At 38.5% G+C, this 144,179-nt stretch overlaps 1 protein-coding gene and 1 non-coding gene across 2 annotated transcripts; both read left to right on the forward strand.

Moving 5' to 3' along the window:
* Nucleotides 1-31,273: 31,273 nt before the first annotated feature.
* On the forward strand, nt 31,274-85,058 carry Ptchd1 (patched domain containing 1). Its single transcript, XM_036174879.1, has 3 exons — nt 31,274-31,687; nt 68,323-68,983; nt 79,594-85,058. The coding sequence occupies exons 1-3, from the start codon at nt 31,337-31,339 to the stop codon at nt 81,246-81,248; spliced, it is 2,667 nt and encodes an 888-aa protein (XP_036030772.1). The 5' UTR covers nt 31,274-31,336; the 3' UTR covers nt 81,249-85,058.
* Nucleotides 85,059-122,054: 36,996 nt separating this feature from the next.
* Nucleotides 122,055-122,127, forward strand: Trnan-guu. Its single transcript has one exon. It is a non-coding gene; the product is annotated as a tRNA-Asn (tRNA).
* Nucleotides 122,128-144,179: the final 22,052 nt, after the last annotated feature.

Consider the following 144,179-nt stretch of genomic DNA (forward strand, 5'->3'; position numbering starts at 1 on the left):
AGAAGTGAAAACTTGAAATCTCTGAAGAGATAAAGAAGTACATTAGAATATGGAAAAATATTCCATGCTCATAGATTGTCAGAGTTAACAGTACAAAAATGACCATTGTAGCAACAGCTATCTATACATCAAATGTACTCTCAATCAAATTCCCTATATCATTCTTCACAGAAAGAGAAAAATCAATCATGAAATTCATGAAGAACCACAAATGACCCAAGATAGCCAAAACAATTTTGAGCAAAAAGAACAATGCTGAAAAGGTTACAATTCCAGATCTTAAGCTATGTTAGAGAGTACTAAAAGAATTACATTAGAGTCATAGTAATATAATAGATTGCTAGCACAAAAACAGTCACATATACCAACAGAATAAAATTGAAGACCTAATCATGAGTACATATAACTTCAGTCACTTAGTAGTTGACAAAGTTGCAAAATATATTAACTGTAGAAGAGACACTATCTTCAAAACGGAGCTTGGAAAACTGGATGTCCACACTCAGAACGGAATTTAACCTGTATCTATCACTTTGCACAAAAACCAATTACAAATGGATCAAAGACCTCAACATGAATACTGATACACTGAAACTAATAGAAGAAAAATAGGCAATAACCTATATGATAAAGGTGTAGGAATGGGAGAGAATCTTTGCCAGCTATTCATCTGACAGAAGATTAAAATTCAGAATATTTAAAGTACTCAAAAAAATGAATGGTCCACTCAATGGGGGATATTGGATCTAAACAGAGTTCTTAAAATAAGGAGTAAAAATTGTGGCTAAGAAATATTTCAAAAGATGTTCATGTTCCCTAGCAATTAAGGAAATGCAAATCAAATCAAATTGACTGTGATTCCAACTTCCCCTGTCACAATGGCAAAAATCATTGGAACAACTGAAAACAAATTCTGGAGGGGATGCACAGAAACGTGAACTCTTTCTGTATGTTGGTTGGATTACAAAGTGGTACAGCCATTATGGAAATCAGTGTGAAGAATTCTCAATAAGCTAAAATAAATTTATCATGTGACCCAGATATAGCACTCTTGGCTTATGCCCAAAGACTCAACATCCATACTTGTTCAGCCATGTTCATTGCTGCTCTATTCACAATAGCTAGGAAATGGGAACAACCTATGTGTCCTTCAGTCAATATATGGATAATGAAAATGGTGTACATATACACAATGAAATGTTATACAACTGTAATGAAAAATGAAATCAGGAGGTTTTCACGTAAATGGATGGAACTAGAATATATATTATTGACTGAGTTAACCCAGACTCAGAAAGGAAAACATTGCATGTTCTCTCTTATAGGAGGCTCCTAACTCCAAATTGTCAGACGTGAGTATAAATCCTGGAATAACTTCAGAAGCCAGCAAAGTAAAACTGGATCATTGCCAGGATAGGGGGCTGGGGAGAGAGAAGAATAACAGAGTATAAATTATCTGATAAGGGAGATGGGAAAGGGGGTGCTATTTTAGGAGTGAAGTAATACAGAAGAAGATGGGAGGAGGGTAAAGAGGAATAGCAGGATACACATGAAAATGGGGAAACTTGTGTATGGGGGGGCATAAATATAGAAGAAAGAAGGAGGATGGCTGTAGCTAAATTTTTCCTGGTCCCGCCAAGCTCCCACCGCCCTGCGGTCTTACAGCCACTCAGACCCAAATGAACATACAGAGATTTATATTAATTATGAACTATATGGCCTAATGGCTCAGGCTTCTTGCTAGCTAGCTCTTACATCTTAAATTAACCCATTTCTATAAATCTATACTTTGCCACATGGCTCATGGCTTACTGGTATCTTTTCATCTTGCTTTTCATGGCAGCAGCTGGCAGCATCTCTTCTGTTCTGCCTTTCTCTTTCCTCATTTCCAGTCAGAATGTCCCACCAAACCCTGTTCTGCCTCACCATTGGCCAAACAGCTATATTTATCAACCAATCAGAGCAAAACATGTTCACAATATACAGAACGACATCACCCATCAGATGGCAAAATAGTAAGAATGTCTAAAATAATCATAAGAAATCACACTATTAATTATTTATTTTTACAACATCTGTTATAGACATTATTCTGTATATCAATATACATATACAATTTAAATGAGGGTTTTTTCATCAGACTGACAATGTTAACTCCAAGAGCCAAAGATCACATGACAAAAACCCCAGTAGCAGACATGACAAATCCTCTTCTGAGTTGTCCATAGATGTTGAAGAGACTCCCAAAACATACAGTCTATTGCTGTTGCCATTGATACTCCCAGAGGTGCAAAGTAAGTCTCTGTTGATGACGACACCATGCACTTCAGAAACAAGGCCTAGAGGCCTTGAGCTGAAACTGGCCCAAATCCCTCCTCCCTGAGGACTAGCTTTCATGGTAACAGAAGGCACCATGCATACTTCCAAAGGAGAAAAGCAAATAACAGTCCTACCTAGCTTTAATAACTATAAAGCACAACAGCAAGCAGCATGGCATAGTAACTCTAAAAGTGCAGTAGAGGCACACATACCTTGATGGAAACCAAACAGCTCTCTGGTTGGACTTAAAACCTATTTAACAAGAGGGAAAATGTGCCTGATATTGGAAACATAGCTGAATACTCGGTGATAGTGAAACCATGGATCTCAGAGGAGAACCTACAACTACTACTTTACTAAAGAAGCAAAATCCCTAATAACAATCTAAAAACATTTGTTTTTATACCTACAAATAAGTGTTATCCTCACATCTCATCAAGGAAGATGGAAACCACTATAGAAAACCAAAATCAATCAAAATGCAGAGTTGTGGAGCCCAATCCCAGTGGACACATCTACAAAACACTCTTGCACCTAATGCTTAGGTAATATTGCAGAAGAAGAGCTGGTTAAAGCCAGAGAATTGGGGAGTTTGCTGTGAGATTGTGTCTCCTAGGAATGTCAGAAGATACACCCATAAAACCTCACCAATAAGACTGCCTAATAATGAGCTAAACAAGGACAGGGGAAGCCCACTAGGCCTCAATCCTACACAAAGAACTATAGTCAACGATGGAATCCTGAGAGTAGAGGTAGTCTTCTCCCAGGGAAGAGCATACCAATTGGTTATCCAATACCAAATTATCAGTCCTGAAAACATACACACAAGCAACATTATATAGACCAAGCAAGTTATATTTAAGAATATTTATGTATATCCATATATGCATACAAAACAATGAAAAAGAGGCCATTAATTTGAAAGAGAGTAAGGAGGGCTATATGGGAGGGCTTGTTGGGAGGAAAGGGAAGGGATAAATGTAATTATATTACAGTATATAAAATATATGAAAAATTTAAAAATAAATTTAAATAATTCCTTCAGAAGGGAGCACCAAAGTTATTAGCCCCTGTGGCCATTAGAAAATACACATACCTATACTCAAGGACATGGACAATCCCACAGAGATAGTGAAGCAGCACTGTAGTCCCTGGCTTAGGTATGGTTTCCAAGCACTTGATATTGAACAACTTTATCAATAACTGCACTTTAAAAGACAGGACTGTTGGGCTGAGGAGATGGCTCCTGTGCATGGGTTGAGATTTCCAGCATCCAGATAAAAACAATATCAGCCATGACAACATACCCACTAATAACCCCAACACTGGGTAACTGAGAAAGGTCATTAGCCAAACAAGCTGCAAGATACCTCTGGCTTCTGCATGCATGTGCACATACACACACACAACAGACACACACACACACACACACACACACACACACACACACACACACACATACACACACACATACATGAATACAACACACATGAAAGAAAGATACAGGGACCTGTCCTTAGTGCATGAGCTGGCTGTTTGGATCCTGGGGCCTATGCAGGGACACTTTGTTCAGCCTGGGTAAAGGGAGGAGGGGACTGGACCTGCCTCAACTGAATCTACCAGACTGAGCTGAATCCCCAGGGGAGTCCTTGCCCTGGAGGAGATGGGAATGGGGGGCGGATGGGCTGAGGAGAGGGTGGGGGGGCAGGAGGAGGGAGGACAGGGGAATCCGTGGCTGATATGTAAAATTAAATTTAATTGTAAAATAAATAAACAATAAAAAGGAAAGATACTTTGAAATAAAAAGAAAGCAGCTCTGGACACACTCCTTCTCAACATAGATCATTGGTAAGAAATGAGTTCATGCTTTTTAAAACCATTTAGAAAATTAGAAACACTTTCATATTGGTTTTTACACATGGATTCCATAATTATGTTTTTACATCTGTAGGGTATCTTTATTTCTCTAGTGTGTTAGCTGTACTGTATTTTGATTAAATATTAACCAACGAATATTTCAAGAAATGTAGGGAGATGGTCCCCTAAGCAAGTATCTTTAGTTTTTTTTTTAAGAGTTCACTTTTAAAAATTATTAATATAATAAATAAAGGTAAGCACTGGAAAACTAAGCTTGGGCAGGTATGGAGTGCAGCATTTACTTCCCTTTCTGAGCATCACTAAGCCCCTCATGCCCAGAGCTAATATGACCTCAAGAAAATGAAGCCAGTTTTTAGCTCAGTGATTTACAGGCAGTGAGGAGAGTTGGGAATAAATGCTAATAATGGTTTTCAGTCAAAGCAAAGCAAAATGCAAGCCAGCCAAAGCAAATATTTTCTTTCTTATGCTTCCAGTTGACATTTGTGTGGCAAGATAAGGCCTATCATGATAAATAATTTTTTGAATTAACAGCCCTTGCATTAGTTTACCTTTTAGTGGGGAAAAACCCATGAAATCATATAAAGGAAATGGAGCATAAGACAAATGTTTCACAGTGGTTCTCTTTTATTTACCAATTCCTCAGGCAGGCTGTTGACTCATCTTAAATGTTGTTCTTTCCCACCCCACCTGGCCTCCACTGTACACAGCACACAACCTTGTCACACATCTAAAGCTCTGTATCTTTGCACTTGCTCCATTATTTACCACTATTTTCAACTCTAATTTGTCATAGGCCTTTTGAGTAGGTTTGACACCATAACCCCTAATTTATAGGGCAATTTATATTTATTGTAACCAGTATTCAGTTCTATCAAAAAATGGAAATTGGGGGATATATGTGTCAGGCATGTATATGTGCATGTGTACATGTGTGGTTTAATAGGAACTGAACCCAGGGCCTCATAGGCAAACACTCTACCACCACACAGTTGAAATTTGTTAGTCTAAATCTTCTCATATTTGCATTGTCAATGATTGTTTGGTGACATCTTTAACATGTGTTAAACCTGTTTCCAAAACACTGAAAGTTTCTAAGTAGACTAGAAAGGGGCCTAATTTGACTAATATAACCTAACAGTTTGCATACAGAGTGAAGTCCTTAATCTATCTACTTATTTGTACTTGAATATATCTGCATATGTACTAGGAATTCATTATGTAATTCTTATAGATCTTTCTTAATTATTATGAATTCAGATTGCAAGCCTCCAACGAAGTATCAACCTTTAGATGTTGTTTCCAGGGTTCGTTCTCTCTCTCTCTCTCTCTCTCTCTCTCTCTCTCTCTCTCTCTCTCTCTCTCTCACACACACACACACACACACACACACACACACACACACAGACACACACAGAGGGGGGCAGGCAGGTAGACAGACAGACAGACCTTTGGTAAAGCAGATGTTGATACCCAACCCATATCCTTTGCCACAGAGTGTTCTCTAATATGCCTATGGCTTTCTAGGAAAATATCTGTGGCTTTCTCCCTAGGGGCTCTTTCTGGGCCCCAGAACTTTCTCTATGTACACAGGGAGCAGCTAGAAGGGACAATAGTTAAAATATATCTCCCTCAGTGACTATGAGCCAATTAAGAATACTATAATGGCCAATACTATCAATTCAATAGCATCTGGAATCATCTAGAAGACAAATTTCTGAGCATGTATGTAAAAGAATTTCTCTGTTAGTTTTATTGAGATGCGATGAGAAAATTTACCCTCCTTAACAATGGACATCACCATTCCAGGGTTGGATCCAAGACTGGAGAAAATGACAGAAAGAGCTGAGTATCAGCATATCTTCCACCCTGCCCCTCCCCAATGCCTCTCTATCTCTCCCTCCTCTTTCTCTCTACCCTTCTATCTATGGATGCAATGTGATCAGCTGACTCAAGCTTCTGTCATCTTGTCTTTCTGAAGTAATGGAGTACACCTTCAGACTGTGGGCCAAAATAAAGTCTTCCTTCCTTAAGTTGCTCTAGTAAGTATTTTGTTGAATCAATGAGAAAAGTAACTAATGAAGATACACTCCCAGCTTCCTGACTTCTGGTTGGGACAATTCTGAGGCTGGTTGTGCAAAATCTCTTAGTGACTTATATCAGGATTTAATCTCACACAAAAAGAAACCCTATAATTAATGTTCCCACATTAGTTACCTTCCCTTCCTTATATTGCTTTCTATCTAACTTTCCAAAGATTCTTAGAATCAGTTCCTAAATAAACAACTGGCATTCAATTATTTTGAGGTTGGTTTTTATACTGCTAGGGATACAATCCAGGGCCTGGTTGTTTCTAGGCTAATGCTCTACCACTGAGCTACACCACTATTCCTTCCGGCATCCCATTTTTATCTTAAGATCACCATATGAGGCGCCCATCCAAAACTACCAAGAAACATTTCAGTGCTGTACATAGGCTTTTTCCACCCATAAACTGACCCGATGAAAATGTCTCATTTAGGGAATGGAGAAATAAAATGATCTTGGATGTTTGTTAAATATACTACCATTTCCCCTGTAGGAAACATTGGCAGGTGACAAGATCTACTATTATATTATTAATAATAAAAATACACTTTTGGTCCACAGGCCAGTTAAACATTTTAATGAGGAAACACACTGAATAAAGTGGAACCTGGGTCAGATGTCATGAACTTCCTCTGTCTCCAACCCAGACATTGGTAATACTCCCTGGACAACTGATCCCAGCTCCTAGTTCATGTAACAACTGGTAACCAAAAGTTTTAACTGGAACTTAGGGATCTCTTAGGAATAACAGCCCAAGATTCTAACCTTTCCTATGTAGGTCTCAACCATTTTAAAGTTAGTACTAGATATATAGAAGGCAAAGTAAGGTTATGAGTTAGTAGAAAGTGATTCCTTGACTAACTTCAGCACTCAGGACTCAGCTCTGGGAAGCTGATATTATAATCTGTTTCTTCTCTAGGTCCCTTCTGACTAAATCTTAACTGAAAGAACAACTTCTATTACAGTCCTTCATCAAATATGATGCTGAGTGTTAAACACTCAGGACTCAATGACTAATAAAATAGACCTTTCTCCTCTGCCTTTTGCAAATGTATAGTGGAATGCACAAAGACAGACACCAAAGCAGGCAAACTGGTAAGTGCCATCAAAGTCAGGGAATAGAAGAATCCAAATAACGCCTGGATCCGTCCAGTTCTCGGTACACAGGACATACACAGGGAGCAGGCTAGAAGAAATAGCATATGTCAAGTTATGAATGATAATTATTCAAGGAACAAAAAGGAGGTCAATGTGGATGAAATTGGGAGGAGAGAGCCCAAGAACTTAGAACCGTGACACATACTAATTATCCTACTGAGGGACTCTTTGGAATAGTCCTCAGTTCCTCAAATGAAAACTCTAGCTTGAGATAAATCTCTACGTGTCTTTAGACATACTACTGCCTTCTTGATGACCACTAATTAATTAAAACTAACCAGTAATTTAACAGCTATTCATTAGAAATTCTAGTTCTAAACTACCCCCATCTAGAACAATTAAATCAGTAACAGTAGGAACTGTGGTCTGGGCCTGAATGTAATTTTAGTGTTTCATGGTTGTTCGCATGTATATCCAGCTTTGCGAAGCAGGACATTGCACATGATTTAGTTCGTTAATGAACAACTAGCCAGTCTGCCACTAAGCCAGGGCTCATATGGAGTGTGAAATAGATGAAATGAACTGTGGGTGGGTGGGTTCAGTGAGAGCTTAGTCAGGGTAGGCATTCTAGTTCTTTGTGTTCCTTGATCTCCAATATCGCAGAGATAAATCCTTCCATCTCATCTGAAAAAGGAAAAACAATCACGATTCAGAGAATCATATTTCACAGATCATAAAAGTAGAATCAGGACTGTGTGTACCAAACCCTACCCTCTTTGTACCACTGGACTACTCTCTAAGGGAGAGGTGCTCAGCTGCAGCCCTTAAGAAACTAAAAAGGAAATTTAGACAGTTAAAAGACAGTGGAATAGAGAAGAGTCACATGGGGAAAGTATCAGAGGATGCAGGCACATTCCATCCCTCACCATTTTTCCATGGGCAGTGTTATCAAGCACAGTGGACACCAATAGCCATTCTTCACTCAAAAACTTCTCCTTGGCCTTTCTGTGGAGAATTTTTAATGTCTTTTTGTCCTCTCATACTACACATCTAATTCATTAAAATAAACAGTATTGAATGTGTATGCTCAATAACTCCAGGCTCTAGCTACAACATCTACCTATACAACTATATCCCTTCTCATGGATTAAGTGTTGTTCATGCTTCCCTCCAAAATTCCTACCTGAAAGCTCTGATTTCCAATGTGATAATATTCAGAGGTAGGGCCTCTAGGAAGGTTTTGATTAGCACATAAAGGTGGAGATCACAATGTTAGATTTGTGTATTTATAAAAAGAGAAGAGGCCCCAGGAGCATAACCTCTTTCTGTTGGGTGAGGACACAGCAAGGACACCTTGAACTGAACTTGCTATCACTTTGACCTTGCATATATGGTCTTCAGAACTATGGGAAGTAAGTGTCTGTTGTTTAACCTACCCAGTCTGACTAATACTACTGTAGTCCAAGCCTCCACAGCCCACCTGAAGTAACCCACCTCTGGACAGTCTTGCTGCACACAGCACCAAGATTGGACAGTGGGCAAGATGGCAGAGCATGTTGATGAAACAGCTTGCTCCCCTATTCAAGCCTGGAGTAACTTCCCACTTCAAGTAGACTGAATGCTGTACTATTCCTCCAAATCTTCTGAGCTTTGAGTCCACCTATTCTTCAAGTTCGGTGCTTTGCCATGCTCCTTCACTCTCCCCCATGCTGATCTTGCCTTCTTCACCATTGGCTGTCAATCCAGAGAATCCTTATTTTCCAGTCCTTCTTTCTGAGGTGCACCTACCCAGATCTTTGCATAACAACCAGTTTCTCATTTAGCTCTCAAGTGTAACTTCCCCTCCGTTGAGAGGCTTTTTCTGTCATGACTAAGGAGGACCTTTGTCCCCATCTTGCTGGTTATGAGCCAGGCATTCAATAATTATTTGGCTAGTAGTAGGTATGCTACTCAAAACTTTATAAACTCAAACTAAGCCTATGGCCAGAAAGACTGTGATTCGTCCATTGGAAATTCTATTCCCAATATTGCTTGACACACTCTTCAGCCATAAACTCACTGCTAGTTCTTATTCTTTGGTTTGCAAAATAAGAATAATGATCAGCACAGGTGATGAGGTGACCTTCTGACTAAGAGTCCAATATGGACTAGTAACTGCACAAAGACAGAGGACTTTCTGAATCCTTCCCTTGTACCTTTTTCTCTACATTTGATGCTGGCTTTTCATTTTCATGTAGCACATTGAGGTAGGAAACAAACACATTACACGGGCTGGCAGCAAATGAACATGAGAAAGTATCCCAGGCTCAGACCAGACTAAGTATTCTCGCCTCCTGCAAGATAGTAAAGTTTATTGCCATAAAAAAAATGCAAACATTGGGAGGATGGAGAGAAGCCTCAGTCAGTAAAGTGTCTGCATGTGCAAGAATGAGGAACTGAGTTTAGATTCTCAAAACACATGTGAAAAAGCTTCATGTGGTGGCACACACCTGTAGTCCCAGCACTAGGAGATAAAGAGGGACAGAAACAAGCAGATCCTTAAAAGTGCCAGCCAACCTACCTAAATCAATGAACTTCAGATTCAATTAGGCTCAAAATATAAATGTAGTGAACAATCAAGGAAAGACACCCTATGTCAAATTCAGGCCTTCCACATTCACACACACAATACTGTACATACACAAAGAGTTATCAACACCATTCTGAACTTGGCATTATCTAAGCATTAAAACAAAACCCAGTAAATGGAATGTAGCTTCTGTGTCAGATCCTCCATGAAAAGATGGATATTTCCTGGGACCAAGGCCAGATTTGCCCCCATGATTAATGTCTGGTCTTTTCCTTATCTTTCTTGATTGCACCATGGTATAGCTTTCTTTTTACCCCTCTATGATAAAAGTTTATGAGTAGAATCCAAGGAGTGTATAACTTAAGTGGGAAAGTTTTCCATTTTTATTTTCTCTGGTCTCTATCTACAATTTGGTGCTTGCTTTGCTTCAGCATAGGCAGCAAGTCGCAGCAATGTTGGTCACCATAAAATAAAAATCTCCCCATCACATTTCAGCTGTTAAAGATATGTCAAAATGAACTCCTCCTAACACTCATCACTACATCCAAATTATAACAGTTATTAGACTCAAGGCAAAATCTTGCTATGCAGCATGTAAATATAGAAGCATTTGTATTATTCTATCACAAACATGGCTTTTATAAATATTTTGATAGCTGAATTTCAATATAATTTATTTCCTTTGTTCTCCTATGTATTTTATTTTATACAGTTAAAAACAATTTCTGGGCAAGAACTCATGGGCTTCAACAGTGTTGCAAAGCTCTCCATGGCAAGAGAAAGATTCAGAAGGTATAGCATAGCTCCCACTTTATTATAATATATATATATACATATATATTAAAACACCCAGAAAAATCTCACTGATTCATCAGACAAGTTTCCAGCCTAGGGAACTTTACAAATAGGTGATATTTAATTTATCCATCTTCACAAAATGCTCCTCTGCCCTTTGTCACCATGGTTAGCAGTGTTTGTCATCCTTCAAGAGTCAATGCTACTATCTCTCTAATAAACACTCATGCCTACCTTTAATGCTTTCTGATATGCAAAAGCAGCACCGGTGAAAAATTGCTCCCTCGGGGAGAAATAATTCTTTGATTTAAAATTTCTACTTGTCAGCTTTGCCAAAAATTCTGCACACCCCAGGTCTCACCAGCAGCCATGGGTGAGAATGCATGCCCCTCCAAAAGAGCACCAGAAATTGCCCTTGGTCTTGGCTCTCCCACTCTACATCCTCCCTATATATTTTTCTTACTAATCACACTGTTCCTAGGAGAATCTCAAGCTTTGTTAGACTGGCTTCTCTTTGCATGGGCAGTAAGAAATAGGGTCTCCTTGGTATGGTATAGGCAACTTCTTTTTTCTCTTTTAGCTCTGAGGATTCGGGAAAACAATTTTACCAAGACACTAATCTGGGGATTCTGGAAAGCTAGTTTACCAGGACACTAATGGGAAAGACAGAAAACATGTACAGGTTTATGCAGGAAAAAAATGCAGAAGTCTAGCACCAAGCTTGTCTTCAAAGACAGATTTTTAAATTAAAATATAATTATATCATTTCTCCCCCTCTCTTTCCTCACTCCAATCCCTCCCAAGGCCCCTCCCTTTGCTTGCTAGCAAGTTCATGGCCAAAGGCATAGGTTTTATCCTACTTCTGTCTGGCTTCACACTGGATCATCTGGGACTGATGACTGGGTGCTCGAGCCCCTTGTTGCTTTTTTCCTCTTTGTCTGGCGGCTAGAGCATGAGAGTGGTAACTCTGAATCCTAGCCAGAGGGACCTAGCTACTGGTTACCAGAGCTACTAGGCCTGGCAGGAGTCAAGGATTGATGAGTGTTCCCTACGTGTGAGCAAAGTGAGAAGACGCCAGTGGCACAATCCCAAAGAAGGCATTGATTCTGAGAAGCAGGGGAATATATATATATATTATATATACATATATATATATATATATTATACAGTAGGGGACAGAGAAGAAATTATGGTGGAGAGTAGCTACTCCAACAATCTGAAAATGAGTATTTGTCTATCTCCCAGCTGAGTGCCCTTCTCTTTGATTCCCCCTTGAGGCTATTCCTGGCACTGCATCTATCCCTAAAACTCGACCACAAGTAATCTCAACATTCCTACAGGAGCAGAAATGCACACAGATCGACAACCTAGATCCTTCCTGATCCTCCCAGCACTTGTTTCCAACCTCCTTTCTGCTTTTCTGGGAATCAAAACAAGCATTATATTTCCCAACATCTTCTAAATTTAATTATGAATAAAGTGCAAGCACAAGGACCTGAGTTCCAATGCCCAGCACGCACCTTTGAAAAAGCCATATGTGGTGGTGTGCTCCTGTAATCCCAGCATGGTCAGATGCCTGGAGCTCCAGGACCACCCACTAAATTGATGAGCTATGGGTTCAATGAAAGAAAGGCCCTATATTAAAAAGCAAGGCAGAACTCAGTTGAGGAAGATAATTGATATCAACCACTGACCTTCACATGTACATGCATACACATACACACATACCACACACACACACACACACACACACACAAAGAGGAAATTGTGCAAAAGGAAATTTGAGGTGATTGTGAAGAAATAATTACTTTCTTATTAAGAAATAAATAGTGGGCTACTTATCATATTGATCAGTTATCAAATGGGCCAAACACATATTAGCTGCTTAATAAACACCTGCTGCATGAATACAATCTCTTATGTCCCACCCCCAAGATACCAAGCTCCTTGACATCAGGACTTTAGTCTTTTATTACTTTGCAATCACCAACTGTTATCCATAGTGAATTTATAATATTTAATGATTTGTATCAAAAATAAAATATGTTTTACTCCAGGAAATTCCACCCAGCAATCAAAAAAAATGATTTTTGTATATACATATGCAAATATATAAGCATAAAATGAAATACCCATGTATAAATACATATTATATTAAATTAAGTGGTGTCAAATAAAAGTGAGACAATTGAATAGCTTGATCTGTTTGGGAGGCTCCCAGGCTGTGGGACCAGGACCTGTCCTTAGTGCATGAGCTGGCTGTTTGGAACCTAGGGCTTACACAGGGACACTTTGCTCAGCCTGGAAGGAGGGGACTGGACCTGCCTGTACTGAATCCACCAGGTTTAAATGAGTCCCCAAGTGTGTCTTGGTCCTGGAGGACATGGGAATGGAGGGGAGGGGCTGGGGGGAAGGTGGGGGTGGGGGCAGGAGGGGGGAGGACAGGGGAACCCATGGCTGATGTATAAAATTAAAACACATTAAAAAAAAAGTTTGACCTGACAAATTTTTCTCATCAAACTTCCAGGTAGAAATTCAACCCTCTGATTGTTCCTGAATCATGCACACATACTTTCAATTATTTTCCTATGAAAATTTTGTAGAAAGAGATCATTGATAGTTAAAAGAGGTTCAGAAGAGATGGCTCAGCAGTTAAAAGCACTTTCTGCTCTTCTTGAGGGTCTGGATTCTATTCCGGCACCCACATGCAGGCCACAGTGCTCTGTATCTCCAGTCCAGGGTATATCACTCCCTCTTCTGGACTCTGCAGACACTACATAGACATGGTGTACAGATATGTTTGAAGCAGATAAAATACACATACACATAAATAAAATAAAGCAATTTTAAAAATAAAGAAAAGAAATCAGGCTGGCAAGATGGTTCAACATATTTTAACAGTATTTAACCTTCAAAATAGGTGACCTGAGTTCAATTCCTGAAGCCCCATAAAAGCAAAAGGAGATATCCAGCTAACTAACTCACAAAGCTGCCCTCTGACCCCATACATGTACCATGGCACAGGCACATGAACACATAGACAGAGACAGAGAGAGAGAGAGAGAGAGAGAGAGAGAGAGAGAGAGAGAGAATAAATAAATATTTTTTAAAAGAAGCCACTCTGAATACACTATCAGCTTAATCAGAGAAAGATGGCAAGACCTTATCACAAGTAAAGCAAATTGTCTTCTAAAGTCAGGTGCATTCTGATAAACAGATACTAAGACATTATACACAAAAAGCCTGTAGTCAGCAAGACATTGCTAGCACTGATGCTCAAGACAGGGATAAAGGAGCTAGAGAGATGGCTCAGTGATTAAGAGCATTGTCTGATCCTGCAGAGGACCTGGTTCCAGTTCTCAGCACCCATATGGTGTCACAACTGTTTGTAATTCCAGTTCTGAGAAATCTGTGGCCCTCTTCTGGCCCTTATGGGCACAGCATGCAAATGGTATACATACATACATGCAGGCAAAATACCAATACATATTAAATAAATGCACTTTTTTAAACAAGGTGAATAGGCTTGCAAGGCACAATTCATTATTTAGAACAAGAGGATGGTTATAATCCAAGTATTCAAGATATAATTAATAGGAAGACATTATTCTTCTTTCTTCCAGAAAAAAATATGGTAGCTATGTAAAACTCTCAAATACAAGCAGGAAGTCATGTAATGGATAAGATAGGGTAGAAATGACTGTAACACATGTGTGGAGATAGAGCAAATAAGCCAGAAAACTAAAGCATGTATTTCAAGCAAATTGGAAAGAATGATTTTGAAAGGGCTTCTGAAAATTCTTAGAAGTATTTGGCATACTGCCTATGTGAAAGAACAGGAAGAGGAGGAGAAGGAGGAGGAGCATAAAGAAGAAGGAGGAGGTGGAGGAAGAGGAGGAGAAGGAGGAGGGGAGGAGGAGGGGAGGAGGAGGAATGGGGGAGGAGGAAGAGGAGGGGAGAAGGAGGTAGGTAGGAGGAGGAGGGGAGGAGGAGGAGGGGAGGAGGAGGAGGAGGGGAGGAGGAGGAAAAGGAGGAAGAGATTTCATGGATGGATTGGAACCCATATAAAATATTCAAAAAGGACAATTTCCAAATTACAGTCTTCAAGCCTAGAAGAAACCTAAAACATCATGTGTGTTCATCCAGGAATGGTGGTGCACACTTGTAATTTGAGCACTCTGGAGGCTGCAAGGATGACAAGGGTGTCTGAGAGTTAGAGGCCAGCTTGTGCTTTATAATGAGACCCTGTACCTCCCACTCTTACAAGATAAGAGAGAGGTTTTTTTTTTATCACAACTCAAGTTCCTCTTTGACCCCTAAATTGTAAAGCAATTTTTAGTATCTGTCCTCCAAAATGTTAAAAGAAGCATGAATCAAAAGGCATTAAAATTTTAATAGAATTATATGTTCCTAGTATCCAGCTGACAGCAAATTTATGAAAACTAGATTACTCTTTCTACTTTGATGTATCTCTACCCACAAACACCAAATCCAAAGTGCTTTTAGCCCAGCTTCCAGACTGCTGGGCCTCTTTCTAGGTCATATAGATCTCATTCTAGACTGCATAGGTTGAATTGTATCCCCATAACATTCACATGTTAAAGACTTAAGTTTATATATTTCAGAATGTGGTATTAGGAAATGTGGTCATTGTACACATACTTAGCTAAGATGAGGTCATACTGTAGTTCTGCATGCCCTTATCCAATATGACTTGTGTTCTTAAATGAAAAATTTGGATATTGATACACACACACACATACACACACACACACACACACACACACACACACACACACACACACACACACATATATATATATATATATATATATATATATATATATATATATATATATATATATATACACACACATGTGGAAAGAAAAAACATCAAAGCAGAGGTCAGCATGACACACCTATAAGTCAAAGTCAAAGATTGAAGTCAGTTCAAAGTCCAGAAAGATATACTCTCTCAGAGTCCTTACAAGAAGCAACTAACCCTACCCATGTTCCCCCTCACATCTCAGACTTCTAACCTGTAAAACGATGGATGGATGCTGTTCAAGCTGTCTGGTTTGGGGCTTTGCTATGTAAGCCCTAGGTGTTTAGCACACTAAATAGGTAAACAAAACCCATAGCCGTCTCTGATTCTTTCACCTGTCCTTAGGAGCTTTTTCCTCCTACTGGGTTGCCTCATCCCACCTTGGTGTGAGGATATGTGTCTAGTCTTATTGTAACTTGTTATGCTGTGTTTGGTCGATATCCCTGGAAGGGGGTGGCTGCTCTTTTCTGAAGAGAAATGGAGGAGCAATGGGTCTGGGGAAGAGGGGAGGTGGGGGAGGGACTAGGAGAAAAGGAGTGAGGGGAAACTGCAGGCAGGATGGAATATATGAGAGAAGAATTAGATAAACAAAAAATCCTCTGATGCATATATTTTCAAGTGCTATCTCTTTCACAGATTGTCTTAATACCAATAATGAATGACCACTGCCTCAGTTTTCAGAATTTCTTATATAGGTTGCCTTTTGTCTTTGGCCCCCTTCTTATGTATTTACTTCCTTTCCACAGTTAGAAAAATCTGTGTTTACTAATTTCTAAGATGATATTGATGTAAAGCCATCTGTTCAATGAAAAATATTCCTGCATATATGAGATAATCAGCAAACATGGTTCCAATTAATGACTTTAAATTACTATTTAAACGTTGACTTGGATGATGCCCATATAATGTCAAAATAACTGATTTGGATGTGAATATTTCAAACAATTCTGCTTTGTTGATATAATGATAAACGATGTGGTTGATTGTTGTTCTATTTGCTGACTAACTGGATGGACCACTGGGTTTTGCCATCATAAGCATAGCTTCGATTTCTTTATGATTATCAGGAGAGCAAGCCAGAGAAATAAAAAGGTCTTTCCTTTCTTTAAACTCCCATGGCTTATTAATAATAAAATATTATAGTGCAGGAAATGTTCCATTTAGGAATTACCACTTAATAATATTAGTTAATAGTCCTTCCTGTGGGATTTTGTCACCACCTTATTTTACCTTTATTGTTCTTTTGGGGAAGTTCATTATTGTGACTTAGGTGATATTGTTTTAAAGAAATCAAAGTGTTAGTATTTTAGGTGAAGCCAACTAACCAATATGCCTATGGAGCTGAAAAAAAAGTAGGGGAGGGTAGGCAAGAAATAGGGGGAGGGGACTGTATACATGTGTATGATCTCATTTTCTACTTTTTCCCATTCCCCAATTTTGTTTACCACCCACCAGCCAATATGATGGCAACTGAATGAAGGGATGGAGGGTTGACTGAGATGGAGTAAGATGAAAAGGATAGCTTGAACTAGAGAAAGGGAGAAATGTAAATTTGATAAGTTAATTAGCTGTCACTATAATGAAATATCTGAAGTGATTAAGTTACGGGAGGCAAAGCTTATCTGGGCTCTGGAGGTTCTAGTCCAAGTTTGCTATGCTTTGGGCCTCTTGTATGTGTGCATGTAATACAGGGCAGAGCATACTGCCCACCTTTTGGCAAGAAAGCAAAAGATAGTAGGGAAGAGGATAGGGTGCCATAATCCACCTCAAGAACAGGCGCCTGTGATACCTTAAGGATTTCCCACTAGACCTGGCCTCTGGTTTATTTTGTTTTGGTTTGGTTTCATTTGGTTTTTTGAGACAGGATTTCTCTGTGTGTATTCCTGGCTGTCCTGGAACTCACTCTGTAGACCAGGCTGGCCTCAAACTCACAGAGATTACCTGCCTCTGTCTCCCAAATGCTGGGGTTAAAGGATGCACCACCACCTCCTGGCTTAGACCTGGCCTCTTAAAGGTTCACCATCTTCTAAAGCCCTACTTTGAGGACCAATTTTTTTTAATTGATTTTATTTTGTGTGCATGTGTGTTCTTCTCACATGTATATCTGAGCACCACTTGTGTGCCTGGCTCTCCAAGAAAGCCAGAAGAGGCTGTGGTGGTCTGAATAATAATGGCCCCCATAGGCTCATATATTTGAATGCTTAATCATCAGGGAGTGGCACTATTACAGAAGGATTAGGGGTATGGACTTGTTGAAGAAAGTGTGTTACCAGTGGTGGCTTTGAACTTTCAAAAACCCATACCAGGCCCAGTTTTCTCTCTTCTTGCTAACTCCAGATTAGGCTGCAGCTCCCAGTTACTGCTCCAGCACCATTCATGTTCTCATGCTCCTTAACATGCTGATAATGAACCAAGCCTTTGAAAGTGTAAGCAAACCCTAAATTAAATGCTTTCTTTTATAAAATTTGCTTTGGTCGGGGTCCCTCTTTACAGCAGTAAAACACTGTCTAAGATAGGGACATCTGATCTCCCTGGAACTGATTGATGTTACAGATGTTTGTGAATCACCATGTAGGTGCTGGGAATAAAACCCAGATCCTGTGGGAGATCTACCAATACTCTTAACTACTGAGCCATCTCTCCAGCTCAGGACCAAATCTTTAATATATAGGTCTTTTGTGGTCTTTCATCATCCAAACTACAGCACTGGGAAGGCTTCAAACTGAGTCCAAATCACACCTACTGCTGTTACTCAAGCACTTGTACATAACGGCTGTCACCTTCTCACAGATCTCTCTGATTCTTTCATTTTCTTCTGGCCATTTCCCTCTTCTTGGTGTAAAATGAGAGATTGTCATCATGGTCCCTACATTCTATTATTGTTGCTTCATGGCCTAAAAGAATGTTTTCAACTAAGGTTTCATAGAGGGTTTGTGCAGCCACAGCAAGATGTGGACATAGCAGTCTGAAGTTTAGGATTCTAAGACAAAGATCTTCATACATCTATGATTCTAAGACAAAGATCTTCATACATCTATATAAGTAATAGATTGGTAAGATTTAATACAGTTTCTGGATAATCCCCCTTATTGTGAGATTTTCAAGTAATATTTTAAGATAGTAAAAACGTCTTTTCATCACTAAAGAGAATTTAAAAGAATACAAATCAATAATGAGATTATAAGCCAGGTGTGGTGGCTCATATCTGAAATCTCGGTACTTGAAAGGCTAAGGTATGAAGATTTCTCCTATGATTTCCAGGCCATCTGGAGCCATAGTGTGACCCTCATCTCCAAAAACAGCAAAAAAGAACAAACAAAAGCCAGGCTTGGGATGCCTGTAATCCCAGCAATTAGGAAGTTAAGGCAGGATGACTGTGAGTTCCAGGACATCCTAGGTTGCATGGTTAGTTAAAGGATATCCTAGGCTATATAGCATGATTCTTTCTCAAACCAAAAACAATAACTTAAAATTTACATTAAAAACTAACCATGATCATTGCTGGAGTAATATAAAATGGTTCAAGCCCTTTAAAAGCAGTCATAAAGTTAAGCATGGAGTTACTTACTATATGAACCAAAAACTAAAGTGAATACTTATATCTGCCAAAAAACTAATAAAAAAAATACTAACAGCAGCACTTTATAACAAGAATAAAAATACTTCATTAATATGGTCTTGTATTTACCGTGCCCCATACAGGTGTCAACAAAACTGTCTCACACAAAACTGTTGCTTTTATTTTCTTCAATTTGTTTGCTGGTTAACTCTAAGTGTGGTGTGGTGTGGTGTGGTGGTGGTGGTGGTGGTGGTGGTGGTGGTGGTGGTGGTGGTGGCGGCGGCGGCAGTATGTGTGTTTCCCAACAGAAATAAAAGCTGCCATTGAGGAATGCAGCTTTGTATTTTTTGTATAGAAGGTATAGTCTTTGTTCACTTTAGGAATAGGTGGTTTCAAGTCAACAAAATGAACATTCTCAAGTATGAAAGAAGATGAGATGAATCAAAAAGAGGACATTTTCCAGAAAATCTCACCTACTAAAATCATACATTCTCTCCATTCTCCCTTTTTCTCTGCCTTGTCTTCATCATCTGCTGCCTTTCCTACTCCAAATGAAGTTTGCTTACCCAAGCAACTAGATATAAAAATCTAATGAAATTCCTTTGGGATTAATAGAGCTGAACCTCTACATTATGGATTTGATCTGATGGATGGTAGCACCACCACCTTGTGGGATCCATCAAGCCACTAGCCCCTATGGCTACTTCTCATACCCACACCATTCCATTCAGATCATGTGTCATGCCATAGGTTACAGTTTAACAGAAAGAGACTTGCTTCCTCATCACAACAAGAAATTCAAGAGAGAAACACTATAAGGATAAACTCGTACCTCTGGAGTTGGGTATAATATGACACGCATGTCTAAACTAGTAATTTGTTTTCAGAAACTGCAATGCAGTATTTTACCTTCATTTTTTCGATCATATAAGTCCTACCAATTCCATGTTCCTAAAAACAATATGTATTCATCTTTTTCTCTCCATCCCACTGACTCCTACCTTGCTACAATCCCAATCACCTCTTTTCATAATTATTGTGTTTTCTATACTTATTTACTGAGGTATAACTTAGATTTCAATAAGGTCACTAGAGTTGACTAACTGATAACCTTTGAAACTCTATTTTAATGCCATCTTTTTTTTTTTTTTTAATGGTTGGGTACCACCAAGACAGTTCCCAAAATAAAGATGAGGATGCAGATGGGTTTTGTCTTTCTTATCTCTTTTCATTTATTTGTTATGTTAGATGTATAATTCCCAGAAAAGAGGGTGAGAAAATAAAGAATACAGAAAAGACAAAAAAGGGGGTGAATGTGATAAATAGTAGTGCTTTAATGGTGTGGGAAACTGAAGATTCACTCTGTTGAGAGTTCTTTAAAGACTTGTAGGAAATGCATCTTTAGATTGTTGCATACTTTCTAGCAACAGGTGATGAGTCCTGTGTCTTTATCTGATTTTTCCATCTTTCATTGAGAATTGGTCCTAAGGATGATAGGTTTCTGGCAGTTCTTGCCTGTTTCCAATGCCAAGTCTTATACATTGTCTGAACTAGGAAATATTGATCTAATTTTTTTCTTCCCAAACTTCAATTCTCCTGGTAGCTGCCTCCTGATTTAACTTTTCTACAATTCTAATATTTGTAATATGCAAATCAGATTTTACCATTAACTAATTCAATGACATAATGCCACTCACTATAAAGAAGTGATCAGCCACTGGGACCAGGATGCATTGTAACTTTGTAATTTTTTAAAGTTAAAGCAAGAAGCAGCACAATTCTGATAATAGAAGCAATGAAGTGCTTTGTTCTTAGGTTATGCTCTAGAGTACAATTTTTGAAAGGATTAAATATATAAACATCAAAGGAAGAATACTCTGAACCTAAGAATTGTATCAAAAAAAATCCCCTGCTTTGTTATGTTCCTTATGTTTAAATGTAAGACAATGGATCTGGAGATTGGAATAGTCTCTGTTTACTTTGTGCAATAAAGCAAAGAAAGAGAAATAAAGAAACATTCCCTAGTAATAAAATGACTAGCAGTGAACCACCAAGAAAAGGAAGCATTTCAACATGTATAAGGTCATAGTCTATTTGGTTGCTTTTTCTGTTATGTATTTTAGAATTACTTGACAGTTTTCTATTTTACCATTTTAAGGAATTTTTCTTGGTAGAGTACAGACAAGAACTGCAGAAGTTTTGCCATCTGCAAACGCTTTAGGTTCCATAACAATATTTTTGTTGGTCCACAGATCTCGTCTAAGGAATAGCAACATGAGAAATGAATCCAAACACTGAAAAATTAATGGAAAGGCCACAATATTGCCACTTTGCAATGCTATTAACTGATTAGCAAATACCGAAGTAATATTAAATTCTTTATGATATTCATAGCACATTATGTTATCTAAGATTTTTTGACACATTATGATAGCCAATCAAGTCATTTTAGAAAAGGAGTCAAGAATTTTCAGTTTAAAAACAGAATTACAAAACAGAAAAAAATACATGAATTTTAATATCAAGATAGTCCTGGGTTCCATTTATACTTCCACTACTGTGTAACCCTGGACAAGATAGTTAATCTCCTTAATCCTCAATCTCCTCCTTTTAAAATGGGTTTGACAATTATTAATAATCCATGGAATAATTTTGCAAATTATATAGGCTAAGAAAATACTTGAAAGTATGTCGGGCTAAAGTTAGTACATAAAATATCTCTTCTCACCTTCTCTATCACTCTCATAAGTTTTCAGCACAATTATTCCTAAAACACAAAAAAATTATACATTAGTCATTTCAAAAGTTCTTTAAATGTTTTCTTTCTGAGACAAATGCATTCCCAAAGCATAAAGTGAGCATAAGGCATAATTTGAAATAACATATAAGATTTGTGGTACATTTGTTTTGTTTTGTTTTAGTTTTTCAAGACAAGGTTTCTCTGGGTAGTTTTGGTGCCTGTCCTGGATCTCGCTCTGTAGACCAGGCTGGCCTCAAACTCACAGAGATTCGCCTGGCTCTGCCTCCAGAGTGCTGGGATTAAAGGCATGTGCTACTACCGCCCAGCATTGTGCATTGATTTAAATGCATTTCCAATTTAATTGACCTAGTTTGCAAAAGATGATAAACTCCTGGGTTACAGAAGTTTAAAGAAAATCTTCAGGTCTAAAGTTTCTATGACAGCAACTTGGAAGTGATGGAAGCTAAAAAGGGTAGAAGGTAGCCAGATCTGTCCTGGGTTCTGAAAGTGAGTAATGCACCTAAATGTTCCTCACTTAGACTCAATGAAATGACACGGGGTTGTCTTAATATAAAGCCTGAATTGCACTTTTTGCCATTAAGAAAGTGATATTATGGGGTTGGGAATTTAGCTCAGTGGTAGAGAACTTGCCTAGCAAGCACAAGGTCCTGGATTCAGTCCTCAGCTCTGAAAAAAAAAAAAAGTGATACTATTCAGATACTCTGAGAATAAGGAATGGTCATTCTTAGACCAAGCTCAAAAGTTTAAAACTGTTCCAAAAATGAGGGAGGAAGAGACCTCAAATAGTTCAATATAATAACAAAGAAGCTATCCAAAGCAGTTGTGCACTGAAATTCAGTTTCCTGCTCAATCATTTGAGCTCAAGACTAGTTTGTCTTCAACATGCTCAGTGTTTCAGACTGTTCTTTGTAAACCGTGTCTAAATCATTGTCTCATGCACCCATTCACCCATAGTAGTACCTTTCTTACTGACACAATTTTCATAAAATAATTTGAGTTAAATTAATTGATCTTGGTGTAGTATTCTGAATAAGTGTATCAGTCATATGTGCTTAGATTTTAGGAGAACCTTTAAGAAATGGAAGAGTTTGAAAAGTGGGAAGCATGTAAGGCAACAGTCTCTATTATGAAATAAAAGCTAAAGGTTTTAGCCTGGCCACCTGAAACAATTAGTTGCATTTAAGCACAGATACACAAATGGTGTACATCAAAATATTCTTATCAATGAAAGAGATCCCTCTTAACCCTGAGTCCTATGTTTACCCAGGGAAATTATAATATATGGAAGTTTTCCTTATGTCATAATGGATCACTCTCAAAGACTCATGGTAACACTGGAGATCCTGCTAAGTTGAGAAGACATCTTTAAAAACCTGCATGTATAATCAGCAAACATTTTTTCAAGGATCATCTACACATAAGAATGTGTCTCTTCTCGGCCTTTTTGGAGCCCAGCGCCTAAGGTGTGACACCTTGCACAGCCTTGGTGCAGGGAGGAAGGGATTGTACTTGCCTCAACTGAATGTACCAGGCTGGGCTGACTCCCCAGAGGAGACCTTGCCTTGGAGGAGGTGGGAATGGAGGATGGTTTGAGGGGGAAAGCTGGGGGGTGGGAGGAGGGAAGAGGCGGGAGCTGTGTTTGATATGTAAACTAAATAGAAAATTTCTTAATAATAAAAAGGGGAAAAAGAATGTATCTCTTCTGCTATGCCCATAGAACAGTGTCTCACTTAGCCACCATTAGAGTAGCTTCCTCTTGCAGTAGATGGGAACTAACACAGAGACCCACAACTAGACAATGTGCAGAGAGTGAGTGATTGTGGAACACTCAATCCAAAGTAGGATTTCTCCATCAAACCCTTCCCATCAGGGTTCGGGGAACTGTGTGAAAGAGAAGGTGGAAAGACTATAAGAGCCAGAGATGATAAATGATATCAAGGAAACAGTGTCCTCCAGACACAATAGGACTGATGTACTATGAATTCACAGAGACAGTAGCAGCATTTATACAGCATGCACAGGTTCAAGGCAGACAGAGACCCAACACTGAGAAGGGGAAGTAGAAATAAGCTACCATCCCTAGCCAAGAAGCTATCATAAATTGACAACTTCTTACATAAGAAAAACTAGTTTTTTCCAAAGTAGTCTCCCTGGGTTTATTAAATAAACTTAAGGAAAGGCCCCTCATGCCCAGGGTAAATGGCCAACAAAATGAGCTCAATGGTATTTTTGGAGGTTCTTAATCTCTTATTGCTTGCTTTGAGCATTTTTTTTTGTCTTATTGGTCTTCTGCTTATATATTATGGATTCTGATTTTGTGTTTTTGTGGTTTTCATTCTTGTGTGCGTGTTTGTGTGTGTGTGTGTGTGTGCTGCACTTTTTCTTTGTTCTGCTTTATTGTTTTTGTTGTTGTTTGCCTGTTTCCTACAGAGAGAGAGAGAAAGGGCATGAAGTTGGGTGGGTGGGGAAGAGGAATGAATCTGGGATGAGAAATCAAGTTCTGAAAATATTTTTTAAAAAGCATTTTCAATTTAAAATATATATACTAAAAATAAAAACAAAAAAGGAACTTCTGAAGTTCCATATCACTAATGAAGGATGTGATATAAGAATCTCTGAAGAAACTTGAGCCATGAATGCTACCAAACCCTGCTGTCTTTTTCCTATGCATAGATATCCATAGCAGAGTTTAAGTTACAAATTAGGATGAATAAGAAAGTAAAAATAACAAACGATGTACTGGAACAATTGCCACACATGCTATAATATCTTAAATAGACATTACATTTTGCCATAAACATGTGTTCTGTCATTAACCACAAGTTTAAATCATCTTTATAAGTTGTGCTAGTTAGTTTGATGTCAACTTGACACAAGTCATTTTAGAAGAGGGCAATTCAATTAAGAAAATGTCCCCAAATAGATTGGCGGGTGGGCAAGCCTGTGCCTATGGTGATGACTAATATGGAAGGGCCTAGGTTACTTTGGGTGATGCCACCTATGAGCTCATGGTTCTGAGTGTTAAAAGAAAGCAGGCTGTGTGAGCCATAAGGAGTAAGCCAATAACCAGCACTCCTCCATGGCTTCTGTATCAGCTCCTGCCTCCAGGTTCCTGCCCTGCTTGAGTTGCTCCCCTGACTTCCTTTGATGATGGACTGTGATGTAGAACCATAGATGAAATAAAACCTTTTCTCCTCAATGAACTTTTGGTCACTGTGATGGTAAATAACTAAAACCCAAGTATCTGGGCATACCTGTGAGACATTTTTTTTTCATGATTGCATTATTTGATGTGGGAAGACTCACCATATATCTGGGCTATGACAACTGGTGGGAGCCAACACAGAGGACATCAAAGAAGGAAACTTTTGCTTTCTGCCTGACTGTCCTCACTTTCACCGTCAAGTTCATCTGTCCTGTTCTTGAGGCATGCTTTCATTGATATGAGAAACTACATCTTACAGATTCTAATGTAGATGAAAAACTGGCCTCTCTCTAGGACACCCCTGGGACTCCAGCACAAGATTGGGACGTCTGGTATATCCAGTCTTATGGATACAACTATGTATGCTTGGCCTTTCTGTCAGGAAAATGACGTTGTTGAACTACTCACACCACAACCTGTAAGCCAACACACACACACACCACTTCTATTCCTTTATAAAACCCTGACTAATACAGTCGTGGCATTTTTTTTTTTCATAGAAATTGAAACCATAACTAAGACAGAAGTTATCCTTGTGGTAACATTTTGGGGAGTACAGTGTTGCTCTTGGTTAAAACAAATTTAAACCAGTAGATACCTCATAGAGACAGATACACTCAAGGTAACATTTATTTGCCATGGGATCTCTCTCACTTAGAGTAGATGATCCATATAATGCTTCAGCCTATCCTCAAGGTGTTCACAATTTCCATCTTTAAGGATGGCAGATACAGGAATATATCATTATCAATATATGAATGGTATTGAGACTAGGATGATACAAAGTAATGCTTAATATGCCCAACTGCATATCATCCTTAATTACAGTCTCCCAAGCATTATTTGTATGATAGTGCTATGCAAAGAGAATTTGTTTTTTTTTTTTACATAAAACTGTTTAAGATATATGCATGGAAATACTTTTATTGTTTTTCAATCAGAAAATGCCATTGCATCTGAAGGCTAATACTAATAGTTTACAAGACAGGAATATAACTCTCTTTCCAACCTTACCAAGCCAAATAACATCTCCTTTTGAAACCCAACTCCATGCCATAATCAATGACTCTGAACATCTCTGAACAAGCCTGAGCCAAGAGATTGATTTCAACAGATGATAGGATTATCTGTAATGTCTGACTAATTCATTACTGTATTAAGGAAAGTTTTCATGCATGCTAAGGGTCGTAATTGCCTACTCTAACTTAACATTAATTAGGAAGGTATCTGATTGGCTAAATGTGGTATTGCAGGCCTTTAATTCCAGCATGCAGGAGGCAGAGTCAGAAGGATCTCTGTGAGTTCAATGCCAGCCTGGTCTACATAGTGAGTTCCAAGACATCCAGGACTATACAGTGAGATCTTGTCTAAAAAGAAAAAAGAAAGGAAGGAAGGAAGGAAGATTTGATCCTAAAAACTAATAGAGGTGCAGTCAGAATTATAGATTATGTATATAATATTCACATCTTCTGTTCAGTGTCATTTATAATACCTGAACTGTTTTAAAATAATCTGATAAAGGTTTAGTCACATGAAGGTATCCTACATAAGATCTTCTTTAGCAACATTAATTGACATGGGAAAATGTTCATAATGAAAAAATGGGGACTCATAGTTGCTATCAATTTTTGAAAAGAAACATATAAACAATGTGCATATATTTCAATACCAAATACCAACACTAGTGCAAGTTTCATTTCATCATTGAGATCTAAGGGACATTTCAATAAAAGATTATTATGTAGAAAATGGACTTGTATTATGTGGTTTGACAGTTTAGATCAGTCAGCAAGCAGGGATAGTTTTATGAGTGGGTGACTTGCTATGTCTTTATCTGAATAGAGAGAAGTTTAGAACAATATTTTAACTTTTTTTTGAAAGACCACAATAGTCAATTTGCTTAGTTAGGATAGTGACCTGTTTGGTCACTTATTTTGAGTTGGACAAGATTCATGTTTTGTCTTGTGTACAGACATGATTATGGAGTTGTCCTCATTTGGTCTTAATCTATTACAATTACACAATGCTCTTATTTGGCATCAGTGTTTTGGAAAATGGTTTATGCTCACAAAGAGAACAGCAAAGCTTAGATGGTAGCACCAGGCCTGGCTCCTAGCAACACCAAGGCCAGCTAACAGCACTAGGCCAGCTCCTGGATGTCAGTGACTGATTCTCTTTTCGATCTCACTCACACAAAAAGACTATAATTATTCCTATCATTTTCTGGCTGTTTTTGAGATTCTAAGTGCTATTTTAAGTGTTTTATAGCCTTTCAAACTATTTAAATCACCACAGGAACTCCATGGAGTACATAGTATTATTATTCCCATTTCCCAGGGAAAAAAAGAACTGAAATAAAAGGGTAAATGTATTCACTTAATAAATGATAGGTAGTAAGTAGTGGGGTAGGATTCAGCACCATAGTTATAAATGTTACAGCCTTAGTTCACTCTAGTGTTTGCATGTACAAGTAATTTTTAACAGAGGTTACTTTTAAAAGGTGGTGGGCATAAAGGGAGACAGGTGTGTTCCCTTCTTTCTTATTTTCTAAATTTTACAGTATTACTATGCATTAATATTTAATCCAGTAAAGAAATCATCTATGAATAGCCTGACAGAAGCTCTGTTCCCAGTGTTACTGTCCCAAATCCAAACCAAAATCTTCGGAAGTGGCCATGCTTCCATAGAAGTCTAAAAGGAGAAAACCACTGTGCAAAACACGTGCACACACACACACTTTTCTCTCTCCTGTCTCTCTCCTTTCCCCTTTGCCTCTTACAACTCTTTTAGCTTGATTTAAGCAATACTAACTGTATTGCATATAACAAAAAGATTGCTGAAGATTCGCTATCAGGAGGTTTTGACTCTGCATCAAAGTGGACAAGGTAGAAGTCCCCTCTCCCAGAGATACACAAGGAAAGAGTTGGAGGAATTGGGAAGGCAATGCCTTGGTCTCAAAAAACTGATCTGTGTGGGAGGGCAACACAGCTGGGCAATGCAGTGTCTCCTGGTTTAAGATTCAGCCCCCGGAACTGCAGAGAGAGCACCGGAGTCTTTAGGCTGCATAAAAGCTGGCATAAAAAAGCAAGGAATTCTAGGGATGAAAACTAAGCAAGGTTGTGAGGGAACTATTTGGAAAGACAAAGATTTCAGAATGGAGAGCTTCACCCAAATGTTAAAGGTTGCCAAGTAGACCTGTGTGTTTATTTCTGTTCTCTTACTTTTGTCCCAGCGCTGGTACCAGGATTTGTGGAACAGAGACAGATGTTAGGCCTCCTGATGGGTGCCCACCCACCACCTGCGACTAGCTTAGTGGAAATGAGCTGGGTTCACAATATTTCCCGCTGCCACCCTCACCCTGCACCCTTCTCTCTTTTTCTTTACCGGACTGAGTACTCAGAGGAGTCACTCTGTCTTTTAGCATCTCAACTGCTCTTATGTATGTGTGTATTGGGGCGCGGGGGGGGGTGTTCCAACGCTGGTGCCCTTGCTGCAACTCGTGCTACCTCAGCGCTTGCAGGAGCACAAGTCAATGAGGCTTTTCCCTCCGCGATCATCGTGAATCAGCAAAGCGCTGCAGAGCAGCAGCATCTCAGGGAGCAGAAATTAAGATGCTGGGGGAAGGGCACAAACGGAATGTAGCAGGGGAATTTCTAGCCGGGCTCCGTACGTCCTTCCTAAGAAGGGCAATATAGAGTGCAAGGGGGATGTGGGCTGGAAGCTGCGGGACTCCCAAGGAGCCTTCGAAAAGAGAGCTGGTTGGCGAAAAGCGTGACTGGCAGAGAGAAACCAGCAAGAGACAGGTGGAAGGACCTAGGAAGCAAGCTCAGGCCGAAATGGACAAGTGTGTCTGTCCCCAGGGTGGACAGATTAGCCTTTGCAGGCGTTGCTGAAGGATCGTAGATGTGGTATAGGGAAAAGAATGGGAAATTAAAAACAACAACAACAACCAGAGTCCCAGTTCCATGACTTCCTATCTCCAACGTGCAAGTTCTCAAGTTCAGTTTGAGAAGTAAAGGGACCATTGGTGTTGGGGAGTCTAGGAGGATGGGAATGTTAGGAAAATGCTTCTTTCAATGGCTTTCTCCCACTCCTGCTGAGCTTGCTGGCTTCTCTCTCTCCCTCTCTCCCTCTCTCTCCCTCTCTCTCCCTCTCTCCTCTTCTCTTCTCTTCTCTTCTCTTCTCTTCTCTTCTCTTCTCTTCTCTTCTCTTCTCTTCTCTCTCTCTCTCTCTCTCTCTCTCTCTCTCTCTCTCTCTCTCTCTCCCTTCCTCCTTCCTTCCCTCCCTCCCTCCCTCAATTTCCCTCCTCCTCTTCCTCCTCCCCCACTATTCCCTCTTCCCTCAGCTTTGATTAATATGCATGCCCATGCTCAGTAGTATATGCCACACTCAAGGGACCGCGCCTCCCGCCACCAACACTTCCCATTCGACCCTTGGCACTTAGAGGTCGAGCAGACCAACCAGAGGTTTGGGGTGGGCAGACCAAGCTGTTCGAGCTCCGAACATTAGGACCCCTCTTTGTGCTCTGGTTCCTACCCCCAATCTGGCGGGACAGGGCACCTCAGTGACCCAGACTCGGTGGATCCCACTCAGTTTTCATGGACAGACCCTGGGGCTTAGAGCGCGCAAAGAAATGCGCTAAATTGTACCTGTGCCTGGCCGTTCCCGCCGCCGCAAGTCTATCCCAGGCCGAAGCCGGCGCCCGCCTTCTCGGGAAAATCTCCCCAGGGGAAGTGTGAGGGGAACCACAGTGGCTGCCAGCTAGCTCACGGCTGGCGCGCACACGCATAAGCCCAACTTTGCCAAGCCTTCAGAGCCCCTCGGGCTCCCCCGCGCCCCCTGTGGCTCGACATACTCAGAGACTAGTATATCTCCTAGTCTGAGATAAGGGTCCCCCTACTCTCACATCGTCGCGTGTGGAGGAGGAGCAGATGGAGTTAGGGAGAGAAGGGGGTTAAGTACTGACTCCTGACCAGCCTTCCCTAAACAATCTGCACCCTCAGGGGCACCCACACCAGCTCCTCTGCACCAGATCCCCCAGACCTGCCAATGACGACAGAGAGAGGAGGAGGAGAAGGAGAAAAAAGAGGCAGGATGAAGATAGGGGAGCCTGGCCACACACTCCACGGACTGAGCGAGTGTCATCATCAGCACTTTTTTTTATTGGGGAACGGGGTGTGGAGGGTGGTGGTGGGGCGTGCAGCAGAACTGTCCAGTTCAATCCACTCTGGAACGACCCAATTTGGTACTAGGGAGAAAGATTGTCCTCGGACACATTTGGGGTGGACGGGCTCCAGACGCACACCGGTCCCCTGTGGTGCCCCTGGAGCTGCAGTGTTGGGGAGATCTTAAATGGCTCTTATTTGGGAGGAGGCGTGATTTCCACGCTGGAGCGTCTCGGTTCCCTACCCCCTCTCGGCAACAGCCAGTGCGCGCCACCACCTGAGCCTGGCAAGAGCTGGGGCGCACGCAGTCCTCAGCCTGCTTCTTTCCTCGTCTGGAGAGACTTGGCTCAAAGCGGGTCTGCCCGACGCCCCCATTCTACCCCCTAACGGGAGAACTCTTACTTTTTTTTGTTTGAAAAATTCGGGCCATCTCTTTATTTATCTCTGAGTCTCCCGGGAGGCGGCCAGGGGGTGGGGTGCGCTTGGCCCGCCGAGCCGGGGGAGGGGGAGCGCGCTGAGAGGAGGGGACTGGGTGTAGCCTGGAATTCTCCGTCCTCGTGTTCCAGGCTGGCGCACAGAGTCTCCCGGCGCTAGCGCCGCCACCGCCGCCGCCGCCGCCGCTCCCCGCGCCATCCCGTCGTTGGCTTCGGGGATCGGGTGAGTGGGGTCATGACGCGCCGCGGGGGCCGCTCCCAGCCCCGCCCGCGCTGAGCAGGGACGCAGCAGTGTTGCGTGTCGCCCCCCGGGCCGGGAGGCGGCGAAGGGTGGGGAGGGCGCCCCGGGTAGGGCGGGGTGGGGGCGGCGCGGAGACCGCCAAGCTGGGGGGCTCTCCGGGCAGGCGCGGCTGCGGGCAGGAGGGCGTGTCTCCAGCCGGAGGGGACCCTCCCGAGGCGCGGCGCGGGACTCCCCGATGGTGGTGCCGCCGCTCCAGGAGAGCTCAGGGTCTTGCCTCCGCCGCCGCCGTCGCCGCCGCCGCCGCGGGCGCCACCACCACCACCGCCGCCGCCGCCGCCGTCGTCGCCCGAGCCCGCGCCGAGCGTGCGCCTCGCCCTCCTCCCGCGCCCGCTCTGCTCTAGGATGCTGCGGCAGGTTCTGCACAGGGGCTTGAGGACGTGTTTCTCCCGGCTTGGCCACTTCATTGCCAGTCACCCGGTCTTCTTCGCTTCGGCGCCGGTGCTCATCTCCATCCTGCTCGGCGCCAGCTTCAGCCGCTACCAGGTCGAAGAGAGCGTGGAGCACCTGCTGGCGCCCCAGCACAGCCTAGCCAAGATCGAGCGCAACCTAGTCAACAGCCTCTTCCCGGTCAACCGCTCCAAGCACCGGCTCTACTCGGACCTGCAGACCCCTGGGCGCTACGGCCGGGTCATCGTCACCTCCTTCCAGAAAGCCAACATGCTGGACCAGCATCACACGGACCTGATCTTAAAGGTGAGAGCGGGGCGGGTGCGGGCAGTTCCTGGCGGCGCGGCTGCGGCGACCGGGCAGGCTCTGCGCGGGGTCCCGGCTGAGAAAGCCGCCTCTCCTATCCCAGGCAGTGGCTGCCATAGGGGCTCCCCTGCACTGCGCGCCCCCTGGGCAGCAGCCCGGAGTCTCTCCGGCTCCAAGGTAGGGAGTGTCCGGGTCCGGGTCCCGGCCGGGCCCTGCCCTTACTGCCTCTGCTGTCACCCCGCAGCTGCTGCAACAGTTGGGGCGGCGGCGGCCACCGTGCTTTAGTCAGTGCGCTTGTTTTGGTCGCAGTGGGCTTGGGGGCAGGGAGGATTTGGGATAACTGGGCCAAGAAGAAGCGGAACAAGAGAATACATTCAAGAAAGTCCCGCTGCTTGAGAACAAAATACTATGCAGGAGGGGGGAGGTGAGGTTCAGAGACACCGTTCCTCTATCCCCATTTTCACCTCCCTTGCTCTAGCCCCCCCCCCCCCCCCCCCGCCACCTAAAGTGTTTTGGGAAAGGTTGGTGTGGGTTGTATATAAGGGACAGAGGAATGTGAGTTGGCATGCTAAGGAAAATAATACCCACCCTCAACCAACCAAAAGTGCAGTCTCTGGTGAGGACCAGGGCAGCCACCAGCCCGCTCCTCCTGGAGCAAGGTAGCCATTTATGTATTTGAGAGTGGGAAATGGTGCTGACAATTCAGTTATTTCATCTTTCATAGTACTTTCAATCCACTTAAATACAACTTCTTTGGGAAAAGAGAGAACATGTTGATATACTTTTATTTGGGTTTATTTGAACGCGTGGGTGAGGGCAGATCCAGAGGCCAGAAATCAGGAGCCAGGATGTGGCCCTGAGAACATCACAGGAACACAGAACAGAAACTGGTTGTGCCATCAGCCCGGAGGTGGGAATTTGATGCGAAAAGAGTGAGGTTAATGGTGATAACTTTCAAGAAGTTCCTAAAGAAAGCTGAGGAGTGAAGACTAGAAATGGAAAAGTGGAGAGACCATGAGAGCAAAAAAAAGAAAGAAAAAATAAAATAAAAGTGAGAACGTTTCATCTGAATCTAGGTGGAGACTCTGAGGTTTGTTTACTTCAGCTTCTGCTCTCAGGAGGGCAGACAGGAACCAGTCCCAGCTGAGATGCCAGAGAGATGATGGAAAGTGCTGGTTTCCTGTGGGGTCTCTGGGAATAGTAGAAGGTTAGATTCCTTCTTCTGCCAAAGGGAGTCTGCTAGCGAGCCTGGGGAACTCTTTACTCTGTCTCTTCCTCTCCAGGTAACCATGTTTCCCTAGAGACAAGCTCATTTTCCTCTATAATTTCCCTCTCTGTTTGTTGACATGCTATTCACCAGCAATTAGTAAAGAGGGGAATCTGGCTGGGGACTGACTGGAATTAGAACATTCTCACATCCAGTGGCCTGTGGTATTTCTAAAGACACACAAATCATTGCACATATTCAGTTATTGCAGAACCTTATTAACATTAGTCCTGAGATGTTTGGTTTTTTTTTCTGAGGTTGTTTTTCAACATCAAAATGGGCTTTCTTTCTTTTTTCTTCAATACTTCAGAGCATATATTGTGATACAGAAAAATACAGTTAGAAATGTTTTCTCAAGAATGTGTGTAGTAAAACTACCACAAGCTGAAGGAAACAAGAATGTAGCAAGTGTGGCCAGTCGGAAATACTTCCTTTTTTAGATAGATGATCTACTAAGTTGTGTTTCTCCTTGGATTCCCCACACCGAGATGTTTCCATTGGCTTTTTTCTCCCTCTCTAACAAACCACTATGCCACTGTGACAGTCACCAGTTACATTCACTGTCAAGGTTAATGAGACATTATCAACAGGCATATCAGATATTTTGCAATCATATTCTTTCTGTTTGCTGTTGACTGGTTCAAAAAAAAAAGCATATTATAAGAAGGCTGGGACTGGAGAGAAACAGGCTGGATTTGCCTACATATCAAAGAACAGTCTTGAAGTCAGTGGACTGTTTATAAAAAATGGGATGATTTTTTTCATAGTTTAGGTATATGGGTAAAAACAAAGCAAAGCCAAATAGTGGTCAGAAACTCATTTCCAGATAACGGCTCTCTAGTCAAATCAATTGGTATAGCTTATAACAATGCATACTTATGAAACATAGGGAATTGCCTTTGATTTTTAAATTGGATATCCATTTTATTCTTTATATACCCTACTCAACCCCTATTTTTGGTTGGTATGGAGCAGGGGGTAGGAAAATGGTTCTTCAGTAGTCATGGCAATGTAAAGTGTGGGAGTGAGCACTCCCCACACCGTTTTTTTCTACTTAGAGACATGATGACTTGTCCTTTCCAAAAGGTATTGGGAGTGAAGGTGTTACTGTCACTGTCACTGCTAGTGTAATCCCCATACTTTGTTGTCAGCATCAAGAAGAGTACCACAGACTTTTAACATTATGCACTGCACCTAACAGCCTCTGTGCATTTCACAGCATCTCATTTGAAGTTAAATGAGTAGGCAGAGCTGGAGCAGGGCTTGAGTTGTCTCGGTATTTCCAGACTGCAGGTACTTCAAGAATAATGTTTTTCTCTACATAATACCCTTCAATGAAGGATATTGTTCTTTGTGTATTAGGACACCTAATTGCTGAACAAAAAAAAAAAAAAAGAAAAGAAAAGAAAAAAAGAAAAGGAGAAAAATAGACTGAAGGTAGTTGTGACAAAAAAAGGTTGACTTTTAAAAAATATAATTAGGAGAATAACAGGGAAAAGTATGTTTGAAAATCTCATTAATCCTGGTTCAAAGGTGCTTTCTCAAATTTGTGCGAATGATGTGATTATGTTACTCTACTGTGTAGTAAAGAATTCGACCCCACACTGCGTAGGAGGTGACTCTCCCTAGCAGCCTCTGAAGGCTGCAAGGCAAGTTTATGAGTTTAGGCAGAAGTGGATAGAGTCCAGTGATGTTAAGGAGGCCTCAGCTGTTCATTTTTGAACCCTTTGAAATAAACACTGATCTTCAAAAGTCTTTATTTTACTACACAATTACATTTAGCTCCTTATCCTTTTAACAGAAAAACAACACAATGATGATCATCTCAGCCAGTTTCAAAGCAGGGCTTCACGGACTTTTTGAATAAATATTTTCATGATTATATAAGAAGAAATTTAAGGACATCCCATTGTTAATTAATCCAGGCTATAGCTGAGGAAATACTGGATTTATCCTGGAATCATCCATGTAGAGAGAAGAATTAGTATAGTTGAGTCCTCAGCAAGTTCTTCTCATCTTTACCCCACCTACAAGTTATAAGCATATCCTATGTTTAGAGACATCGAGGTAGTGCCTCTACCACATCTTACAGGAAGTTAACTGACTTATCCATGAAACAAATACAAAGACAGAACTAGAACACCAATTTGAACCTATATCCTAGTGTTCTTTTCATGATACTGCCTTCCAGTCCACTGTCTTTCATATGATAAACTACTTTAATGATTTTAAGTCAACATTTTTAAATTAGCCAAATGAAATACACTCTAATTGGATAATTTTCTATTACATACACACACACACACACACACACACACACACACACACAAACATGAAAGATAAACATGACTATTTTCCTGATAAAGTGTTAGTTCTCTGGCAGAGTCCAGACACATTCTATCCTAGGTCACCTACAGCCCCTGGCACATAGTTGTTATTCAATAAATAGTTGGTGAATAGACACTTTCTCACTTATTAAAGCATTTATGCAATAGGTAAAGAAAAATCCATAGAGGCTACCTTGAAATGTAACTTCAAAATGGCATTTCAATTTTTATAACTTTATAGGCAGTTCCCAAGCAAACATCAAGTTTCCATCCTTAATAACCTCTGCAGTCATATCAAAACATACTTTGGCTTTCAAATTAATTAGGAGGATTTCCTTTGTATTATATATATATATATATATATCCTCAAAGAAACCCCACAGGATATTTAATTCCATACCAGAGAAAGGACATATTCTCTCACTAAGGATGTGGTTTTTCATTTACTAGGGAATCTCATTTGGATCAAATATTGAGTTTCCATTTTATTTAAGCTGTTTATGTTTAAGTACATTTGATAGATGAATTGAATTTAACTTAGAGGTATTTGATTCAGGCATTCTGAGAAGGACAACACAACTGCTAGCTTATGGTAATAAAGAAAAACCCAGTATCTAGATGAAGATTCCAGCTTATGGAAATTGCCAGAAGAAATTATAATCTATTTTTTAGCTAAATAGTTTTTACACTTAAAATGTTTTCAACAGAACAAAATATACGTCAAGGACTGTTTAGGTCTGTTATGCTTAAACTATTTACAATCTGATTATTTATATATAAAGTTCCTACATAGTATTATAAAAGTCCAGTATTGGGGTCATTTCATTATATCAGTACTATTAAAATAACTCATAAAGCAGTATTTTTCAACTGGAGATGACTGGGACCAGGGGACAGCAAAATCTAGCTGTATCATTATTTGTTGTTGTTGTTGTTACTGTCATAATGATGGTGAAGACATTGTGCTATTGATATTTAGTCGATAGAGGCCAGAGACACTTTACAGCATTCTATAATGCCCCATGTACCAGCCCTCCAAACAAAGTATTATCTGGCTGCAAATGACAGTCATGTCAAGTTAGAAAAATCCTCTTCTTTATGTGTTTGCATTTATTGAGACTTTTTCAGATATACTGATTAATGGGGAAAAATATCAAAGAGAAATTCATACCCTAAAGTCTTACTGAAGATTGGGGACCAATGTTCTGCTGTGTGAGCTGGTGCTCTTGCATAATTGGGCAGACACCATATTTTCCAGTGTAATCTTCCTAAGATGTGGTTAGTCTGCCCTCTCCCATAACTTTTCCCTTACAGTATAATCATACCTGCTGAAGAGGAACCAAGGGACTGAATGTAGTCTAACTTCTTAAATGGCAAGCTGCTGACTTGATACCAGCCTTTGAGACTTGGCAGATAGTAAAGTGCCCATTATCAGTGTGCCTGAAGCTTCAATCTATAGCACTTGCCTGCTTAGAACAGGATTTTTCTGACTGTGTGTAGGACCCCACTGTGAGTGTTAATCTGTCAAGAAAACAAGAAGGCAGCACTTTGCTGCCCATTCCAGCTGTTCTGCAAAAACTACAGAAGCAGAGCTTCATCCAAGGAACATACAATCAAAGAACCTTGAGTTTGGAAAGAACTGTAAAGGTCATCTCAACAGACTCTGATTCAGGGATCTGCTCTTAGGAGCTCTGAGTGTCTTCTTTGGTGACAGGTACTATGACACCCTGGGTAGTACAGTTCCTTTTATGAGTTATCCAGGTGGCAGACATTCTAAGAAAAATAATTGAGCCCAAGCCTGAAAGAGCAGCATTTTTGCATTTGTCCATTAAGTAAATTGCCTTGTACATGTTATTTTTGTACTAGAGAAAGTCATGAGACTGAAGATACTTGATTCTCATTTCATGAGAGGTAGACTCAAATAACCTGAGTTCAGTTTCATTCTGTGTTGTCTGACTTTTAAGTAAACTGCATTTGAATAGTTAGTGTCTCAATTACCCACCTTACTTTTCTCATTTCAATTTGAAAAACATTACAAGAGAAGGTGATTCCTTCTTGTAATTCTAATACTTGGGAGGTGGAAGCTGGAGGTTAAGGCATTCAAGGTCATTTTCAGCCTCAGGTGAGTTAGTTGGAGGTCAGTCAAGTATACATAAGACCCTGTCTCAAGAAACCAACAAAGATTTTAAGAACAATCATTTGCTCTCCTCATGCAGGTAAGCATTTTGAATCAACTTCAGTTATTATGTGAACCTAAATTGACATTTCAGTATAAATCCCAAAGAGAAAACCTAATTTTTTATTGACTCTAAGATCTAGAATAGATTCCACAAGGAAGGATGAATAGTTTTTCAGTAACTTCCCAAACTGAACCTTTAAGAATCCACAAGCAGACTACAAACTTCAAAGAACTATTCAGCATTTAACTGGCGAGCCCTTATGATAAATATGAAGGGAATCAAATGAAACAATTTATTTTCTTCTTGAGGTTGCAGCATCCCTTGGAACAGAAGCTAGGGAAATCTGAGCTGATAAACTTTGACTTGGTGGGATGAGCCATCTGGTACCTGATTTGGGGGCTCAGTATGAGCCCTGACTGAGAAGTGAGATAGGCTTAAAGTAGACCTTTGATGTCACCTGCTTGGTAATATATCACAGCCAGCAGGCCTGTCTGCAGCACTGCCTGTGTCTCTGCCACATACCCAGAAGGCCACAGAACTACGGAGGTATCCTGCCAGACTGATTTAATGACCAGCAGGGGAGGTGAGTAATCTCTAACCTTTAAAAAACAAAATGAAACAAAACAAAATGAAAATCAACACTAGTTGTTATTTCATGTGAGATGCCCTGAAAAATATATCATAAATGTTGTGCCTTTGAGTTCACAATTCATATTTTGAACAAAAGGGGGCAATGAGGGACTAGAGAAGCTAATTTGTATATTAGTGTTCTCTTAGAAATCCTCTAGAAAAGGTTGTTTTGGGTATTTTTAAAAATTCAACTGTTCATCCAGGATTATTGGCCCATGCTTTAAATCCTAACACTCAGAGGCAGTAGCAGGTGCATCTCTGTGAGTTCAAGGACAGTCTAGTCTACATAGTGAGTTCCAGGATATCCAGGGCTGTCTAGAGACCCTATCTCTAAACAAAAATCTAATTATTCAGACTTTAGATTTAAACCCTGGGCTCTAAGAACAGTCAAGCTTAGAATTCATTTTAGTTTGAAGCTATTTATCTTGGGATAGAGGAGTAGGAACAAAATATAAGGAGCAGTAGGAAGCCATCCAGGAGGATATTATCAAACAAGTGTCCACTGTGGGCACCCAGATCAAATTCTCACTAGACAACTCAGGGAGACACTGGGAAGTAAGTGTATGAGAAGCTGCCTATTTATCCTCCAGTTCCAGCTGATGTGCCTGCATATAGGAATAATAAATGATAGGCATTTCTAGATGCAGAATTTGTCCCCACTTCTAGATATTTTAAATCCTCAATAAAGTACCACAATTGATTGTACTAATTGAATTTGACATGTGGAGACAAGTGTAAGCTGAGAGTACATGGCTGGAACCATAAGACCATCTGTCCTAAGGTCTTATATCTAGCTAGAGTTATGCATTTAAGCACTTAGGGTCCAGTTCCTAGATGATACCCATCCTTTAACTCAAGTAGATGAGGCTCATCTTCATGAAGCTTAAAGTCTTGAGACAACATATCTGTTTATTCTTCAGCTTTCCAAGAACCACCAGATTCTGAATAGATGATTCCAAGCAGGGCTTAGATACAACCAGATAATGTAGTTTTAGTTGCTGAATCTCCACATTTAAAAATGGCTCATGTCCAGCCACTCCTTATGAACTCAAAAGTCTGTAGGCCTCCATCTCATATCCAGCATCTTAATATATCTATTATTGTTCTTTCTAGAATTGCCATTCTCCCTTTAAGATCTGATTCTCACACCTTCTACTTCTAAGACATTCTCAGATTCATGGGTCTTTCTTGTCCTTAAATCTGCTTGACTTGCACTGGCATCCACATTTCATTATGCTAAGTAGAGAATATTACATAATTTTCTGTATTTTCATGATACTTTCTCTAGGATGCTGATAAATATCTCTTAGATCCTAGCAAAATGTGTCATGTGAATCAAGTCCTTAATAATTAAATTATTGGCAATTGTTGATTCAGAGGATGGAAAATGTGCTCTTCTTTCTTCTTGATTTATTTAGATCAAAGAGATTATTTTTCATATGATTTCTTTAGGTGTCTCTTCAGTTTTCATCTTTGACAAAATTTAATGATAAGCATCTGCTCCATTTCGAGATTGGTGAGGAGAAATCCTTAGAAAATCAAACACCTTACCAACCTCCCTGGTTTGTGCTCAGTTTGGGAAGATATAAACTTCAGCAATAAACAGTTTATTCCCATGGAGGAGGTAGAACACTCTGCAGTTCTCTTCAAGTATCCTGGAAGTTAACTCTTCACTGTAGACACGCCTAGTTTTTGCTTGGAGTAAGACTCAAAATATTGGCCACTCCCATACTCAAATTCAAACATGAAATGCTTTTTTTTTTTTTTTCAAAATCTGGGACAAGTGATTTTCCTTGTTATGGCATTGCTGTTACAGAGATCTGCTTTTTTTTGTTTGTTTGTTTTGTTTTGTTTTGTTTTTCGAGACAGGGTTTCTCTGTGTAGCTTTGCACCTTTCCTGGAACTCACTTTGGAGACTAGGCTGGCCTCAAACTCACAGAGATCCTCCTGCCTCTGCCTCCTGAGTGCTGGGATTAAAAGCATGCGCCACCAACACCCGGTGAGATCTGCTTTTCTATGTTATTTCTTCATACTCTCTTAAGAGTGAGTGAATCAGAACAACAGAAAATATTGGTCACAGAGATGAACTTGAAAGAAATGATACCATTACAAAAATCAACATGTGCCGGGTGGTGGTGGTACAGGCCTTTTATCCCAGCACTCGGGAAGCAGAGACAGGCAGATCTCTGTGAGTTCGAGGCCAGCCTGGGCTCACAAGTGAGATCCAGGAAAGGCACAAAGCTACACAGAGAAACACTGTTTCGAAAAACAAACAAACAAACAAAAGAAAATAAACAAATAAAAAATCAACATGTATCCTGTGAATTGAATGCAATCTGTAAGACTTTCAATTTCCCGTCTTTGGAAATAAATACTTTTTTGCCTATTCCATAATGCTCTCTTGCCATCCCTACTGCCAAAGCTTGGCCAATTCTCTCTGAATGTCTCAAGGAAAAAAACATTCTCTGTTCAACAGCTATCAACTTAAGTGTTTAGACATTTAATCCCTTAACTTTGCAAGGTTTTAGTTGTTGGCTTTTGGTTTTGCTCTTATGATTTTATTACATATGGGTAAGTGATAGACTGAGTAAAATTTACTTGATTGCACTTGGACTTTTTAACCAGCATACACATATAACCTAGGACTGTTGTTAAACTATAGGTTTAAACTATAGATTCTAATTCAGTGGTTTCTAGAGTAGGACTTGCCAATCTGAATTTTTTGTTTGTTTGTTTGTTTTCTTTCTTCTGGGGGATTTTATTTTTTAGACAAGGTCTCTCACTTTAGCCCAGGTTATTTCAGACCCTAGCCAATGATTCTACCTCAGCCTCACAAATGTTGTGATTACAGGTCTGAGCCATCATGTCCAGTTTAGTCTACATCTCCATCAAGCTCTCAGGCAATGTTGATGCTATTGGTCGGCAGACCACGTTTTGAGGAACAAGGCTTAGATTTTGCTGTTGCAAATAGAATGATTTTGAATCAAGAAAGCCAAGTTTAAGCTCTCATTCTTCTAATCTCTCTCTCTCTCTCTCTCTCTCTCTCTCTCTCTCTCTCTCTCTCTCTGTGTGTGTGTGTGTGTATGTGTGTGTGTGTGTGTGTGTGTGTGTGTGTGTGTGAGAGAGAGAGAGAGAGAGAGAGAGAGAGAGAGAGAGAGAGAGAGATACTGAGATACTGACTGACTTTGGACAAGCCACTGAACTTCTTTCATTTGCTCTGGGTGCAATGGCATCTTTTTCACCCATTTAAGGCAAGGCTACAATGAGATAAATATGTGAAAGCATTGTGTAACCATATTGCTCTGTAGGTTGTATGATTATATTACTATTTGCTTTTCAAATGACTGTTATTTCCTCATATGTGCCAGCTCTTTGAACATGATTCTTGCCTGTTGAGTAAATACACATTGCATAGTTTTTCTTTGATCTGACAGGCAATAATTGGTGCTAGATCTACACCCTCAATACTCAGATTGCCAATGTGTTGGTCTTTAATGACTCCACCTGAGTCATTAAAGATGATTAGATTCATCCTGTTGTTGAGCAAGCAGCAACTCTGCACAAGTTCTTAATCAGGCAGAACTGTAGACAGGGCGGGATACTTAGAATTCCAATTCATCCAGGTAGTTTCTCAGGGCTCAAAACTCATCTTCATGCTTGATAGGAGCATTGCACACAAGGAAGTTCCTACCCAGGGATATACCATTGGCATAACAATCTCGGGGAGGCAGTGGGCTTTGTTTCCAAGCCTCTCTTCCAATCTTAGCAGTCTGACAAGAAAAGGGATTCTCCAGTAATTTAGGTGAGAGAGTTCCTAACTCTTCTCTCTTGCTTAATTTACATGATTCCAGTGTTTCCCTTGGAAATCTTGCTCACATAAGTAGGTCTGCAAGCACTTCAAAACAAAGAGTGTTGTCAGAATTGCCCTAGATCAGGAGAACCAGGCAAATGATAATTGAAAATTCTTTTGAAACTGAACTGTTGGAAAATTTTGCTGACTGGAGATTTTTATCAATCAGGTCAGTGTATTTCACCACCCACTCCTTTTCAAGATTTATTTTTATAGGTTATAAAAGAAATCATAATTAGCTTCAAAACAAATCCACCAGTGAAGATACATCTGCTTACCTGGTTTCCTCTGCCTTATGCTCTCAAACAAAACCATTGTCATTGTTAAGTGAGGGTTAATGGTGCTTCTCTAGTTTTAAAGTGCTTCTGAAGTCCTTGGGAATCTGTAGTTGCATAAACTCCCAGGGATGCTGATGCTGATCTGCTGACTACATGGTGGGCCCGAGGCACCTTGCTGTGTCTTTGTGTGTGCTTTTTAACTGCTTCTATATGCTAAAGTAGTAACTCTCCAATTTGAGCCTAGAAGACTTGTCCAAATGTAGACTGGGTTCCACCATGAATTTCTGAGTCAGTATGACTGAAGTAGAACCTAAGACTGTGTTTCTACCAATTCTCCAAAGTGGTGCTGTGTCTCTTAGTCCAGGGACCATATTTTGAGAACTCTGATATAATGCATCCCAGCAGTTAGCTGCCATAATTAATTCCAAAATGGTATTCTTGCCTTGTAGGAACTGGGCAATAAATACAAGCAGGGTGCAAGTGTTACTGTTCATTGGTGAATTCTGAATGATATTATAATAACTATAGTACAAAGAGTTCTATCTGAATCTAAATAGTTGAGGTTTACAACATAAACCAAGACATTTCCTCAGCTGCTTGTCTCCAGTTGGTATAAGTTGACTCAAGGGGATGAGCAGTACAAAGAAACTACTGAGACAGAGCAAAAAATTACACACACACACACACAGAGAGAGAGAGAGAGAGAGAGAGAGAGAGAGAGAGAGAGAGAGACAGACAGACAGACAGAGGGAGAGGGAGACAGAGACATACAGAGACAGAGAGACAGACACATAGAGAGACAGAGAATGTTTTTACTACCAGCATCACATTTACAGTTACCAAAGCTTTCTTTCTCCAGAGACTTTCTATGCTGGGTTATAAGACATTTGCCTTTATAGAAAGTTCCATCAAAGCAAATCAGACCAGAGCAGGCACAGATAATAATAACTACATGCTATGTTTCTGAGACAGGACCCCAGCTATGTAGTTGTCCTGAAGAAATATTACTCCTAGCACTTGTTAAAGAATATTAAAGTAGATAGAAACAAATGTAATTATGTCATTTGCAGGAAAGTAGATAGAACTGGAAATAATCATTTTGGGTGAAATAAGATAGACTGGGAAAGATAATATTGCATGTTTTCACTCAGAATCTAAATTTTATATATGAACTACATGAAACTAGACTGGGAAAAATCATTTTGTGTAAAGAAAGGAGACCATGAGAAGATGGTAGTAACATAAGTGTTATGCAGGGTATGACCAAAATGCATATGTATATCAGATACATGTATGAAAATATCATAATGAAACTGCTCACTTTGTATGCAAACCCAGAGACATTTGTTAGTTTAAATAAATGATAAGACAGACCTCACTCAGTCAGAACCATTGAAATAGGTATAGGATTAGTATAGTATTCTGTGGCAGGAGAAAGAGATCAGGATTGATTATTAATACAAGGAAAAATGGTACTTTATAGTTAAGGAATAGGGTGGGGAATGGTGGATGGAAACTTATTAAGAAACATCAAGGATAAAGAGATTATGGCTACATCAACCTGACATGATTCTTGAGGGAGGCAGGCCAGAGTGATTAGATATTATATGGAGGCATCCAGGAAATGAAGAATTTGGTCAGGTGACTAGTGTAATACAAAGGAAAAAAGGGGTTCAGGTTAGGCAGGACTCCTGCTTAAATTATTTGACTCACAGACAGGCAAGGAAGTCTAAAAGCCATGATATAGTTGGGAAGAAATCTCAGGAGCTTAGCTAGAGTTTGGTAAAAGAGAGGGTTTTTGTCAGTTTCCAGAAGTAAGTTGTCCACATGGAGAACCCTGACAATGAATGTTTGGTCTTAACCACTGTTGAAGTTTAGTGCTATTAGAAACAGATGGAGTTTTGTAAGCTCCAATTTGGGCTGGGTAGAATACGCAGTGCTTCAAAACTCTACAGGTCTGTGTTTTAAGGCAGTGAACTATTGAAGGGTCCTTGACCAAGTTGCTTAAACTCTCTAGGAGTCTCCATTTTGTTCCCTGTAAAATTGGATCATTAAGACACACATTTACTCTTGGCCTCAGCAAAGGCCTCCTCTCTGGAGCAAAATTGAGAGAGTATTTCTGAAACTTTATCCTAGATTCTCCTCTACTACAGTCCCTTCAAAGCCTTCCCTTAGCCTACTCAACAGAGTGATGAAAATCAACATGAGGCAGGGACTCATAAAGTAGTCTATACCACTGGAGAAACACTTATGGTCACAGGCACAAGTCCACTAAAAGACTGTGATTTCCTTGCAAGATTATAAAGCATTCCCCCTTCTCATTTTTTACCAGTATATAACAATGTTACAATATAATAGCAATATATTGTAGTTAAAATAACAACAAGACACAAACTGTCTTGGTACATGTATGTGAGAAAGACAAAAGTCAAAAAAAGACAAAAACAAAAACAATCAAGAAATTTGAAACTTTGGGAGCCCAAACAATAGTGAACATTAAAATGACCCCTGGCAACTAGGTTAATATAAATTCTCACCATGAAGGCCTATTATCTCAGATACTATTAATTGATAATGTCCAGCAGTGAAAAATGTTTTACTCTGAGGAGCTAGAGGAAACATCAGAATTGAACTAGTATAAAACATGTCAGAATTTTCATACAAAAGTTAAAATAACTATAATTAATATGTTAAGGACTTTAGTAGGAAAAGACAACTCAAGAACAGATGGGCAATATGATCAGAGATGGGAATTCTCTAGATAAATAAAAAAATGCTATTTGGGGACTCTCTGGATGAATAAAAAAGAAATGCTAGAAATAAAAGAAACACTGGTTCAGAATTGAAGAATGACATGAAATCATCAATAGAAATAACAGACAAAGAATCAGTGAACTTGAATTAGCTCAGTAGAAACACCACAAATTGAAACATAAAGAGCTAAAAAATGAAAATGATAAAAAGTCCTTACAGAATATCCAACTGCAGAACAATATCAAAAAGTTATAACATACACGAATTTGGAATACTAGTAGAGAAAGTAGAATGAAACATAATAAAGTAGTCATGGCCACCCCACTCCCCAAATTAATGTCATACACTAAACCACTGGTCCATGAAGCTCAGAGAATGCGAAGAAGAATACATATTCATCAAATCACACTTAATGCAAAACATATTCAAACTATAGAAAGACAAAGACAAAGAAGAACAACAATAACGGCATTAGTTATCAGAATAAACTAAAATATTGAAGGGAAAAATAAAAGCCCACCTACTTAAAATTCTGTGTCCAGTAAAATCATACTTCAAGATAAAAGAGATATTGAGACTTTCTCAGAGTGAATTCATTGCCTGAAGACCTGTCTTGCAAGAAGTTAAAAGTTGTTCACATTGAAGGAAAATCAGAAACTCAAATTTACATATAGAAAAGAGTTAAGGAATAAATGAAATTATTAAAAATATTTCAGTTTTATTATGGATCTTTAAAACCTCTTCATTTAAAGCAATAACAATGTTTTGAATGATTATAATAGAGAAGTGAAATGAATGGCAACTGTGTCACAGATAGATGAAGGAGGAAATGGGAGTACCCTGTTTTAACTGCAGTACATGGGAATCAGTGTAGTTTTATTTAAAGGTGAACTTAGGTTAGGTGCAAATGTCCATTGAAGTGTTAGAGTAACTAAAGAAATATTGTTGATTAAGAGAGAAGATAAAAAGTTCAGTTAAAGACCAAAGAAGGTAGGGAAAAATAAAATGTAAAGGAACAATTGAAATTGCTGTAGATATTAATACAACCATATCAATAATCAGCATAAATGTGATATATATATATATATATATATATATATATGTATATGTATATATAATCAGTCAAGCAGAGGACAGTGACTACTAGTGAATTATGAAAAAAGGAACCAACTCTATATAGTCTATAGTAAACCCGTGTTAAACATAACATATTATAAACATAAATATATCAAGTACATATATGAATTTCAGACAAAAGTAACTTCAGAATTAGAAAAATTATCAAAATTAAGGAGGGGCATTGCATAGTGTTCAAGGGATCAGTTCTAAAGAAAATGCAAAGACACCTAACAACACGGCATGAAAATACGTAAGGGAAGAAATGAAAGAACTGAAAAGAGAAGCAGATAAATTAATTATTATACTTAGAAACCACAACTTCATTCTGTCAGTGATAGATAAAATATGCAGGTAGAAAATATGGATATAAATGACCTGGGCAAAGTAAGGGGCAGTATGCCTACAGCTCTGGAAAGTATAAGGATCAGACTTTTATAATGACAGCTTTTATATAGGATTACATGTTAAACTGGATAATTAAGATTTTGACATAAGGAGACCCACTCTTCTACCCAGGAAACCATCATAAATCTATAAACCAAGAGGCTTAAGCTAAGGGAGCTGTAGAAGGAAGAAATAAGATTAAGCCAGCATTTGTTAAAATATGCTCTAGGAAAGTTTCCTTTGGTATGGTAATAAAACTAAGTTCTGCAACCTAGTAACTTAGAAAAACAACAAGTGGGGTTCCCATAATGAATACACACAGCTGTTTTAAAGACTATAGAAAGTTCTTCTGTTAAAAAACATAAAGCAAAACAACAACAATAAAATAATCCAACCATAACAACAAAAACCATTTAAATCTATTCAGCTGAGCATTTCTAAAACTTGTTTAATATGGACACTTTCTGTTTTTTTCGTTATTGTTGTTTTTGTTTTTGTTTTGTGACCCTATCAACATCTCTGGGAATTAATGAATTTCAGAATAGACACTAAATCTACTAGGCCCATAATTAGGCAGATAGAATCAATGAGGCTTGCAGATCACTGGACCTTGGAGCACACCAAGAGAAAAGGATGATTTGAGTTGGCAACTATCCTGCTTGGGTGAATAGAAGGAGAGAAAGAGGGCCGTGCTACTAACCAAAACACAACAGTTGTTACAACCAGTTTAGAGGGAATGATGCAGGTGTTGAGTATGTTCCAGTTAAAACATTGTGATAGCCTATATCTACAAATCTTCAGGAGATTGATGGAAATTTAGAACTAGATTGGAAGACAGGTGCTGATGTGAACTGGAGGTAGGTTAGCCTAAAGGTGAGAAGTCAAACTGTGGAAATCAAATGTATTGTCATGAAGAATTTAGTGGGCAATAACAAGATCAGAGGTTACAGAGTCACTGTTTTCAGTAAAACCAAATTTGTAAATCAACAAATGTAGATTTACTTAGAGGGAAACAAAAGGCTTGGTAGGCAGATAGGAGGAGAAAGTGTTGAGTTAGAGAATTCATTACAGAAGTGAAGGAGAGTTTCAGTGACATCTCAGAGAAGTCTGCAGAATGTATTTGTTGGCCAGGGACATAGTAAGAAGTATGGTTGTGAATAAACCATGCCCAGACTTTTACAGAATCTACTGAAACTCCATGGAAATTTCTATATGCTGAACCATTTCAGATGTTTTAAGTCCTTTTTTGACTTTGCATTAATAATATTCAACTATGGATATCTGCTAAGAGTAAACCTGAAGTTGAAGATGAAGACTGAACGTTAGCTATGAATTTGTGTTCTTAGAAATCATTCTTGAGTTTTAAATCATTACAGAGAGTAAACCCTGGAGTGGTGTTATAAGGAATGGGAAGGGCAGGGGCAAAGGTAGCAAGCAAGCATCAATTACTTTTTGGGTAAACATGGTCTCACTTGCTATGTAGTCCAGACTGGCCTCAAACTCACAATCAGCCTCCCCAGTGCTGGAATTTAAACATGTGCTCCCATGTCCAACATGAGTTGCTTTTCCAACTGTTACTTGGGGACAAGAAATATAAGGAGTTATTTATAGATGGAAACTGTGGCTGAAGTTAGAAAGCATATCGGATCAATAAGGCCTTTTTCATACATGGGAAAGACAGCCTATTTCAAAGTGCATGAGAAGGAATTTGTAGAGTTTGAGAATGTAGAAGAGAGAATAAACTACACTAAGAAAGACAAAAAAAAAAGAGAAATGTAAACCAATGAAAGAAATTGTCCTTATAGAGAGGGAAGGTCATGACTTCTATTTTCACAAATGGGAATGATGGGTGCAAATGTAGCTATCATTATGGATTTGGTATCAGCATGTTGAAAAAACTCAAACCATCAGATTACTGGAATGAGAGCTGAAGTGAATCTTGTCAAGTGCCAAAGAAAGAACATTCTAGTATTTGTGGGTTTGGCAACCCAATGACAATGGAGTGAGAAGAGACTAAATAGTAAATATAAGCAATCTCTTTCATAGAGTTTGAGCACAAAAACAATAGTACAATGTCTCCTTCTTATTTGGTCTCAAAGTGGGCTTTTTCATATAGAACAGAAATTGAAGTGGCCAAGAGGCAAGTTAAGAGCGTTCACACAGGATATGCTTAGGTTTCAGAAGAATATGATTTACAGATAGAGAGGGTTTATTCAAGGTTTTTTTTATTTTTTGTAGTTGAATAGCTCATCAGAAGAGACTACAATAACTGAGAATAATTTAAATAGAAGATGGAATGGTGACTTTATAATTCTATCATATGTCTAACTAGCTGTTAACTGTGGATGAATGTTAGAATCATCAGAGTAATTCAAATATATTACATAAGACCTCACACTCACTTATTTTTATCTCAGTAGCATAAAACTAGGGTGACCTACTCCAAATGTGATCCACAGACTGGCAGCATCTCCATCTTGGGAAACCTTGTTTGTAATGAAAATTCTCAGGCCTAACTACTAAATCAGAGTAGGCATTTTAACATGCCCCCAGTATGCATTGATTTGTGAATATACTAAAGCCTAAAGTGCTGGACTGAAGCATAGTCTAGAGTGGGGCCCACACATGCCCACTTTTTTGAAGCTCATCTCCAAGATTCTAATGTACCAGAGTTGAGGTCATCCCTACTATGGAGAAAAGATCATTTTAAAATTCCCTTAAATTCTTGTGTTAAAGGTTCGTATTAATCCATATATATACCAAAAAAAATTATATGTAAAAACTGGAAACAGCCAAATGATGCCTGGAGTTAATACCATCATACCAGAGAGAGCATCATGGTTTTGATACTGTACTATAGTTATTCATATAAGATATTATCTTTACAGGAATCTGGGTGGGGTATATGTGGGAACTCTGAACTCTTGCTTGTGATTTCTTGTTAGTCTTTCATTGTACGAAAGGAAAAAAGAAACCATTTTAAGTGAGGACAGATCATGTCTAGCATGAGACAAACTGTTGTCTATCCCTTCATTGGAAGGGAGCCATGGGAGGAATTCCACTTCATAGGTTTTCCAAGCACCCACCCAAAGGAGGATGCAGCAGCAAAGTTAAGACCAATAAAACTTAGAAATAATGCCCTTGCACTTTTTTTTTAATCAAAAGAGTTAAAACATTTTTTGAGTAGTTAGGCAAGAGCTCTATCACTGAACTATATCTCCAGTTTCGTCTTTATTTATTTATTTATTTATTTTTGAGAGATGGCCTCATTAAGTTGTCCCAAGCTGGCCTTGAAACTGCTCTGTAGCCCTTGAATTTCTGATCCTCCCACCTTAGCTACTCTAGTAGTTCTTATTGCAATTCTGCACCGTCAGTCCCAGAAAAAAAAAAAGTATGTAAAACTGAGCTAGACTGGGGAGATCGCTCAGTAGGGAACAGCACTTGCTGAGCAAGCATGAGTGTTCCTGAGTTTGAATTCCCCAAAACCCTTGTACAAAGCTGAGTATGGCCACATACATACCTATCAGCCAAACTGTGAGGGGAAGCAACAGAAGGATCACTGGAGCTTTCTGACTGCCAGTCAACTTTAGATTCAGTAAGAAACCCTGTCTCAAAGGGATAAGGGTGAGTGAGAATGATAAAGCACAATACCTGAATCCTCCTCTAGCCTCACATGTGCACCCACATGCATGCACACAAATACAAACATGATGCTACACACACACACACACACACACACACACACACACAAAACCCCTAACTTAAAATATATACAGTCAAAGTCCTTTCAACCTAAGCTATCTTCTTCTCATTTATCTAACATATATAAAGAGAGAGGAGAGGCATAGTGGATGGCCAGTGGCCTCTGCAGAGTGATCTGTCAAAGGTACCAGTCTCCACCAAGTGCATTGAGTTACTTGCTTCCCACTGAGAGTCTCCCTTTCTAAAGTTATTTGCAAAACATGTGAAATGTTTCCATTTCAGAATGGTCTGCTCTTCAGCATTTCAGTTTTCCTATCTTCTTCCTTAAAAAGAAAAGTTGCAAAGCCTGCTACTATTTACTATAACAATACAGAAGCATTCTGTAATATGCAATAAACACATTACAGAGTTTAGCAATTGTTGGAAGTGGTTAACTTGACACGGAAAACAATTTATAAGAAGACTGTGCTGTGTTCTCAGTTCTTCTATTACATGATGTCTCGGCATTAACAAGAGAAACACCTAAGCTCATCCACTTCTTAAATGAAGTGAAAGCTTATTTGAGGTCTGTAGGCTGCTTTATATTGATTCTGAGAAAATTACTTCTACCTGTAAAGAAAAAAATGACAATGTTTAAACATCTTTACTCTTCATTCCTGTGTGCTATTATTACTAGAAATGCATATATTAATATTTTCCTATATAGTCTCTTGAGCACTGGGCTAGCAAAGGAGTTCTATACTTGATTGTTTATTTCTTTTTAAACTGCCACAACATCTTGTACAAACATATGAGAACATGAACTCAATTTAATTTATGCTCTGGTTCTTATTCGCTTATTGCTTGCATTTCTACTTGTTTGGCCTTTTTTTCTCCTTAGCCTTTGAGAACTAGGCAGTACTTTTTACTTAATCACTTCTCAGTATTTAAGTAGATTTCAGGAGAGGCTGCTTCATGGATGCTGGAGATTACAAGGAGACCATATAAGAGTGTGCCTACTTGCCTGGAATGTTGTCTTAAGTGTCATATACCTTTGCTTGCACACAGTATGCTGGGAGCATGAATATAATAAAGACTGAAACTCAGCTCTTTCTTAGACAACTAAGAGAATATGGCCATTAAATTATGGCAAGTGATGAAATAGATGTGTCTACACGCAGGGAATCAAGGATTTAATCTGCATTTGCAATGCAGCCTTCCTGGAGAAGATGCTATCTAAGCTGAGGCTTCTCACAAACCCCAACTAGAAAGACAAGGATAGGACTATAACTTGTCTACTCACTATGCCACCCTTCTAGAAACAGTCCCAAATTCTTGATTCAATGCTGATTCATGGAAGTATCTCCCCCTAAATAAAAGATACAGGACTCTAAAAAATGTCAGATAGACACTTTCTGGACCATATCAAATAAGTTCCTGGACAATACCATTTTGCTAAACTTTGCCACAAAATAACATTTTTTCTTACAAATAATATAACCCTCACACCATGAGAAAAACAGTTGCTCTGTGACAATAATATCACTAGACAGCCGAGAATATGAGATTTCTGGGCATTCAATTAGGCCATCATCTTGCCTCATGAATAGCACTGCTGGGCAAAGGTACCAGATCCCATTTTCTGATTGAGATCAGGGAAGGTTTCTCAGTACACAAAAGTATAAGTGGGCACCTCTAATGGATCTGATGGGCGCTTTATATTGTCTAATTCAGGAACCAGCAACACTACATGATAATAAGCTTGTTTTGACAATAAGGAAGCTGAAGGCCCAGAAGGATCATTTGCTCGAAGTCATCAAGAAGTTTTTTAGTTGTCTATGAACATAAGTCTGTGTGAATCCTATATCAGATTATTGTTTCTAGAATGTCATGCTGCCTCTGACGCTCTCCTTTCTCTTGGTGTATCTCACAATACTCACTAGTCTTGAACTTCGATTTTTCTCCTACAAATCAATAAGGAAAAGACACAACAACCCAGTAATCCAAAGGGCAAAAGACTTGAATAGGCACTTTGGACAAGAAAATAGCCACATAGATAACGAGCACATAGAAAGGTGCTGAGTTAGCTTCAGTCACCATGGTGATGCAAATTAAAGCCAAAAGTGAGATAGCAGTGAACACCCACCAGAATGATAAAAGTTATAAATAATATCAAATATTGATGAGAATGTGGGGCAACCTCAACTCTAATGTATTGCTCATAGGCCTGTAAAAGGATCTAATCACTTTAGAAAACTTAACCTAAATATATGCTTGCTCTGTGATCTTAATATTTCACCCCAAAGTCAGCATATCCAGTGGTATACAGGCACTGAGTCCTGAACTCTCATTGGCCACATCTTTTCCTACTTTGCATTCCCTGAATTACTTGAAATTGGCAATTGTGGAGATGTTTACAAATATCAGACAGAGCTATTTTTATTAGAGAATTACCAACACATCACTATATACCTGAAAGCTATAATTACATATGTCCTCCAAAGCCTTTGTCCATGGAATTTTTATTTATAAAAACACCAAAATGGAATTCACCTAAAAGGTTCACCAATATAGAACAGGACAATAAAATGCAGTATCTTCTCAATACAGATTATTAACACATTGAATACAAACAAAAAACTAATTAAAAGCATAAGACAGATGGATTGTGAAGGTTATTTCATGAGTAACAAATGCACTACACATGCATGTACATACTACACAATTCTGTTTATAGGAAGCTCAAGACAAAACAAATATTAATAGATGTTAGAACATTTTTTCTCTAGGATTGGTGGCAGTATTAACTGGGAAAGGACATAAGGGGTCCTTTTGGTGCTGTATATAGTCTCTCTTGATCTGAATGATACTGTTATGGGTACATGAACAGATACTACAAAAACTGTACATTCAAGATATGTATACTTTACCACGAACAAGTTATACGTCAGTAATGAAGAGTGTATGCACATACACATACCCTCTAGTCAGTGACCCTGTCAGTAAAGTGGAAGAGTACAAAGCATTTGACAATGGTGAATACCAATAAGAATAAAGGCTGCTCAAATCTTGGCAGACAAACCCACTCAGTTTTACTGAAGTCCAACACACTGCCACCATGGAGACTTTTGACACCTGTACTGGCAGCACAACTGATGCATGGAGAATTTGTCTCCACCAGTACATACTCCCCAGGCACATCATTGCCTGGGAAAGGATCCAGTGAACACATCAGCTGTCTCTCCCACACACCTACTGCCATAACAGCATAAATGCAGCCATGTAAAGATAGGGACTCTTATCCAACTTGGGCAACATGCCAGGATTTGCTGTCAATAGAGAACACTGAAGTCTGAGACCTTACCTGCTGTGGATGTTCTGGGATGATGCAAAGAAGCATCTAACTATATTGCTAAGCTTGAAGGTTTTTTCTCTTAAAAATAAGTAAAAGTCAAAGAGATGGCTGCTTCTTTTATTGTAAGCAAGAAGAAAATGAGAGATCATGTCATTCTACTGTTTTCTACTCCTGGTAGGATGCAGACCTAAGCCCTGCCTTGAGGAGTTATGGTACAGCCATGCTATCAACATACCCTAGACATAACATGTTATTTCCTTTGATCCTTAATGAAAGATAATAGAGTTATTCCACAAAGGAGGAAGATGTGCAGTTGGTAGCATCCTGCCATATATATCTATGAACCTCTTAACACTACTTAGAGAAGTATTAATTGCATACCTACTATATGTATCATCAAAGAGAAAACTGTGTCCCGACAGAAAGATTGGAGATGTGATTTTAACTTTACTCTCAGTGCTGAGTCTCTTTACTACATAACCATATTTGAATATCCAAGACTTGCGGTGGTGGTTTTGGAATAGTTTAGTGTTTTGAGGACACTAAGAACCACATTCCAGAAGCATTAGGCATTACTGAACATTGTTTGAGTTTATGTTCCCCTGCAAGCCAACCCTGAAACAAGAAATCAGATAAAGAGAGTTTAGTTGAAGGATAATTAGAGGGGGAACAGAGAAGTAAGCCAGAAACTGGGGAAAGCCTAAAAGGGTGTGCAATTCAGCAGGCTATTGCTGCAGGCATCTGGATCATAATCTCACTAGAGAAGCTCCAGGAACCCAGTTTAAAACACACCGTGGAGTGAGCCCACCCATGGAAAGGGAGCAAGATTTTAAAACATCAACTCCCATCTGTCATTGGTTGAGGACTTCTCCCAAAGAATGTTAATTTCCTAGCACTACTGGCTTGCCAAGCAGATGGCAAAGTGGGCTCTTTGACAAAGAAGTGTGTATGCTGGCATCTGAAGTTGGGCAGGTGTGCTCTCAAGAGATAAGGGCTAGAGAGGATTTTAACAGGGTACCAAACACATCTGCTACCAAATAACTTCAAACAATTGGCCAAGAATTTCTGTGCTTGTGTGATCTATGCCTGCCTTTTAGAAGTGTACATACAGAAAACTTAAAGGCCACACAAACTAAATCTGCACATTTATGAATCTTTAATCAATAATGTCTCTAGGTGGCCCATTGAGACATAAATTGGAGAAATGAAGTACAAATAGTTCATCAGTACCTTAGGCCTGAAAGTTGTTTTTCAGTTTTACTACCTAGTTTACTTCTTGACATAAGCTGTAAAGGTCTGTAAGAACAGATATAGACATAACTCCACCTTCTTCAAGCCAGTATGAGCACTGGAGTTTTGACCTTTCAGAAGTGTGGTAGATAGTGTGCTACTATTTTATGCTGTTTACCTCAAAGCTCCAGTATTTCCCAATCCAGCTATCACATTTCAAGGGGAGTGATCTGCACAAGAAACTTTCCTGATTAGCTAGTTCCCCTGTTTGAGATCTTTCCTTGGCTTCCAGTTGCCTTCGGGAGGGGGGGGGGGGAGTTTATCTTCCAACTTCAACAGATAAGACCCTGTGGTCTTTTCCTGGCTCTTTAATTTTCCACTATGGTTTTCCAACAGCTTGAGTCTTTTCACTCCCCCACACTCGTTATCACAAAGTAGGAAGAACAAAATAGGAAAAAAAGAAACAATTTGTATGCAAATTTTATGGCCACACTTCCCACCTCCTATACTCATCTCAACAGTTCCAAACCCCTGGCCAAGCCTCTGCCCATGATGAACTCTTTAACATTCTGAACCTCTAATTTAGAGATTATTTCCTCCAAGAAATCTTCCTTTAATACCTCAAACTTCTGGCTTCTTAGAAATCCAAGCATATTTTGTAATTGTGTCATGTGTCTTTTTTTCTGAATGCTCTGGGAAGGCAGAACTGTATCTGTTATGTTCACAAGAACTGAGTTAAGGTTTACTCAAAGTTGCTAAAATTTTTTTCTTTTATTTCATAAATGAAAAAAATCATCCTTCATCTAGCCTGTTTCCTCTCCAGTTATGAATTGCATTGCACCCCACTACCATAAATACATGTGTACACATTTACACTTATGTGTCCTTCACCCTCCCCTACACATCAACATAGTAGACCTATTCCTTGTATTCCACTGTACTGTGTTACCTCCTCCTGTCATAGCAACATGGCATTTCACTTTGTGGTTTACCTGTGCCAACTAATTCAGAGAATAAAGTCATGATTTAATTCATTTATCTCCCCAGGGTTTACATAATGCCCAACATAATATAATCACTTAATACCTGTTGAGCAAATGAGTCTTTGCCATAACTGATGATGAGATACAAGATAAATTCTCTGCATGACCTCTACTTCCCAACAAAGCAAAGAGATTCTGCTGGACCACCTGTCCAATATCAGAAACCCATCACAGGCTTCACATCTGTGAGCCTGAAAATCAGCAAGCATTGTCAGCATTAAAGATAGAATCACATGGAATGATATCTTTGAGTACTAAAGGAACTTTTCTCTCCTGGCTAGATAAACTACCTCCAAAGGCCCTCTGTCAGTGAGTTGGCTCAATGGAACTCATTTGTCAATTACAGAAGAGCTAGTGTGCTCAGGAAAGGGAACTTAAATGTTTTAAGGGTTCTGTGGATGCCCACCATCTCTGAAGTAGCAAGAAAAACTAACTGGCTAAATCTCACACATCACAGCATTATGCTGGAAGGAAGTTACAATAGAGAAATAGCAGGTATGGTTAGAGATGGAATTTTTTTTTCAAATTTCCTTCCTTCACGCCTTTACTGTGATAGCATAGCATCACATGCAATATTTTAGGTTCCGAACAATACTGGGGCTATAAACCAGAAGACTACAATTGAAGATCCATGGTGAAACAAACAGATGAAGTCACATCAGTGGTTGTATCCTCTGGAACATTGAAAGGCAGCCTAAGTTACCTCTGATGTGCTCTCTTTAGAGTTGTTCTTGCTATGAGATGAACAGTACATTTTTGTACTTGCAATAGTTTCACTTGTGTACTATATCTCGGACATGTTTGAAATATATACATCTCATTGTAGAAAAAGTCACAGAAAAGTAAGTAAAATGGTTTGTTCTAAAATTTATCATCCATGTCCAGTTTGGTCAGCTTGTTATGCAATGTAAGTGAATTGTCAGTATTTTACTTCTGTACCCTTTTTATCATTAAAATTAGCACAAAATATGAAAACAACATTCCTATTTGTATGATAAATTTCATTATCACAATATCCATCAAAAGTGTTAATAGTATATGCACAATCTTCAAATAGACATGAGTTTTTAGATGCTAGGCACACCATTTTCTATGAGTGTCCAGATTTTTGTATTTTTATTTTTCTTCTAAAACAATACAATATACATGAGAAATTTAATCTGCCCTATAAAATTAAGCATAGTAAAATTATGTGATATTTGGTATGTGTATGGGGGGGAGGTTTAGTCTAAGGCTAGATGTTGATCTAATAAGACCAACCACTTGTCTCCAGCATCTAATCAAATTCAATGTCATCTGTTTATTTAAGATGTAAATGATGTGCATGTAGCACAGTAAGAGCCTATGGATACAAATGAGTTAACATTCACTGTCACCAGAGGAAGTTTAAAACAGGAAGAAAGAACAAACTCTGAAGGTTCAATCAACACATCTTTCGGCTCTTGTGTGCCTGGCACTATTCTATGTGCCTAGGATATACAGGAGTGAATAAACCAAAATCTCTGCCTCATTAAGTGCATATACACTAATGGTAAACTGCTTTTGGGAAAGGATGATACTCAAGTATCGTAATACTTATGGGTTCCAGCTGATGTTTTACAGTAAATCTAAAGCTGTTAGCCCTTGTTACCATTAAAGGTTTTCTTCTTTGTTTGTCTGCCTGTGCCCCCACCCAGGTGTTGGTAACATAGTATTCATCACATAGATTTAAGGAGAAAGACCACAGACCAAAATCCTGGCCAAATTAATTAAAGTAAGCTTTATTTGTAATGTAAGCATTGTATTTAAGGTTCTGTCTCCTCCTGTAAGGCAGGGTTCAAGAGATCAATGCTGGACATGGGGGAGACCAGGTTTTTTATGGCTCAAGTTTCCAAATGGTGGATCTGGTAGACAAATAAGCAGGGGTTAAGGAAGCAGAACATAAACAAAACAAGTGGGTCATAACAATCTTCTGTAACAAAAGGCATGGTTGTGAGGTTGTCATAACAATCTTTTAAAACATAGGAATGGTTGCAGTTTCCTGGAACAGACAGTATAAAACCATACTGTAGTTAAGGTTATATGTGGGGCATGGCCCAATCCTTCACAAACAGAGGTTTAATCATGAACAGAATTGACCCTGGTTTGTCTTTACTATAAGATGGCTTTCAAGTCCAAGATGGAGGCAGGCTAGTTTATCAAGAGGAAACAAGCATGATGCAAAGGATATATTTTAAACTATGGAAAGTAGCCTCCCTTTCCACTTGTTTTCTTCTCTCTGCTTGGATAAACATACTTGTCACTGGTAATGGAGTTATGTCTTCTCTTTGTAAATTTCTCTTGGAGTATCTAGCGTTTACAGGGCTTCAGGATTCAATGTAGGACAGAATGTGGTTGCTTCTCTTGGGCAATTTTGTCATGTTTGACCCTTTGACTTTGCTATGCCAGTGTCCTCAATGCTGTGGTCAACTATGATTAAGTCTCATGCAGAAAATAAATTAATCAGTACCCAAATTCCAAAGCAGAGACAGCAAGAGATAGTCTTTACTTTGCTAAAGAAACTCCCTAATTAGGAGGCAATCTTCTGAGCCCAATATTTAAATCTGTGCTAGTCTACATGCTAAATTTCTGATCTGGAGAAAGCTTTTTAAATTCCTTGAGACAGTTTCCTCACCTGCAAAGGGAGATTATAGTCTCTACTTCCTCCAGTGTGAGTATTAAATGAGGTAATACATGTAGCACTCTTCACACTATGACAATAGGAACTTGGTGTCCTTTACATTGCTTCCTTTACATCAACTACCTTTCTGACTGTTCTACATTCCTTTAGTTGATGTGCACAAGCATCACTAAAGTAGCTGGGATCAATTTTAAGCTGGGAGCTTGTGCTTCAATTAGCAAGTGCCAACTTTCTTTTTCCTTTAATGTTTTATGCATATGGGTGTTTTGCCTGCACACACATCTGTTCACATGCCTCGTGCCCACAGAGGCCAGAAAAGGGCATCAGATTCTATTCCCTGGGACTGGTGTCACAGATAGTTATGAGCTGCTATGTGGATGCTAGGACTAGAACCTGGGTCCTCTAGAAGAGTAGCCAGTGCTTTTAACTGTTCAGACATCTCTCTGGTCCCAGGTGCCAATTTTCAAACACAGACTACCCTAATTTAAAAGAAAACATGAGAGCAACAAGGCAGAACAGAAGATACAGATGGAGTACTCTGCTTGTTCATTTTGTTTTTGTTCTCAGTTATTTTCTGGATTGTACTAGTGTGTCAGAAACTGTTGATAAGCTAACATTTGACTTTTAATTTATTTTCTAACAGTCCTAATGAGATAAGGTATCACCATCATTATCATCGTCATCATTCCCATTTTAAAGAGGAGGAACTGAGGCATACATGTACCAAGGCTGACACTGAGAAATGAGGCCACCAAGACACATTCTACCACCAATATCAACACCTCTCAGAAGAATCAAGGCCTTAGCAAGCCCAGTCATAGCAATAATCATAGCCTTGGCCATTTGCTGCCAGATCAGGAAAACAAGAGCAACAGCTGAGGCACTCTTTCCAGTTTTAAGAGTATTAGCTTTGTGTGAGCACTCTGAGGGAAAAATTATTTCCAGTGGAAAATGTATTATCTGTTAAGATTCTTTTATACTTTGTATCAGGCATTCATTCTAAGGCTCATGGTCCATCATCCAGGAGAGGTGTTAGCATGCCATCAGGTTGTCATTGTCATTCTGTTGTCATTGTTTCTTTAGTCATCAGTCTTAATTTTTGTTGTTCTCATCCTTAATGCCTATTTGAGGAAAACATGACAAAGAACTCATCTGATGGGGACATTTTTTTTCATGAAGTATAAATTTAGGTTATTATTTTCAATTTCAAATATTTTATGAATGTGGGTTATATAGTATTTTGATCTTTTTCTATGGGCTAAAACTACTAAAAGTGTGGATTCTGCTGGAATGCAGAGGCTTATGCTCAGAATGTGTGCATCTTTGCTTTCGTTTGTGGCGGGGGGGGGGGGGAGGAACAATGGCATGAATGAATGTGTGATATTATTCCTAATGCATGGTGCCCTGACATCCAAAAAAGCTTCTCTGGGAACCCAAACAAAGACAATGACTTTAAGGATCTAATTTAATTCAGATTCATTATCAGAAAGACAGTCCTTCCCTCAAAGGGTCATTGTGATAACATGTAAAAGGTGCTTGGCCAGAAATTCAGTTTTCACATTCTTACTGGAAATTGTACCTCCTAGGCTGGAGAGATGTCTCAGTAGTTGAGAGCATAGACTGTTCTTCCAGAGGATTCAGGTTCAGTTTTTGAGCCAATCTAGCCTACTCAGTGTGCTGTAAACCAATGATAGCTTTTTGTTTTGTTTTTGCATTTTTTTTGTTTGTTTGTTTGAGACAGGATCTTTCTACATAACTCTAGCTGTCCTGAAACTCACAGAGATCCACCTGCCTCTGCCTCCTGAGTGAGCGTTGGAGGTGCTCCAGGACACCCAGCAATAGACGTTGTTTCAAAAGACAAGATGACTTTTAATCTCCATACTCAGGAGTCAGAGGAAGGTGAATTTCTGTGAGTTCCAGGACAGCTACAGGTATGCAATGAGACCCTGTCTCAAAAAAATAGGTAGATGACTGCTGAGGAATGACACCAGAGCTTAACCTCAGGCTTCCACAAAAATGTGCGCATATGTACACACACACACACACACACACACACACACACACACACGTTCATTCAGTCTCCAGATTCTTCTATTTACGTGGGTTTTTTTTTCCTACATCTATGCAGTACATGCTCCAGGCACCTTTCTGAGTAAAGAGAATGTAGTAGTAATCCATACATGTGCTCTAGCATGGCAAAATTTGTATTCCCATGGGGACAACAGAATATGGAAACAGAGAACTAATGGTATATCATAATTGGTGCTGTGACAAAGTTAAAATAGGATGTTGATGTCTGTGGTTGTTTTTCAGTTGAAGATGTTATCAGGCATATGATTAAAGGGAAGCAAAGGAAGTGGGCACACAGATTTAGAAGGTCCTAGAGGTACATTTCAGGGAGCCTCAAGAGTCAGAAGAGCAGTGAAGTAGGAGCACTGCAAACTATGAGTCTAGAGGAGTCAGCAGGGTCAAAGCCCTGTGTAGTTGCTTACAATCAGAACTTGGGTTTTATTCTAAACATGATGGGAAACCCTTGGGGGATTTAGAACAAGGAAGGTGGCATTATTCATAGGTTCATTTTTCATCATTTTAAATGGCCAGCAAAATCCGGAAGGGAGGACATCTGACTCCTAATGCAGTGCTCTTCCTACTTGGATCCACATTCTCTAGACTAAATGTCCTTGGCTTCTTGATTTTTACTTTCTTTTGCATTATTGGTTGTGGTCTCCTTCCTAAATCTTAAAACAATTGTTGCCTGTTCTGTGCATTTGACTCCTTTGCTATTTGGCCAACCAGCTTTTACAGTCTCCTTTCTATGAGCATTGCTCCTGCTACAGCTATTAAACAAGATTCATTACCCATGAACTTGCTCAGGAAGCATTTAAGTTTGGCCATGAAAGCAAAGTCAGGATATAAGGGAATGAAAAATAGTAGCTCTGATTAGGTTTAACTTCACAGATTTCTAGGAATCTTCAGATATTGGGGTTCTTTTTTTTAATTAAGTGAAAATTTCTCCCACATTATGGAAATAACTAGATTACATTATCTTCTCATCCAGATCAACATGAAATCAGGCAAAAGCTGCAGTGGTATACCACATCTGCTTTTTACCTTCACCAAGACTATTTTTGTTTGTTAGTTTTATTTCTCAAACCTCAGGTTCAGTACCTTCCAATTGAAAGCATATCTGTTTTCCTAGCTAAGCCTTGGAAGAAAAACTTAGGGAAATTAATGAAATGGAGTTGTTTACGCTGATTTTCAGTATCATCACCCACAGTCTGAGAATTTACCCCTGTGAAGGAAAGATCAAAAAGGTCACAATGGGCTCTCCCAGACCTGTACTGCCATTGCAATACTGAGAGAGGCAACAGACAGTTTGATATACATGATTCTAGGCATGCATGTGCAAAGGGAAATGTGTGACTAGATAGTCACTTGTTTGGCTTCATCCACAACTTAAATTTGGTGTCCTCTGAAAAATGTAATGTTTCAAAGGCAGAATGATTATTTCTGTTCACTTATTAAGGGATGACTAACTTGCTTTTGGCTGCTCTACAAATGAATCACAGTAACAGTCCCCAACTTTGGACTTCTGGTGTTCTGATGTAATGCATGGCTATTAAAAGAAGAGGAAAGAGAGTGGGTGAGAGTGAGCTCATGCAAAGACAGAACGTAACACACAGTGAGCTAGTGTAATTTATGAACTGCAGAGACCAGATCCATCCACATCAAGGTGTTTCCATGTGACCTGGGTGAGGCTATCCTGCCAGATCCTACCTGGCCACCTATAGTGGCCAAATATAGAACCTAAAGAAGACCTGGAATTGGAGGAATTCAGTGCAGAAGTCTTGATGTGGGGGGGGGGACAACCTATTCTTTGAATGTATTTCTAAGCAAATTTGATTTAGTGTCATTTGGATGGTAGTATCTGACTGCAAGTTATATGTTAGGGAAAAATCAATGATATCTCTTGTCTTTTTTTAATGTGTGTAGCTTATTCTGCAGTAGCAGCAGAAAATGGGGTGGGGACATGAAACAAGGAAAAGAAGGCAGATGAAAAATGGGATGCTGTGCCAAGTCCCACTGGAGTGACTTGAACTATATCCTGCCACAGACCAAGGAATACCCATCTCCTCTAAGTGTTTCCTCACAGTTGGGATTACTGGGTGACTGCTTGAAGGTACTCTCAAAGCATGTTAAAGGCCTTACATGGTCAGAGTCAACATCTTGCCTTTCCTCCCCTCTTTATAGCAAAATTGCATCAGATTTCATATCCCACAGGTATTTTTTCCATGCTAATCAGCAGTCAGAAGCAGACACTTCCTTCCTTCCATGTCCCTTTTGTACCCTCCTCTACAAGGTGTCCCTGCTGTCTTCTGAGGAAGGTGTGAGTGTGCCAAGGAAAGGCAGAAAGGAAATTAGACTCTGGCCTGTGGTGACCGGCAGCCCATCCTGGCTTTGTCCCAGACTCTGGCAGAAGGGAATTAGAAAGGCCAGTGCTTCTCCAGAATGAGAAATCACTCAGAGAAGAGAATCTTTTAAGTATATCCATTTTCTTTGTCCTGTTTTCTTTCTGTGTTTCATCTAGTTTCAGATCTGTCATTACCTTAAAAGGAGCTTCAGTGTGTTGGAAAGTGTGCCTCAAGTAGTTCTATTAAATCTCAATTGTTATTTATGATGTTAACTTTCTTTCACCTAGTATCTGATTGTATAGTTTACAGATGTCATTTATCTTAGAATAATGTGACATTAAAAATACAATGGTGGGTTCTTGAGACTATATGCACCAGGTCTTCTGCATGTATGTTATGGCTGTTAGCTTGGTGTTCTTGTGAGACTCCTAATAGTGGGAGTAGGTGTGTCTCTGACTCTTTTTGCTGCTCTTGGGACTCTTTCCCTCCTATTGGGTTACAGTGTCCAGCCTAGATAAGAGGGAGTTGGCCTTGTCTTACTGTGTCTTCTTTTGTCCTATTTGGCTATAGTCTCTTGGAGGCCTGCTCTTTTCTGAAGGGAAAAGGAGGGGAGTGGATCTGGGGGTAAAGGGGAGGTGGAGGTAGCCAGCAGAAGTGAAGGGAGAGGAAACTGTGGATGGTATGCATTATATGATAGAAGAGTCTATATTCAATAATAATAAGAAAATTTAATCAGCTAGGCCAACACCCTTCTTATTACTGAAAATGTGAGATCTGAAGTCTCAGACCTAAAGCAGTAGAATGACATCCTTAAGATCTCTATCATATCGAAGGTAAGCAGAGAAGCCATGTTGGAAGCCTACACATCTTATTACCAGATTCCCTTTTGCCTCTTGGCTGAAAGGAGGAATTTATAGTAAGCTCTTCTCCAAAAAACTTCATCTGGCAATTCTAGGCACTGTAGGAAGAATAGAAAAGTATGAGGTCAAAACCCACCCCCTTCATTATTTGTTCATATTGTAATGTGATGATGATGTCTAAAGATGAGAGTTAGCTATCTGCATCATCTCTGATCTCTCTAATTGGACCTCCAAGTGTGGCTGTTCCACAGCTCAGTCATTTCACTGGCCGCTATCTGAACCAGGTGGCCTGACAATTCTCCATCTTTGTCTGACTCTTCTCTGTCCTTTCTGCCAAACTTGTGTTGGTCTCAGGCTGTGTTCTGCTATGAAGTTAGGCCTGATTTAGAGTCCTGCATCTACTCTTTACTTTGCAAGTCATCATAGGTTGTTTATTGAAGCTCATTAAGCCTCAGTTGCTCCAGCTGCAAAATGGGGATAATAATTTAAGCATTTCTACAGTTTTAATCTTGGTAAGTTTTAAAATGTGTTGAAAATGTTTAGCAGACTAGTCACTAGTGCTATTATCATTCTTAACATGAAGAGTGAAAAGAGCAAAGAGGCTGACAGTTTAAATGATATGTTAAGAGACTTGGAATGAATTTCAATTTAGCATTCAATCTTGATGTGTTTAGAAGCAAACATATAATAATCAAAATATCATGATCAAGATTTATATAGGCTCGGGCTTTACTAATACAAAGTACTTGGCGTTACTGTTAGACACTTCTCATTTTGTACTGTATTTCATGTAATTTTGCATGCATGAATGCAAGCACACTAAACTTAGGAAAATTATCATATTACTGACAACACAGTAGATTTGATGAGTACTTATTGAGTGTGTCTTTGCTTAATGGCATCTATACATAGCCATACAAACACAGATTTTCCATTGACCCATGTAAAGGACTCAGACTATGTTAACGGTCAGTGCTACAAATTTGTCTTATTTTCACTTCCTTTTCTTTTCTTTTAAAGCCTATTAACTAATTTATTGCTACACCCAGGTGGGTTGCTGCTGTTTATATTGTAGATTAACTGAAGCATAATTTCCATCTCTCTGGCTTTTCCTTTTCCTTTTTCTTTTTAAAAACATCTTGCAACTATACATTGTACCATAACTTAGAATGTCAGGGTTCTACTTCTCTCCTTGGGGCTCTCTCAGGAAAGTAAATCAGAGCATTCTAAAACCATGCATGCATGTAGACATCTAAATATGTGCAAGATGTCTGACCATGACAAGAGTGAGATGTGTTTATCCTTGACATGTGGACATTAGAGTCAATGATGAGAGCTGATTGAGTTATTTCAAAATTCATAAAAAAGAGTCTCAACTTTTGGTTTCTATTCTATCTTCTCACCTCTTATTCCATAGCACAATCCCACAGACTCTCTCTGTCGGGGGGGGGGGGGCTGGCCTCAGGAACCACCTAGCTGCTTTGTTATTAATTCTATATCACCCTACCACTCAGAAACAAGAGTGACACATGTGCTACCCACCACTCCATCAGAAATTCAAGGCAACTGCATCTCACAGCATCTCTACTGCTGAGTTAAGAAATATTCCAGTCTCAAGCCAGTAAGGTTCCTTCCCATTTTCCAAGACTCTCAGCAATTGTCTGCTAATACAAAGGTTAATATGGTGTCTCCTTCCTTCCATGTGTAATCCCAGAGGTCATAGCAGTAGATCTGTAAAATTGGCAGATCACTAAATAGTTTATACCTCCCCAACCAACAGGGCATGGTCATTGCAGGGAATGGATGGAAAAATATCCCCTGCTATAATTGGGTTCAGCCCTGTGGCTTAACACCATCTTATTTGGCAATCTTTTCCTCTTGATATATTTGGTAATCACTCTAAGGGAGATTTATTACACTGCTTATGGGAACAAACAATACACTAAATATTACACATACACATGCTTTCAATATCACTTCTCTTGTCTATTCTGACTCTTTCCTCACAGTCTTCGACTCTTATCAAAATCTCTCATCTTTACATTCTTCTATATTTTTTCCTCTTCTAAAATAACCTTTTACATTTGGAAAATTTTGGTGATTAGGAATAATCCTAACCAAGACTTGTCAGCCTGTGCTTAGGCAAGAGTGGATAGAAAGATACTTTCAGAGCTTAAACACATTGAAAGATATTTTTTTCTGGCCATTAATCCCAAAACACCAACACAAAAATTTAACATATGGTTCGAATTATAAAAATAGCCTCCTAGGTATATCTGGAAAACTATATGTGTATGTGAAGTAAATGAAAATATTTTAGCCAAAGATAATACAACAAAGTATTTTCTGAGCCTAAGGGTTGGAGTTATGAAGAGATGTGTGGAAAGGGGACACTGGGAGTTAGGATGAACAACTCTGGGCTAAGTAAAGTCCTTTAACAGCTGGTGCTTCTCAGACCTTTTCAAAAAAGCATACTATCCCACTCACTAAGACACATGCATGGCAAAACATTTTCACCAATAATCCATTTAGAACAGATTGAGAGAAGATGTAGCAGGGTCATGTGGACATTCCTGGGTGAGTCCACTCTATGTTAGGCACAGCCATAGATACACTTGTTTATTTAACACCCTAACTCATGGCCTCATTTTTGTAGACAAACAGATAAGACAAAGCCATCATGACAATAACTGGCTAGGGAGTTAAAACAGTTAAACTGGGGGCCTATGTATCCACAGTTAAAACAGAAGATGATGCAGTTTTAAGATGCCAATTAACCCTATCTGCAAGGTCCATGAGCCTTTGTATTCTAATTATAAACTGAATTGCTGAGAGGAGGTAAAGTGTGATATTCTGTCTCATGGAGGTAATTCATGTAAATCCCATAATCCCTTCACAAATATACTACCTGTTTTCTTACTTCAGATATTAGATTCTATAAACACTTACATGTGATTTTACCAGCAGGGTAAACAAAAAGCACAAATTCAGAAATCAGCTGTTGGCAGGAATCCTCACTGCAGTTCTGGCAACTAGAGGTATATATGACAAAAACCTAAGAACACAGGCCCTGTTCAGTCTGCTAGGTATAACCCAGTTCTGCCTTTTGTGATGCATGTGATCATGGATAAATGATTTAAGTTCTCCATGTCTCAGTTGCCTCACCTAGGAGACAGACTAGTGTTCATACCTACTTTGTGATCTGGTGTAAGTTCTAAGTAAGCTAATCTGTGCTGATGCCTAGAATTGTGCTTGGCATGGAGTGGGTGTTATTTATCTTCTTGTGTGCAATTTGATGGCATTTATGAAGTAACTTGACACAACCACAATCTAACATTGGTCAAGGTGAGTAGAATAATTCTTGTAGCTCTGGGGATAAGAAACCATGGTCTTGTATGTAATAGGCAAGTACACTACCAGCACACTCCAGGCCTTAAAGTGTATAAAAGTTACTTTGTGCTCTTCTAATATGATTTCAATTTATCTCAGCTGACTCTTACCATTTAGTACCTTTCCCATTTATGCAGTCAAGGAACAGTAGAGTAGACAAGGGCTAGTGTCTTAGTTAGGGTTACTCTTGCTTTGATGAAACACCATGACTAAAGCAAGTTGGGGAGAAAGGGGTTTCTTTGGATTATATTTTCTTATCATAGTTCATCACTGAAGGAAGTCAGAGCAGAAACTCAAACAGGGAAGGATCCTGGAGGCAGGAGCTGATGCAGCACCTATGGATGAGTGCTGCTTACTAATTTGCTCTTCATGACTTGCTCAGCCTGCTTTCTTGTAGAACCCAGGAGTGGCACCACCCACAATGGGCTGGGCCCACCCCCATCAATCAGTAATTAAGAAAATGTCCTACAGGCTTGCCTACAGCCTGATCTTTTGGAGGCATTGAGGTTCCCTGTCTATGATAACTCTCACTTGTGTAAAATTGACATAAAACTAAACAGCACAGCTATCAAAGTAAACTTCTTGACTTTTATAGTAGGGAGTAATTGGATAAGCTTATTAAGCTGCCCTGCAAATTGGCAGTAAGGGACTAGCCTTCAGAAGACCTCTGCATTCAGAACTGCACCTTCATTGACTTGTTACAGCGTGTTTCCAAGAAAAATAATAAACAAGAGACCTGTATAAGATTTGCAAACATTATAGACCATTTTGGTCACAAATAAAGAGAACATAGAAGTAATATTAGTACTTGAATGCAATACTTCTCAAATGTTAGCACCATTAGAATCTCTCAGAAGGTCTATATAGGTTGTACTCCAGAAAATCTGATTTCTCAGTTCTGGAATAGGGCCTAAGAGTTTGCATTTCTGACAAGCTATTGGGTTGATGCTGCTAGACTGGGAGCCACACACTGTGAAAACTACTGATCCAATGTATGTCTTACATCTCTACTACCTATTTGTGGCCTATGGGCAAAACATTTTATTTAAACTCTCTGTCTTAGAGATGGAACTAATGACTTTCTCTTTCCCAAAAAAGAAGAAACATTTTAACCTCTGGGGCTCATGTTACTTATTTATGTCTACTTGTTCATTTAAAAAACAAAACAAACTAACAAACAAAAAAAAAAACTAACTGCTGTTTTTCTCCCTTATAGTTGCATACTGCTGTAACCAAGATCCAGGTTCCAAGGCCTGGCTTTAACTATACGTTTGCCCACATATGTGTCCTGAATAATGATAAGACTTGCATTGTGGATGACATAGTACATGTCCTGGAAGAGCTAAAGAATGCCCGGGCCACCAATCGGACCAATTTTGCTATCACATATCCAATCACTCACTTAAAGGATGGAAGGGCTGTCTATAATGGGCACCAACTTGGAGGTGTCACTGTACACAGCAAGGATCGGGTGAAATCTGCAGAGGCCATTCAGCTCACTTACTATCTGCAGTCAATCAACAGTCTCAATGACATGGTAGCTGAGAGGTGGGAGTCCAGCTTCTGTGACACTGTCAAACTTTTCCAGAAATCCAACAGTAAAGTCAAAATATACCCGTACACATCCTCATCGCTGAGGGAAGATTTCCAGAAGACCAGCCGTGTATCGGAACGTTACCTGGTCACCAGCCTGATCCTGGTAGTCACCATGGCCATTCTCTGCTGCTCTATGCAGGACTGTGTCCGCAGCAAACCCTGGTTAGGCCTACTTGGATTGGTGACCATAAGCCTAGCCACTCTCACTGCAGCTGGAATCATCAATCTTACTGGTGGGAAATACAATTCCACCTTCCTGGGAGTCCCTTTCGTCATGCTAGGTAATTACTGCCTTTTTTCCCCCTTGTTTTTGTTGTTTGTTTCCTGTTGATGGTAGTAACTAGTTTTCTCGAAGAGCCATTTAACAATTTTTGTTCAGGTATAGTGTTTTCATTTTGCTGAGAAGGCCTGAAATGAGTTCTGTCAAATAGTGGTCATACCAAGGAGCAATCTGACCTGGTACAAATGCCGGAAAGTCAAAGGCTTTGGCTCTAGCTTTGTTTCTACATTTAATCACTCTGTAGTATTAGACAAATATCAATCTTGTCTGTGCTCTAGTGTGTTGGGATGTATTTCCTCAAATCAGTCCTAAGTAGGGGATGCAGATGCAAGTAGTTTATTGGGGAGGAAACAGGTGAGCCAAGAAGGCAGACAGCCCTGAGGTTGTTGGAGTACTTCTGTGGGTACTGGTAGATCAGCCCCCAGGAGACCTTTAGAAGATTAGGTAGCTCCTCAGAGAGGTCCTCCCTGAAGAATGAGGAAACTGGGCTATTTACACAGAAACCCTGAATGAAATTCACTGAGAGCTGCTCCCCTGCATAGTTAACCCCTCTGCACTTTTCTCCTGCAGCTAAAGAAACTCCCCAGGTGACTGTGGTGAGAAGCCTGCAGGGAGTTTTAGATTTGCAAATGGAAGGGCTAGAGGGTTCTGCTACCTTGCTTCCTTTTTCCATCTATTAATGAATAGAGTAGATGTGAGCATCACACAAAAGGATGCAATACATAAACAAGAACTTGGAAAATATCCTGTGAAATATTGGTAGCAAGGGATTTTTTTTTTTAATTAATCTTGGTATGAACATCTTAGAGTGGTGGTCATGGGGTTCTTCCAGCATTTTTAACTGGAGAAGAACATCAGGAATTCCTTAATAGAGTTAATGCTCAAAACAAAGTCACAGTGTTCAGAGGATTAGCTGTTCTGCCTGCCTGATATTGAAGATGACTGACTAGTCTAGTAGACTCAGAGGTAAAGTTCCTGTGAGCCAAAGATTGAATGAGGTCACCCTGCTTACTGTGGCAACTACTCAACAATTCATCTAGCAAAATTAAAATGTCACTTGGGATCAGATACCACAACACAAGACAGTTGTGGTTTTCTGTTGTTGTAGGCTGGCAAGTCACCACAATTTATTTCATTGGTACGCCTTATGCCATGTGTTAGAGTAACAGTAAAAAAAACTGAATTTTCCTAAGAGATTGCTGCTGAATTACAGTTAAATGATAAGATGGAGCTTCATTCTGCCCTCAATACTCTGTGACCTATGCGAATTGAAACCTAGTCAATAAACATATACTAGTAGCTTTTGCAGAAAGCAAGGCACTGTGAAGAGGCCAAGCAGTCAGAGAATCTGCTAGATCAATTTAGTTGTCACTCTTGAAAACAACAGAAGAAAGCTGCCTTACTACAGTCTGCACCCAGGCTGATAAGAAGGCAGCACAACCTCCCCCGTTAAACTGACTCCAAGAATGTGTAGGTCAATTGTGGAATCCAAGGCAGTTCCTCAAAGAGTGGGGAGGACTGAGTATTAGTAACTTCCTCAGAGAGGTGAGTCAAGTTTAAATTAAGATGTATTGCTCATGATTAGTCACATGCTTGAGTGCTTGGATTCTTTTTTAACTTTTCATTTTAAAAATAGTGGTTCTGTTGTTGTTTTTGCAAGACAAAGATAAACAAGAATAAGAAATTGGTTGGGAACTGAAGGGAGGTACAAAGCTTCTTATGGTGACAAAAAAAGGGTGTGAGAGCTTGGGAAAGAACTCCAACCTATTACCAATGATCCCAAAGAACATTATAATATTTAAAGCTTCTTAAAATTAAGGAAAGTAAGGAAAATAAATTACAGTATTTAAAGCTTCTTTGAATTAATTGTAAAGTAACAACATTCAAACCTGATTTTATTAAGTATAATGAACTGAAAATTATTCAAAACTTCTTAAAACTGTACAAAATAAAATTCATTAGAATCTTTAATATTTCCCTAAATTTACTTTGTATTTTTAATGATAGTGTAGGTATTCATTATAAGTAAATATATAATTTACACACAAAAAATATACAAAATAATGTCAGATAATATTGATACAGTAGGGGATGTGAGTGATGTTAGGATGAAATGATGCCCTTAGAGAGGAGTGTCTTTAAAAAGTGAGTCCAGAAATGGTTGAGTAGTTCCACAATTCCCCAGGGACTATCACTGAACTTTACCTCAGAATTTAATTCAGAAAACAAAACAAAACAACCACCACAATGGTAGACAAACAGGCATTTGCAGTAAAAAAGAACAAGCAGGACAGGTGCCCAGTCCTCCCTTCCTTGTGTGGGATTTGTGAGGAATGTTCTCAGCATTGATTTAATGGCAGTTTTTCCTGCTGACAATCAGCGTGCAACCTTTCTGTACATTTTCAGCCCATACGGTTTTCAAATTGTTTAGTCACAACATGAAAGGAAACTACACATTTTAGTGGCTAAGGCCCATTTGCAATAAAGACTTTGCACGATGTAATGTGTGTTTAATATGCTCATAAAGCTAACAATGCCTGGATTTAGGATGCTTGCCCTTCTGGACTTCTCAGATAAATTCTTCATCCTTCGAGGATGATTGTAAAATGAAATATAAGCAAGAGCAAATTTATGAATGTAGTCAGGACCAGCGTTTAGTTCTGTTTATTGATGACTACTCCTAAATTAACAGTAAACATTTCAGAAGACCAACAATAAATGCAGTGCTAAGAGCTTTGTACTACACAGAAATTAGCTGTCTAGTAATTTGTTGTCTATAAAAGTACTTATTTATACTTAACCAAATCAAGTTATTAAAAATATTCTTGATTCAGCTTGTCATGTAAAACTATATCAAATCAAATCATTTAGAAGAAAAAAGTTTCATAAAATATTGAATGCAGGAGTCTCCTTGGTTATTAAAAAAATCTATAATTTGTCAAGTATTATAAATTTCAAATTCAACAAACTCAACATTCTTAGTGTGACCTCAGTCATGTAAGGCCAGATCCAGCCAAATGTCAAAATGGCAGTTGATTTACAATGAAAAATTTTAAGACCACATGTGTTAAGCAGTACTAACTTGACAAGATTCCACCAGAGGAAGTAATTTGAATAAACCTTGAAAATTAATCATAATGGGATGTGATTGTATGTTTCTAGCTAAGATGATACATGATATCTCTGGCAAAAAGAATATATCCTACACAGATGAATCAGCTTGGCAATGATGTAAGCATAAATACCTCATGATTTAGAATGTTTTTCATCAGTGTCTGCATATTAGACATTTCCAATTCTGCCATAACCTCTATCAAGATGAGTCAGAGTAGTTTTCTAGAACTGAAATCCTCAAAAGTCTACAGTATTATAAATGTTTATTGTCATTTTTTAGTTGCTAGAATTTAGAGAAGAACTTAGTTGGTTATATTAATGTTAGGTAGTGAGGTATTAGTATTTGTAAGCATCACTTTAATCTATTATAAAATATCATCTAAAGAATGAAGATTTATATATGGTTGTCCAGGTGAGGATGATTTAAGAAGTTGGCATCAGTTTTATATGTTCCAACTCTCCTTACAGGTGTGATACTTATTCGTGCAGCTTTGCTTATTATACACAAGTCAGGAAAGATCTAGAACATTGGACAGTGTAGAAGGAAGAGAGGAAGGTTTTATTCCTTATCCATATAAGAAGTTTGTTTCTCATATACATTCCATGCATATAAAAGAGAGAATTGAAGTCATTGTGAAAGATAGTTTAGATATCAATTTCCATGCAGCATTTTAACTTACAAAGGTCACTTTACCTTTGTTGAGATTCAAGAGCCCTGGAGATTGGAAGAGATGAAAAATATTCTTCAATTTTGAAGAGGTCAAATGTCAAGTCCAGGGTGCTTTCTTCTAAATTATCTAACCAGTGGGGCACACAGCACTTACATGACTTACCTAACCAGACTTTACAGTTTTGGTGATTTGAATGGGAAATAGAATGTATATTAAGTGCTAAGAGGGAAATAATATTAGAAAAGCTGTCTTCTTGCGGTGGTATATTCTAAGATTATCTGAATTTTTAACAGGAACAAAAGATTCACTTTAGTTCTTTAAGAGTTTGTTCTCACTGAAGTGTGATAACAATGTATGTAGCCTATAAAAGGGCTACACTAAATTGTGCAAGAAGATTATTCACAACTGAAAAGATTTATTCCTTAATTATTTATACTTTCAGTTTAAACAATCTTGAAAGGTTTTTATAGTCTAATAGATTCCTACATCATTAGAAACATGAGGGGAAAATATCTTCTGGATAATAACAAAGGTTTAGCTAAAATTACCAATATCCAACCATCTTTTACCTAAAAAGTTGACACTAATACCCAATGCTATCAGAATGATAAAAATGCTAATTTCATATAATTCAACACAACACATTACAGTATAAATATGGTATTTGCAGTAATATGACAATCTATATGATAGAATCGAAATATGGAATAATATGGAAATACTTAGTTTAGATATAAAACAGTTAATAGTTTTAATAGTTCCTAAAACAAACCACTTATTGAAATTTTGTTTCTCATATTACTTTTGTCCACCTGATTTTAAATAAGAGAATAATTCCAGAAATGACTCAATAGTTAAGAGCTTTTGATATTCTTGCATAGGCCTGGAATTCAGTTCCCATCACACAAATTGGGCAGCTACAACTACTGATACTTTCTTCTAGCCTTTTCAGATACACACACACTCTTTCTCATGCACACACACACACAAATAATAATAATAATAATAATAATAATAATAATAATAAAATTAAATCTTTCAAAATAAGAGAATAATTCCATACAATATTTTCAAGGTTGTTTTTTTTAAATACTGGTCTATAATTGTATAACTTATAGAGATATGGAATCTTATTTTGTGATTAGTTCTTACCAGTCACATTATTGTAAAGGGAAGGTGGAAAATGGGGTGGAAGTAGAACAAAACAAATTTATTGATACACTCCTTGCCATTATCTATGACTAGGGGCACAGATTTGAGAAAGCAGAACTCACCTGAGTAAGGGAGCTGTACTCTTGATACAGGTCTCCTAGGTAACCTCTGGGTAGTCTGATGACTTAGTCTTATCCAAAGAATGGGAGAGCAGCCAACACTGAATTTGGAAAAGCAGACCACAAGGAAAAACACCTAGTTTCTATTTTACTAGAATATTAGAAAATTGCAAAATGATTCCAATGGGTCAACAGGAGCTTACTGTGCAAGTTGAGTCACAGTCATTGTGAAAGAACTTTTGCTGTTCACTTAAATTTTACTACATTATTAGCTAGGAACAAAATGTCAATAGCTTTCTAGAATGTTCTCTGCATTAATCAACATAGCAGCACTAACATTTCTCTGCCTCATTGGTAAATAAATTCCTCATCAACCTATTGTTTACCTTATATGTGCATAAAGGTGTGATTTGTGTGCATAATATATTACAAATAACATTAACTATAGCAGATATCATATATAGTATAGAATTACTTCATATTATGTATATTAGAATTAATTAACATTAATATTTAACAGTGCTTATTTTTGAATATTTAAACACAGTTATCTCTATGTATATCTTCAAATATTTTATATGTAAATATTAAAATATGCTTAAATGGGATATACCATAAATACTTGTGTTTATATATTACATGTTTTTTCATGTGAAAAGATAATACACAATGGCCATAGTAAATATTATGGACCCTATTTATATATACTGGTTTCATGTAATGTATTTACATATAATAGCTAAATACTCTAGTATATTTACATATAATACCTACATACTCTAGCTTTAAATAAAGAAGGTCTATTAGCAAAATAATTTATTGGACTTTCTTATACAGTTATCTACCAAAGGAAAATTATTTCTCAGATTCAAACCCTTTGTTGTGATTAGAATCACTAGTATGTATCAAGTCTCTAGTAGAATGAATAAGATGCATACATCCCTCCCTGATATAAGTATCTGTCTTTACTTAAGTAGAGTACACTTTTACTCTTACTCTTAACTGTGAAACATAACAGGCTGGAATTCATATTGCAAAGTAAATGTTTATAATTGACAAATTTTAAATGTAACCCCATTAATGAACTTCTCTCTGAAAACAGGTGCTACTCAACCTAGAAATATATATGCTTGAGATTTCTTTTTGAAACAACAAAAATTAAGAATTTATGCAGATACCATTGAAGAACAGCATTTTATAAACACGAGCTACTTAGTGAAATTCATCTAAGAGTAAAATACATTTTAAGTAGAGCTTGTTTATCCATTATAATCTATGGATTTTTTTAGATGACTATACTTGTTTTGTTTCCATATATGAAATTTGGCACTACACAGTTCTAAGTGACTTCATTTTTCTCCTGACATTACATGGTTTCATACTAGACCTTAAAGATGATCTCCCAGTAAGTCATCTCAGTGTAACTCATCTTCTCACAATTCCTCAAGGAACTCAAGCTGAGGAAATGCTGCTAGTAGGGAAGGGATTCAAATATGAGCATCCAAAGGCATCAGTCAGTCCCTCTGCTGGTCTGTGAAGACTGGGGAAATAGGGAAATCTGGGACTAGGGAAAAACTGAACTTACAAAATCCAGCAGTACAAAGGAGATCAGTCCTTATGATTAGTCTTTGACAAATCAAGCAAGCAAAACCAAATCTCCCAGAAGATCTCTCATAGAAAAGCATTAAATAAATTTAAAACATGATTCACTTTATGAACAAGTTTCTAGAAGCATATCTACTGGACAGAGTTAACTCTCAACTATTTGCTAGTGAATTCCTTCCTTGGTAAATTATAAACAACCTTGAAGGCTTTGGCTGTACCCCAGAAAAGAGCTCGGGTGAAAGTGAGATTTAATCTGTGAGTATGCCTGAAAGTCATCCTAAGTGACTGGAGGATTAGCTAGCTGAGTTTCTTCTACCATTAGTGTTATTTATGATCTGTGCTGCTGTTTCTCTTCATTAGTTCCAAACCCTGGAAGTATACACACACACACACACACACACACACACACACACACACACACACACACACACACACCTTCCAGTCACTTAAGGTGACTTTCAGGCATACTCACAAATTATATCCCATCTTAACCCAAGATCTTCTCTGGGGTCTAGCCAGAGGTTTAGGGTTGTTTTTAATCTCCCAAGGCAGCTACAGCGAACATGTGGAAGTCTGAAGATGACTTATGTCACTCAGTTCTCCCTTTCTACCACATGAGTTCTAGAGACTGAACTTGGTCATCAGGCTTGCTTGTAGATACTTCTACTGACAATGCACCTTGCCAGCACCAGACAGTGCTTTAAATTTAACACAAAGCAAGCAACAAAACGTTTTCTCTTCAAACACCTTTGTTTTTAAATGAAGAAAATAATACTCAAACCTCAGGGGAAAAAAATGTCTTCAGTCCATAGGCAGTACTTTAGACTACACCCTGTAAGATTTGGCCTCCAAGGTTCCTAAGAGAGCTAAAGAAGGGACCCACTCATGTGAAAGGAAAGTGGAATGGAATGGATCCTATGAAAAACCACCCCTCCACATTTCCCTAACTCTAAGTAGCCCAACTTACTGCTAGAGTAACAGCAGTAAGTGATAAAGCCAGGCAAGGGAATGAAAAGATGTCACTGTGGGATGAAATGGTCCTAATTACTCTTCAGGTTGCCCCATCTTCTGTCCCAGTTTCCCCAAATTAAGAGAAGCCTGCTTTCATAGACCATTGTCCCAAAGCAGTTTGTAATTAAAACTATACCTTTAAATGTCAAAACTAAAGGAAACTCAACTGTAATTCTGGACATAGAAGGAATTTCACGGGTGTTTTATGGGCTCTTAGAGTGTGTTTCTCCTTGAGTCCACGCCAGGAAACAGGGTTCCCACAATTTATCTTTCCTTTAAGATAATAGGCCAACCTCTTAAGCATAAACATAAAGCTGTAACCTGAGTCTAGTGCCAGCCAGGCACTCCAGGCTGCTAACAAATCCCTAAGAGGTGCCTGTAGCTCTCTTGGCACTCATCTCTCCCTTGACTGACTGAGGTATAGAAAAGAGTTATGGCATCAGCAATTATCCCAGAAATTCAAGGACTCCTTTGAGATATTATACAATTACAATTTGGAGTTAAGAGTACAGGAATCTGATTGACAGGTATGTGGCTTGATAAACAAGGTTCTAGCCTACCAGGAGTAGTGACAAAAGGCCATTGATAACTATCAACAAATGAGTGATCAGATAGAAAAGTTTCTCACTGCCTTCTCTGACCTCTGGGAGGACCTTCACACACACAGAAAGGAGGAGGGGGGAAGGGGTTTCCAAGAGCCCCTGAGAATCAAATTAAAATTTTCTCTTTGGAAGTACCCTTTTATACAAAAACATATGCAAAAAGACTTAGGACTTAATGAAAATGATCAAACTATATACAATGGGCATTTAAAAAATAGCAAAGGAACTTACATATTTTCATCTTTCCTTGAGTGTGATTATTTTCAACCTGGAACCTTACTTATTATCTTTTTGCTCTGTTAATTTAAAGTACTTTTCTCATTCAGCTCCTATGATTAATCAACAGTACACTAAGAAAAGAAGTCCTATTGCATTATCCACCAAGTATCAGAGTCAGATAATACCATTATAAAATATCACACTAATTTTATTTTTAACTTATATTTAATTTAATATTCAGTTTTACATTTAATTTTCACTAAAATTCTACTATAGGATTAACTCTAATTCTGCTATATGATCTTTAGTAAATACTCTAGGAAACTATTTGCACTTCCCAGCAACTCTTGAGGTATGTTTACCTTCCAAAGCTTACTTGTTCATCATAGTCCCAGATAAAATGGTCAAGTATTATTTCCCCAGGGCACTGATGTCTCATAGGTATTAGTCTTCTTATTACCCGCTGACAAAGATTAGTTTGCTTTTAATCAAAGGTTGGTCAATCCATCCAAAGAAAACTGGAAACAGGTTTAATAACTAGTTTTCCCTCTTGAGACTAGATATTGTTAACTGCCTAAAACATAATTAACAGCAGAATGCCAGTCAACAAATACACTTTCACTTCATATCTGGGGAATTTAGGTACTCCAATTTAATAGGGGCCATGGTACTAGTAATCAAATTGAAAGTCTTGGCCTGACCTCTAAAAGCAGCTATAAAATGATGTCTAATAAATTAAGATGAATTCCAAATCCTTCAGAGGAAACAGGCCAATATCATTACTATGTAATAGATACTCATGTTTGAGGTCAGGAATTTACAATAAGGATATAAATACCAGCCTGGGTGCAAGGTGAGACATATCCTTAGTTATTTTGCATACAAGATAATGGTGACTCACTTCACTCACATTATACATGACTGCATATATTAAATTTATTTTTTCAAAACAAGTCTATCACACCAGAGTAAAGTGTTATCCTCAATAATGGGACTGAATTTGCCAAAGTGTAAAAACAGACAATTATTAGATCTTCTATCCCAGTGCAAAGACAGGAGTTATCAGAAGCCATGATGGAACATTTTGACAGGGTTTTTAATGTGGCTTAGAAGTTCAGGGAGGTACAGCAAGGAAGTATCTGGTTCCAACCAGAAGAGGTGCAGAAGAATAATGCAACTACAACATGGGCAGTCACATCTATGCCACCCCAAGATGGCTGGAATCCTAAACAGGGAGCTAAGAGCCCGAAGCAGTTAAGGGAAGTTGTTACCAAAAGGCCACTGCCAAATAGTATCAAGAAGTTGGCAGATTCACTGTATACTTGATATGTTATCTGTGATTAACTAAAATATGGGGGGAAAAACATAAAGACAAATGCAGGTCACATACCTTAAATCCAGTTGTCAGTTTTAGCAATAGCAGTGAAAGTTCACGTGAATCCTGTTTTTTTTTCTTTATTTTTCTTCTTTATTCTCCACTCAAACTTGTTCCTACTTATTTTGCTTTGCTCTGTTTCTCAGATTGATTGCTTTCTGTTCTAATATTTAGTGAAGAAAAAAGAGACTTTGATTTAGTTTTCAGTCAATACTTAAACTAAATACAGTACCTCTTTATCACTAAAGACATCTGCTTGGCCAATTTTAAAAGAAAGTATTGGACACTGATTGGGATTAGTCTGCCCACTGCCTTCCTCTGTGCTGACCCCTCCCATTGGACCTATGGGAATATAAACCAAAATGATCAGTATCTGCACTATTCTATGGAGTGTTTCACCAGCCAAACTGTACTACCATCCACAAGCTATATATATGTATATCTTCTAAAATGCATAGGCTGAATCTTCTCTGCTGGCAAAAGTTCATCTAGCTTTCTCAGGATAGTGAGAACTATGAAGGCCTCTGCTATTCTAGCTATCTGAGAGGAGACTATCAAAGAATACGTATTATTCTCCAAAACACAGGTCTACTTCCCACAGGAAAAGTCCCTGGCATTTCCAAACCTGTTACCACTAAAGCTGTATATTATGATCTATTAAGTTCCCATGATGGAATTGATACCTCTCTTTATAAAGATTTGTTTCTTAAAACTTTTGCTCTGATCTTTTTCTGCCCCTTCAGGTCATGGATTATACGGGACTTTTGAAATGTTATCCTCGTGGAGGAAAACTAGAGAAGACCAACATGTTAAAGAGCGAACTGCAGAAGTCTATGCAGACTCCATGCTCTCCTTCTCTCTCACCACTGCCATGTACTTGGTCACCTTTGGCATAGGGGCCAGCCCTTTCACAAACATTGAGGCAGCCAGGATTTTCTGCTGCAATTCCTGTATTGCAATCCTCTTCAACTACCTCTATGTACTCTCATTTTATGGTTCCAGCCTTGTGTTCACTGGCTACATAGAAAACAATTACCAGCATAGTATATTCTGTAGAAAAGTTCCAAAGCCTGAGGTATTGCAGGAGAAGCCAGCATGGTATAGGTTTCTTCTGACAGCTAGATTCAGTGAGGAGACAGCTGAAGGCGAGGAAGCAAACACTTATGAGAGTCACCTATTGGTATGTTTCCTCAAGCGCTATTACTGTGACTGGATAACCAACACCTATGTCAAGCCTTTTGTAGTCCTCTTTTACCTTATTTATATTTCCTTTGCCTTAATGGGCTATCTGCAGGTCAGTGAAGGGTCAGACCTTAGTAACATCGTAGCAACTGCAACACAAACCATTGAATACACTACTGCCCAGCAAAAGTACTTTAGCAACTACAGTCCTGTTATTGGGTTTTACATATATGAGTCCATAGAGTATTGGAACTCTAGCGTCCAAGAAGATGTTCTAGAGTACACTAAGGGGTTTGTGCGGATATCCTGGTTTGAAAGCTATTTAAATTATCTTCGGAAACTCAATGTATCCACTGACTTGCCTAAGAAAAATTTCACAGACATGTTAAGGAATTCTTTCCTGAAAGCTCCTCAATTTTCACATTTTCAAGAGGACATCATCTTCTCTAAAAAGTACAATGATGAGGTTGATGTAGTGGCCTCTAGAATGTTTTTGGTGGCCAAGACCATGGAAACAAACAGAGAAGAACTTTATGATCTCTTGGAAACCCTGAGGAGGCTTTCAGTCACCTCCAAGGTGAAGTTCATTGTCTTTAATCCGTCTTTTGTGTACATGGATCGATATGCCTCCTCTCTGGGAGCCCCCCTGCACAACTCCTGCATTAGTGCTTTGTTCCTGCTCTTCTTCTCGGCATTCCTGGTGGCAGATTCACTGATTAATGTCTGGATCACTCTAACAGTTGTATCTGTGGAGTTTGGAGTGATAGGCTTCATGACATTATGGAAAGTCGAACTGGACTGCATTTCTGTGCTATGCTTAATCTATGGAATTAACTACACAATTGACAATTGTGCTCCACTGTTATCCACATTCGTTCTGGGAAAGGATTTTACAAGAACTAAATGGGTAAAAAATGCCCTGGAAGTGCATGGGGTAGCTATTTTACAGAGTTACCTCTGTTATATTGTTGGTCTATTTCCTCTTGCAGCTGTGCCTTCAAATCTGACCTGTACACTGTTCAGGTGCTTGTTTTTAATAGCATTTGTCACCTTCTTTCACTGCTTTGCCATTTTACCTGTGATACTGACTTTCTTGCCACCCTCTAAAAAAAAAAGGAAAGAGAAGAAAAATCCTGAAAACCGGGAGGAAATTGAGTGTGTCGAAATGGTGGATATTGATAGCACCAGAGTGGTTGACCAGATTACCACAGTGTGATAGTATCTGCTTCATATATTTTCACCCTAGGTCTTACCAAGAACAAAAGGCTTATGTTGATGAAACATAGTCAAAGTTGCTCTGTTTTCAAAAGGCTAAGAAACAGGCACTGAAAAAAAAGTAAAAAAGTAAAAGATGAGGATAACAGGTGTGGCATCTTTAAAATCATTAAAGCAAAAGGGTTGCTATGAAAAAGAATTTATGTGCACATACACACACACACATACACACACACACACACACACACACACACACACACACAGGAAGCAGAGTGTTTTAAATAAGATCAAACAGAGGAAAGCTTATTAACAAGCAGGATCCCATTTTACCCACACTGCAGAAGTTACTGGTATTGTAATAAAGTGCAACTGATTGCAAGGTCAGCTGCCATGACAAAAATATCTTTAAGCATTGTTCAAAAGAACAAAGCTTCCTAAACTTCTGCAGGGCTGTAACTCTACTTAGGTTCTGTGGTTTGAGGTCTTCATTGTCTCTTCTAGCACCTCAACACTCAAGGAGATTCTGTAAAAGTTCTCATCACCAAGAGGAAGCCAGGACCTCTGAAGCAGATGCGATAGACTGAACATCATTCACAAATTAAAATTGAGTCACCCCAAATTCACTTAGGAGAGCCAAGTTAATTTTTTCATGAATTAACTTGTCATATCCCTCCACGGATATACTTTTAACACCTGTATGGTTTAGTTAATGCACCCAGAAATCAATGACAGCTCCAGCACTACAGAACTGGGGCAATTCTATTTTAGAATATCATGTTACTTGTCATCAGATGGGTCTACTTTATAAGTTACAGCTTTTGGCAGGAACTTCCGAGGGTGCAAAGCCACAGAGCCAAACCCAAATGGCTGGCATGTTAGAGGAAAAACAGGTGTCTATTTGAACCTACAGAGTATCTCTATATTAACAAAAAAAAAAAAAAAAAGAAAAAAGAAAAAGAAGAGCTGGCTGGTACAGATGTTTGTGGTTTGGCCTTATATGCACTTTTGCATAGGTGCCCAGAAATAACATCTGCCCATGTATCTGAGGAAAAGCAAATAAACACTAAAATCGTTATTGGCCCAAAAGTGCCAGAATGGCTTTGCTGTAAGATGACTTCTACTTGACTTAGTGGAGAAGAGGAAGATCTTTGGTAAGTCTATGTCCTGGCAATGAGCCACTTTATAAAAGTGCTGGTAGATAAAGGGCTCAAAGGAAAATAGGTGAAAATTCCTGGATAACAATAATCACCACTACAAACCTATCCACAACTGCAGCCAAATCCCCCTACTAAACTGGCTGTACCTCATCTTCCTGGTCCCCTAAAATGCCTTTTTGCTCTCTCTACTTCATCATAAGGCCCTCTGTACATTAACATGCCCAGATATTTATACAGTTCAACAGTTGTGTCTACAATGGCAATGATTCATAGATCTAAACAAATACAGTTTGATATGAAGGGGTATGTATGCTGCCCTCAGCCCCCTGTATTTCTTTAAATCCATAAAATGAAGCCAAACCCTGGGTTACATTTGAGGCAAAAAGCTACAATGTCTTTTCGTTTTTAGAGATGTAGCTTCCATGCCATCTGTAATGGTAAGCATTTCCAAAAGGCTTATTACCTTTCAGGACCTTAGCAGATATAGTGTAACACTTCCCCATCTTCCATGGGGGGGAAGCAGACTTTGAAGAATGTAATAACTTACCCAGGTTGCACTACTAGTGGAGTTCCATCATTTCAGCATGGCTAAGACAAGGGCAGGGCAATTGCAGATTTTCTCATAAGGTAGCTACTACCCCTTCCAAATATATATGTAAGGTAGGAACATAAGGCTTCATTGGTCATGGAACAAACATGTTTTTAATGTCTAGAAGGAAAACACTTTGGATTTAGGTTGGCTACTATCCTTCTAAACAGCGAAAAAGCCCAAATGATTGTGATGTAACCACACCAAGTGAGTATCTGTGCTTTCGCTCTCATGTACTTTTGTCTATAAAGCTCTAACAAATATGCTGGGGATTGTAACTAGTGCATCACACATATGCTCAGCACCGCCCCCCCCCCCTGCAGACACACTAATCAGTCATACCAATATGTTGCTCACTGAACAAGAAGATGAGGAGCTTTACATCTAAAGACAAGTATACTATTCACAAAAGGGCAAGTTTGCATAGTCGATGTTCTCTCAAACAGTTTTCTCTCTTATGGGCCTGCAACTAGACAATTATTTATAAAACACAACTGAAGAAGGGATTGGATTTATTCTGAAATTATATGCTGCTAAACCATTTTCTGAAGAGTGTGTTCTAAATCTGCCATTGATTTAGTGTCAACCATGTGAAACACCTCAGCTTAGTGAATTCACAAAACTGACACAACACATGCACCAATTAAACGGATTTTGTTGAGAATTTAATCATCAGTTTGGTCAAGCAGAATGACTTACTGTGGAACTTTGTTTTATGACAGTAGTTTTCCAACTTGATTGAGTCTCTGTGTATCTTGAGATGTTGTGTTTTTAAATGAAGGGCATTTTCAAACTTGTCAACTTCTCTTTTCAGCACTTGAAATCAAGGTTTATGAAATTCTGACTGTGAAATGAGTTTTTCTATTGGAGGATTGCATGCCAAGATTTATTTATTGTTAGGCAATGATTATGTATTTGTTGATATTTATTATTGATTGTTGATTATGCTCTGACAACATTGGTATAACCCCATCATGGAGAAGACACTGTAGAAATATCTCAAAAATTGTAACTCTTCATAAATTTTACTTTTTAAATTGCTAAAAGGGAAGGAATTATCTCAGCAAAAAATTAATTTTTTTCTTTTAATTAATTCCAACCAAGACATTAATGTCCACTTTACCAAAGAAACTTACTTGGTTGGTTTTAAGTTGCTGTTTGGTGTCCATTTACCAAAGAAAATGTTCCATTCATCAGAAATATTTCTCCTGGTCAACTAAAATACTGTGATACTTGGGCCTACAGAAGGAAAGCAAGAAAAGCCAAAGTAAAAGGAATGCTATTCTCTTACTCAGTGGAGTTCAGCAGAAGATGTGAATTTGCAAAGAAATTGGGGTTTACAAGAAAGAAAATAACAATTGAAATTGGACATTATTATTCAGACATACAGTAATGCTCCAACAAGTACCATGAGGGATACACAGGCTAACAGTACAGTTTGTTCCAGAGAAAATGTAAAACAAACCCTCATGAAAATTCCTGTCCATTGTTCCTGCTAATAATTCTTTTTGTTTGTTTGTTTGTTTGGGGTTGGGTCGGTTTTGCTTGTTTGATTCAGGAGTTGACTGGGTTTTATTTTGATTTGGGAAGGGGTTGTCTTCATTTTGCTCTTGTTTACTTTGTGGTTTTTGTTCATGTGGCTTCTGCTTCTCTTACCACTTTCACCATTTTCAGTTAGAAGTGAGATAATTAGAGGCCTCCTCCATGGCCACATCTATTCATGCAATCTACTGCTCGAAAAAGACCCCTGAGAAACTCTTTATTTTGAGTAACCACTGCCCAATTGTCTGTGGCATTCTAAGACTATGACATTACCTTCCTTCAGCCCCAGCAACAGACCTTGGCTGTGTCCCTCATGAGAACAGGTCAAATGGAGAGTCATCTTCGGGGTGTGGTATGGTATGAGGCAAAGCCTCTTGAACACAAATGGTACCCTCTTCATAATGGCTTTATTCCTTTGAATCTTATTAAAGTATCCCTGCAGCTTGTAGCAGTGTTTGACCTCTGTGACTCTGTTTCTTCATCTGTACAATGGGGATAACAACAGTAAATATCTTTAAATTCAGCAAATCTTGAGTGCCTAATATTACCCATATATTGTTCTAAAGACTGGACATACACAAGCAAAGGAATCAGATAAAGCATGTTCTTGCTTCAGAAAACTTAAGTTTGAATGATGTTGTGAGCTGGATGAGGATTGAGATGGTGTTTGGGAAGCACTTGGGGCAAAAAGAAGGAACTCAAGGCATTATTATATTTTATTTGGCAACTTCACAGTGTAGCACTATGGCTCAGGATCTAAACCTCCAAAGTGTTTTTCTGCTCAAGATTAGAGCTATATAAAAGTACAATGAACTACCACAGAAGGATATTAATTATTAGTTTTTTGAGGTCACATTAAAATAAGCTGGATTACCTTGTGGTGGGACAACTGTAAAGAGGTAAAAACCTGGATATTGGGGCTGGACTACAAATAATTGGTGGGGATGGAGAGAACACTTATTACTCTCTCTGTCTGGCTGGTCTGAAGACATACATTGCTTTGGGGTAATTTGCTTTGAAGTTTGTGCTAAACAAAAAGCACAAGGTATTAGAAAATAAAGCATTTTTACAAGCATGTGTCATGTAAGGGAAAGTATTATATTGGTATTACAATGGCAAAAAAAAAAAAAAACTGGGAATGAATGCTAGAGCCAACATATGACAGAGTCCCTCTCTGTAGTGACTACAACTTTTTATTTTGTTTCATGCCAGTCCAGGAGAAAACAAAGAGAGAAGCAAATGAGCTAGAATCAGTTCACCTGAACGGTGAATGAGCTAGAATCAGTTCACCTGAATGGTCTATGTTAATATGTTCATTCTCCCCAGCTTGCCTCTCCTCTGTCCCCCCCCCACACACACCTTTGTCCAGGTGATCTATTTGACGTCCTCTTGGATATCTATGAGAGTGCCATGCAAGGAAAAGGAAATGGGAAGCCAGAGGAACTGTAGGCACCACTTTTGCTTTAGGATCAAATTAGCACCACAAGGCTTCAGAGAAACCTACTTAGTAGAGAACAGAGGTTTCTTTGCAACATACAAATAAAACATGAGAAAACCAAAACCCAGAAAAGTGAAATATTCACAGAAGTAGTTGGAAGAAGATCCAGGACTATAATTGAAGTATACTTTCTAGCTTCAGTTTATTCTCCATTCTGCCACCTTACTTCCTGATACTGTGTAGCTAAATTACAGGTTCCCAATGCAGGAATCATGAATGAGCCGGGAGAGGGAAGAACACTTAACCTTCCTAAAATTAGATTGCATGCAAAACGTGTATGTTCAATAAGTACATTTTGCTAAAGAGAGGCTTCATAGTTGTCATCAGATTCTAAAAGAGTTCTCCATAACTGACTGCACCCTCCTAAATTAATAAAGACCTCAGTGGGTCTATTGGCTAATGGACAGTCAAGAACTTCTCAATATGCTGAGCCTAGTGCCTACTTCTGTCCATTTCTTCTTCATATTTTCACTCATTTTTTCATCCTGTAAGCATATTTACCGCATTAATTTATGTTCTAGCAACAGTTAAACATAGCTCCCCAAGAAGAAGAACCAGGAAAGGATCTCTCTGCATTGTGCCCTTGTTGTCAGGAGTAACACCAAAATACTACAGTACTTTCACTGTTGTGGTGAAGTATATACTAGTGGTTCTCAACTTTCCGAATGTTGTGACCCTTTAAATGCAGTTCCTCATGTTGTGGTGACCTCCAATCACAAATTATTTTAATTGCTACTTCATAACTGTAATCTTGCTACTGTTATGAATCATAATATAAATATCTTTGTTTTCTGATGGTCTTAGATAACCCCTATGAAAGAGTCATTTGACCCCCCAAGGGGTCACAACCTATAGTTTGAAAACCACTGTTCTATATAGCCTCAAAATTATAGTAAACACAATCTACAGACATACATAGAGTGAAAATCTGACAAAGCCTACATGTAGACATGTACCCTGTCAACCAGAAAAAGAGCAGCCTATTTTCAGGCTACTTGGTTACATATTACTTGGCAACTGTATATTGTGTCCCTGAAGAGCCTGCTCCCAAGAGACTCCTATCTCAAACTGTGTACACCAAGCTTATTTGCAATTACTTGTAGGAGCTGACCTAGCCACAAAAATGGAAAAATAGTCTTGTTCATTTTGATAGTACTGAGAGTGGAAAATAAGAAATTATTACTATGGACAGACAAGTACATTCAAAGAAAAGTGCCTTGCACATGTAAGCAAATAAAAGTCTAATTCTCTTGACTACTTGACAGAAGCTAGACACAAGTATAGATTGATTGAGGAAGCACCTGTTGGCTGTCTTTATAGTATAAACTTTAGGCATATGGAATCCTTCTGTGTTTACCTAAGGTAAGGTTGAGAGAATCACAGGTTTACCTTCACCAAACATAAATCACTGAAAACTCATCCACTCCACTTACTCCACCCTCTATCAGGCCATGGTAAGGTAAAGACTTCTGAGGCGGAGGAATATTAGTCCCACTTTGTAACATCTAATATGAGGTTCAAGGGCTATATATTTGCTGGGAATCTACAAAGTACTTTGTCTAATTCCTACAGAAATGTCTCTAACAGCCCACTTATCAAACCTATTCAAGGCTCCTTCCTGAGAGAAACTCATAAAAATTTTCTTTGTCAAAAACAATGTTTCTCTGAGCTTTTCCAGATATTCTTTCAATTAACATGCCTTTTTAAATTCCTGTACCAGAGTCACCAAGATAATTTCCATGATGTCTCCAATGAAGTGTGGACAACTAGGCAAAATTGGCAATAACCCTTTGGCTCTGCTCCACATAAATACTGGTGGGCACAGTACATACATAGATACATATGAGCATATATTACATAGAACACAAGTACATCCACATGTATATAATACCTACAGCAAGTATTTAAGTATATATGACCATACTATACATATGTGTGCACATTTTGCACATGTATGAACATTTGCATACCACTTTTTACAATAGGCTTAGCAAATGTGAGGGTATTAAAATATCTTAACCTGGCCCTTTGTGGTTTATGAAGGTAGGCTAAGAGCTTTAGCTTTACATAGAAAACCCTAAAAATATGGTATTTTCACCTATGTGCTCCCTGTATATTGCCACATCTGAGAGCAGTCAAACAATATACTTTAAAAACAAGAAATCTGAACATGTAATTTATAAATTGCTAATGAATAGTTCCATGGTTAAGAACTGCACTTGATGAAAATTTCCAAGTCCTGAGAAATAATAGCAGAGACCCAAAATGAAAGAAATTTCTTCCAAGGTCTAGAATTGTGAAAGTTTATCTAGAATCATTGATTGGTGGTCCATAGAAAGGGGGAGGGGTGGGAAATACAATAATGACACAGGTGGTGATCACTCCATCTTGCCAACTTACAGTCTTGGGAAAGTGAACATTTTTCATTTATCCATAACATCAATTTGGTGGAAGAATCAGTGAATGCCATGTATCTCAAGGAAAGGAGACACCATCATGGAAACTTGGTTGTTTAAAAAATGAGTTTAGATATCTCTAACATAGCCTCTATGTAGACCTATGGCTCAGGGAGCATCATGGAAGAGGGGGTGGAAAGATTGTAAGAACTGCTGCAAGATTGTGTCTTCTGGATGTGACTGGGATGCTGCACCCATGAACTCTCAATACAGTTGCCTGCATAAGACTACACAAACCATACTGGTTGACATGCCAAATATGGATGGAAGAATATTGCTCAAAGCCCTGCCTCTAGGTGAAGAACCACAGGCAGTCAATGGCTGCTAAGGCAGGAGAACTGGTTTTATTCAGGGTCAAATATTCAATCCTAAATGGCCAGCCTTAAACACATCCACAAATGGGAAATCATAATTGGGCATAATAGTTTGTGTGCATACATATATATGTATATATGTATATCAATAATTATAGAAGAAGAATTCAAGAACACCTAAGAGGAGTTGAGGTGGGGGCGAGATGGGTAGAAATCATGCAAATACCATGTAGTCGTGTGTAAAATTCTCAAAAATATATAAAATTGAATAAATATCAAAATGGAAGGTGAGAAAAATTAGTTTAAGAGAAACACCACAAATGCAACAGAACTATCTATGACTAGAAAATTATAACTAACTCACAAAGACAGTTGGGGAAATGGACATTAAGAGGGTCCCTGGTGTAGTATCTCCCACACAAAACACATACACTGACATTTTGAAATACATCTGTACTATGTAGCTTAGGCTAACCCCAAACTCACAGCAATCTTCCTACTTCAGCCTCTTGAGTTAGACTTACAATGTGGGAGGGTGTGTATCACCTTTTTTATTTCCCTATAGCAGGGGAAAAATAACTATTGGGAAGCTGAATCCAATCAGATCTGTAGGAAATGACAGATTAGTAGATCTAAGAGTAGTGAACATTTTCAGTTTTCACTACAGGATAGATAGAAAGGCTCAAACTAGCAAGGCAGCTCAGTGGCGAAGGTGCTTGCTAGATCCTCAGGACCTACATAGTGTACGGAGATAACCAACTCCATAAAGTTGCCCTCTGACCTTCATACATGCACCATGGCACATGTACTCCCCCAAAATAAGACAAATAAATGAAAAACAAAATTCAAAAGATATAAAGCCTCAATCTGTACTTTTTAAACCTTTGTTTTACTGAAAATAGATTTTTTGTACAATATATTCTGATTATGGTTTCCCCACCCCCTTCTCCCAGTTCCTCCACATTTTTACTCCTATCCACATCCATACCCTTTTGTCTCTCCTTAGACAACAAGCAGGCATCTAAGGAATCATAATAAAATATAATACAATAAGATAAAACAAAATTAGATGAATTAATCTGTACTTTTTAAGAATCTTGCATTTTCTTTAAGTTATTTATTGACCCATAATTCCTCTTCAATAACTTGGACAAAATACAGTCAGGCTCTTGCCTTATAATTTATGATCCTATAATCTTCCCACTATCCTGGATTCATTCCCCAACTTAAAATATGGGAACTGAATTACTTAATGATAGGTTAAACAGGAGAAATATCGCCTCTGTTTTAGTCCTTATTTCATCAAAGTTCTCTTTTTATTATTAATTTAATTTATTCATTTATTTTACATCCTGACCAATTTCCACTCCCTCATTTCCTCCTGTTCCCTCCCCTCTACACACAATGCATTTCTCCTCTGTTTCTGTTCAGAAAGGGCAGGCCTCCCATGATGGGTGTCAACAAAGCATGGCATATCAAGTTGAGGTAGGACTAAGCTTCTCCCCTTGTATTAAGGCTGGGCAAGGCAACCGGGTATGAAGAGTAGGTTCCCAAGAGTCAACAGAAGTGTTAGGGACAGACCCTGCTTCTACCACTATCCCACAAGTAGATCAAGCTCCACAACTGCCACACATACAACAAATTTCTCTTATTCATTTAAATGTAGCAGTGCTTCATAGCTTTAGAAAACTATTTCTATATGGTGCATTTATTTTCTTAACATTGAAGGTAACATCTGTTGATAATTATAAACAACAAAATAGTAGTAATTATTGAATGTTGATTTGACAGTATAATTTCTTTTATTTTTCATAACAAAGCATTTTAGTATATTTTTATTATTTAAAACAATTTTTAAATATAAATACATTTTAATCATATTCTTCCCCTCCCCCAAAGTCTTCAGGTCTTCTTCCCTTCCCTACTCACCCAACTATAAGTTTTTTCTCAAAAAACAAACAAAAATCCAATACAATATTAACAGGTGAAACCCAAAACAGAAGAAACCATACCGAATATTTTGTTATGTTTAAAAAAACAAAAAGACATAAATTATTTAAATATCAAAATGTGTCTCTTTTTTATTGTTATCCCTTATGAAAGAAGCTCCTGAAATTGCATATTAGTTTATAAAGTTTGGGGCTAAACCATACTTTTTAAGTCGTATTCACATCAGTAGATTATGAAACCATATTTCTCAGAGGAACCATGTATCACTGTTCAGAAAACTTATCTATGTTTTCTGGAAACACCACAGTTGTGCCAAATTTCCAGTTGGGTTTCTTTACACTAAGCAAATAGATGATTCTTTTAGCAACAAATTATTTTTTAACTAGGAAAATATAACCCAACACTAGAAAACATAATTAGTTAAGCTTGGTCTGTTCTGAGCCATAAAACCATGTTGAAACAAACAGTGCCATTGCCCCTCTAGCCTCACAATGTATGAGTCACATCACTTTTATCTATGGCAGGCAGCACTTTCTCAGATGAGATTTAACAGAAAACTTACCCAGAACAATTTCCTACAAGAAGTTGAAACACTTTCTAGCAACAAGCATTAATAAATCCCTAACCAAGGAGCTATTTATTGGCAGTTGATAGCTGCTGGGGAGAAAGACAGGTTCTTTACTGAGGATATGATCACTGACATAGTTAAAAGTTCTCCAGTAGATGCCCCACACCCATGCACATATGGCAGCACTAATTGAACTTAGTGGGTTATCAAAAAAAATACAAGAAGTTTGGGGATGGATGTTGGAGCAATAAGGAGGAGCTGGAGGGGAAAGTAGAGGTGGATATGATCATATTCCACTGTATACAGGTATTAAATTGTCAAGAACAAGGACAAATGTGATTAAAAAATAGGCAGGCAGGCAGGCAGACAGACGGACAGGAAAACCCTATCATTTTACCAAGATATAGTGGCACACATTAGGGAGCCTGAGGATCCCTGTGAGTTCAAGGCCAGCCTGAGCTATGTAGATAGAGTCTATCTTAAAAAACAGAACAAAATAAAAATAAATTTCACATTAGTTCAAGGTGTGTGTGTGTGTGTGTGTGTGTGTGTGTGTGTGTGTGTCCTTCTACTTCATGTTAGCTAAGGCCTTCTGTAAATCAACATGCCTAGATGTTTCTGCTGCTAATTTGTAGTATACACAGGTCAACATTGCCTAGATTTAAACAGAAATAATTGGTCTAAGGAAAACATTCACTTACGCCAGTGAGGCTAAAAAACATGAGGGCAACTTCTGCAATATTTTCTCTTATAAATAAATTCAAGAAAAAAATCAGTGTAATAAAAATAGCCCATTTTTTTCAGAAACAATTGTCCCATATTTATATTACTTGAATTTCCTTGTAGATGTACAATGTCTGGCAGTTAGAGTGTCTTTGATGCCCATCCTCCTCTCTGAAATAAATCAGTGCTGCCAGGAGCATATATGTCTCATGGTCCAGAAAGTCTAAATTTTTAAAACATTTTAAATGCCATATTCTGTAGGTCTTTGAAGTATTTGAAGATTACCTACCTAACTAAATTATATCTATGTATACCTAGAAAACTTAACTAACATGGTTATAATTTTGACTATCATGGAAGACTAATTATTAATCTGTATTTCTTAATTATTCATTACAATTTGAAATGAGCTGTACAAATATAATACCTTAAACAGGAGTAGAAATATATAAATAGTATAACAAAATCAACTCTAAATCTGTATCAATAAACTAAAATCCATATCAATGTAAAACATTTTAAACAAGTTGCTCTTTAAAAGTAGATTCAATAATCTACCTTTTCATCCTATCATATCTACATCATTTCCTTGATGCCTAAATACATGCATTTACATCATTCCACCCCTACCTACATGGAAACAAAATCAACAGGAAAAACCATCCCACTGATGACTGACAATCTCACAGTTCCCCTCCACCTGACTAGCTTTCAGCAAACAGTCATATTTTATGCTTGCACATAGAGTTTATAGACTGTAGAAGCCTCCAAGCCATTTAGAACACAAACCCCAGGAAATGACTCATGCAAAACACAGTGATTCCTTCATTGACAATCTATTCATATTAAAATCATATCTTCCAATGGACCTTTACATTTTCAATGTAGGTATTAAATCCCAAGTGTAGAGGCTAGGGAGATGGCTCAGTGGATGAAGTGCTTGCCACACAAGCATAAAGATTTTAGTTTGGTGGTTTTTTTGGGGGGAACCCTAACAGTGGGGGCAGGTGTGTCTCTGACTCTTTTGCCTTCTCTTTTTCTCTTATTTGGTTGCCTTGTCCTGTCTCAATGTGAGAGCTTCTGCCTTGTCTTAATTGTATCTTCTTTTGTCATGTTTGGTTGCTGTCCCTTGGAGGCCTCTCTTGTTTGAAGGGAAACAGGGGTGGGTGGATCTAGGGAAGAAGACAGGTTGGAGGGAGCTGGGGGCAGAGGAGAGAGGGGAAACTGTGGTCAGGATGTATTGTATGAGAGAAGAATCTATTTTCAATAAAAAAAATAAAAAAGAAGCTGAGTTCAAATCTCCAGAACCCAGGTAAAACTGGACAAAATGCCATGCATTTGTACTTCTATAGTAAGATGGAAAGCAGAGACAAGAGAATCCCAAGGCTCAGTGCACAGCTAGTCTGGCATATCCAGCAGTAAATAATGAGACTGTCTCAAAACAAGGCAGAAGGGTGGTAGGTGAGAACTGACACCTAAGGTTGTCTTCTGTCCCCCACATGCATACACATCCAAGACACACCCACTCTGTCTCCTACAAACACCAATGTGCATACGCACACATACACAAACATAATTTTTAAAATTTCAAGTTTAAAAGATTTTAAATTTGTTTCACCTTCCTTTATATCTATTTCGTTTATTTTATTGATATCATATATGTTTTTAAGATGAAATGTGATGCTTCAATATCTGTATGCATTGTGGAATGATGAAATCAAACAAAATTGTATATCCAAGCCTTATCCTTTTTATTTCTTTTGCTTTCACATTTTTATGCATGTGTCAAATCTTCTCATAGATTCTCACCAAAGAGTGAAATGGCTGCAGGCCAAAAAAATGAGTTGGAATCTTTCATTTTCTTTCTTTCTCTATGTCCAGATATTTAAATCCTCGTTGACAGAAATTAGTATGCATTTTTGCTGCTGTTTTAGTTTGTGTTTTCCAGATGAGATGCATATGACTCAACAGCCTACAGATTGCAGTCTGGGGTTTTTGTTTGTTTAACAGGCAATACCTTTTTTAAAAATAAAACTTTCATATGGTGCCTTCTTTAGCTTAGTGGTCACAATATTATACCTCTATCACTATAGAAAGAAAGTTCCATTTCTTGGCTTTATTTGAATGCATTATAGCAAGTAGACCAATAAAATTAGAGCAGCATCTAAAATCACAGACCCTTTATATAAGTCAATAGAAGCCTAGAAAAAGTTTCACCTCTCTTTTCTGAAGAATTTTCCACTGGCATTTAGATGGTGGGGGAGAGGAAACTCTGAATGTACTTGTTTATAGGTAAAAAATTTATATAAAGTAGGGATTAAAAATCCTACAAAAGTAAATGAAGCAATTGTGCTAACTGAATAGATGAGTGATTATCAATGTCACACACAAAAAGTTTGTATCCAAAATGATATGTTCCGGGTACCAATTTATAATATTGATCTCATACTAGAAAGGATTGGGATGCATTCAGATCTTGTCTCAATTGTACTGTGCTAAAACTCAGCAGCTGGGAACTGCCATACGCCTGTCTGTTAAAGTCCTTATTTAGCCTATTTCCATGGAAACTGAAACCAGATTCCCCTCTCTCTCCCTTTCTTATCCCTCCCTCTCCTTCTCCCCCACCCCATACACAAGGGAAAGTATCTAGAGTCTGAGACTGAACTTAAGTGTGTAAGTATCCACAAGATAATTTCTGCATGGACCTTCACACACCAATAGTAACTCTCCATCAAGTGGAAAAAAGGTGCACCAGTCTGTAAAGAAGCCAAACTTGTAATATGAATTTGAAAAAAAACCCAAGTTAGAAAGCTATTTCACACTAGGCCTCCACTACCAATTGCTAGGGGCATTTCGTAGTTGTATACTCAATTAATTGAGCTAACTTGGAAATATTTCATGGTGGGAAGACATTCGCAAGAACTAAATTTAATCTTTTGTATTTTTGCCTATTTTGTTTTACTCTGAAGAACTGACATTTCTCTAAATAATCTGGAAAATAAGGGAAAAGAGAAAATGAATTAATTCACTTTAAATTTTCAACACATACTTGTTTGGATTTCCATCCTAAATGGCAAAATAATGCACATGTCCCAGATTTATGGACAGGACAAAAAGTAGGTTGCTACCTTAAAAACACAATAATGTTGGAAGAAGAATGAATATCAGCTTTTGGCATGTATCTACAATGAGGTCATCAGGCAAACTGGATGCCTTCTGTACATAGACAGTCCTTGGTAATGGGTAATATTTTCTCATTTCTGTCCCCTTTATCCATGAGTAAAGATAAAAAAAGAAAATTTCTTTCAAAATAATCTTCTGCCTCAAAAATAGACTGTAGATTATTTGAGTGTTGAATAGGGTTCTTTTTAATCACACTCCTTTATAAAATTGTGACTGTTGTAACTCATGAAGTATTTTGCTTTGGCTGGAACACAAACCAGAATGAAGGGCTGCAAAGAATGGCCATTGATCAACAAGACAACAGGGTGTGATCGTAAGCTTATAACAGTTTTTCAATCTCATTGTAAGATATTTTGGCCTTGACACATAAATGGAAAGTCTTATAAAGGGATGATAATGCTGAAAGTATGTATTCAATCAGAAAATTGAGAAAGGTTATACTCTGTATTCAAAGCCATCAGAGATTGGTAGTCAGTGATATCTTACTTGGTAAAAATTTTAAGTCATGTCCTAGGATTAAATATTAATAAATAGCAATGAGTGAAAGACAAGAAAACTAAAATTTCTCAAACTAAACCATGAGCCATGATATCAGCCCCACCTATTTGGCAGCAAGTGCTACTTCCCCTCAGGAGTTAGATTAAGATGGCATTCCACAGTATACAGGAAAACCCTTACCCCTTTGGCAAAATTTACAGAACAGCAAATTTTAAGTAAAAAAAAAAATCCCTTGAATCACGGTATTCAGATACCTGAGTTCAAAAGAACTGTAATAAATAGTTCTTTCTACAGCATAAGAAAGAATATAGATGCTAAATCCATAAAATGGCCAATTCTCACAGCCTGGATGCCTCCCAAACAGTTCAAGCTATTCAATTGTCTCACTTATCCAGAGGGCCTGATCCAGCTGGGGGATCCATAGCCTTTGGTTCATAATTCATGTGCTTCCATTCGTTTGGCTATTTGTCCCTGTGCCTCTCCAATCTTGGTCTCAAATGAGCTGGCTGTTTGGAATCTTGGGCTTACACAGGGACACTTTGCTCATCCTGGAAGGAGGGGACTGGACCTGCCTGTACTGAATCCACCAGGTTTAAATGAATCCCCAGGGAAGTCTTGGCCCTGGAGGAGATGGGAATGGAGAGGAAGGGATGGGGTGAGGTGGGGGTGGGGGCAGGAGGGGGGAGGACAGGGGAACCCATGGCTGATGTGTAAAATTAAAACACAAATATAATAATAAAAAAGGCCAATTCTCATGAACTTCAGGTCATCAAATAAATGATACCAAATTATTTTATTTGTTTGTATTCCTATGAATTAAGAAACACAAGGCTGTTAGCAAAGAGGTCTACTTAATTTTTCACTTGATCTTGTGTTATGAGAAAATTATAGGAAAACTCAAAATCTCTTAGAATATGGGATAGTATTAAGTGTGGTTAATAAATATTCACAACTAATGTTCTATGATTTAAATAGTAAAACTTAGGAAGATCTGACAGCAGTAATTGATTCCTTTCCATTTACACAGAGATTTTAGTTATGGGCAAACTGAGTTGTGATACTCTGAGATTTGTAGTCCAGCACTCTTTTTATCAACACAATATGAAAATCTGGAAATTCAACACTATAAACCACAAACTCATACTATGTCTTTATTTTTCAATCATTTAGGACCTATAATTTCTATTTCCAGTAACAAATGGAATAGAAAATCATTACAAATGAAAAATGTTCAGATCATATTATAGTGATGGGTTTTTTTTTCTTTTTTCATGTCTCTAGAAATGCCCATACCAATTCCTTATTCCTTCACTATTTCTAAGGGCAAGTGTATCCACTGATGGCAGCAAATATGACTTATATGATCTTGATTAAAAACTTTAGTATTTCTAAATAATCCTGGGTCACAGTAAATGGTGGTTGATGTGTCTTCCAGATGATTTCTATTCCAAAAATTATAGAAGTATGTATCTACAACTACAGACTGTAAGGAACAAAATCAAGTGTAATGTTATTTTTTGTTTATTGAGCAATTTAAATATAAAACATTCAACTCAAATTAAGTACATATGTGTCACTTATACCTTACAGTGACATGGCAAAGGGGAAACAAAACAAGAACCACTGCAAAATGTTTGGCCACCATATAGCATTAAAAATAAAGTAGACGCTGAGTGGAAAAATTACAAACATGTGATCTTCTAGCCAAGAATCTTCTTACCTGGGTATTACAACTCAAGTGCTTTTCAGAATTTAGTTCACAAATGCTTAACAATATGTTATTGACAAACTAACGAAAGAATGAGTGTCTCAGGTTGAGTCATTCCCAGAATAAAACTCAGAGACAAGACGCTTAGGCCAGTAGTTTATTTAGGAGATTTCCAGAAGTACCTGCAGAACAGACAGAAGGTGATTTGGCAAAGGAGCTGAAAATAATCAAATGCTATGTTCATGGGTAAGTACTTCTATGAAACAAAATCCCACCTGCAGCTTTTTGTAAATGGCTGTAGACCATCCTTCAGAGTTGTAGTTACACCTGAGGACAAAAAGATGTTAGTGTATTTAACTTCAGCTGCTATCATACACTGTATGAAAACACACCTTATTACCTCATCAATATGCAACCATTAAGTCACCTCCTGCAGGCTCCACCCATGGCCTGGAAGAGAGTTGTCAGAAGAACACAGGTGATGGCAGGACAGGCATGCTAACACATGATGAAAGACACTGAGAGGGCTCCAATGGTGTCTGCTAGAATTAGAAATATTCTTGGAGATCCATACAGACACTGACCAAATCCTTGATTATGTCTCTGGATCTGGAAATATGTTTTGTTGAACCTAGCAAGGGTATAGGCCAGTAATAAAAGCAGACAAATTAAACCTCGTTAAGGTCTCCATCAGAATAAGACCACCAAAAGAAGAAGAAATCATCAGTTACCAAGCAATTAAAGCTACAGGTATGGTCAACACAAAGAATGATTTTGGTCCATCTGGCACTCAGTAATGTAGGTAATTTTGAGATAAGAACAAGATTAAGTAATCAGATGACGGAAGAAAAATCAGAATTTTCTGTCAAGATCAAAAAGAACTCTAATTGTAAGTTTATCTTTATTTGTATAAGAAACTTCTTTATATGTTCAAGAAACCACCAAACCAGTGGTATGGTGATAAATTTTGTCAAGTAGCTCTCTGGAAGGGCAGAGGCATAGTCTATTTCAAGTTTTTCGGAGTTTAATGACTGATTTTGAAATTCCTAAAAATTGAACAATCAACTTTCACAAATGTAAGTAATCCCCGAATGAAATGCCTGTATTTCCCCTATCAAATCTTAAGAGAGGTTCCTATTGACCTATTTACAATAAACCAATCCATGACACCAACAGACATGCCAAAATGGATAGGAAAACCCCACAAGGTCTATAGGCAACTGAGGAAAGATGGGAATAGAAGTGGTCTTCACCAGGGAGGACCACACCAATTAATTGTTCAACGCCAAGTAGTCAGTCCTCAAAACATTCACACTGGTAACATTATATGGATTTATCAGGTTATATTTAGAAATATATGTGCATATATAAACAATTTGTTTACATATATGTTAACAATTTGTTTTTTCATAAAGAGGCCATAAATTTGGAGGAGAGTGGAGAGAACTATACGGGAGAATTTGGAAGGAAGAAAGGAAAGGAAAATGATTATTGCTTCCCAGTAAAAGGGATTTGAATCACCTAAAACTTGTGCTGCTTTAATCTTTGAGTGCTACATTTGTATAACTTGCCTGATAGCCACACACAAGTTCTACTCTGAATTCATGGCAATGAGTTATGTCCTGATCTTTCAGGAGTTTCTTCTGCACTCACAAAGAAAAGCCCATTTTCAAAGTAAACATTCCATTTACCCCATCTTTCTTTAGTCTTGCATAAATTTAAAATTACCAAGGCACTGGGCCAGTGATGTCTCAGTGAGTTAACAGGTTTGCTGCCAAGCCTGGCAACCTGAGCTCCATGCCTGAGATGCACACAGTAAAAGAAAAGGAAAAAAACTAACTACTACTACCAACTGTCCTCTGACCTCCACTTGTGTGTTGTTGTTGTTGTTGTGTGTGTGTGTACATAAACACAATAAATATTTTCAAAGGCATATTTCATGTACTCATCAGCTTTCATTTCACACACACTTTGTTGCCCTCCTTGCTATTAAGGTGACATTTTAATTTAGTTTTTCTGTACCCATATTTTATGACAAAGAATTTCTTAATGATGTTTGTTGGAGAATTCAAGTGAAAAAGAATATAAGGTTCTAATTATTTGTCCATGTAGAAATGTTCTCATATTCAGAAAGCATCTCAAGGAAGGCTTGACAAAAGAAACTATCCAGTGGCTTGCAATTCACTGCCTTTCTAGGGTTTCTTTTCATAATAACCACCTTTTGGCTCTGATAAAGGCTGTGATTTCAAACTCCTTTGTATAATTTCATGCTCTCATCTGAAGACTAGTAACAGAAAATAACAGCATGTCTTACAAGAACTTTTCAATGCATTTCTAAGTTTCTTCAAGAGCTATTGAAATGGAAGCAATTCTTTGCCATTTCCTGACAGATTTTCCTATGGAGAAATTGTAATCTATACAGTATTTGGATTTATACTATAGTCCATCCTACCTATCTACCCACAGTAGCCAAACAGTACTTTTACTAACTGAAGAAATAATCAGATGAGTAAAACTAACTAGCCAAGTAACTATTTAGAAGACTGACTGAACATTTTTCACAAATACACATACTTCTGGGTAGCAAGAATGCACCACTTTTAACATATCCCAGGATCTTGAGTCCTAAGGGCATATTTCTAAGCCCTATTATTCATCCAATACTAATCTCAGTTCCATGGACAATGATAAGATTCAAGATGGTAGCCTACCACTTAATCATCACTGTGGGATAATGGTAGCACTAAAATAAGATAGGTGTGGGGAAAGAAAGCAAAAAGTGGAATTCCTAATATGTCTCCCATCCAAGTACTAACCAGGCCCAACTCTGCTTAGCTTCCAAGATCAGAGGAGATCAGGCACGTCAGGATGGTATGATCATAGACTAGAATTCTTAATCTCTATTTAATTAAACTTCATTTCTTTAACACAGCATTTTTTCTTAGAATAAATTTGGCAGCTGAGAGTTGTCATTTATAGCTACTCTAGAATTTGTAAATGCTGAAATATACCTCTTTCTAAAAATATCAGATTTATTTTTCTGTTAAAACTTTGCTGATTTATGTTGTCTTCCCAGAAAATATCTTCTGGTTTCTAATAAGTTTCCAATTAAGTTACACTTCAGCTTCAATTGTTTTGACCACAAATATTTTAACTAGTAATTTCAAATAAATTCCTTAATGTACAAAGGATGCAAGTAATTCAAAATACCTCTTGGTTAAATGGTATCTCAACATACATTACCACAAAATAAAGGTTCTGTATGCAAAAATATTTCTTTAGTGGGAAAAAATGAAGAGCAGTGCTTTGTTTATTATAAACTAGATGTTATTTATTGAATTGACCAATGTGAAAAATTGTTTCTAATAAAATAGTGCTCTATAAGGAACATAGCCATTGTATAAAACTCATAAATTTCTGTTATTACCTATGATCAATTGCTTGCATCCATTTACCCATAAAATATTCTGACTTCTTATGTAAGAGTGTCCTAAATTTTCTTAAATATTCTGCAAAGGAAAATAAGAACTTATCAGACATGTGAAGAAAGGAATGGGATATTAGGCAGGGTTTTAATATTTCTTCTGCTCATACTGACTTCTAATTAACTACAAAGAGAATATAATCCTTCTGAAGATGAACAATGATAAACGGTTCCTGAAATTGAAAAAAAATTGATATCTTATGGAAAAGGATATCTTTAAATTATGACCACTATTTGAAAATGTCTCTTGATTTTAGTTTATTTGATTGTTAACATTTCTGGTACCTCTATATGTAACTACTGGGTATAAAGAAGAACAAATAAAACATTCAAACTTCATTTAAGTATTCTGTTAATGTTAATTATTTGTCACATTACACACATAATATATCTTGTGGACAAGTAAATTTATCAAAATTTTGAGGCACACGGATTTTATGAATGCCCTATATATGATGGTTTCATAAAACTGTTTATAATCACTACAGCGTTCACTGAAATTTCTACTATAGAATTTTTCTAAAACAAGATACTACAGTCCATTGTGGGAGGCATGAATCATAACAGGACTCATTGTAGGGCAAAGAAGATATGAAGGGCAATACATGACTTCATTCCCCAAGAGAAATAAATCCCAGGCATTACACATCAGCAAGTATATATGCTACCAACTTCATAATTTTTGTTTATTCTCAACCAGTTTGGTAGAAGTTCCTTGACACACACACTCATTCTGGAATAGTAAATATATAATAAAAATGACAGTGAAAAATACAGAGTTCAGTGCAGCTTGGAAATAAACCAAGGAGGGCAAGAGAATGCTACAACACTGCAGAGGAAACTGCATCAAAAATGAGTCTTATTTTATGGTGCCCACCTTTCTTCTGCTCTTCAGCACTGTTTCCAGTGTCCCCCACAGGTCATCACCCATCATTGTCGCAAAGATCTACTTTCCATCAAAAAAGGTCTAATGCCTTTTGATGGAAATAGGACTTCCTCATGACACTAGTAAATCAACCAGGAAGCAAATAACAGCAATGCATTTGCTTTCTCAGTAGCATATCATTGCTCTCATATACATGATAGCTAGCTATTTCATACCTATGCAATTTTAACCACCTACAGCAGAAAGTTAGCTTACTGGGGGCTCTATGGACAGTCAGAAAAAGACTCTAAGGATAGCATTATTGTTATCCCAAAGACCCCCTTTTGCCTGAAGTCTCTCCCACCCACCTTGAAACTCCATCACTTCTGAAAGGACTCCTAAGCTAGTTTGGATGTATGATGGAAAATGGTCTGTAGTTAACCACCATTTCAAATCATATTCAATATATTGTATTATTAGGATCAATTACATTGCAAGTAACAAAAAAGTCAACTCAAAAAAAGTTTAAACAAAAGGCATATGCAATCAAAGTCCAGTGTTAGGGCATGCAGGTTTTAGGGTAGTGTCTAGCAGTCAGATAACATCCCCGGATTCTTTTCCCTATCCGATAAGCTCATCTTCAGTTGTTTGCCCTTTCTAAGTTCTAATGTAGTTCTAGAGATTCCTAGGGCAACATGCTCTTCAAAGGACAGAAAAATTCAACCAAGTGCTAAAGACTAGGAAAACATTTTCCACAGAAGTTCCTCCTAATATAACATACATATTCCTGAACCAATACTTACGGATAAAAAGTATGATTGATGTGATGTGGCTGAAAATTCAGGCCTAAGTAACAACTCTCATTTTTAGAGCCAAAAGGAAATAAGATGGTACCAAAAATCTCAGAGTTTATTTCAAAATGAAAACAAAACTATACAGATACATAGTTATGGACACTGGCCTGGAGAAAGAAGACTGCAGAGAAGCAACCTTTCTCTAAAGAGGAAGCCATCATTGAGACTCCATCCTTCCTCATTTCATCTCTGTCACTATACATTTTAATGGTGCCCAAACTGAGTGTTTTGTGTTTTGAATGAGAAAGATAGGTAAGGATGTGACACACAATATCATGAGTTCAGAAATATTTCTTTCCTTTTTAACAAAATGATTTGTTTGTTTGTTTGTTTGTTTGTTTTTCGAGACAGGGTTTCTCTGTGTAGCTTTGTGCCTTTTCCTGGAACTCACTTGGTAGCCCAGGCTGGCCTCGAACTCACAAAGGTCTGCCCGGCTAAAATGATTTGTTTTCTAAAGTTGGATAAATTTAGACATAGAGTCCCATGATAGGCAATGTCACTTAACCACAACTGCATCCATAGTACTATTGACACAGCTGGCATATAGACAATACTACACAGTGATGATTAGAGGAATACAAGAACATAAGAAGAGATCTGCCATGTAGAATGGCCACCAAAGGACTAAAGGACTGCCATAAACCCAATTGTTCCATTCCATAGACAAAGTCAAAGGAGCTCATCCTTAATAAATAACTCCCCCAAAGCAGAATCGGATGGATAACTAATAGCATTGGCAACCATCTATAATGTTCTTCTAAAATGCATACAAGAAATTTAAATGGAGTTACCATATAATGGGAAGAAAATGCCCCAACTAGACATTAAATACTACCAAGTAAATCACCCAATACCAGGAATGGGTTACTTCTTGTTAAGTCACTGGATGAAGGGGCCCCATAGTTGGCCCCAAACATACAGGCTATTACCAATGTAACTGGTTACTCACTACAGTCTGATAGTAAGGCCCTATTTCTGAAGACATCACTTACTTATGTCCCAGGGAACAGAGAAATTGAGCTGGTGTACAACTAGAAGCTTCTCCTCTACTTACTAGCATTCATAGTGCTGGAAGGTACTATATACACTCTGTAGCTAGAGTTTTCCTGCCTGGCCCACAGTCAGGATAAATCTCTCTCACCCGCCAGTCCCACAGTGGCTCAGACCCAACCAAGTAAACACACAGAGACTTACATTTCTTATAAACTGTATGGATGTGGCAGGCTTCTTGCTAACTGTTCTTATATCTTAACTCAACCCATTTCTATTCATGTATAAGTTGCCATGTGGCTCGTGGCTTACCAGTATCTTAACATCTTCTCATGGCAGCGGCTGGTAGTGTCTCTCTGACTCAGCCTTCCACTTCCCAGAATTCTCCCCTCTCCTTGTCCCACCTATACTTCCTGCCTGGCTACTGGCCAATCAGTGTTTTATTTATTAACCAACCAGAGCAACACATTTAACATACAGAACATCTCACAACAACACGCTACCAGAGGAGAAAAGTAATCATCAATCTCACCAAGCAACTAACCTGTGACTTATAACAGCAACCTGCCTGCAAGACATACTGGTGCAATAATGATACAAATGTTACGCAGGTGACTAACCACTTCTGTTTATTGGATTTAAGACCCACTCTATGAGATGGAACCCATCTAACACTGTTAATGAGGCCAAGAACCTGAGACAAGATAGGTCAAAGGCTCTGGGGGAGAACTTATTACTTCTAAATGAACATAGATGTATGTCTTCTGATGACATACTGCCATACCCATAGAACAACACTGCATCATCCAACCCTCTTCAGAGATGTTTCCACTGGCAGTAGATGAGAATTAACACAGAGAACCACTTCTGGAAAATGTGCAAACAGTGAGACAACAAGTAGCACTCAGCTCAAAGTTGTATGTCTTTATCAAAGCCCTATTCTTGAGGTTCAGAGGTCTATGTGGAGGAAGAGATGGAACAATTGTAAGAGCCAGAGGTTGTGGATAACTCCAAGGAAACAATGTCCTACAGACACAATAGGACTGATGTATGTGTGAATTCACACCAAGACCTACACAAGTTCAAAGTAGAAAAAACCTGACCACTGAGTAGGGGAAGTGAGCACAAAGGTCCAGCCCCAAATCAAGAAGCTATTTTCAATTAATACCTGCTTGTTGAGGGAATATCTGATTTCTCTAACAGGGTGACACTGGATAGATAAAGTACACTCCAGGGAAGGCCTCATGCTTAGAAGAAGTTGTGCAGCGAGCTCCTCGACCAGCGAGGAAGAACGACCACCATTCGAGGATTCTTCTCAGATCACACTTTATTGGAGCGCCTCTTGATTGAGGGAGAGTGGGAGGTGAGGGGCCCCAAGAACCAAAAGGCAGCTGCTTATATAGGGAACCAAGCAAACGGGTCAATCTGTGATTGGATCCCGCCAGAATGCAAGCACGGGGAGCCACGGGATAGGCTGAGGACATAAGGCCAAATTACCATATACGCGCATGCGCAAGCCTCAAGGCGCGCAACCCAACAAGCACAGCCAAATATGGAGTTGTTTACAGCAAAGCTGTCAGGAAGTCGGCACCATCTTAGAATGGCGGCTCCCTACAAAGTTGGACAAGACAAAACAGACTCTGGGTTTTGTATGCTCTTCTTCTTGTTATGAGTTAGTGGTTTTGGTTTTTGGTAGTGGTAGAAGCCTTTTGTTTGTTTATTTTGTTTTGTTTTCTTGGGATGTGTGGCAGGGGAGGGAGCCAGGGATGATCTGAGAGAACTTGGAGGAGGGGAAAGAACATGATAAAAATATGTTGTATGAAAATGTTTAGAAATTTTAAAAATATATATAATAAAAAATAAAAAGAACTCCAAATTCACTGCTTGATTGGAAAATATCACTTCTAGGTATGGCCATCTTCTATTCTCTACCTCTGTGTAACCCATATCTGGTTCTGCTCCTTGCAATTCATCTGTAATTGGCCAGTATGACAAGGGTCTCCAGAGCATTACAACAAACAAATCATTGCACTTTTCTTTCTCTCCCAAAAAGCATGGCACCACTTAGACATTTTTAATTCTTGCACTTATTTTTCAAGCAAAAAAAGGAGAGAGACACCTGTTTATCTTATTATTCTTTATCAATAAAAACTTGGGAGTCCAATAGTGAGATAAGAACCCAAATGATCAAAGAAGCAGCAGAGAAGCAATCAGTGACCTCCTCCCTCTTTTGTTCCTCCATACAAAAGGGCTGAGACTCTCTCAGCTCCACTCTACTACTTACTGTGTCTATCTGTCCCCCATCCTCCAAAACCTCTATCATTAATTTTTGTCATCTAGTAGCTAGCTCTGCCCTCTGATTCAAAACAAACATTATTGTCAGTCTTGGGAACATCAGAATGCAATCAAAATATCGCAAAACAGAGACCTGTATATACTGATGTTACATTTACTCAAAAGATGAGGTGACCCATGAGCAAAATAAAACAAATTATAGAAGTATCTTGCAGGCAGAAAGGGTGACGCAGTCCCTCTTGTGTCTTTGATCCCTTGTTTTCATTCCTCCACTGCCAACAATGCATATTGTTTTGTTTCTATGATACATCCCACTAAAAAGAACTAAGTTAGCTGACAGTGAATGTGGATACCCAAGCCACAGTTTACATCTATAATTCTACTACTCCCCCCACCCCCCTCCCTCTGCCATGCTGGAAGCAGTACTTAGATGGCCTGTTCTAGAACAGCAAATGTGACACCAATAGCATCTCTCTACATAGAAGCCAATATTTTACAAGAATGTAAAATTCCTTCCTTCAGGGGATAGTTTTCTATGTGCTTTTGTGTTTTATCCCCCCAGATCCTCATTTATCTTTCTTTTTTTTTTCTAAACATAGTTTATTGAGTCTATGAGAATTTCACATCATGCACCTAGTTCCACTCACTTCCAAGTCCCCCCATATCCTCCCCTCACTCCTATGGTACCTCCCAAAGAAAATCTAAAAAAAAAAAAAAATTAAACCAAAAAAAAATCTAACAAGCAAACAAACAAAAAAACCCAGAAAAACCCTCTTCACTCCTCCATCTTTCCCTCCTCTCCAACACCTCTTCACTCATCCTGTGGCATTGGGAGTGGTATGTCACATAATATATCCCTTTGTCCAATCAGCTTTAGTAGCAAATGTTCTGGTTCAAGGCCTCTGGTTTCTAGCACACTATCATTACTGTATTCTCACCAAAAGTCCTCTGGGGTATCCCAGGTCTGCCCAGAGTTGTGGAGATTCTTTGGGTAGAGTTCCACAGGACCAGTCCCTTCATGAGCTCCAGCAGGTCCTAGATGGGGTAAATGTTAGGGTGGGCCAACCCAAGTCCCAGCTGTGGGTCTGTGTGTTAGCTGATCTGATCAGTCTGGGCCACTGAGGTCTCCCACCTCAGGCAAGAGGGTGGAACCAGCTCTTCTAGACCCATGCCATCAGGGTCAGTTCTCCCTTGCTTGAGGTGAGGGGTGTGACCATCATCTCTCTGGAGTGCAGTTCTGCTGTGAGGATTGGAGCCAGTTCTTTGGCTGCAGTGTCCAGCAAGAGGCAGGTCCAGGTATCTTGGGGTCAGTGAAGTGGGGCCTGTTCAGCATGGCCCTCTGATTTCATCACATGTGGTTCACATGGCCCCCCTGAGGTGACATAGGCCACAGACCTCAACATAGACCCTAGCTGCAGCTAAAACATGGACCCAGACATGGCCCATGGCAGCAGCTCCGGCCAGATGACATCCTGGTGGAAGGCCACCCAGATTGGGATGGCTCTGGTGGCAGCATGACCTCTGGACACCAACAAGGCCACAGGTTACAGCCCCAACCCCAGGCTTCTGTGTGACCTTTGACGGCAACACAGGCCTCGGACTTCAACACAGACCCAGCTGAGGTAGGACATGGTCCTCAGCAGCAGCTGGGTCTATAGTTAACCATTGCCTCAGGTAGCAGTGCAAGCCACTCAGATTGGCTAGGTCCCCATGGCAGCACAGCCCTTGGACACTAATATGGCCCCAGACCTCAGGCATCCACATGGCCTTTGATGGTAACAGAAGTCTCACACATCAACATAGACCCTGAAATAGACCCAGATATAGCCCTTGGCTACAGCTATGGTCCAGATGTCACCATAGCATTGGGTAGAAGTGCAGGCCACTCAGATCTGTATGGCCCTGGCTACAGTATGACCCCTAGATGCTAACAAAGCCATAGGTTACCTTCCAGATCCTGGGCCTCTTCATTGGCCATAGACTTCAGCATACACCCCCCTATGGTAGGACCATGGACCCAGACATGGTCTTTGGCAGCAGCTCAGGTCACAGGTGGCAGCGAAGGCCACCCAGATTAGAATGGCCTTAGTGGCAGTGCAGTCCTTAGAGACCAACACAGCTCCAGGTGGTGGCCCAGACTCTGGGAATCAGTATGGCCCTCAATGGTAACAAGAGCCACAGACATCCACACAGACCCTAGCTGCATTAGACACACAGACCCAGACATAGTCCCCAGCTACAGCCCTGGCTCAGACATCACCATGGCACTGGGTAGTAGTATGTGCCACTCAGATCTGTATGGCCTGGCTAGACCAGCTTGATAAATGAAATGGTTCATGGTCAAAGTAGTTATTAGTCATTAGCAAAATTTAATAGCATTTAATTAATTTATAGAAAGCAGGCTTCATTAAATGTCTTAATCAAGAAAGATGTGCTTATTGTTGGTCTTCTGTTTGTTTTTCTGTACTGCAGTTGTTGTTCTGACATTGTATATTCCACCAATATAGTGGAAGTTCATTTGAGAAAGATCATCACTATGGAAATTTGGAGTGCTCTGTTAATGCGGTCTCTCTTAGACTTACTATCACTTCTGATATATAAAGAAATATTTTTATATTAGGAACAATAATTCTACAGATTTAAATTGAGAGATGACAACAGTAGAAGCCATGTTTATGTGCATAATTAGTAAAGAGATAATAAAATTCCTTTGGCCAATGTCAAAGACAAAAATAGCTCTATATCCTGGGCTAGAATTGCAGAATGTTTTACAACATAGTTTTAGGACTTTTACTTTTTAAATATATGAAAAATTATTTTGTTTTGAGACATTTATTTTAGAATTACATATTCTTCTAGACTACGGAAAGAAACAGTCTCAAATTTGATTTCATCATTGTGGAGAGACTTGTAGAAATACACCTAGAAACAATGTTTACATATACTTAGAATATGGAAACAGTGACAAAATTAGAATCAGAAAAATAGCCCTAGTGAGCAACTGACCATTGGCCATAAGTTAAGTGTGACTACCTAAACTGTTGGTTCCAGATCACAAATACCTATTCATTATTTAGGGCAGGAAATTTTCTGGATGAATAGTTAATTTTACAAAGAGGCCATGAATTTGAAAGAGAGCAAGGAGGGGTATATGGAAAGGTTTGGAGAGAGAAAAGGGATGAAGGAAATGTTGTGATTATATTTTAGTCTCAAAATTTAAAAAAATAATTTAAAAGCAATGTTCTCTGGAAATGTGAATGCTCACCAGGAAGAAGCAGACAAACCTACATAATAATATGAGCAATGTAAATCCAAGTTGAAAAGTGAAAATATCAATCAACTATACTGAATGTATAAATTGATTAGGTTTTTCACCCAAGCTCTATTGATTGTCTAGGTAAGGAAGTTATCAGAGCAGAAAATAGTAAATTGATTAAATTAATCAAGATACAGATAGTTCTTATTGACAAGTTGGGGAGGAAGGTTAGTGTAAATGTAATCGCAACTTTGGCATTGCTCAAGTTAGTTGTTTTATATTAGAATGCATTATTAAATATGATTACATTGCACATCATTTGATATGTACTTCTCACCTTATTTTTTTGGTAATGACTTATTGCTTGATAATTACTTCAGTGTATAATATGGAAATGATGTAAGACAAAAATTCAATCAATTTTCTTATTCAAATTCAAAATGCAAAATACTTTAGGGAAGAGAACTTGTATCATCAGTAACACATTTGGGACTGTTAACAAATGTACAGTACAGTGGAAGTTCAAAGTTTTGTAAAGCAGCTGAGAGCCTTGAAGATGAGGAAATAATGGCTTGCCATCAAACGCTAATGCTAACCAACTGAAAGAAACCATCAAAGCTGATCTTTCACACTACATGAGAACTTGCCAAATAATTTAGCATGGATTATTTGACATTTGATACAAATTAAAAAGAGCTCAATAAGTGGTTATCTTATGAGATGACTGAAAATTTCAAAACAAGCACATAAACAAAAACCACTGTTTTGAATTGTCATCCAATACTATTCTACACAGCAATAATGAACCATTTCTCAAACAGATTGTGACAATGACAAAAAGTACATTGCATATGACAATGGACAATGAACAGCCCAGTGGCTAGGTAAGAATAAGCTCCAAAGCACTTCTCAAAAGCCATATTTGTACCAAAGAAAAGCAAGAGCTACACTTATCTGTGTGTATGAGAATAAATAGAGTGTAGTTAGGGATTATGCTGGATTAGTAAAGTGGTGGTGGTTGTTGGTTCTCCTCCAAGATCCATAACTTCACAAGTGATGTGCAATTGTCTAGTTTTCCAGTACCAGGTATGATTTCTCTCTCATTAAGCAGGCCTTAAACCGAATTAGAGAACTGTTGCTTACTGCTGAGGTATGTGTAATACTACTGCACTTTTAGGGTTATGGTGTCATGCTGGTCATTGTTATGGTTCATAGACATCATAGCTGAATAGGACTGTTGATTACCATCATCCTTTGGAAACTTATATGGTGCCTTCTGGTATCTTTGCAAAGAAAGGGAACCATTGCATAAAAACACAACCAATCAAAATGCAGAGTTCTGAAGCCCTGTCCCAACTAATAAACCTATATAAAAAAACCTGCACCTAAGATTTGGGGAGAAGAGGGGAGCATAAAGATTATAAGGGACAGAAGAACAGAGATATTGCTGTTAATTTGTGTTTCCTAGAAATGTCAGAAGCTACAGTCATGAAGCATCACCATCATGGCTGCCTTAATATGACCTGAGCCAGGACTACACCAATGGATATATTAACATGAAATGAGGAAAGCTCACAAGGCCACAATCCTAGACAACTAACTATAGGCAACTAAGGAGTGCTAAGAGTGGGAGGAAAAGTCTTCCCCAGAAAAAAATATATGAGCTGGTAATCCAATTCCAAATGGTCAGTCCTGGAAACACATATGCCATTATACAAAGAGTTCAGGTTATGTTTGTTTATTTATTTAGGAGTGTGTGTGTGTGTGTGTGTGTGTGTGTGTGTGTGTGTGTGTGTGCAACAATAATGAAAAAAAGAGACCATGAATTTGAAAGAAAACAAGAGGTACATGAGAGGGTTTAGAGGAAGGAAGGAAAAATAATTTATGACATGAGGTAAGGATCTATGGTTCTATTTTTATTCTTTTGCAGATAAATTTCCAGTTGTTGCTAATCATGATGGTTCATTCCTCAAATCATGTTTGGGAGTCCAAGGCAGAGATATCGCAATAAGTTCAAGGCCAGCCTGGGCTACATAGTGAGTTCAAGGCCAGCCTGGGCTGCAGAATAAGGCCTTTGCTCAAAAATAGAAAAAAAAAGAACACTTTTTCCAGAATAATATGTTGAAAAGACTATTCTTTTCCCTTTGGAGGCCAGCCTGGGGTGGAGAGTGAAACCTTTGATCAAAACAAAACAAAACACTTGTCCTAGAATAATACGTTGAAAAAAACTATTTTTCCATTGTTCTTTGCATACTGATGAAGTTAACTCAAATTATAAATTCATCCACTGATCTATACTAATACATCTACCCTTATGCCAGTTCCACACTGTTTTCATTACTGCAGTTTAGAAGTTCCAAAATCAGAAAGTAAGAGTCTTCCAACTTTTTATTTTCAAAATTGTTTTAGTTACTTGGAGGTGCCTTGCAATTACACATAAGTTCTAGAAAATTTTAATCTTTTAGTTTTGGAAAAAAAAATACTAAATTTGGATTTCAATAGAGATTTCACAAAATCTATAAACTATTTGATAAGTTTTTCCAGCCTCCCATTATTGACTCTTCTGATTCATGAACACAAGATACCTTTTCATTTATTTCAGTGTTCTTTAATTTCTCTTGATAACATATTAGAGTTTTCAGTCTTTCGCATCCTTAAACTTATTCCTAAGTAACTTTTATGGCATTGTAAGTGTAATTTGAAAAAGTTTGTTTTTGGTAATTTATTGTTGTTAGATCTCAAAGAAATCTGCAGCGAACGGTTAACTGAGGTGCCTATTAACATCAAAGCAGAAAGTGGTCAGCTCTTTCAGCATCATTTGGTACCTGTGGTTCCTTCCTTCTTTCCCAGCATGACTCAGTAATTGTGACTTCTCCCAGCACTTCTCACCCCACCCTCTACCCTAAACCTCTCCCTCTCAGGGCCGTAATTTGTATAGATATTGCAGTCTCTGATCCCTATATAATAACCTCAACTTTTTTTTTTTTTTTTTTTTTTGGTTTTTTGAGACAGGGTTTCTCTGTGTAGCTTTGCACCTATCCTGGAACTCGCTTTGGAGACCAGGCTGGCCTCGAACTCAAAGAGATCTGCCTGCCTCTGCCTCCCGAGTGCTGGGATCAAAGGCGTACGCCACCACCACCTGGCAACCTCAACCATTTTTGTTATGTGCTCTCTTGGCTCCTGGCTGGCTCTGCTCTTAGATCTCTCTTGGTCTGCACATGCCACTCACTTCCTCTCTCACTGCCCCCCACCCTTACTCCCATCTCCTCTCATGGCCCTGTTGTCTATACTCTTCCACAAGCCTCTAGCTGTTTTCTCCTTCATATCTACAATAAAACTTCTCCTTCTCATGACATGAGTAGTCAGGTCCTCAAGTTTTTTTTTTTTTTTTCATTCATCTGGAGCTGAAAGCTGGGAGTGGTATATATGAGTTCCTTTCTAAGGGATTTGGCCTCTCTGAACCAAGCACTGATTTGACTCTCCTGAAGTATGTATGGATCATTTGTTTCTGTTGGTCTCTGCTTCCCACCACATTTAACTCCAAATTCTAGAGTCCAACTCTTCAGTCACTTCTTCCCACCACATGCTTTAACCATCTGCCTCTTCTTATATACTCGGTAAGTGTCCTCTCTCTGGCGCTTGGAGTCTCCTATGCTTAGGAACCCACAACATGGCCATCTCCTGCAACCTCTGGGGCCCCACCATGTGGGTACAACTTTCTAAGACACATACCCATCTCTCTCTCCTTTCTGGAGTTTCCTCACCTCCCTGTAGGAACTGCTTGCTAAGTCTACACCTAGCCAATGAATTACTGGCAACCAATAGCTGCTGGGAGAGGGAGAGGCAATTTCTTTAAGAATGCAGCCCCTGATAAGTCCACCACTCTCCAATGGAAGGTCACATATGCAAGAATGTATAGGAAATACAAATTAGACTCTATAGATGAAAAAAAAGACACAAAGCTGGGTAGGTAGGAAAGGGAGGGTGGATCTGGAAGGAGTTGGAGTGGGGGCTTAGATATGATCCAAATACACTTTTCTGAAATTCTCAAAGAACTAAATTTTTAAAGTTAGGGTATTAAAGTCTCTATTATTAATATGCTTATTTTTATTTCATTGTGTCAGTTTCTTCCTCTCTCTCTCTCTCTCTCTCTCTCTCTCTCTCTCTCTCTCTTGTTGTTTTGTTTTGTTTTTTGTTTTTCGAGACTGGGTTTCTCTGTGTAGCTTTGCTCCTTTTCCTGGAATTCACTTGTTAGCCCAGGCTGGCCTCAAACTCAAAGAGATCCACCTGGCTCTGCCTCCCAAGTGCTGGGATTAAAGGCGTGTGCCACCACTGCCCGGCTTCTTTCTCTTTTTTAATACATATGAATTTTGTGTTTTTTCTTTAATTGAAAATGGATTTTTTTCTATAATATATTCTGATTATCTGATTATGGTTTCCCCTACCTATACTCCTCCCATTTCCTTCCCACCTCTCTTTCCATCCAGATCCACACCCTTTCTGTCTCTTCTAAGAAAACAAACAGGCATATAAGGAATAGTAATGGGATAAAAAACAAACCAGGATAGATAAAACTACCAAACAAGAAAAAGAACCAAAGGAAAAGCACAAGGTGCAGATACATACACATACACACACACACACACACACACACACACACACACACACACACACACAGAGAAATTTTATAAAAACTCAAATCCAGAAGCCATGATGTTTATGCAAAGGACCTATAAACAAATATCCTCAATTAACAGTATGAGACAAAGAACCTCCAATGACATCATTGAGTTTGTTTTCTGTTGGCCATTTATCTACTACTGGGCATACAGCCTACCCTTTGGAGTAGTTTGTTTCCCCAGTGAAACTCCCTTGGAGAAAAATAATTATTTTATTTGTAAGTAGACATCAATTGGAAAAAGCTTCTAGGTTAGAGATTGGAGCATGAGTCCACTTCTCCTCTAAGCTCTAGGACCCCATCTTTTGCAGACCTATGCAGGCCCTGTGCATGCTGCCATAGTTGTGCCAGGGTTCTGTGCTGTTCCCTTGGGGGAGGGGGAGAGTAGGCACTGAGTCAAGGATACAGACTCTGGGAGGATGTTCAAACAACATGATCAGTTTATTCAGGATGAGGCAAGCCTTGTGTACCCTCCACTCATCTTGGGGGGGAAGGTCTGATGAATATGCATCTGATGGTATGACATACCTGTCTCTCATTGGTACAGGTCATTTCGGAACATATCTCAGCTGCTGTTGCTAAGGCCTTTAGGCAGATCCAGACTGGCTCTCAGGAAGTATCTTATGTGCATGTTCTCATTACTGTTTTGGGCTTGCAGCCCCTCAGTCCTGTTAGGGCTGAGCCATTCCACACATAGTCTCTGAGTTTGTATGTCCACCAGTCTTATTATATCTAGAAGGTCTTGATTCCTTGATGTCCTCCATCCCCTCTGGCTTTCATACTCTTTTCACCTCCTATTCCACAGGGTTTCTTGAGCCTGTGGGGGCGGGGTGATGAAGACATCACTTTTAGAGATAAGTGTTCAAGGTATCTCACTTTCTTCATGTTACCTGGCTATGAGTTTCTGTATTTGTTCTCATCTGCTGCAGGAGGAAGTTTCTCTGATGATGGCTAATGAAGGCATAGATCTGAGAATTCCAGAATGTCATTGGGAGTCATTTTATTGCTATGTTCCTTTAGAAAAGCAAGTATTTGGTTTGACCCTAGGTCCCAGGCTTATCTAGTCTCAAGTTCTTAGCCACCTAAGCAGCACTGGCTATGAGTTCCATGTCATAGAGTGGGCCTTAACTCAAATCAGGTATTGGTTGATTACTCTCACAAGATTTGTGTTAAAAATGCACCACTGTTACTTTGCAGACAGGTCACTCTTGTTTATCAGAGAGTTTTTAGCTGGGTTGATGTTTACCTTTCTCATTTAGTAGCATTCAGAGTACCTTCTAGCATCAAGAACACCAGCCCATAGAGGGTGAAGGCTCTATGTAGTCACCAGCTTGATTTCTCAGTGTTTAATGAGTTGTGTAGGCTATCTTCAGCAATAGAACCTTAATGAGATAGATACACAGGAGTTTACTTAAGGAATATTAGGGAAATTTATTAGGGGAAATTGAGGAAATACACTCATGAATACCGAATGGAGTAGATAGTTGAAGTTGTCCTCTGATCTGATCAGGAGCAAATCCACCTGGCAGTTCATTCACACCAGGAAGCAGACATCAGGGAGAAGGAATCTCATAACCTCTTTCTCCTCACCTTTTAAGATGTTACATATGATAGAAAGAAGAACCGCCTCTTTGAGACTGTATATCCCAAGGTCATGGGCAGAGCATTTACCTTCCTGTGTAAATAAAAAGGTTCTAAGCCTATATGCAAACTATATACAAGAAGAATGATTATCAAGTATTCTCCAGGAAAATAAAGGGTAATAACATAAACAAAAATGGAACTACAACCAACAACAACATCAAACAAGAAACATATGCTAAATATCCAGAAATGTCCAGACCATAGGTAAATGGCATGTTACAGAGATTACTCCAATAGCTGTCCTATCCTGAAGAATCTAACTTGAGTACCTAAAATGTTCTTAACTAATATATGAGAGGATTATAACTGTTAACTATCTAGTCTTCAAGCCCATCAAATAACTGAGAAGGAAAATAATATTACCTGAGAAACAGGAAGTGCAAGCAAGCAATTTTCAAAAAATTGCAGCCTGGACAGTCACCTACTGTTTCCCAGCATCATTGCAGCATCCATTATTGGCTATAGGCCTAGAATATCTGACAGATCATTTTCAGAAGCAGGAATTTTGAAAGATAGTCTTACCCTATCTTGGCAAGTTTCATCAGTCACTTTTCTTTGTGTTCTGCTCATCCAGAAAGGACAGCATGGATACTGTCAGCAGTTGAAGCAAGGGCAGGTCTTTTCCCAGCAGGCTATTTTTTTGCCAAGAAGACAAACTTCTTTATGGAGTGTCTTTGAAGCACAACAATCTCTTGGGAATAGATGGGTGCTGCCAGGAGCTACTGTGTCTCACTTCAACAGAATTCTAAGTTATCAAAACATTTAAATGCCATATTCTCTAGGTCTATGAAGTTACCTATCCATCAGACATTTGTTTCTGTAAATCTGGAAAACCTAACTAACATAACTATAGATATAACAAGCATGGGTGACTATTAATCTGTAAGTCTTATCTATCTAAATAACCTAAGGATTTAGGCTTCATAGAAACAAGGTAAACAATCTGTAAACAGATGTACAGTATAAGGACAATGACCTCAAAATTGTAACAATATACAAAATATCTTAAATAGAGGTAGAACATATAGACAGTATGACAAACATAATTTTACATTTATATCAATATACAAACTGTTTCAAGTAGGAGTAAGAGCATGTGTACAATATGACAGTTATAGTTTTGAATTTGTATAAATATAAAAATTACCTTAAATAGGAATAGAAAAATAGTTTAAATTTGTATCAATATACAAGAACCCATATCAGTGCAAATTATCTAAGAATGGTAGTTTGCTAAATGAGTTTACCAGTAGATACAATAATCTACATTAATATCCTATACCTTAATATCCTATTCTAGCTATCCCCCCTTTTTTTCCAAAAAAGAATCCTGAATCCTTTTATTGTTCCACCCCTCAACTCTATGACTATTTATCTAAAACCCTGAGAAAATGAAAACTTTTGGGAGAATGGGTGTCTTAAAATTGCTTCCTGCTGTTTAGGGAGTGATGGTATCTCTGTGGGATCCTATAAGAAAGCCAAATGGTTTTCTCAATAGGACTAGTTGTAATGTTTGTAGCCAGTATCAGAGTAATGGATAAGATTATCTGAAGTTCTGGCTAGAAGTGTAATAAGATGGACCATCTCATTTTGGAACTGCCCTGAAGAGTTCGCAGTCCAAAGCTGATCACTAAGTGGTATATTTTTGGTTTAATGGCATCATTATGGATGGGGGAAAGTTGTTGTTGTGGGGCCCCATCTTCCTTCTGAAGACTTCAGGTATTGCTATTATAAAGGTCGGGTGGTGGTGGTGCACACCTTTAATCCCAGCACTCGGGAGGCAGAGACAGGTGGATTTCTGTGAGTTCAAGGCCAGCCTGGTCTCCAAAGCGAGTTCCAGGAAAGGCACAAAGCTACACAGAGAAACTCTGTCTCAAAAAACAAAAAACAAAACAAAAAAAGTTTTATTTTTCACTGTGGAAAACTTGAACATTATTAATCAAAACAGAAAGTTTGAATCTTAAGATAACATGACATGTAAGGAAGGATTCTGAGAAATTAAGAATAAGCATGGAGAAAAATAGACTCTTGACAACAATGGTCCCTAGATTATTGGTTTTCTTCTGTCCCACACTAGTTGGCTCTTCTGATATGAGACAGAATCTTCTTATTTTTTCTTTTAGCAAAATGGCTTGGGTTTAGAGAACAAGAGGGACACTTTCTAACTCCAAAGCCAGCTTGATTTATAATTGAATTGGGATCACAACTGTTCTAGAGTTAAAGAGATCTTGATGTTAGGCAGTGAGATATTACTCTGTAGAGTATATTCATACCAATAGGTCCTTTGCTTCTGATGTAGATGTCTAGGTATCCAAGGCCTTTTTGAAGATGGGTATTTCTATTGTCCTGTAAAGACAAAAAACAGAACCCTTCCCCAACCTTTGTTGGTCGAGTTTTCCTTACAACTTGTAGAATTGTCATATTTTTGGATGATCTTTTACTTCTTTTCATCAAGGGGTTTCTCCTATTCAAACTGAATTTTTATTAATTTTGTTGGTATCCATAGCTTTTCTTTTCCTTTAGAAACAAAAGCAAAATCCCCAATGTAAGATGTATCCTGGTTTCCATTCCGAAGCCAACACATCTTTGAAGTAAACAGGTTGATTTAGCTCAGGATTTTTTTTCTGTTATCCAATGTCTCTCCGCAGCTGTTGTTCTTTTTCTCATCAGCATTAAGAAAATTCAAGGTTAATAAAGTATTATGTAATCTATTTATAGGAGCCATTGTTACCTTTTTCTGTTTATTTAGCATATCTGTTAAAGTTCAATTAGATCTTTCTGACTCCTTGGTCTGTGGGATTGTGTGGTAAGTCTATAATATGCTTTATATTGTAATAAGCAAAAAACTATTACATTTTGAGACCTATGTTGGAGCATTGTCAGCCGTAATTTGTACAGATATTGCCCTGATGGCCATAACTTATGTGTGTAATCACAGAGTCAGCCTTTTCGGAACTCATAGGAGTTGCCCATTGAAATCCTGAATAGGTGTCAATGGTATGGTGTACATATTTAATCTTCCAAATTCTGTGAAATAAAATCTGCCAAATTTCATTACTTTGTATATCTTTAGAATTGCTTCCTGCAGGTAATGGAGTTTGGTTATAGAAGGAACGAGTAGGCCATTATTTTACAATTTCCTTGGCTTCTTGCCAAGTGATGAAAAAGTCCCTTTTCAAATGTTTGCTATTTACATGGTGCTTCTTATGAAATTCTGAAGCTTCTAGCACATTACCTACTAATAATTGATCAATCTCACTATTACTTTATGCTAGAGAATGTGGCAGACCCGTATAGGATCTGATGTATGTTTTATACATACATACACACACACACACACACATATATATATGGTGTTCCTTATTTCTGATGATTTCCTGTAATTGTATAAATAATAAAGTTAATTCTGTGTTATCAGGAATAAATTCAGCACTTTTAATATGTAAAACAATTCTCTCTGCATATTGAGAGTCAGTGACTATTTTGGGAGGGTCTACAAAGTCTATTAGTACCATAAGAACGGCATATAGTTCTGCATTTTATATAGAATTGTAGGGGCTTTGAACCACTTTACTTAAGTCTCCTGATTTATATCCTGCCTTTCCTGATTTATTTGTATCAATATAGAATGTGGGTATTCCATAGATTGTTTTTTTGCCATACAATGTGAGGCAGGACCCATTCAGTTCTTTTTATGAATTCTATTCTCTTGCTTTTGGGAGCGCAATCATTAATCTCTCCCTAAAAGTTACTGCAGGCTCTTTGCCAGTATTCTTTATCTTTACATAAATAGGACATTTTCTTGTTAGTTACAGATACTACAATTTCTGCTGGGTCAATTCTCATCAACTGACAAAGTCTTAATTTTCCTTTTGAAATCAAATCAGATATCTTTTCTATGTAAGTCCTTAACTTTTTACCCAGTTTACATGGTAGAAATATCCATTCCAATATAATATCTTCCCTCTGCATCAAAATACCTTGTGGGGGAGTGTCTAGAAGGGAATATGACTAGAATGCAGTTATGTTCTGGATTCACATGATCCACATGTGCCTCTCATATTTTCTTTTCTATTAGAGCCAATTCCTTCTCAGCTTCAGCTGATAGTTCTATTGAACTATTTAAGTCCTTGTCCTCTTTTATGATGTTGGCCAAATTTACTAGTCCATATTTAGGTATTCCAATGATGGTCTGTAAGTTGAAAATGCTTCCTAATATTTTTTGAAAATCATTAAGAGTCTGTAATCAATATCTCCTGAGTAGTAACTTTTGAGGTCTCATTTTTTGTAGATTGTAGCTGAAGCTTTCCTGTGTCCCACCTGGCCCATGGTCAGGACAAATCTCTCTCACCCGCTGGTCCCACAGCCACTCAGACCCAAGTAAATACCCAGATGCTTATATTATGTACAAATTCTATAGTAATTAGCTCAAGCTTATTACTGACTATCCCTTTCACTTAAATTAACCCATAATTCTTATTTATGTTTAGACATGTGGCTGTGTACCTTTTTTCAGTTCTGCCTTCATATCTTGCTTTCTCTGTGTTTGGCTGGCTACTCCTGTCTCAGCTCTTCCTCTTCTGAGAATTCTCCTCATCTGCTCACACTGCCTATACTTCCTGACTGACAACTGGCCAATCAGCATTTTATTAAGGCAGCATACAAAAGCATTATCCCACAGAAGTAGATCTATCTTACACCATAAGCAATTAATAGAATCTCCTCTTTGTACTTTTTTGGGAGGAATTTGCAGTCCCCAGTAAAGCCAAACTTTCTTTATTTCTTCAAACATGCTTTCTAAGTTACCTCACTTCGGATCAGCTAATAAGATATTATCCATATAATAGTATATTATAGATTGTGGAAAGTATGCATGAATTATTTCCAATGGTTTTTGCATGAAATATTGGCACAGGGTGGGGCTTTTTAACATTCCCTGTGGGAGGATCTTCCATTGATATCTCTTGACTAGCTGAGAATTATTGTAAGTGGTACTATGAAGGCAAATTTTTCTCTATCCTATTATTCTAGAGGTATGGTAAAAAAAAAGTCTTTTAAGTCAATAACTATAACAGGCTATTCTTTAGGTAACAGAGATAGCAAGGACATCCCATTATGTAGGGAGCCCATAGGTTGAATTATGTTATTATGGTGTTCAAATCTGTCAGAATTCTCCATTTATCAGATTTCTTTTTAATAACAAATACAGGAGAATTCCTAGGGCTGGTAGATTCTTCATTGTGTTGAGTATTTAACTGCTCCTGAACCAGATGTTCAAAAGCTTATAGTTTCTTTTGTGTCATAGGTCATTGTCCAACCCAGACAAGTTTATTACTTAGCCATTTTAAATGTAGGGCCATTGGTACTTCTGAGAGTTCAATGGCAGTTGTGCTCTGTTTGTGTACAGTCTAAATGGTTGGTGGCTGTTTTTTTATAATATCTTATAATATTATTCCAAGAAACATAAATTGGTCTACGTTCTACTTCTGAGACCAGAGGAATTTTAATCTGGGTATTCTACTGCTGTAATAGATCTTGCCCAAAAGATTCACTGCTATGTTTGCCACTTATGGCTTCAGCCTTCCTCTTCTGGCTCTGTGCATTTAAGCCATCATGAACTTTGTTTTACCAGAGATAGGGTTCCAGTCCCTAGAAAATGGACATATACCTCTTGAAGAGGACAATTTAGATGCCATAATTTTGGTGTAACTATAGTCACATTCACACCTGTGTCCACCAATCCTTGCAGGATAATGTTGTTAATTTGTACTCTAAGCTTTGGTCTTTGTTCATTTATGGAAGTCTGTGAAAATCCTCATTTTATGGAGTTTTTTTTGGAATTTTTGATCCATCTATCAAAGTTGTTCTATTATCCAGTGCAGTATTGTTCTTTACATTAAGCATTGGATTATTTAATTGTCCTAGGGAGGAATTTCCTCTACAGCAATTGGAAAGATTTGGATCACATTTGATTTGGAGGCCAGTGAGAGCCCCCCCCCAAGGCATTTCCCACTGGTAAAGGGTTGCCTCATATGTCTCTTGTTGATCTTCATTCATTGGTCCAATGTCAGTCTTTGCCACATCTTCTGCATAATCCAGAAGGTTAGGGTCTCCTCTTTGGGTTATTTCTAGAAGCATTGCTTCTAGCCTACAATTTCTTCTTATATGACCTGGTATACTACAGTCAAAACATTTCATACTTTGATGCCTTCTTCCACCTTTGGAAATCACCTCTCCTATCCAAGCCTCATTACCATAGATATGAGACTCAACACCATTTACATGTTGAATCCATTCTTCCAATGTTGCTGACCTGACCTTTAAAGGTGTAAATATTCTTTTGCATTCTGTATTAGCATTATCAAAAGCCAGAGATTAAGATAATACTTGTCTTAATTCTTAGTCTGATACTGCCTTGTTTATATGTTTATAGCCTTGGTCAGTCTTTGTTTAAAAAAATCAGTAAATGGTTTTTTTGACCCCTGGAAGACCTTCTTATATATCTCAGTTGGTTTTCCTTGTTCTGGAAATTTTTCACAAGCATTTAAAGCTGCAGCCTGGCTAGCTTAGTTAGTAGAGCATGAGACTGTTAATCTCAGGGTCATGGGTTTGTGCCCCATGTTGGGCACGAGATAATGCAATAAATCCATGAGAATCTGCTTAAGGAGTATTAGAGAAATTTATTAGGGTAAATTGAGGAAATACACTCACAAATAGAGAACAGAGTAGACAGCTAAAGTCATTCTCTGATCTGACTGGGAGCGAATCCACTTGGCAATTTGATCATACCAGGAAGCAGGCAGCAGGGAGAAGTGACTTCATGATATCTCTCTCCTCACCTTTTAAGATATCACATATGACAGCAAGAAGCACCACCTCCTTGAGATTGTACAGCCCAAGGTCATAGGTGGAGCAAATACCACTATAGGACCTTTCTGTCAGTTTTTGAAGAGCCATCCATAATGCCTTGGCAAAAGCTTCAGTTGTTTGGGGTTCCTCATGGGACCCCTTTGCCCAAGAACTATATTAGATGCAACCCATTCCTGGTCCTGAAAGCTTCATTTGGCAACAGGAGATGTCCAGTTGAGGCTCTGTCAACTCCATTATTTGGTGGTGTCATTTAGATCACCTTTATATATGTACATATTATAGGGCGCTTCTGCTGTATTAAGTTTCCATGAAACCCCTCAAACGGTCCATAGTTTATGTCAATTTTGATTTATATGTTTTTGGATTTCTGTTGGGTGATATCTGTACCGATGTAACTGTGATATATATCATATAATTTGTATCTTGAAAGGCTCTGAGAGGCCAATATTTTGAAGACATGTTCTCCATGATGGAATTTGAGAGATGAAACCTACAACAGTGTTATTTGATCTTCTTGAAAGCAATGGTAGAACCCTTGCTTTATTCTTTCCTGAATGTGAGGTAAAATGTTTGGTTCTATCACATGCGTGCCAACATGATGTGCTGGATTGACAAAGGTACAAAAGCAGTAAAGCCAACTAACCATCAACTGAAACTCCCCAAACTGTAAGCTTAAATAAATCTTAATAAGTTGTATTTTATCTGAGGTATATGGAATACTTAACAATACAATATCCTTGATGGTTGATACTTTAAAAATATATGATGTCTTTTTCTGTCACTTGTAATACTTTATATATTAGTTTATTGGGTCTGTACTAGTATAGTCACTGCAGATGTCTTTTGTTCATGTCCAATTTTCAGACAGTATGTTTGTCCACTATCTCACAATTTATTTTTGTTCTTGGATATAAAATGAATATTTTGAAGACAGTATGAACTAGATCTGTGTCTAATCCATTTCAGAACATTCTATGATTTAGTGAATGAACCCAATATATCTATATTGACAGTAACTACTGATGAAGAAATATCTCTGCCATTTTTTCATTTGCTTTCTCTATCACATAAATATTTAATTCTTTGGTCCCTAAAATGCTCTCCTTCTTTATTTAATTAATGATTCAAATATACTATATTGATTATTTTCATTAATTTTATTCATTCATTTCATATGTTTTTAATGTTTTTGTCATTGGTTCCCCTGTGACTTATAATTAATGTCTTTATAATATTTAAGATTGAATTAATACAACTTAATTTCAATAGCATTCAGAAATGGTCTTTATAACTCATTCCTACTTGATCATGGTGTATAATTTTGATGTGTTCTTGAGGTATATTTGCCAATATTTTATTGAGTATTTTTGCATCAATGTTCATGAGGGAGATCGGTCTGCAATTCTCTTTTATTGTTGCATCCTTGTTTGGCTTGGGAATCAGAGTAATTATAGCCTCGTAGAAGGAGTTTGGTAACATTCCTTCTGTTTCTATTGTGTGGATCAATTTAAAGAGTATTGGTATTATCTCTTCTTTGAAGATTTGGTAGAATTCTGCATTGAAATAAACTGGTCCTGGGCTTTTTTTGGTTGGTAGACTTTTAATGACTGTTTCTATTTCCTTTGGGGTTATAGGTCTATTTAAATAGTTTATCTGGTCTTGATTTAACTTAGGTATATGGTAACTATCCAGAAAATTATCCATTTCTTTTAGATTTTCCAGTTTTGTGGAGTAGAGGTTTATGAAGTATGACCTGATGATTCTCTAGATTTCCTCATTGTCTGTTGTTATGTCCCCCTTTTTATTTCTGATTTTGCTAATTTGGATGCACGCTCTCTCTGCCTTTTGGTTAGTTTGGATAAGGGCTTGTCTATCTTGTTGATCTTCTCAAAGAACCAACTCTTTGTTTCTATTTTATCGATTTCAGCTCTCAATTTGATTATTTCTTGGCATCTATTCCTCCTGGGTGACTTTGCTTTTTCTTGTTCTGGAGCTTTCAGATGTGCTGTTAAGTCACTAGTGTGAGATTTCTCCAACTTCTTTATGTGGGCATTTAGTGCTATGAATTTTCCTCTTAGCACTGCTTTCATAGTGTCCCATAAGTTTGGGTATGTGGTATATTCACTTTCATTGATCTCTAGGAAGTCCTTAATTTCTTTCTTTATTTCTTCCTTGGCCCACTGATGATTTAGTTGAGCATTATTCAGTTTCCATGAGATTGTAGGCTTTCTGTAATTTTTGTGGTTGTTGAAATCTAACTTTAAACCATGGTGGTATGATAGAATATAGTAGGCTATTCTATTTTTTTTATCTGTTGATATTTCCTTTGTGGCTGAGTATGTGGTTGACTTTAGAGAAGGTTCCATGGGTTGCTGAGAAGAAGGTATATTCTTTTTTGTTAGGATGGAATGTTCTGTAGATTTCAATTAACCCCATTTGAGTCATAACATCAGTTAAGCCCCTTATTTCTCTTTTGAGTTTTGATTTGGGAGATCTGTCCAGTGGTGAGAGTGGGGTGTTGAAGTCTCCCACTATTAATGTGTGGGGTTTGATGTGTGATTTAAGCCTTACTAATGTTTCTTTTACATATGTGGGTGCCCTTGTGTTTGGGGCATAAATGTTCAAAATTGAAACTTCATTTTGGTGGATTAGTATGTAATGTCCTTCTTGATCTCTTTTGATTGATTTTAGTTTGAAATATATTTTGCTGGATATTAGGATAGCTACACCAGCTTGCTTCTTAAGACCACTTGATTGGAAAGTCTTTTCACAGCCTTTTATTCTGAGGTAGTGTCTATCTTTGAAAGTGAGGTGTGTTTCTTGTATGCAGCAGAAAGATGGGTCCTGTTTTGTTATCCATTCTGTTAGCCTTTGTCTTTTTATAGGTGAATTAATTCCATTGATTAAGGGATATTAATGACCAGTTATTGTTAGTTCCTGTTATCTTTTGGTGATAGTGTGTGTGTGCTGCTCTTATTTGAGGTTTACTGCTGTGGGGTTATCTATTGCTTGTGGTTTTGTAGGTGTATCTGACTTCCTTAGATAAGAATTTTCCTTCTAGTGATTTCTGTAGGGCTGGATTTGTAGATAGGTATTATTTAAATCTGGTTTTGTCTTGAAATGTCTTGTTTACTCTATGATGATTGAAAGTTTTGCTGGGTATATTAGTCTTGGCTGGCATCCATGGTCTATTAGTGTCTACATTACATCTGTCTAGGTCCTTCTGGTTTTCAAAGTCTCCATTGAGAAATCAGGTGTTATTCTGATGGGTTTGCCTTTATAAGTCACTTGGCCTTTATCCTTTACTGCTCTTAATATTTTTTCTTTATTCTGTAGGTTTAGTTGTTTAATTATTATGTGGCGAGGAGACTTTTAGGGGGGTCTACTCTGTTTGGTGTTCTATAGGCTTCTTGTATCTTCATAGGCATTTCCTTCTTTATCTTCTTTAATTTTGCCAAATACAGGTAGACTGGATATTATAAATAGAAAAGATATTATAACTATAATTCTTGCTTGGTAATTGTTTTGTTGTATGTAATTTTACTGTGTGAAAGTTATAACCTATTTTGAAAAAAAAAGAAAAGTGGAAGTGCTGTGGGATGTTCTGTATGCTGTGAAAATGTGTTGCTATGATTGATTGATAAATAAAGCACTGATTGTCCAGTAGCCAGGCAGGAAGTATAGTATAGGCGGGACAAACAGAGAAGAGAATTCTGGGAAGAGTAAGGCTGAGTCAGGAGACACGGACAGCTGCAACCACCATGAGAAGCAGATGTTAAGATACTGGTAAGCCACAAGCCATGTGGCAAGGTATAGATTTATAGATATGGGTTAATTTAAGATATAAGAACTAGATAGCAAGAAGCCTACCACAACCATACAGTTTATAAGTAAAAAAATAATAATAACTCATTCCTTTGGTTATTATTGTGATTTCATCTTTATAAGTTGTGTATTCACTAGCTTAAATCTATAAGCACTGTTTGGTTCACTCATAATTAAAACCATGTAGGAGCAATAAACAACAGTTATAACCTCAAATAACTGTTTTCTCAACTTACCTAAGTAGCGACTTTTTTATATTTCTATATTCTTGCATTTCTGTCTAGTCTTTTAATTTTAGTTTTTTATGAATACATTAGCATTCATTTTAGGCTAACTTGGTTAGTAATAAACTCCATCTATCTTTGTTTAATCTTAAAATTGCTTGAATTCTACTTCTTTACAAAAGGATGGTTTTACCAGATAGAGAATTCTTGGTTAGCTTTTTTTTTTTTCTTTTTCTTTCAACATGTGTATGTCGGGCTGGGGGGGTGAGAGAGGCATGCTCTCATGATCTCATTATTTTCTGGTCTCTAAAATACAGACTTTTAAAAAACAGCTATTAATCTTATTACAATTCCATGAGCAAAACAAGTTGTGTTTTTTTTTCCAAGATACGGTTTCTCTGTGTTACCCTGATTGTCCTGGAACTCACTATGTAGCCCAGGCTGACCTTAAACTCACAGAGATCAGCCTGCCTCTGTCTCCTGAGTGCTGGAATTAAAGGCATGCACCATTACCACCCTACTAAAAGGTTCTTTTCTGACTAGTTGGTTCTTTAAAGATTCTCTCCCTGATTTTTTTATTTTGTTTTATTGCAGTTTAATGATGATGAATCTCAGTGTGGCTTTCTGAGTTATCTCTCTTGGAGTTCATTATGCTTCTTGAATGATTTTAATCTGTATTTCATCAATTTTGTTAAGTTTTGGTCATCATTTCTTCAAATAGTTTTTCAACTATATTCTCTGGTAGATAGACAGACAGACAGACAGACAGGTAGGTAGGTAGGTAAATAGGTAGATAGGCAGGCAGGCAGAAAGACAGACACACAGACAGACAGGTAGAGAGAAACTCTTTAAATTTTGCTCATTGTTGGTTATTTTCCCTTTGTTTCTGAGATTGGGTTACATAAATTGGCCTATCTTTAAATTTCTTTTACCTCATCAAATTTTGTTGGATCCCCTTAGCAAATCATCATTTCAGTTATTTTACTTTTCACAACCAAAATTTTTATTTGGTTCTTTGGGGAAATTTCTCTACTAGTTTGTGTTCTCTATTTTACAAAGTATTGTTCTTTTATTTTTCTTTAGTTCTTTATCTGTGGTTTCCTTTAATTCTTTAATCATGTATAAGGCAGTTTAAGTTTCGATCTAGAAAAAAACAAGGTCTTGGCTATCCCAATGAAAATTTCTATTGATTTATTTTTCCTTGGAAATAAGCCTTATGTTCTTCTGCTTTTGCAGATATGATATATTTTACTGAATATAGAATATACTGAATGTTATAATGTCTCAGTTCCAGACATCAGATTCTCATCCCTCCATAGTATTCATCATTACTATTGTTATTGTTTTATTAGCAACTTTCAAAGGTATTTTCCTCTATATTCTGTATTTTCTATTCCATGCAACAACTGAAGTATTAGTTCTATGACTTGGTGTTCATCTTTAAAAAATTATTTTTCTGAATGCCTAAGCCAAAACAGAGACTAGATAACCCCTCTTTCTCATGATATAAATAATAAATATACTGTGGTTCCTGGTTGTTATATAGTTTATGCCACTCCATCAGAATTAGCACTTGTCCACCTGATCCTCCTTTCTGTACTTATATCCATGTGTCTGTCCTCTCCTCCTTCCATGACCAGCCCTATCAGGTTCCTAGGACCAACTCATACAAGGTACAGCATATTACCATTCCAAACAGCATGACTGAGGATATAAAAATAAGAAATGGAACCAAAGGAACACTGAAACCCACCAAGACAAACATTAAATGTTATAGCTCTATGCACCATATCTGGAGTACATGGTGGCATGGTGTGAGCTCCAATGGGCTTAGAAACCCTGACCCTCTGACATTTCCAGGTGTGGTCTACATAGTTTCTTCCTTGGGCTGCCTCTGCTCACTACCTGTGGTTTCCTCAGCAATCATCCAACATTTCTATTATCTCTAACTTCTTTTGATCTTCTCTGTAGCTTAGACTTCACTCTTGGAGCTTCATGCACCAATCTTTAAGAAGCTGCCTACAAAGACTCTGACCCTGTCACATACTACCCACCTTTCTGGTTTTTCTTAGAAATTTGGTTGGAATGACCTGACTTACATTTTTCATGACTGCACAACTAGCAAAGCTTGATCAACAAATGCCAAGATTTACTACCAATTCAAACAGTAGCTGGGCCACTTTAAACTATACTGAAGTGGCGTTTGAGTGCTGGCCATCTAAATACAGGGAAACATCCTCAGAGTGGACCTGTATGAGCATGGTTTTCTAATGACACTCAATCTTAAGAGAAAAGCTTATAAATAAATTTACACTTGTATGCTTTTTACCTTACAATGGGTTGGGGCTCACCAATTCATCAAGTGCTTTTAAAGTTTTCCTTCTTTCTTTTTTTTTCTTGAGACAGAGTCTCACTTTGTAGCCTTTGCTGGCTTGGACTCTCTATGTAAACCAGACTGTCCTCAGACTCACAGAGATTCCCCCTGCCTCCATTTCTCAAGTACTAGGATTAGAGATTTATGCCACTACACAGAGCCAAAGTATTTTTCTTATCATAACAATGCAAAATTCTTTGTTTTTAATGGTGCTAGTCTCTAATAACTGCAATTTCCCTGACCCCAAATTAACATGTGTCTGTTCTAGATAATCTGTGAGTTTTCTTTTTCTGCTCTGCTTTTGGTTCCCAAGCTTCAGTGTGATCTGACTAAAACCCATGCCACAGCCTGAATTCTGGACTGTCTTAAAATTTCCTCCACCAGATTGACTAATTTATAACTTTGTGGTCGTTTGGTGTGGCCTTGTTGGACTAGGTGTGCCCTTGTTAGAGGACATGTATCACTAAGGGCAGGCTTGGACGTCTCAGATGCTTAAGCCAGGCCCAGTTTGGCTCACTTTCTCTTCCTGCTCTGTGATTCCCACCATAAAGATAACTTAACTTTTGAACTGTAAGTCAGCCCCAATTAAATAGTTTTATTTATAAGAGTTGCTGTGGTTATGGTGTCTCTTCAGAGCAACAGCAATGCTAAGACAACCTTTAAACTCAGTCTCCTAGAAATTCTCAGACCATATATAGGCAAATTCTTTGCCAGAATACAACATGCAAGTAACTAATCTCCAATAAAGTCTTTATTTCCATCTGAAACATCATGGACAAAGTCTAGTTCCTATATTCTTTTTGGAATTCTTGTCTTCTGGGGCCATACAAAAATTGTCCATTAAGCTCATTTTACAGTACTCTTAGCCTCATCTGTCCGGCTTCTCCAATTTTGTCCAAATTCCTCCCATAAACAAGTTCCAATGGCATCCAAACCACATGGTCATTTTATATCACAAAAATGAAACTAATGCTTAGTACCCTTTTTTATTAGTCAGATTTATATTGGTATGGTAAAAGATATGCTGTAAACAACTTAAGAGGGAACTGTTGTATTTTTAACTCAGTTTGAGAAGTTTTCATCACATGGATCCATGTTTCTAGGTTTATGGTGAAGTAGAATATCATGAAAGAGATGTGAACTAGGATATATCTGCTCACTTCATAGAGGCAGAAAGCAGACAGATATATAAAGGGACTAAAGTCAAATTATGTCTTTCTATGACATGCCTCCTGTGACATGTTCCTTTTAACTAGACCCATCTCCCAATAATGCCATCATATAATGAATCAACTGTAGTAGAATAATCTTTTTGTACAGTGTGAAGATGTGTCACTTGGACTGGTTTAATAAAAACCTGAACAGCCAATAGCTTGGCAGGATTTTCAGGGCAGAGGAGACACTGGGAAGAAGACAGAGATGCCAGTGGATGCAGAGCAATCAGGATGGGCACTACAAAGATGAAGAAATAAAGCCATGAGGCAGAAAGTAAATTAATAGAAATGGGTTAATTTAATTTATAAGAGCTAGTTAAAGATAAGCCTAAGATATTAGCTGAGCTTTCATAATTAATAATAAGTCTCCATGTCATGATTTGGGAGCTGACTAGTGAGACAAAGAAAGAATCAAGGGATGAGTCCATCTATTAAGTTCAGAGGTGTCATCTCTTAATGACTTGATTTGCCATCTCAGGACAAAGCTTTCAGTACATGAGCCAGTCATGAAGTATGTTCCATATCCAAACAGTAACATTACAAATAAAATAAACTTAAGAAACTGAGATTTAAGCCAGACAGTGGAGGCACACACCTTTAATCCCAGCACTCAGGAGGCAGAGCCAGGAGGATCTCTGTGAGTTCGAGGCCAGCCTGGGCTACCAAGTGAGTTCCAGGAAAGACGCAAAGCTACAGAGAAACCCTATCTCAAAGAGAGAGAGAGAGAGAGAGAGAGAGAGAGAGAGAGAGAGAGAGAGAGAAACTGAGATTTAGAAATCACTTGTTACTTTAGGTGATTCTGAGTGAGACAATATACAAATTCAAGTTACAGATGATGTAAAATATTGAGTCAGAACCTGAAGGTTAATTAACAGTACATAAGGAAATGGTTTTCACAGTAAAAGTTCAGAAGGTCCAATATCAACAAAGACCTGATGGTCTAGAAACATATGTATAGTTTATCTTCCATATCTATAGATGTGTATGAAATCTGGAGGCCCACAGAGGCTATCTAGTGATACCTTACTCAGGGTCAGAGAATCTGAATTTGCTTTACCCAGCAGGGCTGCATAATGGGATGATTATCAGGTGTTTGGAAGGGTCTACACTTGGCTGTACATTATTGCCTTGATCTTGCAAGGAGGATGCCTTTTGACTCTCCCCTTGGCATTGTTTAAAAAGCCCTTTTGAATAAACAAAGATGACTGAAGCTATCCAGTGTCTCTGCCTTTCTTATCATCTCTTTCTATCTTTCTACCTAATATTTTCTAATTCCTCTCTCCTCCATCCAAGAACCCTTTGATAGGTGGGAGCAAGTTGGAGCTGGTCTCCCAAAAGACTCTCACAAGGAACTAAACCAATAGTGGGTTAAAAATAGGGGGGGGATTGTATCTGTACTTAGTATTTACATGTTTTTCTTGATAGTATTCCATAAATAATATAGTATATTTCCATAGCATTTACAATTTATTTGGGTATTACAATGTAGAGATAATTTAAGACATAAGGGTCTGGAAATATGTTTCAGTGGTTAAGACTGCATGCTGCTCTTGCAGAAGAATCAAATTCAGTTCCTAGTATACAGCTTCAGAAGATCCAATAGCTCTGGCATCTGTGGGCACCTGTCCTTAAGTGTCCTCCCATACCCTCCCATATATATTTAAAATAAAATAAATCTATTGTATAAACATATATATGTATATAGAGAGGGAGGAGGATAAGAATAATTTTTGTGCATTAGTACTACCCAAATACTTCATTTTATATATATGTGTATGAATCTGATATATGTGTGTAGTATATTCACACATGTAGGAATGCAAACATATGTTCATATGTACAGAGGTCAGAGGAAGACACTGAATATATTTTTCTATTATACTCCACCTTATTGTTTTGAGGCAGGGTGTCTCTCTGAATCTGGAGTTAATGTTTTGTTTTTTTGTTTTTTGTTTTTTTCCAGCTAGAATAGCACCCAGTTAAACCCATAAATCATGTCTCTGTCTCCACACACTGCTAGGGTTACAGGCACATGTGAGACCATATCCAGCTTGTTATGTGGTGCTGGGATCCAAACTCAGGCCCTCACAGTTGTGCAGTAAGCACTCTTAACCTTTAAACCATCATTCCAGCCCTTGTATCTTTTTATGTAGGGCATTTGAACATCTGCAGATTTGGGTGTCTGTGGGGAGTCCTGAAGTCTATCTCTTATGTCTATGGAGAGATGGCTGTTACCACATAGACAAGTCACCTATGACATTATGCTGTAAAAATCACACTAGGGCCATAAACTATAGACTTACTTGCCACATCAAGAAATACAGTTTATCTTGCTGTTATTCTGGAGCAACATACAATTTTTAGTATTACAAGTTTAAGACCTTGGCTATCACTGCTCCTAATATACTCACTGAAATGTTCTACATAAGAACTGGTATGGAAAAATTAACTCTGCAGAGAAGTAGTACTAGCAATGGGACAAGAAATAGAGCAATGGAAAATGCCAACACTGATGATGATTTAATGATTTGGTCTGCAGCCAAAATCACATTGAAAGCAACTGAAGTAGAAAGAAAACATCTAAAGAGTCTTTTGTTCTTACACATGTAGAAACCCTCTAAATGGAAAAAGGCTAAAAAGGATGTACCCACAGAGTAATGGATGTTGAAATGGAACCTAAATAGACTTGTGGAACACTTGACTCAGTTCAAAACAGAACAACATTATAGGGTAAAAAATATTGTGTGGCCAGTGTTGTACTATTTCCAGGAAAAAGAACCTCAAGACAAATGGTGATCTTTTGAAACACCCAAAACTTGGCTCTGAATGCAGAAGCAGTGAATCAAATAAAAAACAGAGCAGGTTGTGAAGAAGGAAATGTTTTTAATCTGTCTATCTATCTATCCATCATCTATCTATCTATCCATCTATCTATCATGTGAAGATTCTGATGTCTCAGTGACACAGATACTACAAACAATTTAGAAGAAACATTGCATAGGATGCCCATATAAAACACATCACAAGAATTAAAAAGAGCTATGCAAGTTCAATTGACAGCACTTAATGGAGATTGTAGACTAATTACCATATTTCTAGAGATTTTTTCCATCTTTGAAATGATCTCATTTTATCTCAATTTTCTAGTCAATTTCTTCATATTCTTTTAAATATCTAACTGACTGGTCTTTGATCTACCTACAACAATTTGTTCCTACCTGTGAATTTTCAGAACTACAAATTGACACTGAAAAAAGAGTATGATAGAGTGACCCAGAAAGACTCTTCATGTCAAATTTAGGCTGCCACATGTGCATGTGTGCGTGCATGCATGCATGCGCGCTTGCGCGTGCACACACACACACACACACACACACGCACACACACACACACACACACACACACGCACACACACACACACACACATACACACACACACACACAAGAATACCTACATATATACGTGAGAACAAACATACATATTTACACAAAAATTTTTAAAAAAGAATAATAGTACACTTTTGAAAGCTTAACCCTACTATTAGAAACCACATAGCATAGGATCTTCAGAATGAGGGCATTTCCTGTAATTTATTATTATTAACATATACAATTATATCGTATATTATATAACATACATATTACTGAAATATAGAAAATTCAATGTCATTCTCCTCTACCACATGAACATCTCATTAGATACTTAAAAAGCCTTTGACAAAATCCAACACCCCTTCATGATAAAGGTCTTGGAGAGATCAGGGATACAAGAAACATACTTAAACATAATGAAAGCAATATACAGCAAGCTGACAGCCAACATCAAATTAAATGGAGAGAAACTCAAAGTGACTGGACTAAAATCAGGGACAAGACAAGGCTGTTCACTATCTCCATATCTATTCAATATAGTGCTTAAAGTTCTAGCTAGAGAAATAAGACAACAAAAGGAGATCAAGGGGATACAAATTGGAAAGAAAACTTAAACTTTCACTATTTGCAGATGAAAAGATCACAGAAGTGACCCCAAAAATTCTACCAGGGAACTTCTACATCTAAAAAGCACCTTCAGTAATGTGGTAGGATACAAGATTAATTTTAAAAAATCAGTAGCTCTCTTATATACAAATGATAAATGGGCTGAGACAGAAATCAGAAACACAATTTCCTTTAAAACAACCACAAATAATATTAAATATCTTGGGATAATTCTAACCAAATAAATGAAAGACCTGTATGACAAGAACTTTAAGTCTTTAAAGAAAGAAATTGAAGAAGATATCAGAAAATAGAAAGATCTACCATGCTCATGGACTGGTAGGATTAACATAGTAAAAAATGGTAATCTTACCAAAAGCAATCTACAAGATTCAATGCAATCCCCACAAAAATTTCAACATAATTCTTTACAGACCTGGAAAGAACAATACTCAACTTCATATGGAAAAACAAAAGACCCAGGATAGCTAAAACAATCCTGTATAATAAAGAATCTTCTGGGGGTATCACCATCCCTGACTTCAAGCTCAACTACAGAGCTAGAGTAACAAAAACCAGCTTAGTATTGGCATAAAAACAGACATGTGGATCAATGGAATGAAACTGAAGTCTCTGCCATCAATCCACATGTCTATGAACACCTGGTTTTTTACAAAGAAGCCAAAATTGTACAATGGAAAAAAGAAAGCATCTTCCACAAATGATACTGGCATAACTGGATGTCAACATGTAGAAGATTGTAAAAAAATCCATATAGCCATGAACAAAACTCAAGTCCAAATGTATCAAAGACCTCAACATAAATCCAGTCACACTGAACCTTATAGAAGAGAAAGTGAGAAGTAGCCTTGAATACATTGGCACAGGGGACAACTGCCTGAATATAATAGCAGTAGCACAGACACTGAGATCAACAATTAATAAATGGGACTTTCTGAAACTGAGAAGCTTCTATAAGGCAAAGGACATGGTCAATAAGACAAAACAGCAGCCCACAGAATGGAAAAATGTCTTCATCCAACCCCATATCTGACAGAGGGCTGATCTCTAGATATTTAAAGAACTCAAGCAACTACACATCAAAATATGAAACAATCCAATTAAAAATGGGGTACAGATTTAAACAGAGAATTCTTTTTTAAATAATTTTTTAATTTTATAATTTAATTTAATTTTACATATGTCAGCCACGGGTTCCCCTGTCCTCCCTCCTCCTGCCCCCCCCCCAGTCCACCTGCCATTCCGATCTCCTCCAGGGCAAGGAATCCCCTGGGGATTCAGCTCAACCTGGTAGATTCAGTCCAGGCAGATCCAGTCCCCACCTCCCAGGGTGAGCAACATGTCCCTGCATAAGCCCCTGGTTCCAAACAGCTAGCTTATGCACTAAGGCCAGGTCTCACTGCCTGGGGGCCTCCCAAACAGTTGAAGTTAATCAACTGTCTCACTTATCCAGAGGGCCTGATTCAGTTCCATGAGGGCTCCTCAGCTATTGGTTCATAGTTCATGTGTTTCCATTAGTTTGGTTATTTGTTCCTGTGCTTTTTCCAATCATGGTCTCAACAATTCTCAATCATACAATCACTCCTCTTTCCCGCTGATTGGACTCCTGGAGCTCCACCTGGGGACTGGCCATGGATCTCTGCGCCTGTTTCCATCAGTCATTGGATAAGAGTTCTAGCACAACAGTTAGGGTGTTTGGTCATCTGGATTACCAGAGTAGGTCAGTTCAGGTTTTCTCTTGACTATTGCCAGTAGTCTATTGTGAAGGTATCTTTGTGGATTTCTGGGGACCTCTCATCTCAAATGGGCGAGATACGCTTAAAGAATTGTTCAACCTCATTAGCTATCAGTGAAATGCAAATCAAAATGACTCTGATATACCATCTTAGACCTGTCAGAATGGCTAAGATAAAAAATGCCAATGACAGTCTATGTTGGAGATGTGGAGTAAGGGGAACACTCCTCCACTGCTGGTGGGAGTGCCAACTTGTACAGCCACTTTATGGTGGTTTCTCAGAAAATTGGGAATCAATCCACCTCAAGACCTAACTATACCAATCTTGGGCATACACCCAAGGGATGCTCAATCATAACACAGGGACACTTGCTCAACTATGTTCATATCAGCATTATTCATAATAGCCAGAACCTGGAACCAAGCTAGATGTCTCTGAACAGAAGAATAGATAAAGAAAATGTCATACTTTTACACAATGGTAGGAAAACAAACAATGACATCATGAAATTTGCAGGTAAATGGATGGAACTAGAAATAGTCATCCTAAGTGAGGTAACCCAGACCCAGAAAGACAAACATGGTATATACTCATGCATAAGTGGATATTAGATTAATAAAGCAAAGGATAACGAGGCTACAATCGACAGTCCCAGAAAATCTAGATAACAAGGAGAACCCTAAGAGGGATGCATGGATTTCCCTGGGAAGGGGAAACAGATGATATTTCCTGAGTGTACTGAAGGCAGGGGGTGCAGAGTGGAGGGGATGGAAGGATGGGAACATGAGAGATCTTGTTGGTCGAGTTGGGGGAATAATGGAGAGGGAGAGTAATGAAATAGATATCTTGATAGAGGGGGAATTTTGTGGTTAGAGAGAAACCTGGTGCCAGAGAAACTCCCAGGAGTCCACAAGGATGACCCCAGCTAAGTCTCCTAACAATAGTGGAGAGAGTACCCGAATAGGCCTTTACCTGTAATCAGATTGGTGACTACCCTAATTGTCAACTGAGCACCTTCATCTAGTAACTGATGGAAGTAGATGAAAATATCCACAGCCAAACACTGAGCCATAGTCTGGGAGTTCAGTTGATGAGAGAGGGAGGTGGGATTGTATCAATAAGGGGGGAAGTCAAGATCATGATAGGGAAACCCACAGAGACAGCTGATCTGAGGTAACATGTGCTCATGGACTCTGTATCTATAGCTCAGGATCCTGCATGGGATCAACCTAGGCCTTCTGCATGTGGATGACAGTTGTATAACTTGGTCTGTTTGTGGGGCCTCTAACAGGAGGAACAGGACCTGTCCCTGGTGCATGAATTGTTTTGGAACCTATTCCCATGCAGGGATGCCTCACCCAGTGTAGCTTGAGAGCTTCTTTCCAGGTGCCACCAAGCCCCCAGCAGTCCCACAACCCACATATAAAATAATCATACAGACACTTACATTATTTAAACTGCTTGGCCATTAGCTCAGACCTACCATTATCTAGCTTTTACTCTTATATTTAGCCCATTTCTATTAATCTATACTTTGCCACATGGCTTGTGGCTTACCAGCGTCTTTACACGTTGCTTCTCATGGGGGCGGCTGGCAGTGTCTCTCTCCAGCCTTCTACTTCCCAGAATTCTCTTCTCTCTTGTCCCGCCTATACTTCCTGCCTGGCCACTGGCCAATCAGAACTTTATTTACACAGAGTGATATCCACAGCACTTCCCCTTTTCTTTTTTGTTAAGGAAGGTTTTAACTTTTACATAGTACAATTACATATAACAAAACAATTTGTCAAGCAAGAATTACAGTTACAATATTAAAGAAGATATCCTATCTATCTTATATTTGTGAGTGTTAGCTTTTATATCTAACTTATCTTTTATCATAACTGAGAAAATTATAACTATCTAGTCTTTAACCACATCAAAGACCTCAGAAGGATATAATATTATCTGAGAACCGGGAGAAGGATGCAAGCAACTTTCGGGAGTCTTGCAGGGTAGACAGAGACAGCTGGCAGCCTGGACAGTCACCTAATGTTCCTTTGTAAAGTTGGGGCATTTGTCTTTAGTCCACAGGCTAGAGTCTCTTGGTCACTTCTCTCAGTATCCTGTAGAATGTCTGGCAGTTTACTCTGCGAAGCAGGAACCTGAAGAACCATTTTGTGAAGCAAAGTTTAATGGTCACCTTTCTATGGATCCTGCACATCCAGTCGATCAAGCAGTCCAGGCAAGAACAGTTTCTTGCCCAAATGGCTATTTTTGTCAAGGTGAAGATAAACTCCATATGAAGTATCTTTAATGCCCATCCTCCTCTCTGAAGTAAATTGGGGTTGCCACATGGCTTGTGGCTTACCAGCGTCTTTACACATTGCTTCTCATGGTGGCAGCTAGCAGTGTCTCTCTCCAGCCTTCTACTTCCCAGAATTCTCTTCTCTCTTGTCCCGCCTATACTTCCTGCCTGGCCACTGGCCAATCAGAACTTTATTTACACAGAGCGATATCCACAGCAACCCAGCCTTGATGCAGGGGGAGTAGCTTGGTCCTGCCTCAGCGCAATATGATGTGCTTTTGTTGACTCCCATGTGAGGCCTGCTCCTTTCTGAATGGAGGAGGAGTGGTTGAGGGGGATAGATGAGAAGTGGGGGGGGGACAAGAAGAGAGGAGAGAGGGGAAACTGGTTGGTATGTAAAATAAGTGAAAAAATATAAAAATAACTGTAAACTGAAAAAAAAACACTAAACACAAAATTATTGTTTGATCCAGCAATACTACTACTGTGTATGCCTCAAAACTTAAAAGGATGTTTCTGGACATGGAGTTACATGCCTGTTATCCAAGTTCAGTCAATATGGGAAATGTAATGGGTTACCAGCCATCCTGGGCTTCAGAGTGAGATACTCTCACTCTCAAACAGAAAAAAAAAGAAAAAAAGAAAAGAAAAGTAATACTGATAAAGGACTAAGTACACAGGGAAAGGCAAGTAAGAAGAATCTGTCAAATTGTCTGTCATGAACCATGCTCTCAGTGGTAAAGAAAAAGAGATCCTTTCCCAAATATTCATAATGACATCCACTTTAACATATATTTAGTCCTAGCCTGGTTTATGATCTCTAAACAAGAAATTAAATAAAAATAATGGTCATAGTTTTGGATGTTCTAGCTCACTGACAGGAAGATACAAAATCTTCCACCAGACACATGCCCCATACTATTCTCACCAATGAAGTTTACTGAAGATGTATTATATTCCAAAATTATACAAAAGCCATAGAGTAACAAATTACTGTTTGCTATGTGATACACAAAACCAAAATATAGTTGGGGATTTAGCTCATTGGTAGAGCATTTGCCTAGCAAGCGCAAGGCCCTGGATTCGATCCTCAGCTCAAAAATAAATAAATAATAAAACCAAAATATAGTATAGCTTTTTTTTTAAGCCTTATAATCCATAGTTTGAACTGAGTTTGTTTGGCTTTGACCATGTTCAGGCATCTTTGGCCATGCTCAGCTGAGATCAGTCATGGGAGTACAGTCAGCTTCTGGATTATGTGGAGACTAGTTTATCTATAATTGTTCAGATGGGACTATATACCTTTGAAGGCATTATCCTTCAGACTGTTATAGGTATTAGCAACAAGGATCCAAGGAAACAAGTGTAACAGTGCAAGACCTCCTGAGGTCCAGCATCAGAACTCAGATAGTGTTAATTCCATTACAATTTAAGGATTGAAAAATGCCACAAGCCTAGTTTAGATTTAAGAGATAGAGATGCATACTTCACCTTTTGAAAAAAGTGTGGATACAGACAAGGTAAAAACTACATGGGTACTTTTAAAGTCTAATAAATTTAATAAGAACAATTAAAGTTCTAAAAGGCAATCAAGGGTTGTGGCAATAGTCTGTGTTGTTTTTGGAAGCATCTTGAACTACCCTGAACAAAAATTTAAGAGGAGGTTTCTCATGTCTGGCACTATGGGTTTGTTAGACAGTCTATGGCTTATTGGGGGAACATTGTCACACTAAATGGTATAACTTTATTTAAAGTTTCAGCCAGCCTAGCCTACAAAGTGAGGCCCTATCTCCAAAATTAGATAAAAAGTATAAGTAATACTAAAGACTCCAATCAAACAAACTAATTATTATAACTGCCAAAGTAGTTAGAAAAAGAATAAATCAAATCTGAAAAAATCCAATAAAGAATAATAATGAGAGAAGGAGCATTAAGATAAACCTAAAAATACACTACACTAAGTTAAGGCACATTGCTAAATAGGCATCATATTCAAATAAGGCTCAAAACATGTAAACAGTGCTACATGCTACACTATATTTTGCTGACATGATTTGAAATCATTTCAAACATGGCCAGAAATGAAACAAACAAAATATAAGAAGAAAGGGTACATAAAATGTTGTAGTTGTTAGTTGCTTTACTTTATTCTCTTTACTTTAGATTATTTTTAATTTTTTGAGGGTAAAGGTGCCATACCAAAAAAGAAATCATAAAAAAGAACAAATTTTGAGACAGCTGAAGACGTTTGATTATGAGCTGGAGACCGGATGTTACTGAGAAATTTTGAGTCAGGCTTCATGGATAGGGCACATCTGTAATCCAATCACTGAGGCTGAAGCAGGAAGATCACAAATCTGAAGCTAGCCCATGTTAAACAACAAGTTTAAGAACAGCCTACACTCTGTAGAAAGATATTGTCTACAAAAAATAGGAAATTTTCATTGATTCTGTTAGATATAGTAACTTTATGGTGGTCATATAAAAGTCATGTGACATTAGTGACACAGGCCCAATTCTTGTATGACTTGAGACCTAAAATTTTCTTTAAAATCATGCCCAGCATGCTTTATTCATAATAGCCAGAAATTATAAACAATCTAGATTTCCCTCAACAGAAGAATGGATAAAGTAAATGTGGTACATTTACACAATACTATTCAGCTGTTAAAAAAAATTGCATCGTGAAATTTGCAGATAAATGGATGCAACTAGAAAAAAATCATCCTGAGTGTGTTGTGGTATTTGCTCCACCCATGACGTTAGGGTATATGGTTAGGATGGCTAGAAGCACTGCCTCTTTCAGACCTATAGCTCAAGTCATGGACAGAGCAAATAGCACTACAGGAGTGAGGTAACCTAGACCAAGAAAGGCAAATATGGTATGTTTTCACTTATAAGTGGATATTAGCTATCAAGTAAAGGATAATTAAGCTACAATCCACAGACCCAGAAAGGTTTGGCATAGACAATAGGCTAAGGGAGAATGAATGGATCTCCCTGGGAGAGAGAAACTGAATAGATTTTGTAGTTGAACTCTAGCTGAGTGGAGAGGTGAGAACAGGACAATCAGGTGAGGAGGGAAAGGGTAGATGGTGTTAAGGGACGGAATTTTGGGAGAGACATCTAGAATTGAGGGGCATTTGAGAGGTGGTATGGGAACCTAGTGCAGTGGAAACTTCCTGAAACATATGAAGATGATGCTAATGAAGCCACCAAATAATGAGGGAGACAGAATTCCTACTGGCTGCCTCTTGTCACCAAACCAAGCTTCCATTACTGGGACTAAGTCTCATCCAACTGAGCTGTTGGCCAAAGGTGTCCTATGGAAAACCAAAAACAAGGCAGGCTATTGCCAAGACTGTAGGTTGCTCCCCACAAACTGAAAGCAAGGCCCCATTGCTGAAGACAACACCCATATTACTCATTGAACATGGAGAGGTTGAGCTGATGCTTCTATAGAGCCTGCATCCCTACATTTTAAGAAGATCTCTAAATACCATAGGAAGGTAATCTGCAGACTACCAAAAGAAAAACACAAATACCAACTCAGCCACAAAACCATTTTTCTACAATTTGTCTTGTCTGCCAAATATGCTAGTGCAATGGTGGCACAAACTTGTGTGAATTATCAACCAATATCTGATTCGACTTAAGTCCCACTCCATGAGATGGAACCCATACCTGACACTGCTTGGGGGACCAAGAACCAGAGTCTAGATAGCCCAGAGACCTAGCATAAAACTGCAAACTACTTGTCTAAATAAAAGTAACAATAAAATGATATTCTGCTATACTCATAGATCACTGTCCTTCTCAGCCATCATCAGAGAAGCTTCCTCCTGCAGCAGATAGAAACAAATACAGAGACCCACAGCCAGACATTACACAGAGAGAAAGACCCTGGAATACACAGCTCTAAATGTAATGTCTCCATCAAACCCCTCCCCTCAAAGCTCAGGGAGCTCTGCAGAAGAGGAGACAGAAAGAGTGTAAGAGTCAGAGGGGATAGAAGACATCAGGAGAACAATACCCTGTAAATCATCATGATCAAAGATCATTGGAACTCACAGAGAGTGAGGCAGTAACAAAAGAGCCTACACAGGTCTTCTGCATATATACTATGGCTTTCAATGTAGTTCTTTTACAGGATTCCTAAGTTTCTATGCAAATGGGTCTCTGATTCCTGTACCTTCTCTTGGGGCTTTTTAAATTTTTCTATTAGCTTGTCTTGTCCAACTTTGATATGACAGTTTTCGTTTTTCTTTTTTTTATAGGGATACTTTTTCCTTTATTTTTAATATACATTTTTATTGATTCTTTGGAAGCTTCTCATCATGCACCCCAATCCCACTCATTTCCCAATCCCTCCATATCCACCATTCAACCCTGCAGTGTCCCTCCCCAAGAAAACTAAAAAAAAATTAATTAACACCAAACCAACCAAACAAAAACCCATTTGTCCCTCCATCTTTCCCACCTCTCCACCCCTTTTTCATTCATCTTACTGGCATTGGGACCTTCCATGTTTCATGCAGTATTAGTCCCCCCTCCCCACTGCCGCTCAGCTTTACTTGCAAATGTTCATTGAAGTGAGTCACTGGTCTGGTTCAAGGCCACTGGCTTCTGGTACATCATCAATACTGGGACACTCACCAAAACTCCTCTCGGATCTCCTGCTGTTGCCTCAAGTCATGGAGATCCCAAGGCTATGGCTCTATAGGACCAGTCCCTTCATGCACTCAAGCAGGTCATAGATGGGGTGGTCCAACTCAAAGCCCTGGATGTGGGTCTGGGTGGTAACTGATTTGGTCAGTCCAGGCCACTAGGACTGTCACCCCTCCAGACAAGGGGCAGGGCCAGCTCTTCTATACCCATGCCATCGGGGCCAGCTCTCCCACACCAGTGGTGAGGGGTGGAGCCATCTCTTCCAAGTGGAGTGTGGAGCCAGCTCTCCTGTGAGAAACAGGGCCAGCTCTGCTGCTGCAGTGGCCAAAGGTTGGTGCCAGCTCATCATGGCCCCTGGATTTCAACACACATGGTTCCCGTGGGCCCCCGTGGGCCCCCGTGGTAACATCAGCCACAGAGATCAACATAGATCCAAGCTGCAGCAGGACTGTGGATCCAGACATGGCCCTCAGCAGCAGCTTGGGTCTGGACATTGTCATTACCCCAGTGGTAGTTGCAAACCACCCAGAACAGTATAAGCCCTGGTGGCAACACAGCCCTAGGACAGCAACATGGTGTCAGATGACTGGCCAGATCCCAGGTACCTGCACGGCCCTCCGTGGTAACAGGAGCCAATGACATCAACTCAGATTCTGGGTGCTGTAGGGCCAGGGACCCAGACATGGCCCTCAGCAGCAGCTTGGGCCCAGATGTCACTATGGCCCTGGGTGACTGCATAAGCCAGTCACATCAGCATGGCCCTCAGACACCAACATGGCCACAAGTGGTAGCCCAGACCTCAGGAATCTGCGTGGCCTTTGGCAGCAACATGGGCCACAGACATCAAAACAGCCTCCAGCTACAGCAGGAGCTTGGACCCAGACATGGTCCTTAGCAGCAGCCTGGGCCTGGATGGCAGCATGGCCCCAGGTAGCAATACAGGCCACCCGAAGAACATAGTCCCAGTGGCAGCATGACCATCAGACAACATGGTCCCAGGTGGCAGCCAAGACTCCAGGCATCCACATGGCCTTCAATGGTAACAGGAGCCATGGACAGCAACACAGATCCTGGCTGTGGTAGGACCATTGTTGTAGAATATTAGTTTAAGATGTGTTACATTTGTTTATGCTATGGGATATTTGTTTCATGATGCAAAGATGTGTTGCATTCTTTTATGTTGTATTTATTTAACTCTGTGAAGCTGTGTTACTGTGCCTGTCTAAAACACATTTTTCTTATTGTACTTTATTTTGATGTTTTGAAAAAAATCCATCACAATTTAAAAGGCAATTAGGAATGAGAGATGAAAATTAGATTGGCAAAGTACTGTCAATTATCAAAACTCAATAAAGTCCACAGGAGGGGCCAGCAGAATGGCTCAATCTCTAAAGGTACCTGCCTCCAAACCTAATGATCTGAGGTCAATCTTGAGGGCCCATATAATGGAGAAAGGAAAGAACTGACTCCTACAATTTATCAT

Source organism: Onychomys torridus, chromosome X (genome assembly GCF_903995425.1).
Source record: "Onychomys torridus chromosome X, mOncTor1.1, whole genome shotgun sequence".
NCBI classification, from domain to species: Eukaryota; Metazoa; Chordata; class Mammalia; order Rodentia; family Cricetidae; genus Onychomys; species Onychomys torridus.

Coding starts and splice junctions, on each gene's coding strand:
- Ptchd1 (XM_036174879.1), top strand. CDS start 31,337: ATGCTGCGGCAGGTTCTGCACAGGGGCTTGAGGACGTGTTTCTCCCGG. Junction 31,688..68,322: donor ACACGGACCTGATCTTAAAG/GTGAGAGCGGGG, acceptor TCTCCCTTATAG/TTGCATACTGCTGTAACCAA. Junction 68,984..79,593: donor AGTCCCTTTCGTCATGCTAG/GTAATTACTGCC, acceptor CTGCCCCTTCAG/GTCATGGATTATACGGGACT.